The sequence below is a fragment of the Phoxinus phoxinus genome, assembly GCF_949152265.1.
Source record: "Phoxinus phoxinus genome assembly, chromosome: 11".
Classification (NCBI taxonomy): Eukaryota; Metazoa; Chordata; class Actinopteri; order Cypriniformes; family Leuciscidae; genus Phoxinus; species Phoxinus phoxinus.
Window position 1 is genome coordinate 26,128,230 of NC_136886.1, and position 144,179 is coordinate 26,272,408.

The 144,179-nt window shown below is 39.4% G+C and overlaps 4 protein-coding genes across 31 annotated transcripts; 3 read left to right on the top strand and 1 right to left on the bottom strand.

Moving 5' to 3' along the window:
* Positions 1 to 10,512: 10,512 nt before the first annotated feature.
* On the top strand, positions 10,513 to 69,912 carry mlpha (melanophilin a; the record flags this gene model as incomplete). 6 transcript variants are annotated; one of them, XM_079629666.1, is made up of 16 exons in its annotated part: positions 10,513 to 10,613; positions 47,122 to 47,173; positions 47,940 to 48,081; positions 57,069 to 57,290; positions 57,381 to 57,493; positions 58,900 to 58,941; positions 59,090 to 59,151; positions 60,978 to 61,067; positions 61,155 to 61,269; positions 63,156 to 63,352; positions 65,772 to 65,855; positions 65,969 to 66,187; positions 67,016 to 67,186; positions 67,343 to 67,507; positions 67,982 to 68,053; positions 68,146 to 69,911. In XM_079629666.1, exons 3-16 carry the CDS (start codon positions 47,972 to 47,974, stop codon positions 68,209 to 68,211), a joined length of 1,728 nt encoding a protein of 575 aa, XP_079485792.1. In that variant the 5' UTR covers positions 10,513 to 10,613; positions 47,122 to 47,173; positions 47,940 to 47,971. The 6 variants fall into 6 exon arrangements, with proteins under 6 accessions (XP_079485792.1, XP_079485795.1, XP_079485793.1 ...); XM_079629667.1 differs by lacking the exon at positions 10,513 to 10,613 and adding an exon at positions 46,080 to 46,131; XM_079629669.1 differs by lacking the exons at positions 10,513 to 10,613; positions 67,016 to 67,186 and adding an exon at positions 45,933 to 46,131 and having other exon boundaries at positions 68,146 to 69,912.
* trim63a (tripartite motif containing 63a) lies at positions 41,352 to 43,038 on the top strand. The gene has a single exon (XM_079628937.1). It carries the CDS (start codon positions 41,541 to 41,543, stop codon positions 42,582 to 42,584), a length of 1,044 nt encoding a protein of 347 aa, XP_079485063.1. The 5' UTR covers positions 41,352 to 41,540; the 3' UTR covers positions 42,585 to 43,038.
* Positions 54,426 to 56,377, bottom strand: LOC307007552 (uncharacterized protein). Its single transcript, XM_079629683.1, has 3 exons — positions 56,118 to 56,377; positions 55,515 to 55,842; positions 54,426 to 55,435 (listed from the first exon to the last, which is right to left on the bottom strand). Exons 1-3 carry the CDS (start codon positions 56,159 to 56,161, stop codon positions 55,118 to 55,120), a joined length of 690 nt encoding a protein of 229 aa, XP_079485809.1. The 5' UTR covers positions 56,162 to 56,377; the 3' UTR covers positions 54,426 to 55,117.
* Positions 69,913 to 70,987: 1,075 nt separating the features above from the next.
* Positions 70,988 to 113,008, top strand: lrrfip1b (leucine rich repeat (in FLII) interacting protein 1b). 23 transcript variants are annotated; one of them, XM_079628347.1, is made up of 22 exons: positions 71,009 to 71,626; positions 90,578 to 90,664; positions 93,632 to 93,649; positions 93,898 to 93,945; positions 94,450 to 94,494; positions 95,288 to 95,338; positions 96,531 to 96,596; positions 99,055 to 99,099; positions 100,179 to 100,244; positions 101,256 to 101,333; positions 101,690 to 101,719; positions 101,844 to 101,969; positions 102,052 to 102,222; positions 103,437 to 103,529; positions 103,696 to 103,788; positions 104,042 to 104,107; positions 104,287 to 104,431; positions 108,073 to 108,122; positions 108,595 to 108,712; positions 108,825 to 108,904; positions 109,120 to 109,224; positions 111,156 to 113,007. In XM_079628347.1, the coding sequence occupies exons 1-22, from the start codon at positions 71,537 to 71,539 to the stop codon at positions 111,264 to 111,266; spliced, it is 1,782 nt and encodes a 593-aa protein (XP_079484473.1). In that variant the 5' UTR covers positions 71,009 to 71,536; the 3' UTR covers positions 111,267 to 113,007. The 23 variants fall into 23 exon arrangements, with proteins under 23 accessions (XP_079484471.1, XP_079484481.1, XP_079484473.1 ...); XM_079628336.1 differs by having other exon boundaries at positions 71,030 to 71,626; positions 104,042 to 104,134; XM_079628355.1 differs by lacking the exon at positions 99,055 to 99,099 and having other exon boundaries at positions 70,993 to 71,626.
* The last annotated feature ends 31,171 nt before the right edge of the window (positions 113,009 to 144,179 follow it).

Consider the following 144,179-nt stretch of genomic DNA (forward strand, 5'->3'; position numbering starts at 1 on the left):
TCTCTAAGGAGACTACACCTCAGATCAGGTGAAATCTGTTGCCCCAAGCAATCTGTGGACATTCAACACCAAATCCCAGCACCTGGACATCTCATTCTCTCTCTTTCCTCCACTCTCGATCTTGGTTTCTATTTTTCTTCCTGTTCTTCTCATGTTTAAGATATGCCTGCAGCTATGAAATGCCGCAATATCCCATCACATTCTGAAGCCCTGTTTCATTTTAGAAGACAATCGTTGACCTTTGGGATCCCACATAAAGCTTCTTGTGTTAACTTTGCATTTCAAGATTGGTATGTGATTTCTTATGCAAATATGATCAATGTATGTTGTAATATGAACCATAATCATGCAATTATTGTTTTGTGTTCCCAAATTGTGTGGCACCAGTGTTGCTTTATTTATATACAACTATTGTATTTTTAAAGCTGCAGTCCGTCGTTTTTCCTCTTTGTCGCCATCTCTGTTCGAAATCTGCAATTGCAGTTATTCGCGGAATTATTAACTGTGCGTGGGTAGTAAATCGGCATGAAACAGCGCGGATGAACACAATGTATTGAGGAGAACATGTCGCTGCCGCGTCGCTGTGGATACTGTACTGTCATCAGCAATGTCAGAGTATACTTTTTGAAAGTGTATTACCAACATTAGAATTTTCATCTGTAAATGTCATCTGAACAGTAAGTAACATTCACTTTTGTTCTGACCAAATTCGGGGGGTGGGGGGAAGCATTGCAGTAACGTTAGGCTATATCATGCTGCTTAAATCTAACGATTGCTTATATCACGTCAAAACGTGAAAAATATATTTTGTTCTCAAATTATTAATGTTAACTACATCATTATTGCGTGACTACATTTAATGTGTATTAGGGCTACCTGTAGTTCAGTTTTCATTTCTGTGCAGTATAAATTCTAATTGTCATACCAACAAATTAATGTTCCTTATAACTGTTCCTCTTTGAAATAAAAAACACACACGTATGTGTAATCAAATGCTTATTTAAAACTGTAATATAATCAAATTTTTTCACATACATTTCGAACCCCTTCAAAACACGGAGTTCCCGCCACCTTTCAAAAGCCCTGTCGATGCTTATCCTTGTTTTAGCTTGGGCTCGGTTGCAGTCTCTTTTTTTCTGTAGCCACTCTGAAGTCCGAAGTCTTTTGGGTTTTACAACTGGTGAATCTCCAGTTGTCACTGGTGATTGTCGCTTTAAACTTTAGGGATCCGCCATACCAAATGCTAAGCTAAATCTCCACCATCATCCACACACGCTATATAGCCGACTAGCCGGGACTCATTCTCTATGTGTACAGAAGTGACGTAATGACACAAAGACATGCTCGAAATTCCCGCGGAAATCCACCAGTACCACTGGAATTAAAATCATTATTACAAGCTTACCGTTTTGAATCGAGGTAAGGCAAGCAGATAGTTTTGAACACTGGCTGGTTAAGTTTTTTATCAAAAATGTCTTTTTTGATATTTTTAAACACAAAAAAGTGCCGGACTGCAGCTTTAAATATTTTGAATTAGCCCTTATTATGGTTTCAGTTTTCATTTGCATTTTAGTTTAAAAGTAGCCTACAGTATGTAAGAATTTTGTAATAAAATATCCCAAAATCACTTACACAGTGTGATGTATTTCCTGCAGTTGTGTACTTTCTTACAATATCCCAAAGATTTTTCATTTCAGAGAAATTCCAATTTTAAATAATGGGACGTCCCGGAATTCCTGTTCACTTGTCGCCTGTCACTGACGTAATATCCGCGTTATCCCTGGTTTCCGCTTGTGCTGCCATAGTAACTATGGGGACAGACGTGAACAACAGTCTTACTTCTAGCGGCACGCTCATGCTGTTGTTGTTTCGTTCAAACATGATGGACCATGGCAAGCAGACTTTGGGAAAAAAGGAGAACTAAAACGAGGATCAATATCAGCGTGGCGTTTTCGAGATGCCGAGAGCTCCACGTCCGTGACAAACTTCGACTTCACACGACTTGACAGGGACGCGCTCTTGCATCTACTTTATTAGACAGGTGAGCAATTGTAACATAAAACTAATCAATGTTATATAGTTCAACATGATGAAATGTTATATGAATATGATCTGTATGTTATTATAATGTTGATCTGGCTTACTGCTAGTCTCACACAGACAAACTAACACATAGAATAACATTATTAACTTTCACCACACTCAAATGCAGTTTAGTGTGATAGTGTAACAGCGCTGCGTTACATTTCATTCGTCTAATAAACTGACTCGCGTGTGGCGCTGATATAGCCTGGCTAACGCCAGACTCAATTCTCGTTGAGACTTGAAAAAAAATCGCGCTGCGCAAAGGCAGTATGGGGAACCAGGCTAGCGCTGATATGTCTTTCATTAACAATCGCGCCCTACTTTATCCCACAGTCATGTTAAAAACATAACGTTAAATGTATTCACTCATCCATAAACATTATTAGATTCATCAGCTTGACGACAAGTTCCATAATTCCGCCGGAATTTTGCGTCATCAACGTACGCCTTTGTTATAGTAAGAGGTTAGCGACCCCTAGCGGCGAAAAAATATATGTAGCTTTTTATTTTTTTTTATTTTTTTATTGAATATAAAATTATACATACAACCAAGGCAATTGTATTCATTCAAGAACGAATTAAAGGCTCAACACCGTTAAATCAAAAAGTGACTTAAAAAGACAAAGAAAATAAATAAATACAAATTTGAAATCATATCTTACATGAACTTAGGGTAAAAAAAAATATATATATATATAAAAGATACAAATAAAAAATAAAGTTAAATTAAATTAAAGGGCAATGTCAATCAAATCATATGAAATCAAAAGATCAAGCAGCTTTATCGCACTTCCACTTCTATATGTAGCTTTGAGTTTCAGTAAGTTTATGTGCTTTCGTCATTTTAACGTTAGTCATTTTTTTATATTTCTATTTTACTTTAATTTTTTTTTTTTTTTCAGTTTTAGTCATTTTAATACTTCAACAAACTTTTTTTCAGTTTCTAATTTTAATTTTCAGTTTTTTTAGGTTTACATTTTCCTTCAAATATTTATAGGCCTATTTTTATTTTACTTCAATTAGTCTACTGAAAATCATATGTAATATTTTTAGAGTCAGCTTTACAGTTTTTCTCAGTCGCTTTGGTGCATTTCTCACATCACTATTTACATTTGCACAACAGTTAATGCAGTTCTCAAAACAATTAGTACAAACTGCAAAACCTAGTTGATAACCTGCAAAAGCGTGTCACTTGCTCAAAATGGATAGCTCATTCCTCAAAAGCAAGTATTCATGTCAATGAAAGTGTCAGTGTCATCAAGATGAAAAGTCTTGACACCATTGCTTATGAACAAGATAGTCAAATGGCTTTGTCATGTTTTCATTATGACAGTTTACTCTGTAAATGTTTTCCAATGCAAAAAAGTCAGATATTGGTGACACTACCTGAAAATGCTCAAGACAGCACTATATACTATTTGCACAGCCATTTGAAAAATACAGTAAAGTTACACATTACTGTATTTAGTGAGGTAACTACAAGACACTGAATGTTTCACATTTTTACTGCATATGCTCTTTGCAATTCTAATTTGTTCACAGCATTGTGCAAAAGAAAAAATACACCCTTATTTACAACAAACATAAACTCCCTTTGGGTAGAGCTGTACACAACTGTAAACAATATTGCAGTACATATTGGAACTGAACATACAACATACATAGTACTGTAATCAGACGTTCCTCTCTGTATGGCCACATAATTTCATCTGCATCACAGCGAATATCATCTCTTGCAATGCAATCCAAAACAACAACATGCTTGCTCAGATGGTCTCCAGTTAGACCGCTCTCATTCTCAGGGATTATGTCCCTGTAAAGAGTGTCTATGGAAGTAAAATAATGACAAATGTTTTTGAAATAAAAAAGCCTGTTGAATTGCACTACTTGAAAAAAATATGTATTGCATTAACCATGCTTGCATTTTAATGCATTGTATTCTTAGGGCTTGCATTTTTATGGGCTGAAATTCAACATGGTTGTATATTTAAGCTGTGAATATTTCAATTCAAAACATTTCAAACACATTTTCATTCATAAAAATTCAATAATCCATTTTCACCTTTCATATTTCACTTCCAAAATATTCAAACTGTTTAAAAATACAACCTATAATATTCAACAGGCAATTTTCGGTACACTTTATTTCGCTTTACAAATTCGCTTCCACAAATTCAGTGGTTCAAATTCGACAGTAAATTCAACATTGACATCCAGGAACTGCAGGAAAAGCAGTAGATTACCGAGCATACTCTCCATCTGCTGTTAATCGATCTCACCAGCAGGGGGTGCAAGCGCGTGTTGTTGACGAAGACCAGAGCAACAGTTACAGCAAGCCATTCATTCATTCATTCATTCATTCATTCATTCATTCATTCATTCATTCATTCATTCATAAACACTGATTTATAGAAATGTAAGTGTATTTGTGATTATTATGAGGGCTGTTTTTATGTTTAATTCAGTGTCTTCACGGTCCCTGTGTAGTCTACATGCATCTTTCTCTACCGTGAATGAGAACAAACAAATGTACAGAACAAATGTTACATTTGAGGGAAGACATATATTTCTCTTGGTTGTTTAGTTGCCTTAACTTTATATCGCGGCGATGTGTTGCAGTATTAGGGTTTCCCTCAATAATTCAGGATTGCTGGACATATTAAACGCTTAACGTAGCTTAACTACAGTGATACTATAAAAGACCAAACTCGCACCTTATTGAGAAGGCTGTACTATGGCTACAGGCAAGCAGACTCAGAATATAAACTTAACGTGCAAGCAAAGTTTCACGCTAAGTGTTTCCCAGTTATATTTGGTTATAAAGTTGGCTTGACGTTGGACATTCGCACATTTAGGGACCGTCTCTAAAGTTGCATACGACATTAGGCTACACACATTTCTAACTTCAATAGCAAACTTCTATTTATGAATAAATATAAAAAATGTAAAAGGTGTGCATCACGTCTGACACCTACATGAACACTTACAGTTGTTTTTATGACTGCAAGTCATTCTCTTCCAATGCTATTGAAGTTAGAAACGGAATGTCATATTTAACTTTAGAGACGGTCCCTAAATGTGCGAATGTCCAATGTCAAGCCAACTTTATAGCCAGTAAGTTATATCACTGGGAAACGCGTGAAACTTTGTGTGTTAAGTTCATATTCTGAGTCCATCTGCTTGCCTGTAGCCATATAGTACAGCCTTCTCAATAAGGTGCGAGTTTGGTCTTTTATAATATCACTGTTAGTCCATTAAGATACGTTAAGCGTTTTATATGTCCAGCAAGCCTGAATTATTGAGGGAAACCTGCGCAGCACATCACCGCGATGTAAAGTTAAGGCAACTAAAGTTGAACAACCAAGATAAATATGTCTAGCCTACCTCAAATGTAACATAACATCAGCATCGGGGGAATAACATTATAATCTCGTTCACGGTAGAGAAAGATGCATGTAGGCTACACAGGGACCGTGAAGACACTGAATTAAACATAAAAGCAGCCCTCATAATAATCACAAATACACTTACATTTCTATAAATCAGTGTTTATGAATGAATGAATGGCTTGCTCTAACTGTTGCTCTGGTCTTCGTCAACAACACGTGCTTGCACTCCCTGCTGGTGAGATCGATTAACAGCAGATGGAGAGTATGCTCGGTAATCTACTGCTTTTCCTGCAGTTCCTGGATGTCAATGTTGAATTTACTGTCGAATTTGAACCACTGAATTTGTGGAAGCGAATTTGTAAAGCGAAATAAAGTGGACCGAAAATTGCCTGTTGAATATTATAGGTTGTGTTTTTAAACAGTTTGAATATTTTGGAAGTGAAATATGAAAGGTGAAAATGGATTATTGAATTTTTATGAATGAAAATGTGTTGGAAATGTTTTGAATTAAATATACAACCATGTTGAATTTCAGCCCATAAAAATGCAAGCCCTAAAAATACAATGCATTAAAATGCAAGCATGGTTAATGCAATACATATTTTTTTCAAGTAGTGCAATTCAACAGGCTTTTTTATTTCAAAAACATTTGTCATTATTTTACTTCCATACGTGTCTAACAAAGTCAGCAGATGTTCTGTGTTGTATGGAGCAAGACTGGGGATATGCCATTTATACACACCTGTTCTCCCGACGAAATGTTTGAATAATTTACAGTAATTTACAGTGGTTCTCCCAACATTTGGCTGCACCCTTCGACCAGCCTCAGCCGTTGTGAGGCCGTGATTGACAACATTTGTACCCCTGTTGTACCCCCATTTGTACCACAATTGATCCACAATTGTACCCCTGATTTCATCAGGGATCCGCCTATGTACTTGGCCTCTTCTTCCCCTTCCCCTTCCCCTTCCCCTTCCCCTTCCCCTTCCCCTTCCCCTTCCCCTTCCCCTTCCCCTTCCCCTTCCCCTTCCCCTTCCCCTTCCTGCACCTGCACCCTCACCCTCACCCGCAACCTCACCCTCACCCTCACCCTCACCCCTCTTCCACGAGGCTGGCCTTCCATTTCTGTCACAGTATTGTAGAAATGGTACACACTATGTCCTGCTTGGTTCATATATGCTTGTAAAGTGGGGGTTTATGGGATTCAGCTCTGACAGTGATTGTAGAGAAGTGGCTTATCAGTGGTTGCAAATGCTTCACACACCCCTTCGCATCAGTGAAAGTTGAGATTCACCTAAGATAAATTGTTCAATTTAGGAGACATTTTCAAAAATGACTTTAAAAAATGTGTAAAATTAGCTTGACAGATTTTAACAACTAGTTCAACATTTTTGTATGTAATGACTCAAGCAATGAAAGGAGGACTATTAGTTTTATATGGAATGACTATTCAGCATTCACAAGTATAGTTAATTTTGATTGACATGACATAAGCAAATGATAATGTTAGAAAACAGCAGAGAGTTGTATGAAAGCAATTGATGCATGTCCAAAAGCATTTGCAATTTGTTCGAAGGAATGAGAAACTGCTATGATGTGCACAAATGACTAAATGTTGTGGAGGTTGAACTAACTGTTGTGCAAATGTAAATAGTGATGTGAGAAATGCACCAAAGCGACTGAGAAGAACTGTAATTAACAATAAAATATTGTGCAGCACAAGTTCACATGAGTGTTATTGTAAACAAAAATTAAATCTAAAAGAAAAACTAAGTAAAATCATTTTTGTTAATTAAAATCAACCACTGAAAAAGGGATAGATGCTACGTCCCAATTCGCATACTATCCGTCCTAAACAGTATTCAAATTTAAAATGAGTGTGTCCCAAATTGTAGTATGTTGAAATAAGTAGTATTCCAAAGATACCCGGATGGTCTACTTTTTCCTGTTAGAATTAGAAGTGCAAATCCATGCACACTCTAATTGCTAATATTGCCCACCAAAATCCATTGCGAATTGGATGAGGATTCGATTTGAACTACAAACACGAATAAAAAGTGTTAAAAAACTACAAGCATATGACGGATGTGAACGTTTGACGGTTAAGTAGAGCGGTTTAGATAAAGGGGTTTGAGTGATTAATAATCAGTATCTAGCTAATCTGACGAAAATATATTTATTCAATGTTATCCAAATTATAGGCTACTTAATCTGCAGCAGCATTGTGAACTTTTGTAAAGATGCGTTTGGTCATTAACATCATTATGCAAATTGCGAACACACAAGAAGAGTCTCTGCAAGGAAGGCCCAGGATTGGCAGATCAACATGCTATTATATTTCTCTCTGAAACAGGAGGAAATTAAATTAACTTAACTTTTAATGTGGAGGATTTTAACTGTGACAAGATGATTGACATGGCAGTTTAAACTGTGACAGGATTTTTATTCTGGTGTCACCATCGTCCTGTGCATTGAGTTACCAGTACCAAGTCCGACCCTATTCGTTTATAGGCTTACCCAAATTTATAGCATTTTAATCAACAGTACATTTTTTGTTTACCTTTTACAACGTCTTGGAGTATCGCAATAATATCGTATCGTGACGTGAGTTCAGTATCGTGATATATCAAATCGTGACATGAGGCTATCATGTGAAAACCCCTATGATGAAATAGTAGTCTATGTCCCAAAAGCTTGCCTACTATTCTGCTACACACTCAAAAGTTTGTATCTTTTCTTTACAAACACAGTAGGACATAGTATAAGTAGGCGAATTTGGACACCGTGAGAGTGAAATCTAACAAACACTAAACTAAACTGAAAGAACAAACTAAAAATAAACTCTTAAAGGGGTCATGACATGAGAAACCAAATTTGCCTTGATCTTTTGGTATATAAGAGGTCTTTGTACCATTAAAACGTCCTGCAAGTTTCATAGCTTAAGACGTCCTCCCCATTATAAACGAATCATTTATTTAATCAAGCTCTAAATACAGCTCGTTCTGGATCCATGGTAAGAAGTGACGTCACGGTACGAAGTGACGTACCAGCGTTTGCATAAGACCGCCTCCAGGGACAAGACAGCTACGCTTAAAGCGCAAGGCAACTACGCTCATTTCGTATCGTTGTCGCGCCCGCGCGCTGCGCGCCTCACAAGTGTTCAGTGGACGGACAGCGAGTGGGTCTGTGTACAGGGAAAGTACGATGCCGCAGATGTGCTGTTCCTGGCTGTGGACAAACAACATCTTTGAATACGCTGCGAAAGATCCAGACGGCAGGGAAAAATGGATGCACTTCATTTTTTGCGGACGTCTCAGTCACGGCAGTGTTAGTTTAAGCGTTTGTTCTATACATTTGAAGGATGACTGTTTTAAACTTGGCCAGAAAACTGTTGCTCAAAGATAAGTCCGTGCCGACTATTCTGGGCTCAGCATTGACGACGCAAACTGTAAGTAATGTATTTAAAACTTTAAACTACTTTTTAAATACGCTGAAAGATTCAGTCGTCAGGGAAAAATGGATGCACTTTATTTTTTGCGGACGTCCCAGTCACGGCAGTGTTCTGTACATTTAAGGATGACTGTTTTGAGGAAAAAATCCCAATATGATGCTTGGCTTTGCCAGAAAACTGTTGCTCAAAGATAAGTCCGTGCCGACTATTCTCTGGGCTCAATAACGACGACGCAAACTTACTTTTTACCATGGCTAATATAAACACATTTGTATAAGAGAATCTTGAAAATATGTCGCCTTTCTAGTAGGCCTACATGTGATAGAAAATTAAAAATGTTGCCTTTATCAATGCTGCATCTTCAAAGATGGCCTGTCTGTGCATGCATTTTTGTCCGTGGTACACCCTATCATTTCATTGGAATTAGTTAAATAATGTTAAACTGTTAGCAAATGAAGCTATAGGATAATTATGCAACAATAATCCGTTTTCAAGTGTCTCGGGTTAATTTTTTTTTATTAATTCAAAATAGTTTCACTTTCCATGTGGACACGGGCTGATCCAGTCTTCGTTGTTGTGGTGATGGTTCATTTTCCTCTGATTCCGGCTCAAACATAATAAGGTTTTATCATTGCAAGAGCCATCGCTTAGCATGCATCACCCACTATTAAACAGTTGCGCCGAATCCGCAAACCTTCTGGCTGGGGGCGTTAATAATTGATGCATAGGCACTGACGTTAGCCAATCATAACAGTGGGCGTTAACACTGAACTCTTAAAGGGGAAACACCCCCAAAACAGACTGTTTGAATCAGAGGATGAGAAACAGGGTGGGAAAAGGTCATAAATCACTACATTTTAAAAGTTTTTTGTAAAAAAAACTATAGTAATACTATAATTGCACCTAAGGGAACATAATAATAAAATAAAAAAAAACATGTCATGACCCCTTTAAATTAAAACTATAATCACTATATTATCAAGATTTGTTGTGGCCTTGAATGTGCTCTAGCAGGCTTGTAATAGAGTAGAAACACACTGGGATCTAAAAGGAAACAGTTAATCTCACCAACGGCATAAAGGTATAAGTGAAAAGTGTTGCATAAAATGCATTCCCACAAGAATTCAGTAGAACAACATTTGGTTAAACTGCATTCTGGGGTAATTCAAACAACTCTAGCCAGTTGGCACAATCTTGAAAACTATTATTGTTTGAAAGTATGTAACTCAGCTAAGCTCATTCAAAGCAATGCTAAAGCACAAACACATGCCATGTGATATGTTTTGCTTTAGAGTTGTTTTTACAGTATTGGCTGACACATTCAGAGTAATGATGATTTACGTGATTGATGTGTTCCTCTACAGGAAAACGTGTCCCTCACTTTCCACAAAAAGTGAGCTCGAATGCAAAGTGTGTTCTTTCAAAAGACGAATGAATGCAAGACCTTCAGTGGCTGTACAGACTTCACCTGAGTGCTGAGAGACGGGTGGACTAACCTGGGAGGTCTGTGGTCAGGCCCAGGCTGGGTTTACTAAAGGCAGGTGTTGGATTAGTGAGGCAGGGAGCCCACACATTCCTTCGCAAGAGACGCTGAGGGTCAACTTTAAGACATGCTCCACAGCACTCAAACGGCCCCATCCTCCATCCTACACACTGAGACCCAGACTAAACGACTCCGTGGCACTGGGGTGAGAGCGCACGCACGCACGCACACACGCACACACACACACAGACACGCGCGCACACACACTTCGAGAGACAGAGCAGGGCAGAAAAAGAAACTGAGGGAGAAGACACAGTATTTCTTTTCACTGTCTGTTTTATTTGCTCAAGGAAGTGCAAATAAATAGCTATGTCAAAGCACATTCCATGAGTTCCCTTTCGTCCTGGGAACTCCGACGTGTCGTCGGGGGAGTTCCCTGACGAATTGGGATCACGCTAGGGAGACCATTTGCCTACGAGAGAATTAAAACGAGCCAATGAAAATTGGCATGCAGGAATGCATTCCGCAGCCCGCCTACCAGCGCGGGTATGAAAGGCGGAAGCAACGCATGCATAGTGCTTTTAGCTTCGGAGCCGACCGGTTGTGTCCTCTCTGAGTGAATGAGTTTTAAGATTGTTTCTTACGCTCAACGAGTCTGCTGTTTCGGGACGGGATCTCTCTGTGTTGGTGAGACGGCGTTTCAGCGACCGCGCGGTTCCTGTCTGCCGGCTGTTGAATCAAAAGCTGTTCTCACAGCTGGTAAACGGTTGAGTGCGCACAGCGGGCTTGCAGTTTTCCCCGCTGTGTTGCCGCGTTGGGTCCCTGTGTGCTTCAGCACAATAGAGAGAGTACTTTCTTCCTGAAAGAGCAACACGAGTGGAGATCGCGTCCTTTTCAGGATGACGTTTCACTCGTGTGTTTCTGGATGCGATTGTTTCCTGTCCTCATTTGACGGCCACGTTCACTGTTTCACATGCCTAATCAGTGTGTTGAAACTGCGTTCGTGGGTGGTTCATGTTCTCTCTTGAGTGCATGACCACGTCGGCACGTTGTTCGTCTCCCCTTTCACGTAAAGGCTTGAGCCGCTCAGCGTGCCGTGTGCCGTCGAGCGCCGGCTGACAGCGCGGGTTGTCACGGCAACCCAGCGCGCGTCATTCGGCGCTCTAGATGCGCGGTCGAGACTCGTGTGCCTCTACGAGGTTGAGTCCCTTTTGCTTATTTCCCAATCTAGTTCCTTTTCTAAAAAGGGGAGGACTACTTTGGCTTGTGAGCATTTGGTGATTACAGGGGGTTACAGTGCGGTATGTCTCGTCAGGTGAAAGACCCTCACGAGCTTCCCACTCCTCTAGCGCATCGCAAACATGCTGAGACTGTGTTCGTGGGTGGTTTATGCTTTCTTATGAGAGCATGACCACGTCGGCACGTTGTTCGCCTTGCCTGAAGGCTTGAGCGCCCAGCGTGCCGTGTGTCATCGAAATGATGGCCACGTTCACTGTCTTGCATGCCTGGGACGGCCACGTTCACCGTTTCACATGCCTAATCAGTGTGTTGAGACTGTGTTCGTGGGTGGTTCATGTTCTCTCATGAGTGCATGACCACGTCGGCACGTTGTTCGTCTCCCCTTTCACGTAAAGGCTTGAGCCGCTCAGCGTGCCGTGTGCCGTCGAGGCTTTCGGATGGGATTCTGGTCCTTCTCATGGGGGACCAAGCATTTCATTCGGGGCTCCAGGGGAGGACAGATGTCGATCGCTACATCGGAGAGAGGGCTGTTATACTCTGAAAATGATGCTGCGTTCCTACTATAAAAGTATGTTCTCATGCTGAAGATTCAGACTTGACAGCTACACTTTCCTGGGCTATTCTAAAGTGTCTGGGTGAGTGTGAAAAATGTTGGCAGTATGGAAGCATTTTGGTGCCAATATGGCAAGCCAAACATGCCTAAATCTGCAGAAGTTTTTCCTCTCTCACTACCCCTGCACATTCAGTGCACGTGGGTAGTTCTGACTCTGGGTGGAGCTGCGCTTGTGACTGACCGTGATTAGTCACAGTGCTGGCCCTCGGGCAGACGATGTCCACACTGGTGGTCCAGAAGCGCCTTTAAACCAGCCCGCTCGGGGTTTGTTTCCCCTCAGCAAGAGGATGGGAAACGACCCTGAGAGGAGCGACCCAGAGTATGTGATGTCTGCTCTTCGGGAGTGTGTGTTATCACCACTCCTTCCCCCGGGGGAGGGCCGGGTGGAGAATTTCGTTTCTGTTCCGCCGCTGGTCATCCAGTCAGCGGTACCCAAATTTTGAGCAGTTCACTTCCTCTGAGTCACTCACGGGCCCCAGCGCTTAGATGACAGTGAGGGCTTCGGCCTTGTCACTCTCGTCTCTCGCTGGGCGACGAGGCGGAAACCAGGACTCGAGGCCCCCGGGCCTCGCTCCTCGTTTCCCCTCACGGTCGAGACTGGCAGTAAAATAAGACCTGTCTCCTCCGTCCGAGAGGGTCAGAATGGCAGTGTGCGCCGCCCCGAACGGCGACACTCCCGCTCCCCTCTCCCCAGCTCGCGGATAGCAGTGACGCAGCCTCGGCTACGTCGCTCCGGTCGGCAGCTGGGCCTGGAGGCGCAGAGACCAGGACACGAGGAGTCAGGGCCTCGTTCCTCGTCTCTCCCCCTCCCTTCGCCACCGGGCAGCCCGCAGCAGAACGCCCACGGGCCTTCTCTGCCGTCTGCCCCCCGGTGGAAGCGGGTATGTGTCGAGTTTGACGCCCAGACCCCGCTCTTGGTCGCTACAACGCCACCAGAGCCGGGTCCCTGTCTTCCACCTCGCTGCCCCTCCGTGGGTACGCCGGTGGTTCGGTTGGGCACGTTGGGGCGGTCTCTAGAAGCCTGGCTAGCGCTTCTGTGTCAGTCCCAATGGCTCATCCGCACCATCCGGTTCGGCTATGCAATTCAGTTTCTACCCTTAGTTCAGTTCTACCCTTCGGGCTGGCCCTGTCGCCCCGCGTCTTCACGAAAGTCGCGGAGGTGGCCATGGTTCCCATGAGAGAACTAGGCGTTCGCTATGCGATCACAGGGACATGGTGCTTCGGCACTTCAGCCGGTTGGGGCTTCAGGTCAACTGGGACAAGAGCAAACTCTGCCCCGTGCAGAGGATCTCTTGTCTCGGTATGGAGCTGGACTCGGTCACTCGGACTGCGCGCCTCACGGAGGAACGCGTCCAGTCAGTGCTCACCTGCCTCAGGTCCTTTCGAGGCAGGACAGCGGTTTCACTGAAACAATTTCAGAGGCTCCTGGGGCATATGGCAGCCGCAGCCGCAGTAACGCCGCTCGGCATGTTACATATGAGACCGCTTCAGCGCTGACGTCACGATCGAGTCCCGAGGTGGGCGTGGCAGAGCGGCACGTTCCGGGTCAAAGTGACCCCGCACTGCCGCCAAACCTTCTCCCCATGGTTAGATCCTGTGTTCGGGCCGGAGTGCCCTTAGTCCAGGTGTCAAGGCATACTGTGGTTTTCACAGATGCTTCAGCCATGGGGTGGGGCGCCACGTACAAGGGCATGCAGTCTCGGGTCTGTGGACGGGACCCCAGCTGCATTGGCACATCAACTGCCTAGAGTTGCAAGCAGTACGCCTAGCTTTGTGTCGCCTCAAGGGGTTTCTCAGACACAAGCACGTACTGGTCCGTACGGACAGCACTGCGACCGTTGCGTACATCAACCATCCCGGTGGTCTACGCTCCCGTCGTATGTTGCGACTCGCCTCCCACCTCCTCCTATGGAGTCAGAAGCATCTGAGGTCGCTTCGTGCCGTTCATGTTCCAGGGGCGCTCAACCGTGTGGCAGACGAGCTTCACGGCAGCCTCCCCTGCCAGGAGAATGGCGACTCCATCCCCAGGCGGTCCAGCTGATTTGGAGTGTCTTCGGAGCCGCACAGGTAGACCTGTTTGCCTCTCCAGACACGACCCATTGCCAGTGGTTTTACTCCCTGACCGAGGGGACCCTCGGCACGGACGCCCTGGCACTCAGCTGGCCCCGGGTCCGGCGCAAGTATGCGTTTCCCCCAGTGAGCCGCCTTGCACAGACTCTGTGCAAGGTCAGGGAGGACGAGGAGCAGGTCCTTCTAGTGGTGCCGTATTGGCCCACCAGGACTGGTTTACGGAACTCATGCTCCTCGCGACAGCCCTCCCTTAGCCGATTCCTCTGAGGAAGGACCTCCTCTCTCAGAGACGGGGCACTCTATGGCACCCGCGTCCAGACCTCTGGAAACTCCATGTCTGGTCCCTGGACGGGACGCGGAGGTTTTAGGTGGTCTGCCACAGGCAGTGGTAGACACCATCACTTCCGCTAGAGCCCCCTCTACGAGGCGCCTCTATGCGTTGAAGTGGAACCTGTTCGTCGCTTGGTGTTCCTCCCGTCAGGAGGACCCCCGAACTTGCCCGATCGGAGTCGTGCTTTCCTTCCTGCAAGATGGGTTGGAGCGAAGGCTGTCTCCCTCCACCCTCAAAGTGTATGTTGCTGCAGTAGCCGCAGATCACGATGCAGTAGAGGGTAAATCTTTGGGGAAGCACGACCTGATCTTCAGATTCCTTAAGGGTGCTAGGAGGTTAAATCCACCTCGCGTTTTGCACCCTGTACCCTCTTGGGACCTAGCTCTGGTGCTAAGTACAGAGCCTCGAAGTCCTCCTTTGAGCCTTTGTCAACAGTTGAGTTTAATATCCTGTCCAATAAGACAGCGCTCCTGTTGGCATTGGCCTCTTTCAAGAGGGTCGGGGATCTGCAAGCTTTTTCGGACGACGAATCGTGCCTAGAGTTCGGGCCGGGCCTTCTCACGTGGTATTGAGACCCCGGCTTGGATATGTGCCCAAGGTTCCTACCAGCCCCTTCGCGGTTCGGGTAGTGAACCTGCAAGCGCTGCCCCAGGAGGAGGCAGACCCAGCCCTAGCTTTTCTTTGTCCCGTCCGCGCCCTGCGGGTTTATGTTGACAGAACGCAAAGCTTAGGACCTCAGATCAGCTCTTTGTTTGTTATGGAGGCCAGCAGAAGGGGAAGGCTGTCTCCAAGCAGAGGTTGGCTCACTGGTTAGTGGATGCTATCACCCGAGCGTATGAGTCTCTGGGTGAGCCTTGTCCTCCCAGGTTGCGTGCTCACTCCACTAGAGGTGTTGCCGCTTCCTGGGCTTTGGCTCAAGGCGCCTCGCTGACAGACATCTGTAGAGCTGCGGGCTGGGCGACATCTAACACGTTCGCTAGGTTTTATAGTCTGCGTGTGGAACCTGTTTCCTCCCGAGTGCTCGCTACGGCCAGTGGTGCGAGGGAATAGGTTGTGTCGGCTTGCTACGCCACCCTGTGCTTCGGCCAGGTACGTGCGTTTTTTGCTCCGTTGGCGCCCAACGTCGGTGAGCCTCGTGAGTTCCTCCATCACCCCTCCGGTGCCTGGCGTAGCGGACCGCCAGCGCCAGGTCTGCTACCTCTAGCGGAGTTGCTAGTAGACTGGGTGTTCTCTAGTGGTCTCTACTGTGACCCATGATGCCACGTGCAGTTCAGCCGTGTCTTCCCCTTGACAGACTCTTTCTATCGTCCCTGTTGAGTTCGCTCCCACTTCCTCGGATGGGACCACCTCAGGGAATGCCATATGTTTCACTATCCCACTGGGCTAGTACATATGTGTATTCCAGGCCTTCCTCAGGCAGGCTGGGGCTTCCGTAGCGTTCCCTTCCCCTTTTTTTGGGGGTTAGGGCACGTTTTCCCAGTGTTATCCAATATCCACTGAGCGGGTCTTGTGGAACAGCAGTGTGATTCCTAGCTAGCTCCCGCAACTTATTCAAGAAACTGCTGCAGGGTAGCTTAGCTGGGCGCTGGAAGGGGCCAGCACCATGGCGTTTTATTAGGGATCCCAGTTCGTCAGGGAACTCCCCCGACGACACGTCGGAGTTCCCAGGACGAAAGGGAACGTCTCGGTTACGTATGTAACCCTCGTTCCCTGAGTACAGGGAACGGAGACGTGTCGTCCCTTCGCCATGTTGTTGTACCTTCGCGGAGGACTGGACACCGTTCGGCTCCTCAGCGAAAAGCACTATGCATGCGTTGCTTCCGCCTTTCATACCCGCGCTGGTAGGCGGGCTGCGGAATGCATTCCTGCATGCCAATTTTCATTGGCTCGTTTTAATTCTCTCGTAGGCAAATGGTCTCCCTAGCGTGATCCCAATTCGTCAGGGAACTCCCCCGACGACACGTCTCCGTTCCCTGTACTCAGGGAACGAGGGTTACATACGTAACCGAGACGTTTTTATTTGTCAGTCAAGCTCTGTCTTTGTACTACCACAAAATAAGACTGCAAATAATCAGGTGATGTGATCAATGATCTAGCCTACTGTATGTTGTAATACGAATGATAATCTACATGGATTTTTTTGTTTTGTGTTCCAATTGCCTCCTTGGCACATACATTGTGTTGCATTCGTGTTATTTTAGTATTATTCGCAATTATAGTATTTTTGTATTATTATTTTGAATTAGTCTTTATTTTTCTTAAAAATATGTAAGTTGCTCAGTTACTTTTCCTAAGCTCATGAAACTTATTTGTGATTCTTATGTATCAACAGTGTCTCAGATGTTTCTCCCAAAATTCCTTAGGAGAAATAGAAGTAGAGACAAATGAGACCTGAGAAATTGAGTCAAAATTGAGAATGCGGTGGAAGAAACTTAAATCATCTCTTTTGTCTTGCTGTTTCAAGAGGAACATTCAAATTTTTTTTAAGTTGAGACAACTGAGACCTGAGAAAGTGTCCAAAATGAGAATGGGCTGTGATAAACGTGGGATGTCTCTTAATTGTCTTGCTGTAATCTCTTTAAAGACTATAACTCAGAGGTTGCTCTTTCATTTATTCTTTCTTTCTTTTTTTAAATTACAAATCAAAATCAAAAATGAAACTTCTATCTCAAATTTTTCTCCTAGACAGAAATTAGTTTACATTAACATCAAAACATAAGAGTATCCTGCTTCTCACACACACACAAAAAATCTAACACTCACAATGGTCTCCTTTAAAGTTTTATAAGAGACCTCAACAACATCACACACTGTGCACAGATTTGTCTCATAAAGCCTCTGGTGATTTCACATTTGTCACCTCTAAAGTTTCAGAATAAACCTCAACAACATAACATACTGTGTTTAGATTTTTCTGAAGACTAGCAAAAGCATATTAAGATAATTCCAGCTCAATTTGCAGCCGCCCAGCAGCGAGGGGTTGGCTGGCGGGCATCAGCGTGCCGGTGCTTCTCTTTTAAGCTCAGTTTCATCAGGCTCGGCTGTGCGGTGGCAGGAACACATCTGTCAGGGTAGAAAGGAGTGCAGTGGGAGGCGAAATGAGTTCTCTCTTGCTCTTTCCGTGATGGATAAGGAAAAGTTTAAAAGGAATCCACAATCCTGACATCACCTTCATCACATTATTAAACAAGTTTATTATGGCTGAGGAGTTTTGCTCTCAGACATCTGTTTCATACATAAGGCCTTTTAATAGTTGCAAAGTTTAGTCTGAGATTAAACGAGGGTACTGGATACCGGTCAAAAATTGGAATAATTCAGATTATTTAATGTTTTTGAAAAAAAGTCTCTTATGCTCACCAATGCTGAATTTATTTAACCAAAATTACAGTAAAAACATCAATATTGTGAAATATTGTGATATATATTTAATAAAAATAAGTGTTTTCTATTTGAATATATTTTATGTATTCTATAAATATATTTATGCTAAATTAATTTTATTATTTTATTAGATCCTTCAGAAATCATTCTAATATGCTCATTTGGTGCTCAGTTATTATCTATAATTATTGGTGCTCAATTATAATTATCAATGTTAAATACTAAATAAAAGTATTAATAAAAAAAATCGTAAACTTTTGAATGGTTTACATAAAAATATTAAGCGGCAAAAAATGGTTTTGGACATTAATAAATGGTAATGTTTATTAAGGACCAACCCGCGTGACTGGAGACTGGAGTAATGATGCTGAAAATGTTGCTTTGCCATCTTTAAAATATATTCAAATAAAAAACGGTACTTTAAAAATGTTCAATATTATTTTTTGCACTGTTGATAAAATAAATACAGACTTGGTGAGCATAAGATCTTTCAAACACCTAAAACATCTATTACGAACTCGACTCTCTTTTGTCGGAAAGCAACATATTTGAAGAGTGTCTGTAGATAAGAATGTCAGTAAGAATGTCAACATTTGCAATCCTATATAGAGTTGCATTGAAACCCAGACACTCCACAAATGCTATTATCTGAAAATCCTTCTCTATATAGTTACTTCTCAATACAATTATCATATTTCAGCCTGCAGTCAGATGTGTGGTATGCTTGACACTGTTACTAAGGGAAACTGGTTAAATAGACAGAACGGCCTATACACCCTACAGGGCATTTTATAGGTGGCCTGTAATATAAGAGCAAATGGAGCCTTTGAGGAGAAGGCAATGAGACTTGTTTATTCAGTGGAGTCTTTTCAGGAGGCCACAGATGGCCATAAAGCAAGAAAGAAGAGAGAAGTGCTCTCATCACCTGCTGGAGTGTTATTTTGTGTGTGAGTGAGTGTAAAGGAGAGAGAAAGAAATACAGATATACAGAGAGAGAGAGAGAGAGAGAGAGAGAGAGAGAGAGAGCGGTTCTACTCTGAATATATACAGTTATTGATGGCTATTAAACATGACACAAGCTGACAGAAAAGCTGAGAGAGAATAATTAGAGGAAAAAAATGAAAGACATGTGCAGGAGACAGAAAATGAGAAAGAAAAGGATGCAAATGAGAAATGAAATTAAGAGAGAACTAAGAAAAACAAAGAAACGTGTCGATTGGGGAGGCGCAGTGACAGAAACATTGAGATAAAGAAATCAAGAGAAAGAGAGAGAGAGAGCAGGGGACAACTAAAATGTGTGACAGAAAGAGAGTGATGTATGGGGGTCTGAAATACGTCACTCCACACTCCTCTTGTTCGGGGAAGCTCAATACATCAGGATTTAACCCCAGGCCTCCCCCTTTTGTGGGCTGCTGTCAAACAGAGACAAATATGCAAACATGATATGAGCCCACTGATACTGTCACCGCCTAACAAATAAGTCTTTCACCAACCCGGCTGCATGTTGACAGAGCACCGCTGAGATGTTCACATTTCCTGCGGAATAAGACAGGGGTCTGGGGATATGACAAAAGCCTTCTTTTAATCAGGGATCATTTGTGCCCGCTATACAGTGCCAGACAAGAATTATCTGGAAAATAATTAGGGGTGCACCGAAATTTCGGTCACCGAAAATTTCGGCCGAAAATGGCATTATCAGTTTCGGGCCGAAATAAAAAAGCCAGCCGAAAATGTCAACCGAAAATGAATGTCAACCGTGCCCCTCCCATCCGCACGCAAGCGCTTGTGTTTCACTCACGGTCGAGCTGTCACTCGTCACCCACCCCTCCCCTCCGTGCTCAAGCAGGTTTCACTCGCGGTCGAGCTGTTTGCACGCGTCTGCAAAGATTGAGCATGTCAGTGGTTTGGAAGTATTTTAAAGTTTCAGATGAGGACAACCAGCGCCGCCGCTCCCACCACGCGCATGAGCTGAGAGGGCACCAAAAAATTGCGTCATGAAAAATCAATAATTATATGCCGATATTATTTCAGTATAGAAATACAGACATCCCAAGTCTCCCGGAAGTTCCGGGAGTCTCCCGCATATTGATAGCGGCTCACTGATGCCCGCAAATTAGTTAAAATCTCCGGAATCTAGAGCGAGCGCACCCACGAGACCGAGACTGCTCCAAACCGCGTAGCGCGTGCACGGCAGAGAGGGAGAGAGAGAGCAAGAGACCGCGCGCGTGTGCCTCGATCATGAAGCGCATGTAATATAAAATATATATAATATATAAAATATTTTAGGTTTTGTTATGTAACTGTTAGTGGTAATAAAAGTTTGATGATTATTCTATTGGTTTGTGATTTTTCATTTCAGATCCATTAAAAATTAAGCAATATAAATAAATATATATTAAAGTTTTTAAAAGAAGCCATTTTCGGCTTCAGTTTCGGTTTTCGGCCAAGTGCATCCTAAATTTTCGGTATCGGTTTCGGCCTAGAATTTTCATTTCGGTGCATCCCTAAAAATAATAATCCAGCACAATCAGAATGCATGATTAAGACATCTCAGTTCTATCTATCTATCTATCTATCTATCTATCTATCTATCTATCTATCTATCTATCTATCTATCTATCTATCTATCTATCTATCTATCTATCTATCTATCTATCTATCTATCTATCTATCTATCTATCTTAGTCTCAGTCTCTTACACTCATCAAACATGCAGTTCTTTCATCAAAACGACAATGTTTTTACAATTTAAAACAACTGAAATCTATTTTCATATATTTAGTTCAAATTGTATATTTCTGTGATGACAGCTGTATTTTCAGCAGCCATTATTACTCCAGTCTTCAGTGTCACATGATCCATCAGTATTCGAATTAGCTGATTTGATGCTCATTTCTTGGTAAAACTTTACAATAAGGTTTCATTAGTTAACATGAACTAATAAACTGCACGTCTACAGCATTTATTAATCTTTGTTAATGTTAATTTAAACATTTACTAATACATTATTCAAATAAAATATTATAATTGTTCACAATTCACATTAGTTAATGCATTGTGAAGTAACATGAACAAACAACGAACAGCTGTATTTTTATTAAAGGATTAGTTCACTTTTAAAGTGAAAATTCTGTCATCATTTACTCACCCACCCTTAAGTTGTTTCAAACCTGTATGAATTTCTTTCCTCTGCTGAACACAAAGGAAGATATTTAGAAGAATGTCAGTAACCAAACAGTTTTGGTTCCCAATGACTGCCATAGTAGGAAAAAAATATACTATGGCAGTCATTGGGAACCAAAAACTGTCTGGTTACTGACATTCTTCTAAATATCTTCCTTTGTGTTCAGCAGAGGAAAGAAATTCATACAGGTTTGAAACAACTTAAGGGTGAGTATATGATGACACAATTTACATTTTAAAAGTGAACTAATCCTTTAACAAATGTTAACAAAGATTACAGTAACAAATGTATTGCTTATGGTTAGTTCATGTTATGTTATGGTAAAGTGTTACCCATTTCTTATTATCACAGTTTTAAAATGGTTGTGCTGTATAATATTTTTTTTGTGGAAAATTTGATATTTTATTTGGACTCTTTTTACATTTTATCAGGAAAATTCGAAATAACAGCATTTATTTGAAATATCCCTTATAATAAATGTAATACATCCTTGCTGAAAAATATTAACTTAAAATAAAAAATTTACTGACCCGAACTTTTGAACAGTAGTGCAGACTTTTTGGACTGTATACTTTTTTTCTGGGCGGAAGCAAAGACAGACTAGCAGGATTTCTCCCTTTTTTTCTCCACACCAACCGTAAGAATCCACTTAATCATTCTCAAATGAGTGAGCAATACTTCACTAAATCTCTTCAGTGGTGAAGCCCTGCCAAAACATCTAACGCTTGATTAGCTCTTTTCCTTACTTCTCCCTCATACCCCACAGCACAAATTCATTACTTATGTTCACAATCTAAATATATCACTCCATCTTTGCTGTTAGATGGAGCTGGATTAGATTTGATTATAATAGCCTACCATGCCTCTCTTTTGGCAGCAGTCTGCGGTCCATTGAGAGGGGGATCAAAGGTGCCTGGTAGCCAGAGCCAAAAAAGTGCCAGATAGTGAGGAGAGGGAGGCCCCATGCTTAATCTCATACACTGAGGGAAAGTGACCTGCATTCGCTTTTCCTCTGAACCTTCCTTACATGTTCGCCTGGGGTTTGCCACAGGGAGATTGCTGGGCATTGTGTTCTGACTGCTGAGAAACAGAGAGCTCCTTCACCACTCCTCTGCAAGTCATCACAATCCACTCTGACTTTCTCTCATGTCTTCCAAATGCTGGAAAATGAACTGAGGCACCCGGCCTCCGCTTCCACTCGAATGCTGTGAAAGAGACTTGAACAAGATCAAAAGTCTGAACCTCGGTCATTCCCACTGCTGTAACCACAATGAATTTACAGCTGTCTCTTTACCACACGATCCTTTGAAGGACAGGTATACTCTCAAGAGGCTCTCGAACATGTGGTTGTTTCATGACATATGACTTAAACCATGAAAACACTGACTCATTGGAACAGGCTCAAATGTGATGAACTGAGACATGACATGCTGTTAACATAAGGGAAAATCATTAAAGCGCAAAAGCTTCTGGATCGAATGGCTGTGATTCTGACGATGACGTGTTGATGTGAATGAAATATTTTCCACTTCAGGAACGACTTCCTTGAATTGTGCTACAGTTATACAATTAAGTGAAACACGCAACTCTCCACAGAACCCTGACCCAGGGCAACCTATAGCAATTCAACATATAGTCGGCCAAAAGACGTGCATTAGGCGAACAGGCATATATAAAACATTTAAAGAAATTCAAGACTGTGTTTTGATTGCAATGGAACTGCAGACCATAACATATATTGACCTTGGCAATCTCTCTAGATATTTATGGAGTAAATGGCTCTTTAAGATTAAAATGCACAGACAGTTTATTGGTCTAAACGATTTCATAAGAAAAAAAATCCCACAGTATTTATTGCACAGCAGACTCCAGGCTGGATATAATCATCTTTCTTCATGGACCGGGAATAATCGAGTGAACAAAAAGTTCTGACATGGGTGTAACACCTATTAAGATGTAAACGCAAAGTTAAAATGAAAGTCAGGCAAGCAATAAAACCAGATGTATATAATCTAGACATATTATTTGGGTCTTACATGGTGAAGTCATACATTCATTCAGTCTAGTTACGAATAGAGCCAATATGGGCAATTAGTTTGCCATTACAAATTCAATCAACTGATTCATTCACTTTCAAATAGAAACCAGAAACCATAATTCCTTAAAATACATCTTGTAATACTATTATTTGCCACTTTAAGTGGTTTTATCTTCTTAAGGCTATACATAATGACATCAAAATGCCCATATTAAATAGATGTTGATAATTTCTTGTATAAAACACCCAGAAAAAATTGTAATTAAATAAAAAAATCAAACTCATATTGAACTGAATTAAATAAACCGTCAAGTGTCATTTAAGTAAATCTTTTTTTTTTTTTTTTTTTTTTTTTTTTTTTTGGTAATTCAGATATGCTGAAGTGATAAGCACATATTAAATCAATAATACTATTTTGTAGTATTTTTATATTGTAGTATTTTATTTAAGACATTATCCCAGACCCTTACGGCTTCACTTCCTCAAGTGACAAAACGTTTTGTTTGGACAACTTGTGTAACTTGTAAAATATGCTGCTTCTTTTTTTTTTTTGCATAATGTCCCTTATATATGAAAGCTAACACATATGTTATAACTTATGTGGGAAATTGGTGCTGATGTAATAAGTGTTTTCCCATTTTAATATCTTTAATTTAATTTCTAATCTTATCTAATATTATTATTATTTTGGTCCACAGTTCAAGTCAACCAGGAACGTGCTTCCATCAGCTCTGAATTTGAGAGAGAAAGAATCTTACAGTTCAGTTAATGTAGTTGTTCTGCTCTTCATTAAATCTGGATTTTTTTTAATGTTGTATATTTCTAAACTGGTACTTTCCCCCATGTGGGATATTCCAGTTAGATTTTTCCTTCCTTATTTCATAACCTGTAAATCAAAGAAACCAGATTGTACAAATGATGAAGATTAAACAAGGTTATTTTTCCCAGCGCAATATTCAATAAATTGCTCTCACTCATCTGTTATCATGGGCTGTAATTAATAACTCTTTGCTAATGGGGTCTTAGTCAGACCCATTCATAACTGTCTGCTTTACCCACCGGCCCTTGCAGTGCTGTGCATCTATAAAAAGCATTTGACTTCAGGCCATGCAAACCCCATTCATCTTCACACCCACACAGCCTTACGTATTCTATGGCATAACCTGTCCATCCCTCATCAGAAAGGAACCTGATACAGCATTGCATTTACTGAAACAACATCCCTCCCTGCGTCTCTGGGTCCAATTGCTGCATTTGCCAAAGATGATGCTGAACGACATAGCCATTTATGTAACCAAAAACACTTTTCCTAATGACACTGCAGAATATAAACATTCTCTGCTGGTTTCAGTCACACTAACCTGTCAGTTTCAGACAAACACATTTAGCTCTATGTGTGCGTTTGTGTCAGGTAGAATATGGGTTTACAGCCTGTGGATGTCTCTCAACAGTTACGATGTTTGAAGTTTTACTCAAGGTTCCTTCCTTGGTGTTCCTTCCTCTGGTAAGGTTCCAGAATTGGGTAAATATTAGGCCAAGGAGATGAAAAAGACCAGAGGCCACTATGAACACAAAATGGGGCCAGATCCTGGGATAAAGGCAGCTTAGCTGTCAGTATACTATATAGAATCCTGACCTTCATTCTCTCCTCTGACATCTACTACATAGACTTCAGGCAACAAGGATGTGGAGTCCATTTCAAATAAACCCTGAGGGTGCTTTAATACTTTTGATAGACAGAGACACAGAAAACTGTCAATCATGGATGCTTTATCTGCTTCCCAAAACAAAACTTAAGCAGACGGAGTCCAGTTCCTTCTTTCCTGTTTTTCTACATTTCTAAAGTTTTATTTTGCTGTGTCAATAGTATATTAATTCACAGTATCTGTTAGTTTGTTACTAAGAAATAAGCATAAAAATGAATTAAACAGTAATATTTATTTATTTATTTTTAGTGTAAAATTAATGAATAAATGAATGAATCTAGTCATGTTCACTGTATCTCACCAAACAGTTATTTCAGGAATTCACTATAAATGTGTCTCAATTTATTTTGGCAGTTTTGGTCTAACGTGACCCCATTAACACCTCATGCACATTGGCTGATCTAGAGCAATGCTATAATTGAGCTTCAATTAGGATGAAAAAGAAATCAAAATAAATCAAAAAAAAAATTTCCGGAGCTTGTATCTAACCCAGGTTTTCATCATGGTCAGATCACCCAATATGTATGTTAAAACCTGAGACTTTTTCTCAGGTTTCTGATTGTAACCCAGACAAAGAATGCAACATTACAAAATATTCCATTTCCTTGAGTAATGGAAATATTCAGTCTGTCATCACCTGTTACAGTATGTACCATCTCAGGCCTATCAGAGAGTCTGCACAATTGATTTTTCAACTGTGTTATGAACCATGATAGAATTTACAGCATTGTAAATCACTGAAAAGACTCACAAGAGTTCTTACGTCATACTTTTGGCCAATCATTTTGTCTAAGCTGAGTTTTACCATGTCAGCCAATTCATCTGTAAAGCGAGGGAGGGTTAATATTCTAATAAAATGTAATTCTATTGAAACATTAGCCAAGTGAATACAGTTTGGAAGATGTTACTCTCCCATTATGCTTTCCTCTAGGGGATTATTCATTTGAGGTCAAGGAAGAATTTTACGGTACATGGAACAAAATAACATAGAGATCCATAGTTAAGATATGGTGAAATGCACACCTGTTTTTAAGCATTAAATCTTCTGTAGATTCAAGACGGAATGTTGGTTTCAGAACATTTGTGGATCACTTCTTCTGCTACCCCCTCCATCAGTAGTCTATATCCAGAGTCCATATCCTTTTTGAAAGTTTGTTGGCTAATAGCTATATTCGGTTAGGGGGAAGAGTGAGGGAAGGGTCAAAGATCTCATTTCCCCCCATTGATTAATAGTTTGATTATGTGCTAAGGTGCATGCAGAATGTGCATGCATAATTGACCTGGCTTTGTTTCACAGAGCAATAAAGAGATTCCTGTCTGCTGATTGCATGAACACCATTACATACTGTACACTTTTGTGTAATCATTGCTCACAAGAGAGCCGAAGCCTGCAGTATCAGGTAACTTTTTTCATGTCCAAAACATGTATCGAGAGAGTTCACTTGAGTAGCAAATCCAGAAATAAAACTTTTTTTTTAGCACACCTTCATGTCCTTCCAAACATGAATGTTTTTCTTCTTCTTCTATACAACATAACAGATTTTTTTTTTTTTAAGAATCCTTAAGCTGTAACATTGGACCCGTTTGACTCATTATGTGGACAATAAAACAAGAAAGAAAGTCATACAGTGAGTAAATGATGACAGAATTTTAATTTGTGCATGAACTATTCATTTTGAAATAAAGGAAAAGGAGATGGACAGGGTCTATGTAGGTCATTATTTTAAAATCTGAGTGATAGTGCCAAAAGTTGCTGTGTGAAACTTGCACAAATCTCTTCTTTCCGGGCTTTGCTGGAAAACTATTTGGTTTAAGGGCAAACAAATAAATAAAGTCAAAGGAAGATTTCTTCCACTCCACGTTTGGCTCGCTTTGTGGTTGACAGCCTTCATGACTGTGGAAATATTCCTAATCCTATTATTATATGAACCTCGTGTAATCAAATGGAAACAAATATGCTGCCTTTGTATTTGGGATAGTGATACATCATGGTTACATTCAGGGATAATTATCTCTTGTGGAATAAAGCCATTCTGTGCCGTAATGCAGATGGCCTTAATTCCCGTCTGTTTAGAATACCACAGACCGATAATAGCAAACAAGTCCAGGCCTCTCTATAAAACACGGACTTAATGAAGGCTCAGAACTCCTGTCTTTCAGACTAATGTGAGGGAGATAAACAAGGTGAAAATGCTGTGCTTCACTCTGTGGCGCCGTGTACTGGAAAAAGTGGCGTGTTTTAGACTTGAGGAAGGGATGTGGAGGCATAAATACTCTGCTGCCCTTCTCCCCCACTGACCAGAAGACCATTGCCACGTCTTTGAGAAAGATAAGAATCAGCAAACATATGGGCTGAGACTCAATCAGAGAGATCATAAAGCACTTCCTCAGTATTATATCTAGAGCCTGGCTTTGTCCTCCCCCGACACAGTTCAAAGACACTTGGATAGAGAAAAGACACTTCACAAATAAGCACATCTTGAGGAGAGTTTGCTTGAGGTGCATACCAGCAAAAACCCCTTGAACTATGGCTTTGGTCCACCGTCTGTGCGCTGACCTACAGAAAATGGTTTAATTGCAGCACTGTTGACCCCGCACTGACCCACTTCCTTCTCAGATACAAAACATCCCAATTAGAAGAGCTACAACCTTGGAATTATCAGGGGAGACTTTATGGTGAATAATTAAACCTCAAGCACAGTGCAGCGGTGCAGATGTTTTAGATGAAGATTAATTAGATTGGCACACCATTAATTATGGTTTGGTTGAAAGCTTCATTCTTTTACCTAATGAAATTTCCTAAAATGTTCCCAGTAGTAGCATACTGTAAGAAAAATAAGTTGATGCAGTGGATTTTTAATTTTTATAAAAAAAAAAAAAAAAAATCTTTTCCAATTCAGTTCCAAAACATCATTAATAAATACAAGGAGACAAGCTGAGGAAATGCTGAAGTTATATTTAGTTATGCTGTGTACTGGGAATGGGAAATAAGGCACAATGCCCTCATTTTGATCCTGGGACTTAACAAATGAAAGGGATTTAGTAAAGAGAGAGGAATTTTACCACCTGAAAGAGGTTATCTTTGGCATGGACTCTTCTTAAAACAACATCTCACCGACGCTCAATCTGAGATGGGAGCTCTTGGATAAGAAGCTAGCTTAAAGACAAAAGAAAAGCAAATAAAGTGAAGCATAGTTGTCTCATACCTGTTTTGACCTGTATTGTGGCTAGCTGGACCTGTTCCAGATTCAATTAGAGATTAACTGGGTCCCTAAGCCTCTTCCAGGGATCCCTGAATCCATCTAAGGGAGCTGACCAGGGTAAAGCAACATAGAGGTCAAGCTTCACTCTGGGTAATTTTATGGCTATTTGGGGAAAATCAAACTCTACAGCTGTCCCTCAGAGCAGAGCTCATGTTTTTTTAGACAGCCATGGGAAAAGTACACTGGTGGATAATCCGAACCACACTTTGATAAAACATAAGATTATTATAAATTAAAAACATTTCTATATTTTAGTTGTGAGAGTTCCATGAGTTATATTTCAAGCATCAAAATCAAAACAGACAAATTTCATTTCTTCATCTAAAATATTTAACTCTAGAAGAAGCAGCAAAATACTATTTATGCAACGATTCCGGTCCCTGAATTTGGCGTTTGTAGAGTTCTGATCACAGTCCAACAGCACTTCACCTTTTTGTATCACTCCTTTTGTCTTTGTCCATTTTAGACCATCTGTTCATTAGTGGTGGGAAATTACATCGACATGCCAGTAGGTGGCAACAAATGACAGCCCCTTTCACACATAAAGTCTTTACTAAATTACCTATAAAGAGATTATGCATGAACAGGACCTTTTCAAAATACCAGTAAATCAGCGCAATTTCCTGGCATAGTGTGTGAACAAAGAATGAAGATTACATTCAACGGCTCAGCGTTTAAAGGTCATATCCGATGATTGACATTAGAGAGCTTTCCGGTATTTTGGTACCAATGTGTGAATGGTGTCTTTCTGGGAAAAAAGACAGAACGCTGATGCTTGTGTGAACAGCACATTTGTGCATTTTAAGGTATTTTTATAGTAATTAACCAGGACTGCTGTGAAAGGGACTACTGTATTTGTGAGTCAGTGAGTCAAGACATTGGATAGATGTCTACTGCGTCGTTTAATGTGCACATTGAGGGTGCATAACTGTCACAAATGGGGTTAACATTAGCACCCAAAATCAGAAATGGTACACCCTGTGGCATGTGTCCAACTCCGCTCAGTTTAGCTTCAACCAGTTTCAAAACACCTGCTTAGAGGTTTCTAGTAATACTGAAGAACTGATTAGCTGGTTCAGATGTGTTTGATTAGGGTTGGAGTTAAACTCTGCAGGACAGTGACCCTTCAGGAACTAAGTTTGACACCCTCTACGGACTTTTGGATTTCAAAGGGATGAGCATGTCATGGCCGATATGGTTTTGGCAAAGTACTTCTTCATTCTTCTCTCAAGGGTAAACAAGTTCAAAATAACTGAGCAACAGTATAGGCCTACTGTTTGCGGACATTCCAGCCACCACCATGCTGCTGTGTGCAGTGTTTAGATGAGTATTTAAATATGCTGTGGGCAATACTTTCAGCGTGGGATTCGCTAAATTATATTTTTTATTTGTATTTTGTCTTATTTGATTGTTTTGTGTGTGTGTTTTTGCTGCTGTAACACCTTACTTTCCCGTTCGGGGATTAATAAAGTTGTGTTTTATTGTAATAACACAAAAACAAATGATTAAAATGACAAAAAAAAGAGCATTTGATCATATGGATGTGATTTGCTCTGCATTTCAGTTCATGTCATACTGAGCGAAAGAATAAACCTGATTTCCACGGCAAAGAACGTGGTGCCCCAGAGCATACCCACCTATCATGTAATCGTCACGGACCAATGGCAGTTTGACAGTGGTTAACAGCTGGTGTTTATTTCTAAAACTCTGTGTATGGCCATGTTCATGAAAATGAACACTTTTTACAAGTCAGAATCTAGAAGTTACAGTAACATGACTTGACATGAATGCACTGTAAGTTTTATTTGGAACTATTTTTATTGGCTATTTGAATCAAAATTATTGAGACAGCATAGCTGGCAATACACTGTATAAAATATATGATACTCATTAAGTTCTTGTTTATGGACATAAATGATTGCTAAAGCAATATAATACTCACAATATAGCCTAGTGGTCTGAATATAACAACAGCTATAATTACCTGCGATAAAATGCCGCTGTAATGACAATCATGCTCATAGTAGTAACAACAGATCTTGTGCTAATGTAATATTGCTAATTTATATGCAGTTGTAAATGTTATGCTTTCTTTTTTGATAACAGGCCAAATTACACTGATCAATCTTGTAAAGGAATTAAGTTTTAATATGTCTGGGTTGTGAAAAATGTGTTGTGCAAAAGCATGGCTGAGCTCCAAATGTTCTTGATCCGATGAAGACTACAGATCTCACAAGGCTGTGTGACACAACTCTGGTTTCCAGTGACATCATAAACCAATAATGTCTGTCACACTATACAGCCCCTCTCCGTACCAGAAAAAGACCAAAACCTGTAAAAAGTAAAGTCACACCACCAACAACATAAATGTCACTGAGAATGTATTAAGGCTCCAAATGAAAACAAGAAAAAGAAAAACCACTAGGAGCCCTTAATCCATCTAGCAAATACTTCTAAGAACAATAGTAAGCCCAAAGCCAAGCAGATACTGTTAGAGTGCACCGTCACAGGATTGTGTACACTACATCAATGTATACCTCCATCCTGGACCTTAAATATGGTAAAAGACCCTGAAAACATGCATTAGGTAGGCAAATAGCACTTTTATTTACAATCCAGTGGTGTTTAGTGAATAATGCCTTTAACCCAAGATACTGCATGTGAGAATAATCTTTTGTTTACACCGGTGTGCTTTTCTCTCTCTTGCTGAGGAGGCACAGAAACTTCAGTAATCTGCTTTTAATCTGACCACATCTTCCTGTTTGGAAAGACAGCCTTCCACTCTCCCATTCCGTGGTGAATGATGTTGATGGATATGATCTTTCTCTTTCTCCCTCACTGTCCTCTTCGTTCGACCCATTTCCTCTTCCACATATAGAAATTCCTTTAACTCTATTGGCCAATTCTAAATGATTATGTTCTGCTGTTATCGTACACTCGATTAAAAAGTCAAGGACCACTTTGTGGGACTGTGGGAAAGAAACTATTCTCAGACTGAAATATCTGGTGTTTTATTGTGGCAGTGCTGCTTAGGGTTAGACTAAAATACAGCCTGTATGTTTATTAATAATTTAACAATTTGAATGAAGTAATAGACTCAAATTTATACTCGTTTCCCTCTGTTATTTCTTTTAATGTAAACCTTCTGGAAACTATTTTGGAAGTCATAAATGAAGAAATGACAGGCACTTCTTTGAAATCACACTCCACCCATGACCTCAAAAAAAAAAAGTGTCTATTTTAGATGCATACTGGGCGAATATGTCGAAACTAGCCACATCTGTATGGATGCCAGCATCCAAACAAAGCGAGTCTATGGTCACTCCTAATGCTGGTGTTAAAATGGGAAGTGGGCTTCTAAAAGAGAGGTGAAGGATCAAACATTGGGAAATTATGGCAACGAACAATACCACCCTGCTCCTTAATTTTCTCACGCACTGCAGCTAAACAGAGACATGGCTCAACTGGGAATTCCTGCCTCATTGTCCTTGGCAATCTTTTCAGTAAAGAAACCCTTTAGTTGAACAAATAAACATGAAAAAAAGTCTCAGAGATCAAAGTTTTTGATATGAGGAGGACTTGACCATGTAATTGTGTAATTGGATGGAAAGCATATGCCCCAATGCAGGGGGTTTCAAACTTGGGACCACCAAATATGAGGATGCCCTTATGAGGGACCTCTTTCTTAAGATATAAAAGTTGTTATATATTTTACATACTGTATAACCGTTCACTGGTATGGATACAAAATCCTGTTTTTACTGTGTATAGTAAGCGTGATATAATTTATTTAAAAAAAACCTAAAAAAAATAATTAAATAAGTGACTTTTATATTTTCATTGTACTTAAGCCAAAAGTAATTATTAAAATGATATCTGGAAAACATTTACTTTATAGTAAGTTAATGGTGTATCTGTCACAGTTATGTTCAGTTTGTTTGCCTGCAAGCACCTGTGACAGATGACCGGACCACCAAGTGTATGCAGCGAGGTTTGCTGCTGTGGCTCAAGAGAACCATGACTTTTATACTTATATTCGCCAAACAGTTTTGTCATCTTGCCATCACCTCTCCCTTCTGACGAGACCCTGAAGTCATTGTTCTGGATTGGGGACAACTACCACCACCCTATAGACCTCCCAGGCTGTCATCAGGTGTCTGGAGAGCGTCTTGCCCCGATCCAGAGCACAGCCAGACTCAGAGCCGGATTTCCACCTTTGACTGTGGAGAATTCGCGTGAGCCCCCCGTAGACGTAGAGGGACCACCCGCTGTGACGAGTGATCCAGAGCCAGAGAACAAGAGGACAGCACTTACCATTGCCCCGGAAGAGATTCCCCAGAATGAGTCTGGCCAGGGGTGTGAGCCTGAGACACCAGCATCCAAGGGGACAGAAACAGAGGACTGGCTGATAGACTTCAGTGAGGAGGTATTGATTCCCACCCAGTACCTGATTCATCATCACTGTTTAAAGACAGCATGGAGAACTTTATAGACTGCAATTTTTCTGTTAAGCCTTCATCATCGCTGGTTCCAGACAATATTATGGACTATATGAACTGTGAATTATTCATTTCATCGACCTGGATGGACTGTGTCATTCTCACTGTGATCCTGTCAAGTTTCATGTTACCACCACCATCACAGCAAAGTTCAGCCAGTCCTCTAGCCCAGCCGCTGCCGGAGGCTTACTGCGGCTCTGCCTCCAGCCTCTGATCCCTTCGCTCCATCTTGGCCTGTAGACCTGTCAGCTCCGCCTTGGCTACTCTCACCTTCAGCTCCACCAGAGACCATCGTCTTTGCGGCTCCACCAGGTTCCCTTGTCCCACTGGCTCCCCCTTGGTCAGTCATCATCACTCTACTTCCATCACGGACTTATGGGCTGTCCACCTCTATGGCTCCGCCTCCGACGCTCATTGCCGCGGCATCGCCTGAGTCTCTAGTCGCAGCGATGTCGCTCAGTTCCATCAGCCCTGTGTCAGAGCCTATGGATCCATTGGCCTCATCTCCTGCGGTCGTCCCTCAGATGTTGGCAACCACAGCAACATCTTGGCTCCTCCCTTCCTTCGACTCCGTCGTGGGCTGTCGTCACTGATGAGCTCTGGGTATGTGCCATCGGACTACCTCCATCTTTCCCATCAGGGGATTGTCATCGTCCACTTGCAACCATCCCTTCACCACATCCTCTTGCCATCCCTTCGCCACCTCATCAGCCACCTCCAAAACCCCCTTCCCTCCCTTGTCTGCTGTTGTGGCGCGAGGTCGCGCCTTTTCGTGTCACAGTTATGTTCAGTGTATTTTATTTTTCATGGATATTCAGTTTGTTTTCATTAATCACGTCTTCCTTTGTTTGATTTTTCCCGCCACTCGTTTGTTACCATGGTCACGTCATTATGAGTTTGTTTGTTTCAGCTGTATAGCGTTAATTATCTTTAATTGTGTCAATACTTAAGTTCCTCCTTTTCCTCAGTTTGTTGTCTGGTTACTCTTACATTTACTGTGTGTTGCTCTACCTGTTTGTCTGTTATTTTGGATTCTTATTTTTAAAACTTTGTGTTGGAACTCTCTTCTACATCTTCGTTTGTTTGCCTGCAACCTCCCGTGACAGTAATATTTTTATGCTTTTATTATAGTACTAGGTTTACTAGATTAGGCCAGGTTTAGGCCTAAGAATTTAAAGTAACACCATGTAGCTTTTGCCGTAAAATCTGTCATGGTTACACCAGGGGATATACATGCATTTGTTGACAAGTCGATGCCCCCGAACTCTGCAGGAGGAGTTCTCACGTCTTGGGCAGACTGCCTGTGTTGCATGTGAAATGTCTTCATCCCAGGTACAGTGGCATATATGTCAGCATGTCATATGAATATAATTTCATGGGTTTTATTTTTTGCAAAAGCCAAAAGATCGCGTAGCTCACCTTTACAAGCCAGCGTCATTATAGTAGCATATTGGCTACTGTCAAGGCGGATCTAGGGGGTGGCCGTGGCCACCCTTTGCCTAAGCTTGGCCACCCCTTTGGCCACCCCTCTCACAACTGCTGTTTCTGTCTCTTTTTTTATTGTCAAGAATTACGTTTTTTAAACGCAGAACCGTCTCTTTAAGACCACAAAAAAAAAAAAAAAAAAAGTGAGACGCGCACTCCAACTGCACCTCGGCGCCAGCGCAAGACAAACGAGTGCGGAAATGTGCAGGTGCTGAACGAGCTTCAGCAGATCAACAGACAGTGATATACACATAGTAAATATAGAGTCAATGTTTCTCAACTGGTGGGTTGCAAGACCGTCGCTAGTGTGCAGTCAAAGAAACAACAAGTGTAAATCTTTGTTTTTCTGATGCCACTTTTATTTTGAAAGATGTGTGTGAAAGCTGGTGACACTTCTGTCAGATGCTGAGAAAAGCGGCGCACGTTGTCCTACATCAGTTGGCTATCTTCGGTAAGATGAGATGTTGTCAGGCCAAATGTCAGTAAAACGAACTTTCCTGTCCTGTCAGCCGTTGTACTGTGCTCGCGGTGCGCAAATGCGGCGTGTTTTGACGTCAATTGACTCGTGAAATAATCAAAAAGGCAATTAAAGCTGTGTCAAAACTGCATGCATGCATCATGTATTTGTTACATCTGTCTGTGACTAAAATAATCTGCTATGTGAGATCACAAAAATGGATAATTTTTAAACCCATAAAATAACGAATTTTACATTCTGGCATTTATGTGCTGTTGACTTCCGCCTTGTTCACATTCTTGCACATGGGGATTCAAAAGAGACATTTTTTTCCCCCTTTTATTTAGGTAGCCTATGATGGAACTGTTGCAGTTATTTATTTTGACAACTAATATAGAAAAGTTAAACATGCAGTGTTAACTTTTTCAGTTGCAACTTTTTTTTTGACAAACTCAGAATTGGTTGAATTCAATGATTATATAAAATTCACTGAAGGTTGATTCATCTTTGAGCTACAGTAGTTATCTGCATGTCTCATTCGTGAAGGTGCAACAATGTAGAACAAGCTATTGGGGGTTTTGAGAACCAGAAGCAAGCTAACTGAGCAAGTTGAACTTTAGGTATAGTGTGTGCCCCTTTATTAATATGCCTGGAGGTGGTGAATAATAAAAAAGATAAAAATTCACTCAGTATTCCATGATTCCTAATTCACTACTATCTCAATTACAATTAAGTATAAATTAACTGTATTCAGTTGTGTAGGCACTAAAACAGTCCAATACTTATAGTCAAACTAATTTTTAAATTAAAATAATAAAAATGTCTGTGCCACCCCAGACTGGTTGCTGGCCCTTGCCTGGCCACCCCCATGAAAAAATCCTGGCTCTGGCACTGGCTACTGTTTTACATAATGGATATGCTAATATGTTAGGTAATATATCGCCATATATCGTCAATATTATAATAGGCTAGCAAGCTACCATAGTAGATGAATCTGCATATAGCCTGAGGCAAGACACTTTCACCAGAAAAATAAATAAACAAACATGACTATCAGCCTGCAGTCATTAGTTTAGTTATCCTAAAAGATGATTTTGTCCATCTAATCATGTAGCTATTACTACTAGTCCGACAGCATGACGGCCAAGTCAACATCGGTCCCTCCTCCTCCTCTAGCTCACGCCAGCGAGCGAACGCTGGACCAGTATCCGACAAAACCTTTGCCTCCTTCGGTTTAGTTGCTGCTTCGGCCGTGACAACAACATACAGACGTTTTACCAGCCGGCAAACAAATGCTAGTTGGGCTCTCATGTCCGGATTTGAGGAAGTGGGGGGTGGTGGGGGAAGTGAGGTGCCGTAAAGCAGTCGAATTTTGTAGTTCTTCTTGTGTACGGGTTACTACCCGAACCCCGAAGTTCCGTAGTGCCAGTAAAAGCGCTAGGTACAGACACCGTCAGGCTATGGCCGATGTGTCATTCAACCTATTGTAACTCGATGTACCATCACAAGAGTCTTGGAAATATATTATGAAGGTTGAAAAACTACTTGGTGTTGCTTTAAGTAGCTTTAAAAAAATAATAATTACTGGTTTGCATCTTGAGACAAACCAATGGGACTGATGCATTTTAAGATCTGTCAGTGCAAGTAGCTTTCAGTTAAAACAGCTCAAACAAGCATTTTAGTCTGGGACTATTAGCTTAAACTGTCTGTGACACTGGGGGTTAGACATGTAAACTCAAAGAGAAATGATTTCAGTTCATTTCTATTAATATGTATTACACTTTTCACAAAAAAATATTGTTCCAAAGCAGCTTTAGAGATATTATTGCCCACCGTGAAAGCTAAAAGTGAAAGTAGAGAAGAAAACATCTTATAAAGATACAGCGCAAGTACAAAATATTCTTGACAGTATGTATGTTGAAAGGAATGTTTTTTTTTCTCCCAAAAAACTATATGCAGAATTTTTTTTTTGCTGTTAACAAATGATTGTAAATAGAAAAAGGGATTTATCTCATGATAAGTATGCAAATGTTCCAAATGTTTCTTCCAAACCCTGTTTTATTCACTAAAAGACAAGTATAGACTTGAACACCTGCAGATTTTTTTGTGGCCGACTGGCATGTCTTGTTGGGGTCTTTTGCTTTCAACTCTATCTGGAAGAAACCTAACAGTTCTAGTCCCAGAAGGTTCTCATTAGTCTACAGGTATATTCCAGAGGGAAGATTTGAGTATATCGGTGATGAGAGAAGCCTGCATGTGTTCCGTCTGCCTGTGGAAACCACAAAAACAATGATTAATCTAGACAGAGATTTATAGAGTGTAAAACCAAGGTCCCTGTCTGGACATCTTTCCTTACACATTCCTCCATTCTGTGACTCCCGACACATGTGTCTTTTCTCAGCAGCACGAAAAAGTATAGCTTTAATTATTTTTTATCTCTGACAAATTTGTGGCCGTTCAGAGTGGAGGCGGTCAGAGACATAGTCGTATGGTACCAGAATAGTGTGATTTAAAGCATGTACAGGGCTCCAGTAAGTTTTGTCAGGACAACAATGAAGATTTTGACTCGATTTTAAAATGTCATATTTTTTTTTAAACTTTATAATATTAAATTGTAGCAGAATTTTTGGCTATAAGTTCACTGATCCACAGCTGTCAGGAGGTGAGAGAAAATCTTGGCAGCAATAGGAAGCTGACCTTTGCTGACCTGGTCTGAACTCAGTGAGATAACACTTAACCCTCTCCTTGCCAACATGAGTACATCACCAGCTTTGAGAAATTGTCGGAATAACATAACCTAATCCTAAAATGTAAAATTTTCCATGAGTATTTTTCTATTGCATCACACTAAACAAGCAGCTCATTTCATCACTCATATCAAGCTCATTCAAGGAAATAAACCAGAATAGCTTCTTGTTTTGGAATTATTTTTAGGTTTCATGTCTTGCCAGTTACGAGAAGGATCATTACACATTACATTTTATAAGTACGCTAGTTATTAATAATGTTTTTGCTGGCATTTCAAAGCGTGGGAAAATTTCTATCAGCGTTGTTGTTGACTGTGCTATTGTACCAAACACACTGCTGTATTTATGGCCATTTGACATCCTCTGAGTGGCAGAAGTTAAACACACGGTCAAGAACAGGAATGTCGTCTGCACGCCATGTCGTATCAGGCACATTTGACATGGCACGGAATTCTGCACAACAGCCTTACAGAGTGAATCACGTCAGCATTGGCTTGCTACAAGTCATTCAAATCATTGTGTCTCTCGTACACACAGACACAATGAACTCGTATTGTAGACTTGTGGACACAAAGATGGTTCTGTTGATAGGGGTCAAACTGGCTCCAGTCAGGAAATGTACATTCATCTGTTATCTTTGATTGTGGCCCCAAAACAAATAATTGGTCTCCAGTGATCACATACACTGTAGGAAACACTTTTGTTGGAGAGGCGACACATTCTCACAGACGTAAGAACTGTGTGCATTATGGTTGAGACTTTAAGTCTGCTCACTCACATAGCATAGACTGAACCAATAGCTTAAGATTTGAACTAAAGCAAAAGTGAAAAGAGTTTGAGACAGTTTGTAAATGAGGTGTTGACAAAAATTGGTATATTCTGCCACCTAGTGGATACTTTTTAGTCCATGCAATACAGATAAAACTTAGAGCCTTTTCACATTAAATTTTCACTATTTTTTTTATTCTTCAGCTAAATATATTAGTAATAGTAACAAATGTATATTAATGTATATTAAAACACATTTATGTATTTATACTAACATGTATATTTTAAATATATATATTTACAAATATGTTTTTTAAATTCTATTTTTTATTTATTTGTTTTCTGAAAGTCTACTACACTTTAATTTCTACCAAACGTGCATGTGTTGTGTTTAATGAAAATGGCAGCAGTGAAAATTAATCATTTTTCTAGTTTGAGAGCGTTCATTTCTTTTTGTTTAATTAGAGAGGAAAAGCTTTATATTTGATCTATTTCCTTACATTGTGCTAATTGTTTGGATTGTGATAACACAGGTGTCACTTTGAAGATTTTTTAGAATAACCCATGACAAGAAAATGATCTGGTGATTTGATCCAGTCTCTGTCATTTATACCTTACGTTGAACCAAGACAGTGTGTTCCAGGAACATGCTTCACTGACAAAACACTCACAAAATATTAAAACAACCCACAAACATCCATTTGAAGTACATATTTTCAAATTCACTTTTAAGAGTTGTGTCCATGAGTTGCATAAGTGTCTCTGCAGGTGTCAGTTTTTAGCTGGCTCCTACACTTGTTTATATTTACATGGATGATATACATGGTGACAGAGCCAACAAACTGTCCTCGATGACTTTTCATAAAGGTTACACAAAGCTCTAGATTTGCTGCCCTACTTACCTGATGCTCTTTGCATCTCAGCCAATTTCACCACTGATCATTGTGTTCAATCACACAGAAAGAAACTGCAGCTTTATTTATTGATATATATATATATATAATATACTTAATATAAAAAATATATATTTGTATCTTTTGAATGATCTTTTATTTAATTTCAGTTTAAGTTTTTGTCAATTTGTTTTATGTGCTTTTGTAAATTTGATTTAGGCCTAGTCATTTTAAAAAAATATTTCATTTTAGCTATTTTTATTTAAGTTTAAAATAATATAGAACTTCAAACTTTTTATTTCAGGTAGTTGCCAAGATAATATTTCAAAGTTTTTCTTTTAGATTTGATTTAATGTTATCAATTAGCAAAACATTTTTTCAACAATGTTAGTTTTAATGAACAACAACAAGAACAACAACAACACTGATTTGTTTTTCTACATGTTGTTTGCACCACAGGAATTTTGTTGGTCATTTCACATGACGTGGATTTGGTGGACAAAGGTTTTCAAATACTAATGCCAGGACACGGTTAAGGACTAGCTGAAACATTCTAAAACTGAACTGAACACACTTACTGTTTCCAATGACTGGAGCAGATTTTAATCACGGACTGAACGCAACTGTCTCTGACTCGGCGCGTTTGGGCATGGTCAGTCCTAAGTGTCAAATTACATTCATAATCGGCCTTACAGTCATTAAATGTGTCCCCTGCTTAACAAGCAGTGAAGCAGCATATACAGTTGAAAATACATTGACCACTTATAATAATTAAACACTTAACTGTATCCTGTACATGTTTTTGTCACTAGAAAGCATCACATTTTTCATTGATAATACATTTAGCTCCAAATAACTTTTGATGGGCACATACTGGTCTGAACATGTTGTTTCATATGTGCGTGAGATGATTCTGCAATACTACAGTGTACATAAATATGCGTTACATATGTTCTGCAGTGTCCACCTGCTGTTTTGGAGGGGAGGGGACAATGACAGCGTGATATTGCTCAAGATGACGAGGAGTGGTTATCGACCATATGACTTTTGTTTGTTTACAAATTCACAGGGCAGAGGTTGTGAAATCGGTCATCTGACATCTGTCTTGAACTGCCTATGCACACCAACCATCTGATCTCTCTTCCAGAACCATACAGACAAATGTTGGTGGCAAGCGGCCATCAGTACTACATCAGGGGTGAAGGACAATGGAGCCTAAGGGTGCTTTCACACCTGCCACATTTAGTTCGGTTGAATCGCACTAGAGTTCGTTTTCCCCCTTGGTGCGGTTCGTTTGGGCAGGTGTGAATGCAGCAATCGCACTCGGGTGCGCACCAAACAAGCCTACCGAGACCTCCTCGATGAGGTGCATGGTCAGTCCTAAGTGTCCTAAGCACTAAGCAAACAAGGCTCAGTCCTAAGCATTTTTGGACTAAACCAGCTGCCGTAGTCAGCTGCACTGTGAATTATGTCACTGTTTAGCAACATTAATGCACGCGTCGCCTCCTCCTGAAGTGACTCGCCGCGTGCATTGCATAAAACACTATTTTCAACCCGCCGCATCCTCGCTACATTCTCAAATGTTATTGTTTGCCTAACATGGCGTAGACAAACTATATAATAAACTATGACTAGGGATACAATCAACCCACGCAGTTGTCTCTCCATAGTAAAAAGCGGCGTGTTGTCTGTCGGATTTTCCTCCTCTTTGTTTACTTCTGAGAGTTCTGTTGGATTTTCCCCGCACGTTAATTCTGAGAATCGAAGTGCAGTTATAAAAAATACGTTCAAGACCCATCTGGCCAAGGAGTGATGTGGATGTTGTCACGTGAATGCATTTTGGTTCGTTTCATCAACTGATTCGGACCAGAGCAATCAGTGTGGTGTGAAAAGGAACCAAAACGCCTGAAAAATGCTACAAAGTATAGCTACATTTTCTCCCTTGGTCCGGACCAAATGAACCGAACTACAGATGTGAAAGATGTGGTACACAACTCAACTCACCCCTTGCTCAACTGTCCTAAAAATCCTCTTGATCTGCCATGTTGTTGTGCAGTCAGAGAAGTTCTGGATGTCTACATGCCAACAGTTATCACATGGGTCTTGTTTTGCCTGACTTTGTGATTCGCCTACACATGTCTACTGCAGATGGAGAGCTTGGAACGGGAGGGGGTCATGTTGCTAAGTTTGGCATGTGACTTGTTCTTTAGTGGGTTGTGTTGGAAGGCAGCATGTTTTTTTCGAATCAAGCCGCACAAACAAGTGGTGGGAGCAATCTTGTCACAGCCGCCTCTCAGATCAAGTGTCACAGGCAGCTGGACAGTATATAAGCCCGGGGTGTGTTCTGCCTCGACAGATCAAATAAGCCTCAGTAAAGGAAGAAGCAACCAGAAAAGCTCAAGCTCAACCAAAAGGCAAAGCAGTGAAGGTTATAAGGACTTTACCTCAAACAACAGAAATGGACATCAGAACGGGTCAAATAGTCCGGGCTCCGAGTCCCATGGAGAGCCTGGAGAAGCAGCTGAGCTGCCCCATCTGCCTGGATATGTTCACAAAGCCAGTTGTCATTCTACCATGCCAGCACAATCTGTGCCGCAGCTGCGCCAGCGACCTCTACGACTCCAAAAACCCATACCACTACTCTGGAGGTATCTTCAGATGCCCTACCTGCCGCTTTGAGGTGGTTCTGGACCGCCACGGTGTCTATGGTCTTCAGAGGAACCTTCTGGTGGAGAACATCATTGACATCTACAAGCAGCAGTTGGAGAAAGGAGGTAATGCCCTTGAACCCCCATTGAAATCCAAAGAAACAAAAGAGCCTATGTGCGAGGTACACGAAGATGAAAAAATTAACATCTACTGCATAACCTGCCAGACACCCAGCTGCTCCATGTGCAAGGTATTCGGTCAGCACAAGGACTGTGAGGTTTCCACTCTAAAAGTTGTTTATGAAGCACAGAAGTCCGAACTTAAAAATTCAATCGACCTTCTAGGCGCCAGCAACAGCTGCCTAAAGGCGATTTTAGTGCAGATGGAGGAAAACAGCAAAATGGTGGAAGCAAACAGCCAAGTGCAGAAGCAGAAGCTTGGGGAGAAGTTTGACCTACTCTATGCCATCCTAGAAGACCGCAAGACCCAACTCCTAGACAAGATCGCTCAAGAACAGGATGAGAAGGTGGCTGTGGTGCGATCTCTAGTTCAGCAGTACAATGAACACCTGCAGGCCAGCATCAAGCTGATGGATAAAGCCTCCCAGACAATAGACAACTGCAATACGGCGGAGTTCCTCATCGCTGCTAAGCAGCTTATCACTGAAGCCAAGGATACATCCAAGAACTCACAACTAGAGAGGCCAGAGCCAGGCTTTGAGAGTATGGACCACTTCACGCTCTTCACTGAAGACGCAGAGGCCATGCTTGCAAAACTGGACTTTGGAGTCAGTGGCGATGATGATGAGGAAAATGAAGAGGAAGAAGAAGAGGAAGAGGAAGAGGAGGAATAAGCAATGATAGACTTTAGGAAAAAAGACTTTGTGGGGAAAAAGAGATGACAGCAGATACAAACCTCAGTCATAAGGACAATAATCTAGCTGCTTTTGATAACTGTGAGACAAGGGAAGTGCAATCTTAAAGCAGTTTTTGTACAAATTGTACAAATTGCACCATTTGTAATGTCTTTTCCACTTGATTTTTGTACTTTTTTATTAATATGGATGTTAATATTGAATTATGTTTTTTATATTTTTATTAGAATGTAGAACTTTATGTTTTGTTTGCTAAATTAAAGATAGATTATATGCTGTAGAATACAGCTCTGCCAACTTACTTTAGAGTGTCATGTGAGATCCAAATGTTTGAATACTTGAAATATTAAATGCACTTGACTGATTAACTGCAATGTAATGTCCATTTTCATTGGATAATTTGGTGGAAATAAAAGGACTTACCAAAAAAAAAGAGTCACTTATTTAAATGATTCATTTGTTGAAGTGCACACACCTTCAGATGACCTTAAAATTCTTAACATTTTACCCTTTTTAACTGTGTGGCTATATCTGCATTCTCTACAACCTATCCTTGTGAGGCATTGAGCTACACAGTTGGAGTGGGTTATTTTAGCTTGGTGAGAATGAGAGAAGCCACATGACTCCAGGAATAGAGTCACAGTAGGATGCAGGCCTCATGTTTCCAACCCTGACAATTACAGCTGCTGGTAGGCATGTTTGACAAAGTTATGGGCCAGAGGTTAACACTGACTCTTCTATCAGCCACAGAAACAGTTGCTATGGCCTTAAAACAAACCCTAACAGAGGATTTGAATAACAATGCGGTACATGTCAAGCAACCAGCAAACAGCCATTCAAATGAATGCCATTAAAGGTTATATATAAGCTAGACTATTCAAAAAAATGTTTTGAGAGTGAACAATACCTTATTTTATCAGGATTTGCAAAAACTATAGCGATTTTAAAGAAACACCATCAACACTGGTCCTTGAAAAATAAACTATGAATATAAATGTTTTCCCTTAAAATTAAAAGCACTGAAACTGGAGAGATAAACCATCTCAACACATCTACACAGCATTTAGATGTTAAACTCAACTATTGCTCGTCAAAAAGTCATTTAAATGACAAAGGCAATACTGCAAACCTTTCCTGTTGACAACACAAGTCTTTTTTTCCTTTTTATTGTACTAATGATTAGTAAAATGTATTTGTACTCTAAATTTAAATATTCAAACTTGAATTCACAATATTTGTCAATAAATAAATAAATAAATACATTTTTCAATAAATATCAGACGTTTCTTCTACTCATACCTGGCTATGAACCCAGTGCCCTTTGGGCAAGATCTACTGTAGCATGCTGACCTACAATATGAGGACTGGCTTACCCCATTGGCTTACTCAGCATATACTTCAAAGACTCAAATCTTTACATTTAACTATGACAGAGCAATTCTGTGCCCATTTAAGAGAAACATGTGGTATTGAACAAAATAATCAGATGTTTAGGGGGTTGACCTATTGATTTAAAATCCTCAAAGAATGTTGGTCTGAACTGTTGTGAATAGTATCATGCATGTCTGTCATGTATATTTATCTGTTTAGTTTGAGGCTCAGCTTTCCTGTTTCTAACATGCTGGACCACTGGCACGGGATGAAGTGTGTGCACGTGTGTATCAATACCTTCTTGGTCCAGAAACTAATTTAAAGATGTTCCTCCAAGATTTGCCATAAAGAAATGATTAATTCATACAACTATCATTTTTAAGTACTATAATTATATTCTATTTCTAATTGTATTTTATTCATTACATTCTATTTCTAATTATAATCTTTTAAAGTAATATAAAGATACCTTATTTTCAATTAGGAAATGAGCCACAGACAATACTTTAACTTCAGCGTGAAATAATTTTGCCCACATTAAAGTGATTTTTATTCTGGCTCCGTTTACAGCTTTCCTTTTACAGTCTCATTCTTTTCCATTTAACCACATTTTTTCTTAAAAAACTCTTGAGATTGTTTCAGTTCCACTTTACAGCTCATCGGTAAAACCAGTTTGTGCAAAGATCCAATTGGTACATTTGAAAAGTCACCGAAAGCTCAGCAATGCTTCCCTAAATAAGAGCAGGACTTCCCCTAGCCATCACCAAAAGCAAGGGCAGTGCATGGGAGCTAATTTTAGAGTATTGAATCAGCCTGCACATAGTCTAGACCAAAAGGGCAACTCTCATTCAACCTTCTACCCTACAGCATGAATTAGGACACATCTTTTACTTGAACCACAGCCCTAGAGATGGGCTTTTCTATTGATCACTAAGGTAGAGACAGTTCCAGACCAGGGAATGCATTGTTTAGCTATTAAATTCCAGGAGAGAATCTGCTGTGTCATTTTGCACAAGACATGAAACATTACTGAGGCATATCCAAGACTGCGCTGTGGTGTGTAAAACTATCCCAGATTCATTTTTAGCCACCTCAGACATTGCCTGTAGATGGGCGTACAGTAAATAGAAACTTTCAGTCTGTCATCTTGCCATATGCCTCATAAGCTCTACTGTAATGTGGAAGTCAAAAGGTTGAACATGGCAGGCAAATTCTATCCTTGCAGTTTTCCAAATGTAAGAAATGCATTTATGTACAAGGAAAAGTGTTGTTGTGCTGAATATCAACATGTCTGTCATTCGGCTTTTATACTGTGCAAAAGTTCAATATATAAGTTATTCATATAGAGTAACTTATATTTCGGACAAAAACTGGCCAGTTAGTTTATATTCTATTAGGGTTGTCAAGGTACCAAAATTCCAGTAGTCAGTACCAATAACAGAAACATTTCAGTTCTCGATAACAGTTGAAACCACTGTATTTTACTGTTTTAACTATTTTAAAATTTTATTAAATTATGAGTTTATTATTTTTATTTATGTAAATAATACATTTTAACTGCATGTAGCCTTCAAATGTGTATTCGTAAACATACGTTATAACAACACCAGGGTGAGTAAATGATGACCTAATTTTCATTTTAGGGTGAAAAATATCACCGTATCCCTTTAAATTGTCAGGCTGTGTGCAGGCAGAAGAAGACGAAAGACAGAAGAAGAAAACTTTAGTGATACATACAGGCAAAATACACACTCAAATTACGATGTTACATAGACGAGAACGGACAAGGACTGACTGAACAGAGGGAACTAAATACAGACACTGATAAAAATAAACCAGGTGACACAGATGAAGATGATTGACAAGACACAGGTGATGATAATGAACTAATGATGGTAGACATGGCAACGGATGAGTGGCGGGAAAACAAAAGACATGTGACTAACAAGACTCAACAGAAACACAACAGTTACAGTACTCCCCCCTCCCGGTAGGTGCGTGCTCATGCCGTGGAGGGACCAACTGCAGAGGGAGAGAGGGAACTTTTGGAGGATAAAGAGCAGGTGAGGGCAGACAGAGGGCAAGAGGGACCAGGGCGGAGCAGACGGAACAGGTGGCCAGGGCGGAGCAGACGGAGGGAGGAGCCATGGTGGAGGTAGGGATGACGACCCTAGGGGGCCGATTGAGGGGGCGTAGCAGGAGCCGACGAGACAGGGTGATGCTGAGGGACATGGTGATACCGACGGCTCCGGCGATCGAGGCGTAGGCGGGTATCCAGAGGGTCACGGCGAAGCTGGAGCGACCGATGACCCAGGTGGAGCCGGAGGGAGTGAGGCATTACGTGATGCGCAGGCTCGGCAAGACTGATATTATCTTGTTCTGATTTAGAACAAGATAATAGTTCCAACCAGAGCCGTTGAAAAAAAGAGTTACGACACTCACGTAGACTTCCGTAGGAATTTAATAATTGAGTAACGCGTGTTTGTGGAGCAACCAAAAGTTCCAGCTCTTACATGTTTGCATTCAGGCAGACTAAGGAGAAGGCTGAGAATCAGATCCACATGCAGTTAAAGATTTATTAAAATAATCAGAGCGGGCGAAAACAAGACAACCCAGGATACAATCAAACAAACTCTCCCTGTAGGAGGTCAAATAAATTTCTGAAGACTGCCCATTCAAGGAATAACTTATCTAGCGCCTCACTGGATATACTGTTTAACTAGAACTTGTTGTCACCTAGCATAATGATGTAAGCTGCACAAAACAACAACAAAAAACACAGATAATGGTATAGTGATACAAACAGTAAAAAGTCCCAGTTCGGTTGGACTTTCTGTTTGTTTGTTTGTTTGTTTGTTTGTTTGTTTGTTTGTTTATAACAGAACATAACAAAAAACAAAAAAAAGGCTAATGTTTAACCAGCTGTTTATTATAGAAGAAAGTGAACCAGAACGAATTAACAAGATAAAAGCAAAGGATACAATACAACTAATAATCTCTCTTCATATAACAATTATTTTAATCTGCCAGGGGGAAAAAACATTCATTTATATTTCAAGCATGGAAAGGGTGGAGCTTTCTCTGCATTTCATTTGAAAAACTAGACATGTGATTAAGACTGCCATACCTCTGACTATTCTCACAGTATCTGCCTCATCCTGAGACTTGGAAAGAGCAGCTACGTGTCTGCATGCAAGGTAAACTAAATCTTCATTATCACTTATGAAACTAAGTGTAAAGTCTGATTTTTAAATAAATTTAAGTAAATTCCTCTTGCTGCTATTAAGGCTAGCAATGTGAAGAGTTCATGCATGTTGTACATTACTTTCTAACAACGGCAGTAGGTAGGTATATGTCCGACTTGATTTATTTCCTGGGTTTAATTACTTATATCACTCTGGCTGTAATCATTATGATCACATCATGAATACTGTATCTGAGGAGCCATGGCAATCAATGCACTATGAATTAGAATGACACCAGTTCCACATTTACACACAGTAGTGGTGTTATTGGGCCATCATCGATATTTAATGAAATGCATCCATCACTTTCTTTTAAAGGTAATGTAGGCTAGTTGTTGTGTTAGTAATCATTTTATTTATCAGTAGTTAATGCCTCTTTGATAATGGAATTCACAAACTTGATTTGAATTTCTGATGTTACAGTTGTTTACAGACTAATTTATACTGAATTATTTTGAAGATGTGTTAAGAGACATTTTAAATGTACCTTTATTATAGCTTCCTATACTTGGGAATGAAAAAGGTCACACCCAGTGCATGGATTCTTGATTATAATGACTGTGGTGCTTCATATGAATTTGTATGTCCAGGAGCATATTTATATTGAAAACCTGTTATCTCTCTAGACTAGTGGATGAAGAGGTAGAATGATGAAAGAGTCACATTATCCTTAGACTTCTTGTAGCCTTGTACTTAAGTAATTTTTCCTGTTATTTAGTAAAACATACAAAAACCAACTAAGCTCTGATTATGGATAAGAAGTTGGACCTGTCCAGACTATCAGAAGAAGAAGCCAAACATGTGTGGGACGTCATTCAGAGAGACTTCGTCCTCAGGAAGAAGGAAGAGGAGAGGCTTGGGTGAGAACTTTAAATTGCATGATTACCACTTAGGTATCCAGCTAACAGGGAATGTTCTCAGAACCTTGGCTAACGTTCTGCAAGGTTATCTCAAAGTTCTGAACAAAAGTTCTTCCAGTATCATTAACAGAATTTGTTTTTTTTTATGAAAGTTTTAGTTGGAAATTTGTCTAATTGTCAAGTCAAGTCAAGTTCCCTTATAGCTTGCATAACAAAAGAACATCAAAACATAAAAAAATGTCCATTTTGAACATTCAGAGAACATTCAAAAATAAAATGTTCTTAACTAAATGGGAATGTTAGTAAAATGTTCTTAACTAAATGGGAATGTTAGTAAAATGTTCTTAAAACATATTTTTGCTAGCGAATCGTACATTTACATTTAATTTGTTAACGTTTGTGATCTGTCAGTGGAGCCAACCAGCACATATGTGAGGTCTATCCATAATGCATAATTTCTTCCACATTTTTCTATAGGCCTATATCATACACACCAGAAAAACACGTTTATGAGAAAGGGCATACGGTTTGAAAGGACACTGTTGTAAAGACATCATGATGATCATGGTACAGTCACAAGGCCTGATCACACCATTCCACTGGGTGGGAAAACATGATGCCCCAGAGCTCTATTCTCTATTCACAAGGAGGTCTCTGTTTGCCTATTGAATTCTTATTTGCTTGAGTTGGAAGATTATGTTCTTTTCTATTTCCTGGCAAGGACAGTTATTTAGTGTATGTCTTGAATTCAAGTTGAATTCTTGATATGACTATTTTACACTAGATGTGTTCTAGTGGTGAATTATTCTATTATCATGATAGTGAAAAATTCAGTGCAAGTTTGTGTGACTGTTTAGAAAGGAGTCCATTTCAAATGTTCACTGACACTAATAGACTATGGGCCCTATCTTGCACCCAGCGCAATTGACTTTGTACACCGACGCATGTTATCATTCCTATTTTTGCACCCGCGCACAGCGGACTTTTCCCTCCACAGACGCACGTCGGTAAATTAGGGAATGAGCTTGCGCAAGTCGATTATTAATTTTTCACTGTACACATATCACACTAATAATTTACAATTCATGTTAAACAAAATTTTAGCAAATAATTTGCTGATAAATATTTAACATGGTTTTTAAATTAGTGTGTGTATAGGCTGTGTTCGGTGAAGGAGGAGGCACTTCTCATTAGCATAAGCTTGACAAAATTTATAAACTTCTCTTGAGGACCGTTAATAGGCAGGGAAACGTCTCAGGCTACGACTGTAACCCTAGTTACAGCTTTGGGAACGATAATACCCAAACACCGTACTTACAATTGCCTGTATGAGAAACTGAAAAGTCATAGGCACCTGACACCCTGGGGCAGCGTCCTCTAAGACTATAGCCAGGTCCCAAGCCGGAACCCGGGTTCGAGTCGCAGGCCTTGGCCTCAGAGTACCATAAAAGAAAACGGATAATCAGGGGGTCTCTCTCTACCCAACGATGCATTACCCACAGGGGCGTGGTAAGTCGCTATGGCCGTCACATAAACCTTTAGGGTGGATGGAGATAACCCTGCTGAAAAGCGATCTTGTAAGAACTCAAGCACTGTACCAACTTGGCAGTTAACCAGATCCCACTGACACTGATGACACCAAGAAGAAAAACTTTCCACTCCAGGCAATTTATGTGCCACGAAAGATGATGACTCCTCCAGAGACCCTGAGCTGAGCGGCCTTCCATTACCGCTCCCCAGCCAGTGAGGGAAGCATCTGTCGAGATCGTAACTTGATGATAAAAGCTCCTAACACTGGACCCTGGGATAGGAACCAAGGTTTCCTCCAAATAACTAAGGCGCGGAGACACCGCCACGTGATCTTGATCATACACAGTGGGTTTCCCCTCTTGGAAAACCCTCTGGTCCTGAGCCACCACTGCAAAGGTCTCATGTACAGCAGGCCAAAGGGTATCACATTGGACGCCGCTGCCATGAGGCCTAACAGTCTCTTGAACTGTTTCACAGTGCGTGACTGGCCTAGCTTTAAGTCTTTTGTGGCTGTGAGGATAGCAGCTACAGGAGCGGGCGATAGGACGGCTCACATCGGGACTGAATCCCAGACCACACCAAGGAAAGTAGTTCTCTGTAGTGGAGAAATCACACTTTTCTTGGCATTGAGTCTCAATCCCAATTTCTGCATGTGTGCGAGGCTGACATCTCGATGCCGAACCGCCAACTGCTCTGATTCCGCTAGAATCAGCCAGTCGTCTATATAGTTCAGAATGCGTATGCCCTGCAGCCTGAGCGGGGCCAGAGCTGTATCTACGCACTTTGTGAACGTGCGGGGTGATAGAGCTAAACCGAATGGAAGCACCCGATATTGGTATATGTACCCACTAAGATATGTTTGGCAGATTCTTTCATTCTGTCAGATAATCTACAAAGGGTACCAACCTCTCGAGACTGACCACTGGTATAACTGGAACAGCCACTTGGGTGGCCTGAAGCATACTGGCAGGAACCGACCGAACTGACTGTTTTTGAACCCCCCCTCAAAGGGTGAGAGTTTGGTGCAGCGTTGAGTTGAAACTGAGCCATGTGCTCGCTGGAGCTCACGCCCAGCAGCCCCAGTGGGTTGGGTACGGCGAGTGAGACATTTTTAAAGTGCTTCAAATTGTCTTTTGGCCATCTGAAACCTCACGACGACCGTATTCACAGAGTCGCCGAAGAGGCCAGGAGGCGTTAACTGGGCATCTAATAAAAAGGCTCTGTCTTTGTCCTTAATTTCGGCCAGGTTTAGCCAAAGGTGCCTCTCAGTGGCCACCAGGGCTGCCATAGACCACCCTATTTGCTCTGGTGGTCTCCTTGGTGGCCCTGAGAGACAGACTTTTTTTTTAGGAGAGGAAGAATCTTCTAAACTCGTTAATTCATCTAAATCGACAACATGTATGTTAGACCCTATACCGACTAAGCTACTGAAAGAGATGCTTCCAGATGTCATAGATTCTCTTCTTAATATCATGGATACGTACCAAAAACCTTTAAGCTGGCTATGATTAAACCGCTTGTTAAAAAAACGCAACTTGATCCTACAGAACTAGTCAATTACAGGCTGATCTCAAATCTGCCTTTTCTGTCAAAGATACTAGAAAAAGCTGTACCCTCACAACTGTGTTCCTTTCTAGAAAGAAATGATATCTGCGAGGATTTTCAGTCTGGATTTAGACCGTACCATAGTATCGAGACAGCTCTCATTAGAGTCACAAATTATTTGCTCTTATCATCCGATCGTGGTTGTATCCACGTTAGTGCTTTAGTGCTGCATTTGACACTTATGACCACAACATTCTTTTAAATAGACTCGAACATTATGTTGGCATTAGTGGAATTGCACTAGCATGGTTTAAATCATACTTATCTGACCGTTATCAGTTTGTAGCAGTAAATGAAGAAATGTCTTATCAATCACAAGTTCAGTATGGCGTACCACAAGGCTCAGTACTAGGACTGCTGCTGTTCACTCTGTACGTGCTAACATTAGGACATATCATTAGGAAACATGGAATTAGCTTTCACTGTTATGCAGATGATACTCAGCTGTATATTTCTTCAAAACCTAATGAAACCTACCAATTAACAACATTAACGGAATGCATAGCTGATATAAAAAATTGGATGACTAGTAATTTCCTACTACTAAATTAGTCTAGTATCTGTAAAACCACATTTTTCCATTTTAAAAATATATCTAAATTACGCCATATGCTCTCATTAACAAATGCGGAACAATTAGTTAATGCGTTCATGACCTCAAGGCTAGATTATTGTAATGCTCTACTGGGTGGTTGCCCAGCACGCTTAATAAACAAACTACAGCTAGTTCAAAACGCAGCAGCTCGAGTTCTTACCAGAACCAGGAAGTATGACCATATTAGCCCGGTTCTGTCAACACTGCATTGGCTCCCTATTAAACATCGTATACATTTTTAAATATTGCTGATTACTTACAAAGCACTAAAAGGTTTAGCTCCGCAGTACTTGAGCAAGCTCTTAACGCATTATAGTCCTTCATGTCTACCATTCACATAAAACATTATAGACTTCTATAATTCAATGTTAGGCTGTATAGATTAGGTCAGCCGGAACTGGGAACACTTGATGTACTCGTTACATCATAAGAAGAATGGTATCTACACTAATTTTAGTGTCTTTGTTTATCCCGAGGTTTTCCCGCAGCCTGCCGGATCCAGGCCGTATCCAGATCTGACGAAGGACCTTCGCCTGGACCCGATGACAACGCAGTGCTGAAGTGCCAACTAGCCTCTCCCTATGGAGGATCCCTTTACCATTCTACAGATAAAGCGTTGTCGGGATAATTTCGGTTTCGCGTATCTACCCCGATATGATAAAATTCTGTCAAAAAATGGCAAAAGGCCAGACAAGTAGTTTGTTAAGGCTTGGTTTGTAGGGAATTACAAACCTGCGCACATATATTTAAATGCGCATAACTATAGAATTAATTCTTAATGTGCACGTGAGCGACATCCGCGTTTCTCACAGGTTCGCGTTTGGAGTCTGTGTAGAGAGAGCGGTGTCGTCTTAGCGGTCTCTATTTTGATAGCTAATGATCGTTGCGACGGAAGTGAATCAATCAAAATGAACTTTAGCTGGAAAATATCTTTATTCAAGAACCGCTATAAAGCCAAAACAATCTCTGTTACCTTAAATTATCTGTTTATCACTGTAAAGCTGCTTTGAAACAATCAACATTGTTAAAAGCGCTATATCAATGAAGATGCCTTGACTTGACTCTACCACCCTCGCTCTTATCAAAATCCCCCAGCAGATCAGCCTGATATGCCTGTAACAATGCCATTGTATTAAAGCATCCGTATATGCTTTACCCACTAAATTTGATGTAGATTTGAGTGGCTTAGTGGGTAGCACTGGGGCCTTCAGGGACGATACTGAACCAGGGGACAGATAGCTAGCTAGCATCTGTTCAGCCCTGGGGATCGCCCCATATTCTTTCAGCCCCCTTATCGGAATATACATGGACTTGGGGGCTGAAAAGACGGGACGAATATGGCTTGTTCCACGATCTAGACAGCTTACTGTGTAGATCGGGAAAAAACAGAAGGCCCCTTGATGGAGGTCATACATCTGATGACAGGAAGCGCTCGTCGCCCCTTTTTTTCAGTTGGCCACTCAATATTTAATTTAACCACGGCACGAGTAATCACCTCCACCAGCTCCTTATATGCTGGGGAAAGAGGTGGCGAATCCTCTTCCCCCCTATTGTCACTTTCAACACTCAATACATCTAGTTCCTTAGAACTAGAGCACTGAAGTATTGGTCTCTCTGTAAGCGGAAGAAGCCGCTGGGCGGGCTTCTGACACCGGTGAGAGAGCACTGGATCCCTCGGGTAAGGGAAGAGACTAATCAATCAGCTAATGAGTAATAACAACAAACTATAAATTATGGGAACAAAAGAAAACAGGAACAAAAAGAAGGGAGAGCAAAACACAAAGGGCCACTTTGCTCTTGACCACTTGTCTACTCACATGATGTATTTCCTGTATTTGGCCCAAGAGGACATTAATACCGCAAGTGTAGAACTTTTTATTACCCGATGGGACATACTAATTGTTGTAAAAATGCAAGTGCATATAGAGCTTTATTTAGATTTTCAATACTTTGCATTTTAAAATAAACTTTTAAATGTCTGTTCCAAATGTACTTCTAAATGTAGACCCTATATATGTAACAGATGAGAATGTCGTAATTGTGGTGCTTCTAATTAAAAGATAAAAAAAAAGCAGTTGCAAGTGTTGTGCAGGGAGCATGAAATGGCACAAAATCTTGCAAAAGGCATAAAAACAACTAATATTTTGCAAAAACTGAATAGAGAATGTTGAACTGTCATAAGATTGCACTACACAAGGGAGCTACACCCACTGTAAACGTTTATCTTTGCAAGCTTTGGTTAGAGGTGGCTGAAATGCAACTTCAAGCAGGTTCAAATACCTGTTTGCTGCTCAACAGTGGCTTTTTGTTATAGCTTCCCTTTTTAATACAATTATTTTGATTGACATAATTTTTTTTTAATAAGCTTAACTTTTAAATGACTTTTATCTCTGCTATAAATCACTCACAAATATTTTGACAGTTCGATAATCTCCAGGAAGTTTATGCAACATATTAGTTGTTTTCATGCCTTTGGCAAGACATTGCACCATTTTTATATGCTTATCATATGAAAGATCTTACTTCCTCCCCATATTGCAGAACTGTGACTTGCTTTATGGAACAACCTCTTTAAAATAATGTACAGTAAGAAGAGGAACGTCACCCAGTGAAATGAAGTAAAAGTTCATTTTCTTTTCATTAGAAATGTACTTTACCCACAATCGTATCTCATTTTAACTAATTTATTCTTTTTTTAAACTTTTTTTAATTGTATTTTTTATTTGCTATTAATAGTTTTTTCTTCTTCTGTAAAGCACTTTAAAATACCACAGTGTATGAAATTTGCTATATAAATAAACTTGCCTTGCCATCCTGGTAGTGGGGAAGGTTGCAACAACATCACTCACTGTGCTTGACGTCAACTTTTACATTTTAAAGACAAGTTGTAGATTTCAAAACAACTAATTTGTAGCAGAGAAATGTGAAAATGATATCAACACTTGAGATACATAACGCACTTAAGTTACAGATGGTAAAAGCAATTTTTTTTATAATCATCCCTGTCTCAATCCCCACATGATCTCCCCTACATAGTTTTGATAAAACAAAGCATCTCCTTGAATTTTGTTCTTCTACAGACCTTACAATCAAACATGAATAATCAAACGTGAAATACAATCAAACATGAGTAATACAGAATATACTGTATGCCCTGGATAACCATCAATTATTAGTTATCCAATAATTTCTGATTACTGATTACTTTCAAGAGTGGCGAGCCATGCAATTTTTTTTTCATATTAGTTTGGGATTCCTGTTTATACTGGTAGAAAAAGTTCATAACTACTACCAGCCATCAACCACTCAAGATGTGTAAAAGAAATCATGTTCATTTTGCATCTGTTCACGGAATATATTATTGGCCCTCTCTATTTTTTCATGTGTGTCCAGATATTTGTCCAGCAGAGCTTTGTAGTGCTTCTCAGGATGGCCGTCCATATTCTCCACCTTCCAACTGTAGTATGCGTTATTTTGAGGTGTTTTGATATTTGTACTCAGCCACACCCAGAGTCTGGCGCAGGGCAGAAGACCCACAGCAAAGCCCAGTGGATCGTCCATTAGTTCTCTGTAGAACGACAGATACTTCGTCATAGCTGGAGTTTCCTGTATGGTAGGCGCATCCTGCAGAAATGAGAGTATAAAGCATCTCCAATAAATTCAGACACATTTGGAAAGTTTAGTCTTTGTTTTCTGTTCTTACCTTAAAAGAAAATCTTTCAAGCATTGCGTTAGTAAATTTTTTATAACTTATGTATCTGCCTTTTATGAAGTCCCTGAGGTCATCAGGCTGGATATCTTCTTCACTCATTTCCTTCAACATTTCCGTCACCTTCAGTATGTAGTTGATATCTTGCATGGTAAAGCTTATGTATCGCTCTGCCTGCAGACTGCCATTCTGCATTTGTTGTAGGAAGTCTACTCGGAGTGTCTCAAAGGCAATGGCACTGTTGTTCTCCCAGAGAAATTCATAAACATCTTCCACAGATGTAATTTCCAAACCGTTACTGGGGCAGCTACAGAGTGTGTACCTGTTACATGCACAAACCATTACCAAACTGAATTCTTTAACAAGAGGGTTATTAAAGAGGTAATTGTTGCTAAACCAGAGAGTTCAATACAATTCATCAGGCATTTCTGATTAGCGAAAGACCTGATAAAATCAAGGAATGGACATTATATTAAGATACACATTTTTTTTTAGAAATTAAAAGTGTTTTTTTTTGGATTGTCCAAAGTATGGGTGTTAAATCAAAACTCAGTATTCATGGCAAAGTTGATATATCATGCAAGTAAAAGACCTTACCTAAAATATAAGAAACTAAAACAAAGAAAGGCCACCGTCTTCATGTTTTTCGGGTATTGATGTGCACGTATCCAGCTCTCTTTAACTTCCTCAATCTCCAATCCAAGCACTACAGTTTCTGCAAAAAGCCAGTTTTATATATGCTCATTTATTGGGTAATACAGTTACGCCTACTGTTTTTTTTTGTTAGTCAAAGTTGCATATGTTAAAGTTCCCAGGAACTTCTACAGATGTGGAGTAGATTACCTGTCTTCTGCTCTGTCCAAACTTGAAACACAGGTGCAGTACACCCTTCCAGAGAAAAACATTTTAGAAGCCAAGACGGAAGATTTCCTTATTAGTAGAGATTAGTGATAATGATTAATATGTTAATGGGGCATTACTCATACCCCAGAAAAAAAAAAGAGACAGCGCACTTAGAATAAACTACGCATTTCTTAAGATGTTGTAACATGTATACAGTGTTTCTGTGTTCTTGCTTTCTTCCCTGTTTGCTCAAACTAATCTCAAACTTACCTGGGTTGCAATTGAAACCGGATTCATGCAACAGGTCACTGGCAAACTATTTAACAAACCTGTCTGTGATTGATATCATCAAAAATGATATGAAAAACAAACACTTTCTTTGAAAAAATTAAATCTGAATGTTTACTCTATACAAATCCTAATGATATGTCACTTGCATAATAATTTGGAACACGGCGTATTGTGCATCCCTATGAACAATATGTGTCCTGCACAAGGATCAGAGTTTGTTTGTCAATGATTTATATTGAATTATTTTTAATATTTTTAATTGAGGGCTAAGCCAAACCTGGCCAACAGAAAAGTAGCCCTATTTTCACCCATCAAAGCCATAAAGCTTATTTCAGCTGAAAATCTTATTCTTTAGTCATGTGTCATCATGCTGAGACATTCTGAAAGGCTCTGTCTATTTATATTTCATTGCAGGGAGCTTAAATCCAAGATTGAGAAGGAAGAAACAAAGAGGGAACTCCTGGGATCTCAGTCAAATCTGAGTGACTCTCACTGTATCCGCTGCCTGCAGCCCTTTAAGTTCCTGGTGAACAGTAAACGGCAGTGTATGGACTGCAACCTCTACACCTGCAAGACCTGCAGCCGCTACAACAAGAAAGAGCGTGGCTGGGTATGCGACCCCTGCCGCATGTCCAGGTTAGATACACTTATCTATAAACTAATGTGAATATTTAATCACTTATAAATAAAATCTATAGCGCCTGTTTTATTTTTATTTTTATCCAGGGTCCTAAAAATTGGAACCTTGGGGTGGTACCATGACAATGTACACTCTCGCTTCAAGCGGTTTGGCAGTGCGAAAGTAATGAGGTCACTGTACAAGAGATTAAATGAAGATGGTGAGTGCTATTAAAAGCCCCCTGATAACATTTATTGTGTACACATTGCCTTCACACCATCATACTGGTTCAGTATCACCAGTCATTTTAAGTGCTTGTGCGAGCAAGGGAGTGTTAAGTAAGAGATAATGTACAGTCAGCCAGTTAGTATCGCAAAATAAACCATGGCATGGTGATTGGGCCTCAGAATAGTTGTATCAGAACTTGTATCATCTTTAAATGGGTTTATTTTGCAATAATGACTGGCTGACTGTACATTATCCCACTTAGAACACAGCTACTCTCTAAATAAACAAATGTGTGGATATGAAATATTGATTTCAGTTTAACTGTATACAGTAATTTTAACTGTATAGTCGGTCACACTTTAGATTAGGGTCCAATTTCTACGTTCTGCCTCAATAAACTCTAATTACTGCTTAGTTAATAAGGTAGTATTGGGTAAGGTAAGGTATTGGGTAGTTAGTAAGGTAGTATTAAGGTAGTTTGTAAGGTATTGGGTAAGGTAATGTATTGGGTAGTTAGTAAGGTAGTGTTGGGTAAGCTATTGGGTAGTTAGTACTGTATTGGGTAAGGTAGTATTGGGTAAGGTAAGGTATTGGGTAGTTAGTAAGGTAGTTTTGAGTAAGGTATTGGTTAGGAAATGGGTAGGATTAAGGGATGTAGAATAAGGCATTACCATGAGCTTTATAAGTCCTAAACTGAAGTGTTACCTTATAGTCACATCGGATAAAAGCACCTGCTAAATGAAGAAATGTAAAAAAAATCTTCATGATCAATAATTAGTATAACATATAGTAAATATGTAAAGCATGTACAGTATATACTTCTTTTCAGATGAACAACAGCAAGAGACAGCAAATAGTTAGACCATGTGTAATCGTTGTTATGTCTACCGATATATATATTCAGTTACCAAAAGGATTTGTTGATCAGTCTTTTGAATTCAAAGAACTCTGTCCAGAGAATGTGTCCCAGCAGTGCTGAGGCCACAACTGGGTCACATGCTGTGTCAGGGGCGCTGTGTAACTTGTTGATGTTGTTTATAGCCTTGCACGACAGGACATGTTAAACAGAAAAATTAGAAACCTTAGCTGAATGCAAGGTTAAAAATGACTGAAGTGACATCTGTCTTTGGTTTACAGCTGTAAAACTGTTTAGGTTCTTTGTTTTACAGTTATAAAGCTTCATTATAGTTTATCTTATTATAGTTTTGTTGTGGTATTATGTACAACAACTTCAATGCAAAATTGATTACTCAAATATCTAAATAGATAATTATACCTGAAAAATTTGGCAATAATTCCACATATTGTAATCTGTCTGAGTGCCTGGGTTAAATATTCCTTAAGGAATGTCAGATTACACAAGACCAGCATTTACATTGTTGTCCTTTATCTCTTTAGGGCAACGTGATGATGACACGCAGAGCATGCCTGATGTGCGCAGTGAGTACAAAACACATTTATGGCGTTGGTGTTGTCACAGAGTAGAGCTGAGGCCATTTGACCAAGCATTGTTGAAGGATCGCTATTGAAACCATGGAATCCCTTTTGATAGTGCACCACTGTAATATATAATGTGTTTTATTCTTAGATGTGTGTAATGGTCATGATGAAGAACATATGGATGCTGGTGAAGCTCAACGTTATAAGCAGGTAGATTCAATTGTTACGTATTTGAGTTCACATTTCAGTGGCATTTTTTGAGGCTTTCACATGGTGAAATAAAGCATGATTTTAAAAACAACAACTCTTTTTAACAACTTTACTTTTTTTGTGCTTAATGTGTTAGTCTATTGGTACAGTTTTTGTGTAGGGAACCAATACCCTATGAAAGACAATTTTTGCCACATAAAAAAAAATAAATTTTTTTTTTTAAATAATAATCACAATTATTAACAATTGTGACATAATACCCTGGTTTCACAGAAAAGGCTTAAGATAGTCCCAGACTAAATGCATGTTTGAACTGTTTGAACTTGTGCTGACATATCTTAAAATATGTCAGTGCCATTGTTTTGTATCTGCAAAACTTTGTAGATGCACACCAGTTATGTTTTTTTTTTTCCTACGCCATGTATATAAAAGCTACTAAAATATCCTAATTGAACTAAGGCCTAATCCTGGTTTAATTAAAGCCCTGTTTGTGAAACCAGGCCAAAAAGTCATAATTATGAGATGCTAAATTACAATTATGAGATAAATGGTAGAAGTTATAAGAAACTAATTCATATTTATGAGATAAAAAGTCAAAATTATGAATTCATATATATGAGGTAATAAGTTGAAGTTGATACTAAGTGAGAAGTTAATGAAGTAGTGTTAGTGAGAAGAAGACATATACACTTTATTATGTCAGCCTGTGTTGCAATAACATGGCCTGGTTTCACAAACAGGGCTTAGATTAAAACAGGATTAGGCCTTAGTATAATTAGGACATTTAAATAGTGTTTCTAAATGTGCCTTAGAAAAAAAACACAACTGGTGTGCATCTTGAGACAAAACAATGGCACTGACATATTTTAAGATATGTCAGTACAAGTAGCTTTCAGTTAAAACAGCGCAGTAATTAACTTTGGTCTGGGCTTATAGGCGTAATGGCTAGACGATGTCAACTAACTCTCATTAATTTGCAACTACATGTCAATTGACTCTCATTATAGTATTAGTAGACTGTTAGGTTAGGGTTAGTAGAATAAGTTAACATGTAGGCTAATTGCAAAGTTACTTATAGTCAGTAGAATGTCTGATAGGCCATCACAATAAAGTGTTTTGCAGTTATTGAGCAGACAGTCAACTAATACTCCAATGACTGGTAGATGACATGTAGTAACAAAGTTCCTTGTAGATTGTCTAGTGGACTATTGAAATAGTGTTGCAAACGTTGAAATTATGATATACTAATTATGAGATTAAAAGTTGGAATTGTGATACTCGAAATTGTGACAAATTGAGAAAAAAAATATGAAGACAAAAACTTTTAACGTCATAATTTGGACTTTTTACATCATAATTATGGTGTATCAAAGTTTTTTTTTTTTTTTGGCGGAAATGGCCTTCCTTACTATTCTGACTTGAAAAGTATATTCTTAGTATGCCATAATATATACTATGCCTATATATTTTATGTAATATTTAATAGATAAAGGGGATTTCTGCCACAGAGTTTTAGACAAACTTTTTTTAAGTCTACAACTTAATTATTGAAGATACTTTTTTTCATTCAAAATCCACTTTGTTCATAAATCTGAGGTGGCATTTAAAGGGGCATGATGCTTCTGTTGCAGTTGAATGCTATTACATTACTATACATTATTATACATTACTGTATATTTCATAAATCCGACTATTTTAGAATCTTTATGTAAAAGCATTTGGAATATTTTAAATTGTGCAATTACGATAAAAAAAGTCTCTTAAACCAGTATTCTGTTACTCATATTCATATTATCTTCAATGAACTTGTTGTGACTTCCTCTCAGATGCGAAAGACCAAGCGTCTACTCTCTGTCCACCCCATGGATCTTGACATGGATGACTATGCCACTCACTCTCGCAGACAGTCTGTCCAGGTATTGATATGGTTCTCACTATTGTTATCAACATCCATATTTTTAAGGGGTACTCAGGCATCATAAACACCTTTCTCTCTTCTCCAGTACATCCATGAAGATAGAGGTCAGCGGAATGATCTAGAATACAATTCTGACATGTACCATCAACATCAACATCGCATAAACCGCAGGAAAAGTCTCGACAGGATTTCACGCCCAGGTGAAGAAAGCACGTTCTGTTTGTACATTTCGATCTCCGTTTCTTTCGTTACCTTTCTTTCTCTTCCCCATTTCTTTCACAAATAGACAAATTAACAAAAACTGCTTCTGGATGGAGTAAAAAAACTGATCACATATCAGGGACTTCAAGTAAAATTAGGCGTAGAATACACATAAAGAATATTAATGTTTTCTATGTCTATACAATATTATAATTCTAAAATAGTTATCTTAATTAGTGTCTCGGAATGTATTTTAATATATTTGATTTATTTTAAGTAAATGCGTAACACGGGTAAGCTCAAAAACGAGGGAGTGTTGGATCCAGGGAACAGCTCATCACGTAGGACAGGACTCGACAAAGAACACAAGAAACACTGGGGTATAAATACTAGAGGAGCAACAGGAACAAAAAGAAACACGGGGGAATGATTGCAGAACTAATCCACTAGAAACATTACAAAGAACTACAAAACATGGCAAAGAACAGGAAGTAACATAAAAGTACAAACAAGATCAATGGAACACAAGCCGGGATCATGACTATATGTTAAATCTTTTTTTATGAAATATATATATAAAAAAAACTAAATTATGTATTTTAAATGTGCAGCTTACCCAATACACATATTTTTTTAAAGACCCCACATGTATGCAATTTTGCATGTTTTTACTGAATTATTATAATTTTTTTGTAATCCAGCATCTGTGGATCACTGACTTAACATTTTGAAAATAACATTTGTAATTATGTTGTGCATAATGTTCATCAAGTGATCAAGGCAACGCAAGGCAAGGCAAGTTTATTTATATAGCACATTTCGTACACAATGGTAATTAAAAGTCCTTTACATAGAAAAAAAATAAAATAATCAAAAGAAATAAGAATAATTAAAACAGTTTAGAATAAAAAATGAAATAAGATACAAGCAGTCGGACGAATAGTGGCACAGTGCTCATTCAGTAAATGCACAGCTAAACAGATGTGTTTTGAGTCTGGATTTGAATGTGACCACTGTAGGAGCACATCTGACATCTCTTCTGGAAGCTGGTTCTGCGGCTGGCATAATAGCTTAAAGCGGACTCACCGTGCTTAGTGAACCCTTGGTATTTCTAGCCGATGACGTGATCCTAATGATTTGAGGGATCTGTTGGGTTTATATTCAGTGAGCATATCTGCAATGTATTGAGGTCCTAGGTCATTAAATGATTTATATACCAGTAATAATACTTTAAAATCAATCCTAAATGTGACTGGGAGCCAGTGTAAAGACCTGAGGACTGGTGTGATATGTTCATATTTTCTGGTTTGCTCAGAATCCTGGCTATGAGCTGCAACTGTCTTATGGTCTTTTTGGGAAGGCCAGTGAGGAGTCCATTACAATAATCCACCCTGCTGGTGATGAAAGCATGCACAAGTTTCTCTAAGTCTTGATTGGAAACAAGCATCTTCTTGCAATATATTTTTCAGATGATAGTATGCTGATTTAGTTACTGCTTTGACATGACTACTGAAACTAAGGTCTGACTCTAGAGACACCAAGATTCCAGACTTGATTTTTAGTTGTTTGACCTCTAGAGTGAAGGTATGCATTCACCTTGAGAACTTCATCTTTGTTTCCAAACGCAATGACTTCAGTTTTGTCTTTGTTTAACTGAAGAAAGTTTTGCCACATCCAACTGTTTACTTCATCAATGCATTGAAACAGGGGGTCAAGTGGGTTAAGAGGTTTAAGTATTACAAATCATATTGTTTTTTTATATCTGTTCAATTACTGTGTACGTGTTGTATAACATAGGATGCACTGCGTGGAGTCACCAGGAGAACTTGGAGTTTTAGCATTAAACAGCAACTTAACTAATTTGTCCTCTTCATTTTTGTTGTAGATGATGGACTGTATTCTGAACACAGAATGGTACGCGCTCGTTCCCTCTCTAAAATCAACTCTTCCGTGGCTCCACGCCAGGTCTACCTGGACACTTCAGAGGAGGAAGATGTGTTCCGTTACCCTGTCTACCAGCTGCCCCCGCGACGCCGCAGTCGAGCATCATCTCAGGAAAACATTCATCAGGGACCACCACCGGTATGATTATGAGACTTTTAAGAGGCATTTGAAATAGTTATACTTAAAGGGCACCTATTATGACATTTAAAATGTTCCTAATGTTGTTTAGGGAGTCCCCAACAACAGTTTTACATGCATGCAATGACAAAAAACACTTTTGTTGTCATATAATATGCATTTATTTTTACCTGATTTGCTCACCGACTCCCAAATGAATCGTTCAACGACTCATTTTTCAAACCCCTCCTTTGCGCGACGCTAATCTGCGTTGATTGGTCAGATGACCCAGCAGTGTTTACATAGATAATACTTATTGTTTAACACGGAGTACAATGATGCTTTTATCAATTAAATTGTGTTATAATAATTATTATAGTCCACTGCTTTGTAGTTTGTAGTAAAAAACTAAAAATAAGATAAAGCATGTAATGTTATGTTAGCGAGCATAGCCCTTCATATTGTAAAAGCACAATCAGTCTTTGTTTGCGTTAGCCCGATGCATAAACATAACGTTTTTACAAAAAAAAAAAAAAAAAATGTAGTTACGTTACTACGAGGTATTACTCTATTCTTTAAGACAACTCCGAAAACAACGACAAACACTTCACATAGGCTATCTCAATACAATTGTCATTGAAGACCTAGAAGCTAAACGGTGCTTACACAACAAACAAAATAATTATTAAGCATGCTACATAAAATATAAAAGCAAAAAATTATTAATAACACTTACAGGTTGTGATACGGAGGAGGAAGCTGATGCAAATACACTTGGAACTGAACCTTCCTTCAATATCGGCTCGCGAATCCAAGTTTGATTGCATTTTAGTTGGTAAAGCAATCGTCTTGAAAATGGCACGAGCAAAGCACAAGGCTCGGTATACTTCTGTGGTATAATTGTATATATGAATTGTAGCCACTTAGTCTTCAAATGCTCCTCCTTGGGCAGATGAAAAAAGTTTGCTTTTGAGTCGCACTTCAGAACACAGCGTCTCGTCGCCATGATATTTTCCCTGGCCTTGGAGCGCAATAAGTGGGCGTATCGTATTCAAATAACTTGACAAGTTGACGTCATCTAGTCAGAGAAAAAGCTTCGGTCTTCTAACGATTCATAAAAATGACTCAGAGTCGACTCTTACTTTTGAAAGACAATAACTTTATATACGGTGCACTTTCATATTTCAAACTTTGCAGGATGTTTTTGTTCACTTAGATCTATGTTACACACTACATGAAAGGTAAATTTCAAAATTCCATAATAGGTGCCCTTTAAAAGTGCACAAATGGTGTCAGATGCCATTGTAAAAAAATGCACTATTCACAATTAGAGGAGGTATTCAAGGTTAGGGAGGTTACTGAGACAAAATTAGTTGTTTTCAGCTGGTCATGTGATTTCAACAGGTGACTCCCATCAGGCAACTGATAGAACCTGTTTCTTCACCTCACGTGGATGTACATGATTTAAAACATAAACTATCATTAAAAGAAGCAGTAAGACTTTTACATTGTTAGAAACATTTGTTATTTCAAATAAATGTTGTTCTTTTGAACCTTCTATTCATCAAAGAATCCTGAAAACAATGCATCCATGGTTTCACACAAAAAATGTATTAAGCAGCACAACCATTTACAGCTGTAATAATAAGAAGAATATTACTTGAGCACAAAATCAGCATTTTGATTTCTGAAGGATCACGTGACACTGCACAACGAAAGAAGATCCAAATGCAGTTTTATTGGTAGCACAATCCAAAGTCGTAGTCCATTAAACAGGCAGAAGATCAGAGCACCGTAAATCAGTCCAATCAAACAAACCAATCCAGAGTGCAAGACAGGAACGAGAAAACCAGGACACAGGCAGATTTCAAAAACCAGAAACATAGAAAACAGGGGAAACACTCATTAATGCTGTATAGACAAGACTTTGCCACAATACAAACAACTGTACAGGACAAAGAGAGGTGATGAGGTGATGAGGAACAGCTTCACATGATTACATTGATGACAAACAAAGCACTGTGGGAAATTGAGTCCATGAAAGTGGTAGAGTGAGCGGTAATAGTGCCCTCTGCTGGCGTTCAAGGGCACTCACAGCTGGCGGGTGTGACAACAGGAATACATTACATTTTGTAATATGTTAAAATGGAAACCTGTATTTTAATTGCAATAATATTTCACTTTTTAATTTTTTTTTAATTTATTTATGAGCATGAGACTTCTTTCAGAAACATTAAAAAATCTTACCGACCTTAAACTTTTGAACAGTAGCAAATCTGTTAGTACTGTTTTTATTGCACCTTTTAACCAATTATTACTGGTAAGATTAGTTTCAGTTACTTCCTGTTTGTCTGTATTTGTAGAAAGATTTATTTCAGATGTCACATAAAACAAGAAACTGTGTTTTCTTCCTTTTCTTTCACATGTTGCTGTGAGGTAGATCAATGAACTGAGCAAGAGAATGTCTGCCATTGAGAGTCTTTTGAATCGACTGGAAGAGAAAATTACTTTGCCTTCTGATCAGGTATGAATAAAGTTTCAAAACAGAAATGTAGCTCCAGTATTTCTTATTATTCTAAAGGTTTCATGTAGGTCCATATCTCATGATTTTAATCTACTCATTTTGCATGTTTGTAGCCTGTTCAGCCCACAGCAGGGCAGGTGGACGAGGAGAAGCTTAGGCGGAAACTAGATGAGCTGTTGAGCGACAAGGCGCTTTCCTCTGATGAAGATGAGCCGAAGAGACCTGCTAAGTCCAATGGGTCCGCTGTGAGGGGGGACAAGGCACCGATGGCCCCTGTGTCCCAAGAACCCTTGAGCTCCTCCAGTGATGAAATGCCCACTGAAGCACAAAAGGTGAGTACACAGACAACACACATAGAGTCCAAAAATCTATGGGAGATGCTGTCTTTGTCAAAGGTAAGGTTTTCCTGAGAAGCATCTCTGATTTAAAAAAAGCCTTACAATAATATATATTTTTTAATAGAACAGCTAATGCAGATTCAAATGTCTAATACCAGATGGTATGAAAAGTCACACAACTTTCCACAGGTTTCCGATATTATCTGAAACATTTTGTAGAATGCTCGAACAACAAAGAGAAGAGAATTCAGTCATCACCCTCATGCCATTTCAACATAACACTTTGGTTAATCTTCGGAAAGCAAATTAAGTTTAAAATATTTTTCATGAAACCTTAGATGTTTCTGAGAAACTTAGAGGATCCAAAAAGTTCATAAGGCACCGTAAAAGGAATCCATATAAATTGAGCAGTTTAATCTAAGTCGTGTTAATTGCTTTATATGATGAAGGTTTGGTTACCTGGACTTTTAATGGAGGGACAGAACCATTTCAGGTCTTATGGGTTTGGAATGACATGAGGATGAGTAAAAAGATGACAGAATTTACATCTTTGGGTAAACTCCTAATAATCTTAAAATACTGAGTTTAGCTCTAGCATTTGTATCAGTATAGCCACAGAAACATCTGAAAGACGTCCGTAGTTCCCCAGAGTTACTTTAATAACCAATCCTTATCTTATCCAAAGACCATACGACACTTATGCCTCATTTAGCTATAATCTCAGCAATGCTAATCCTCTCTACAGTCATTTTATTACGGTTTTAATGCTGATGAGGCTTCTCTCCCCTCGGTTAATTACTGTTCCCTCTGCATGGCTTTCAGAGATCCACCGCGGCGGCCCTATGCGACATCACAACTGAGATTCTAAGAACAATTAATGCCACTGAAAGCGCTATGAACGAGTTGGCCCACTCAAATCCTAATGACAGACTTCAGTTAGCGGGCACAGATGTTAAGCAGGCTGATGATGCGTACAGGGAACTTGAGGAAAATGTAAGCTTATCCCTCTTATAGATACTGTTATGTTTTGTTTGAAGGAGAGAGATTAGACTCTTCGACCAGTCGGTTTTATATCACTCGATTTGTTAAGATTTGTTCAGAGCTGAATTTTGCTGTAGTTTTTCTTTCTTTCTTTCTTTGTTACTGCAGGTGTACATGGCTGCAGGGAAGTCCTTTGAAATGGCAAAAAAGTTGCAAAAGATTGAACAGAATGCCAACAATCACTACAGCGGACCGCTTATTGATTCAGAACTCTCTGACCTGGAGGACCAGGTTTCTTTGGCAGCCACTAAAGTTCAGAGCACAGAGAGTGAGGTGAGCTACATTTAAAAAATATACAGTATCCATCCATCCATCCATCCATCCATCCATCCATCCATCCATCCATCCATCCATCCATCCATCCATCCATCCATCCATCCATCCATCCATCCATCCATCCATCCATCCATCCATCCATCCATCCATCCATCCATCCATCCATCCATCCATCCATCCATCCATCCATCCATCCATCTATCTATCTATCTATCTATCTATCTATCTATCTATCTATCTATCTATCTATCTATCTATCTATCTATCTATCTATCTATCTATCTATCTATCTATCTATCTATCTATCTATCTATCTATCTATCTATCTATCTATCTATCTATCTATCTATCTATCTATCTATCTATCTATCTATCTATCTATCTATCTATCTATCTATCTATCTATCTATCTATCTATCTATCTCATCTCTCTGTCTGTCTATTAATATGAATTAATTATTTACCTATCAGGTCTCAGACATTGAGAACAAGATAGCTGCTCTAAGTGCTAAAGGATTATCAATCGAAAAAGCCAAGAAAAAGGTGAACTGATAAAAAAATTACCTTGGTAAAATGAACTAAATTTCTTGGATATTTGCAACTAATTAGATGCTTTTGTTAATATTTGATTTCAGGCACTGAGTATACAACAAAAAAGGAAGTTTTCCCAAGACCTTCCTTCAAACAGAGTACACTTCTGAGTGTACACTGGACATCGCTTTAACTTCTCTGTTGCTCTGCATTAATCAGCCCTTAATCCATCAGTGCATTTGCCTCTCACTGTATATCCATACTGTACATGCATTCAGTCCAGAGGACGTTTTGCAAATCATCTGAAGACAAGACATACAAATATGCTGAGCCCTAAAGGATTCAACAGTATTTTTCCATCTATATAAAACCTATAATTGTGTGAATTATGTTGTTTCAGAATGCATGAGAATCATTATTATGTGTTTTTTTCACCCAATGGTACAAACTGGATCACTTAGGAATAAGATTTCTCTTATACACAAGTGTAATTTAGACCACTGTCAATGAGGTTATCACATATTGCTAATGACGTGCCCTATGTGAAAATATCTGTGTACATATTACTCTGTAATATCAGAACTTATCTAATATCCATCTGATCTTGACTTGGCACAGATCAACTTTGTGTCTCTTGTGTAAATGATCAGGTGACTTGATCAAACCCCAACTTTAACTAAAATCATTATTAGTTAAAATAAGGCAATTGTTCTAAAGACAAAATATGTCTAGTATTCATGCCAAGAAAAATAGGAATAATTGCTATTGCTTTTTCTTGCTTGCTTTGTTCCTCAAATTGCCTTTACAACTTTTGAGATTTTAATAATAAAGGAAGGTATTCCAAATGTTTTTTTCTTTATTGCATTATTGGTCTTTTTTTTAGATGGCCCTACACTAAACCTGTCACTTTATATTTAAGTTATAAATGTTGATTTATTAGAAATGTAGACTTAACCTGGAAAATTCATTGTAGCCTAAAGTGGAACATGTTTATTTTGTTTTCCCTGCTTGAAGAAAAATATATATTGAATCATCCTCAACTGGTTTAGGTTAGCTCTTAGTTCCAGCCATGGTCATGCTGGTCTGTTGACTAGTTTTGAAAGCATTTGGGCTAAACAACAGCTTTGCGACCATCTTAGGCACTTCTAACAACAGCTTAGCAAATGCGTCATTATAGATATGTTAAGTATGAAGAAAGCTATCAATTAGCATTCTAATACAACCTCTCATTCAAGTACCTTCACTAGCTACTATCCTGAGCGAAAGTGAAAAAAAGGAAAAGTACAGGCTTGATGACGAGCAGGGGATAGTTGTTAAATGCTACCGAGCCAAAGCTTGACCCCATTATTGCCTTCGCATCCACTGTTGAGGAGTGTGCTGCCCTCTAGTGGACATTTAAAGAAAGCTAACACTTTTACCTTTTTTTTTTTTTTGCAATTCTCAAATGAGACATTTTTTTCTCTCAAAAACAAAACAAAAATAGGTTCAGATCTCTGAACAATTAGTTTCTTGTTCACATCAGATTTGAATTTCTTATTGATTTAAGCAAAGCACATGCAATTTGTATGAAGTTTGCTGACAGCACGATCACCACCATTTTTGAACATGGAGGAACATCACATATCTGAACAGCAGCAGCTACATCAGTACAGTATTAATATATTTGTATTTTTACAGTAAAACAAATTCTAGAAATGTGTTACATGTAAACTAAAAATTATTGTCATGGAAGAGCAATATATGTAACTAAGAAGATATGTAAGCTACTGCATGTGTTAGAGAAAGACATAATAGAGTGTGTAAAAATGAACAAGCAACTGAGAATGTTCAGTTGACATGTAACCCATTGCTGCAAAAATAAATGAACTGTAAAAAAATACAAATGTTCATTTTCTTTTTTTGTGTACGTTGACTCTTCCCAGTAAATGTTTACCTATACTCTCTGAATCTGTATTTACACAGACAAAACTGACATTGGGCCTACAGTATAGAAAGTTAGTCAACAAAAAAGTAAAAAACATGAAATTTGTATCTAACAAATATTTCCATGGTGAAAAAGCATCTAAACATTTTTACCAGTGTGGCTCACACACTGACAAAAACACTAATTATGTTGGTGGCATATTGTGGGGACATAATAACTAAGTTTTGAAGCACAAATGAAATGTTTTGCGTGAGTTACTATGTTTTGCAGACATGCCACAGAGTTCTGATGTTCCAGCAAACAGTTATGACAATTGAGCTTACAGTTCAGAGAATGTTAAGACTGTTTTGAAAAATGTGCCAAAACTATTGAGAAAAACTGTCATTCTAAACTGCAAACAACCTTGCAATTGTATTTGGGAATATTGTGTTTTTCTTGTGATTGGATTGACCAGACTTATACACGTATAGGCCCTAAGATTCCTTTAAAGTTAAAACACGGAAAATAAGGTTAATAAAATTAAAACACAGAAAATAAGTCATCTTTGAACTTGAAATTTAAAAAAAAAGTATCACATACATTCAGATACTGTAAACAGTGTAACAATTCGCCACCCCCCCCCCCCCTTTGGAAATCACATTTACAGTTGTAATTGTCTCATAAAGCCTCTTTAATTTAATTACCAAGTAGATAGATAGATAGATAGATAGATAGATAGATAGATAGATAGATAGATAGATAGATAGATAGATAGATAGATAGATAGATGGATGGATGGATGGATGGATGGATGGATGGATGGATGGATGGATGGATGGATAGATAGATAGATAGATAGATAGATAGATAGATAGATAGATAGATAGATAGATAGATAGATAGATAGATAGATAAAAATGGCGCGTTAATCATATTCAACAATAATATTCTAAAAATATTTTGCGAACTGGTGCTAAATGAAAGAAGACTGAAATAATTAAAAGCAACGGTTAGGTCCCGCCCACATGCCCCGCCCACTTTTCGCGCTGCGTCCAGCACAGCCTGAAATCAGAGCGCGTGCCATTGGGCTGCTTTATATTCTCATCCTCATAGGGCCGCTCATCATCCGGGTTCGCTTTGCCCTAGAAATAATTGCAGCTCTGGACCGACAACTTTATTCTTCATTCGTTTGGTTTGACGTTACACCGAACGAACGTAGGAAGGACTATTAAGGAATGCCCGGTTATATTCACAGGAGTGTAGATGGTCTATCGTGTTCATGGCGTATCAGCAAACTGTCATCTTCCGTCCTATCCGTGATGTTTTGACATATCGATGTGTCGTTTGAATGTGCAACAGGCTCCCGCCATATATTCATGCGGTTTATAGAGACGATGGGTCATCAAAGGGAGGATGCGTCCAGTGCTCTACATTTTTTTGCCTGTGGTTACAATATAGCCATTTATGAATGTTGTTCACTCGCGACCATGACTCTTTGAATAGTGATCTTTGATCTGCACACAACTGAACAGCATTCAGTTTGGCGAGGTTATTTTTGTCGAGGTTTGTGCCAGAGTATAAGGGAATTTAAAATGGCAACTCAAGTTACGGGGAGGAAAAGAATTCCCAACCGGGAGAAACTATCGGCGGAGGATGATGCGCTCAGTCAAATAGCTCGAGAGGTAAGACCGATGAACAGCATTTCACGTGGTACTGTAGCCGCAGCTCTATCAATGCTGCGCAAAATGTCGTCCTTTCACAAGTGCTGGAGTTCTTCAAATTTAGTCTTAACTGGAATCCCCAACCATCTTGCTGAATTATGAAAGGGTTTTGTCGGTTGTGCTGTGCGCTGTCCCTTTTTTTCCGCATGCAGTACGGAAAAATGAGCACGGATACGATGACGCTTGTCCTTTCATAATGTGAATGGGAAACATTGCACCCCTCCCCTCCCAATTATTAGGCGCTTGTGAATGACAAAAAACACATTATTCGTCGCAGTCTGAATCGAGGCATTGTTGTTAGCATGACCTACATGATTGCACGACTTCAGTTAATAGGTAGACAAGCATTTCCCCTGTACAAATAGCGCTAGTGTAGTTGAGCAACAGCATCATGTTTGGATACTTGCACAGCTTGCGTGACGTCATGAAGCGAAGATCAAACGAAAATGCTGAGAGAAGGTCCCAGACTGCTGACGTCAGAAACTAGGCTACTCTGATGCGGCACATCACACCCAGTGAATGGCCCAAATAACCTTAGGGATATATTTTAAAATACACAGAGCTCAAATCGTGCTTATCACTTAAATACTCTGCCATATGTAATCCTGCATCGTCCTCCTGTCGTTTGGCTTTCAGTTTGTAATGAAAAGCAGACACAAGCAGCGATGTTTATTTCTTTTCTGAAAGGAAAATGTGGGATGCAGGGATTTAGTCAAGTTTGCTATTTTTACTTACTCATCAAGTATTATCTAGTCTATTACACATTTTTATTTGATCAATTATTTATCATAAACCGTTAATGGATGTTGTTATAATTAAGTCTTCTTATTCCTAATGTTTTAAAAGATGTTCCATATTAAAAGTCAGTTATTTGTGTTTCATGAGTTCACACCTACAAATGATTAGATAGAGTAAAAGAGTATGCATATTTTGGCGTGCTGTCCGGGGGAGGGCTCCGAGCTCGGAATGTGACCCGAACCCAGAGTGCCCCCCGTATCTCTCGTTAGGATAGTAGGCTAGCCTAACCTGGCGAGCGTGAGGACACAGGGTTGTGGAGGGAATGGGATGCAGAAAAAAACTGTCTAGGAACATAGGTGAGTCAGCTATGTATTCATACAGTAGGCCTCTCATGCTGATTGGATAGAGCATTTGAACGCACTCCTCCCAAACTTTGTTAATAAAACTTAATTTAGTGCCACTTAGTTCTTTACAAAAATATTTAAGTTTTCAGGTTCACCTAAAAACCTCTGTGAGAGGTTTGGATCAACTGATCAAATCACTGAAGAATCCACACATCTTCACAATTTTCCTCACCAGGCTTCTTTATTCTAATTGACCTTGACCATACCTTGATGCTTAGCTGGTGGCCTTAATAGGAAAAATATTTCGATGTAGTATGGAAATCAGGGATATTTAGTCTATATAATTAGCTCCAGTTAGGGGATGGAAAAAGTAATGATGCTTTGCATCATTTGCCCTCTGGTCCTTTTGTTCTTGTAAAACTCTGTTCCCACCCTCTTTTAAACACACCATCCCTCTAACAGGATGAATCAGTTCCTGTAGAGTAGAATACACTCTACATCCGCAAATGTTTTTCCTTTCTTTTTGATCCTCTTTCTCGTTGAAACTGCACAATCAGCCATTGCCCAAGGCAGGGAGAATTGAGTCGAAGTTAAAGGAATAGTTTAAACAATTAAAATGTCGTCCTTATTTTTACATCTTCATGCTATTCCAAACCCCTATGACTTTCCTTCTGTTTAACACAAAAGTTGATTTTTTTTTTTACTGGCTGCTGTTTTCAATATAATGAAAATAAATGACAAATGCTGCTAACAGGCTCAACAAAAATGCACCATAAAAGTATCGTTAATGTTGTCCATACGATTTGTGACTTCTTTTCCATTAACAGGCAGAAATTGAAGTTGTCACACTGAAAACTTTATGATTGAAATAATTGAATAACTATGCACTTAGTCTGGTCTTTTCAGTGATTCATTTGATCCACAAACTCTGATCACACATTCATGGGTCATAGCCGATTTGTGCCACACAAGAAGAAGAATATCAGAATTGTGTCACTTGAACCATGTAATGTAAATGTGGTGTGCAGTCTGATATGGAGTCATTATCACACTGTGCCTCTCAGACAGCTATGTAACACTTGCAAGGTTCATCTGTGATAAGTATAATCATATCTGCCATCTGAGCTGTTTTTATACACTAGGCTTTAGGGAACAGCAAAACTCTGTAGAAACTTGATCACTTTTCTTTCCTCTGTTTGTTCGCAGATGCGTTTTGGATAGGGGTGTACACTTTTGTTTCTATGTGGCGCTAGTTAGTTCTTGCCATGACGGTCATGTGAAAGTCTTATAAAGTCTTTCCCACCCATTTTATGGTTGATGCAATGGTTTTATTTAGCCTAAACAATGTTTGTTATATTGTCCTAATAGATGTTTGGCTTCTTATCAGCATGTTTCCGAGCTTAAACTGCTCACTTTGTTGTACAGTGATGGTTTGGTCTGCTCATCACATTACAGGAATAATGGAGACATGTTTTGATACGGCGTATATGACAATAAAGCAGTGTATATCAGCCTCCTATGTTTCTGTTTCTGAAGAGGTAGTCCCACGTGATGCTACATACTGTCATGTTGTAGATAAGACCGCATCTGTATTGCAGATCCCTCCACGTTGCTGTTGTTGTTGTTTTTGGAGTATGCCTACCAATGCAATGCCATAAAAACCTAAAGCAGATATTCCGGAAAACAAAAGAGCACCACAGGACACACATTGGATCTGAACAGTTGCAATACACAGTGTGGACAGTCAATAATTTAGATTCCAATCGGATACACAAATAACCGGATTTGGACTGACAGTATGAACATAGCCTAAGGTCCTTTATTGGGCCCAGGGGATAGGGGTCCACCGATAAAATTTGACTGCAATGATAGCTGATGCCTCAATTAAACAAAAGCCAGTGCAGAAACAAAACTTTTTTTCTTCTGAAAATTTGCTATACAATTACCTAATATTGTTTTTATTGACATTACCCTAAAATCATTAAATTATTATATATATTTTTTTTTATTATGAGCCCCAATAAATTAATTCTGATGTTTTTTTTTTTTACTCATATTATGAATCCAGCAGAATGGAGAGAAATTGAGAATTAAGTGACTGCAATCTGAACTCTATGACCGACCTCTTTCCAAGTGAAATATCTTTACTGTGTCTTAGTTGCACAGAAGCAGAAATCACATCTCATGATCCAAATTTAACATCTACCTCAGTCACAGCATGTGGAGTCCATTGGAACTTTGGACTCCATTCACATTCGACTCTTTTTCCACTTACTGCCCTTGTATTTTCCAACTCCTGAGACAGGAAGCAGAAAGCCTTTAAGGCTGTACGTCTTAGGCTTTGTTCCAAATGGCACTCTTGATATGTACTTATGGTGTTGCAGACCTGCCATGGCTCGTGTGCCTGTGAGACAGTAGAACATCCCATTGGATATTTTAGGGATTTCGCGACCGCCCACTTTGCAGAAGCACTAATGCAGGCTCCAGCTAAACTTTACTGGACAGTTTATGCGACATAACGTCACCAAAGTGTGGATTTTGAAGTAGTCCGCAAAGGTTTAGCATGACATTTGGGACCTTGTGAAGGCTTTTGACAGTTATTAATGCAAAAACGTTGTGATTTAAACTCTCTACAAGTAAATCACACACATATGTGTGTGACTAAATAATGTCTATCATTAGCTACTGTCTAAGTAGTTTAACATAGATATGTTTTCACGTGCTGACACTCAAACACTGACTGAGTGTTTGAGAGTTTCTCTCTCTGTCTTCATGTCTTTACAGCACAGTGAGTGCACTATTCCTATTCACAGTGTATTCACAGGGGGGGCTCTGGGGTCAGGCCAAATACAGAGCCCGGAGCCCTCTCTCGGACAGCACGCCAAATATGCATACCATTTATTCTAACTGACTTATTTGTAAGTGTGAACTCCTGAAACAGAGATGTGAAGTCGGACACTTTCTGCTTCCCGTAGTGACCACTCATGTGGTGTTTGCATTTTTTACCACTGCTGAAGTGAAATAAATGCAATATTTGTCAAATACACGGACGTTTCCATTTAATACTTTATGTAGGCCTACTGCTAAATACAACGAATGTTTGTACAAGAATAAAGTTCAACATAAGCCTATACTATTTTAAGTACCAATGTAGTGGGGTCTACGTTTTTTTATGTTTTATTTTTATAAACATGACACAATATAACATTGCGACTACATGAAAATTGCTTTTACTGTTATAACTGATTTGTGAACATTACTGGAACTGAAGGTAGTCAAATAAATAGTGGTGGATTTGGCTAATCGTGGAACAGCTGTGTCGTCATCAGAGCTCATAACAGCCACTCTTGAGAAGCTGCGCAGAATGAATCAGCCGGCTGCCTTAGAATCGCTCTCGCGGTACTTTGATGGCACTTACGTGGTGTTGGCGCTGTCTCAAGTTGGACTCAATTTCTAACCTGCATGCACTGCTTCAAGTCAGCCACCGATCGGTCTTCACAGGCAACGCTGTATGAAGTCGAACAAGCCTTACGTCAACACATTGAATAATGCCGAGTGTTTCAAATGGCGGGAATAATGCGCAAGCAGCAATCTTATTGGCTAGCGCTCATCGCATTTTGAACGAATGCAGAATACATTATTCATGAGCCCAGCAGCATATCAGATCTTTTATATCGTATAACTAGTAATACTAGTAGTATTTTATTAGGGTTATTGTTCGTTTTTTACAGAAACACTGAATTACCAATGATGTCAAGTATTGCTACCTGCCCTTAAGAAGGTAGAAAATGACTATTGTTGGAAACTTTTCCTTCGAAGCAGAGACCAGGAGACGTTGGGATATCTTTGTGCGTTGCTGTAGTAATCCAACTCAAGTCTAACTCAAACAGTATACAATGTAGTTTATATACATTCCAAGGGGGAGGGATTTACATAAAGGGGGCATGTAAATGAAGTTGAGTCAGCTCGTTTACAGAGATTTCATGATCTCATCAGCATAACAGTGTCATTCAAATGATCCAATCAGCCTAACTAGTCAACAACTGGACCAGGGTCTCCAAGAGCCAATAAAAGACAAAGGGTGGGAGTCTCAGTAATCTGACTCATTTAACTTACAATAGAGAGAACAGGACTGGCAGGAATCTCTTGACAGAAACTGTTTAACAGCTGATATAATCATCATTAAAAGCTAAATTCAATCTACTAAACTTTCTCAGTTTATATTCTATTGTATTGGAACTTAAATTAAACATTTAATAAATTTGTAATACAACACTAGCCAATGGCAATTCTATTGCCAAGGTGTGCATAGAGGGTTGGTTTGTGGAGGGAAAGGTGTGGTTTTTTGCTCATGAGGTGAAAAGAATTTAGCTGACCTAGTAGTAGAAGTGTATTCAGCCCCTGCCTCACTGCAGCAACAGATTGGCCAGCCACCACCCACTGACCTGCATTCTTTAAGCCTCTCCACAACATCCTGTGTTAATCGCCCCTCCATGAGCTTCAATACTGTGCATCATGTTGGCCGCTTTCATTCAACTCCTCAGACAACTAAAATGTATTCCCTTTCAGGGCTACTGATGACAGTTTCCAGTGTAAAGTGCCAGGAATGCAGAGGCAGTTATTCTGTTAGTCATGCAGGGTCATATATCACTATCAGCATACTCTGCTCTCTGCAGTGGAAGGCAAAGCTGATGTTGTAGGCCATTGCGACTGTGCATGTTAGGGGGGTTGCAGTAAGCCTGCGATTAAGTTGCTGGGTAGGCCGAGGTGAGGAGCAGACAGGAAGTGATGCGGTATGGGCCTGCATTGCGCTCTAAGAGCAGATTAGTCTGGAGCTACTCTTCATGGCCGTCTAATCTCCTGCACTGTCACCTAGAAAACAAAAACAGCTGATTCCCTATTATTGTGTTTTACATTTACTCAGAATCACTATTAAACCAGTTTATCTGGCCAGTATCACATACTTGTTTAATCATTGTTTATTTGAAACTCTGTGTTGTTTCAGTACTTAATTAACCAACAGAATTATGCAAATCAGGTAATGCCACAAATAAGCCAACAACTTTAGCGACAAACGCAATTTGTACTGTGCAGTTTTCCATCTTGCAGGCCATTTCTGAGTGCTTAGAGTTGTGGAGGATCAGAGCTGACTACCATGCTAAACTAGCATGCTATTCTATACTACTACGATCCAGGCTCTGAAAAATTATGAAAGTGTGGTCAATTAATGCACTGTACAGCCATTACTCATCAACATCAATTTATGAACTGGTGAAGAAGAAAAAAAATTGAAAATGTAAATAAATATTTATCTTCTAAAATATTTACTGGTTGCTTTATACAAGCAATAATTGGGTAAATCAATTACATGATTGTTATTTAAAAAATGCAATTCATTAAAAAACTGACTTGAATGAATCTGCATTAAAAATCTTAAAAAGAAAACCTTATGATTATTCCATATACATTTTGTATTATCATTTCTTTATTATCATTCTTATTATTATTTAACAAAAATAATTTATGCATATTACAGTTTTTCCCAATTGCTAAAACACAAAAAGTGAATGCCCAGATCAAAGCGTCAAAACCGTACCGTTTGCATGCATGTCTTACACACAGGCACCAAATGAATAAACACATTGTAGGCATTGCACTGCAAACAATTGTGCAACACACGGTGCAAAACACTACACACAAAGTGTTGTATGTTACACACGGTTGAAAATGAGGAAACACTTTACATACAGCACATCCATTCAATAATAAAAACACATGCGACAATAGCAACACCCCCGCACACACAGTAAAACACTTAACCGGTAATTGAACACCAATCAGTCACAGCTGTAGCACTCAGGTATAGAACTCAGGTATGCGCACCTGTCGTGATACAATTGCGAATATAGAGGCCGAAGGACCAAGGGGAAGGAGAAGACGAGGAAGAGATGGGGGAAGAGGGAGAGGAGATCGACGAAGAGATGGGGGAAGAGGGAGAGGAGAACGAGATGGGGGAAGAGGGAGAGGAGATCGAGGAAGAGATGGAGGAAGAGGGAGAGGAGAACGAGATGGGGGAAGAGGGAGAGGAGATCGAGGAAGAGACGTGGGAAGAGGGAGAGGAGAATGGCACCAACCTGAACGGGAACCAGGCAGACGCACAACTATCACTGACGACATCAGGGCCACTGTGGTGGACCATGTCATCAACCATGGCCTGACTATGAGGGAGGCCGGGCAGAGGGTCCGGCCCATCCTCAGCCGCTTCACGGTAGTCAGCATCATTCGGACATACCGACAAGAAAACAGGTATGTCCTGAATTAACGCCAAAGGACTGCACAGTACCCACACAGCAAATTGTCTAGTGTTAGTGTACATTTTCCAGTGTTACTGTAATTTAATCAATCGTTCAATCTGGCAAAAACCAGACGTCGGGGCCGGAACATCATTGGCCAAAGGGCCATCGTGAACATCCCCGGGCAGCGCAGGGGCAACATGACCTTGTGTGCCGCCATTAGTGGTTAAGGGGTCCTCCATCACCATGCCACCCTAGGACCCTACAACACTGCACACCTACTGGCATTTCTCGATGCACTACATGATGTGGTCACACAGGACAGACCAGGGCAGCCCATGTTTGTTGTCATCTGGGATAATGTCAGTTTCCACCGGGCTGCTCTGGTCCGGGACTGGTTTGCCAACCACGACCATTTCATGGTGTTGCACCTGCCCCCTTATTCCCCGTTCCTAAATCCGATCGAGGAATTCTTTTCGGCATGGCGGTGGAAGGTCTATGACCGCCTACCACATGTACGCGTGCCGCTCCTGCGAGCGATGGAGGAGGCATGTGGGGACATCGAGGTGGGGTCGATCCATGGGTGGATACGCCACACACAGAGATATTTTCCCCGTTGCCTGGCAAGGGAAGACATTGCCTGTGATGTGGACGAGGTGCTGTGGCCCGACCCCAATCGACGACGAGATCCCTGACATGGACCTGCAATAGAAACACCTACACCAGATGTTCAATACTTATAGTAGTTCTGCACCTGTACACTGAGTTTTGGTTGTGGAAATAAACACGGTTTACAGACTACAAATGTAGGCAGTGTCTTGAGTACAGTTGACCTGTGTGTTGTGTTTGCTTTGACTGTTTATATTGCATGTGCATGTGTGTTTCCTATCGATCCGAAGAGGGCCTTTTCAAGTTAAAGTGTTATGTTTTGATTGCAGAATGTTATTTTGCATTGGCAGTTAGATGTTGATCTCCAAGTGCTGTGTCAAGAAATCTTGTGTGTTGAGTTTTGACACAATGAGCCAAATTTTTAATTTTGTGTGTAAGCAATTGAAAAAAACTGTAATATTAGAAAAATCTACTGAATCAGCTTAAATAAAGTCAAGAGTCAATAAATGTAACATTTTCTACGACACATACAAATATTATTTTAATGATTTGCTTGTATTTTCCTAACAAATTTCACTGAGTGTTACAAACTGTATTTTTTCAGCATTGATATTCAAATGAACCCCTCCGCAAGACTGTTGAGGAGGAGGAACACTCTTGTTGTTTGTTCCATCAGTCCCTATGCAAAGTTCATTTTGCACTCTTGCTCTGAGCCACATATGTTAAATATGGCTGTGAGGTACAGGCTTGTTTGCTTTGGAGGCTATTACTAATGTGTGCTCATGGTTCCAAAGACACCCAGAGTGTAAGTTAAAATGTGCTGGGCCAGAACCACAGCTGCATATACTTCGTTTCTGCCAGGTGGACTGCATATCAAACTTAATAAATGTTTCCATGCTAGAAGTTCTATACAATAGATCAAGAATACATTAAGGCAAGGTGATTTTGTTATTGGATTGTCTAATTGAAAGAGAGTCTATTCTGAGCTGGTCTGCCCTGGAGCGGATTGTGAGGTGAAGTTCATTCACACGGGCCTGCCAAAGCATGATCTCAGATATTTAGGCGTTCCACTGCAGCAATTTGAATCAATTTTACCCCTCTCCCTCCTTGGATCTCAGTGATGGTTGGAAGAGATTTGCACATGCAAATATATACGCACAAATAAGTACACCATCCCAAGTCCAGACTATAGTTTATGCCAAGTACAGAATCTACTTGTAAGTGCAAGTAGTTGAATCATTATTCCTTGAAGATTAAACTCTTCTGAATACTAACTATGTGGTTGGATTATGATAGACATTTTGCTTCACAAAGCAACATATTTTAATGTGTCAGATGTAGAATCAGGGTTCGAGACTGCACAAATCATCTTAGAACCTAATGAATGTTTAGTTACAGAGTCAATGGAGAAATGTAATGTTCACACACTACTGATCCTGATTGTACCTGTGCCAGATAAATATTGGGGGGGGGGGGGGGGGGGGGGGGGGGGGAAAGAGAGAGTTGTATTACAGTCTTCATTTTGAATCATGGACTAATACATATATATGTGTGTGTGTGTGTGTGTGTGTGTATGTGTGTGATGTGATCTGGGAAAACCCATCACATGGTGAAATTTTACCTATTACATTTTTATTATTTTACCTGATACCATATGAAAGCTGGTTTCAAGCCCTTTCCAAATCTGTTTTTATTTATTTCATTGTTTGTCGGTAACAAAAATTATGATTTTCAGGAACGGAATTTTGAGAAAAACATGGTTTATTTAACTGTCACCATCCTGCTAGCGGGACGCTTGCCGCTCTTTTATATATTGCCTTTTTCATATCAAATATTTTGGGTATCATAAATTTGGTGTCATTCGGAAGCTTACGAACTCAAAATTTATCCTGTGAAAACCGTTTTGAAATTGGACATTGTGTTACCATGGAAACAGTATTCTAAATTATTTTAGCATTCTTTGCTGTGGTATAAGTCTTATTTTAGTCATTGTGCATGTAAAATATACAAAATTATTACTTTGACCCCAAGGAACACACACCACTTGCAAACATTTGAACATTAAGTGTATATCTGTGTATTATGACATTCAATATATTTAACTTATTTAACTAATTTTCTGTTTGTATAAGAGACATTTTATAAATGACATACTCTCTTAGCTATTATGTAAGGAATAATTGACGACAGGCCGTTGAATTATTATAAAAATAATGCACACCCGAGGTGGTAATGCGGTCACGACGCGAAGCGGAGTGGCCGTTATACCTCGGGTGTGCATTATTTTTATAATAATTCAACGGCCTGGAGTCAATTATTCCGCTTATACTACAGTTACCACACCTCGAAATATTGTTCAGATGATGTATTTCAAGACGTTTGTAAAGTTTTTGTCATTAAAACGCTCTTGTTTGTAGGACTAATTCCTTGCGCATCTAAACTGCATGCTCCGTTGCTAATTCCAAAACGTAATTTTAGAGTTAGTAACGGAGGTTTGAGCCGCTGATAGCAGACTTTGCTGGACACACACGTAACGACTAGAAACATTCTCTGACTGTGAATGGAGCAGATTTTAAACACCGCTGTGAACATAGACTGAACGCGCTGAAAACGCGTGCATGATCAGTCATAACATAAGTATCAAATTACATTCATAACCGGCCTTAGAGAGAAGCATGTGCGTCAATATTATTATTTATTTATTAATTCAATTCGTTTTAATTAATTGTTCATTCTTTTTTTCTATTAGTGACAGTAGACTAGAAGACTAATAAATGAAACACAAAGCCCTTTTAACAAGTATAGGCCTATCAATTTTATTTATTTGTTATATTATCTTCAATAATTACGAAAACCCGTGCAACAGGACTATCAATTTATTTAAATATTCAGTTTAATTTTCTATTGATTATGAATAGGACTGTTTACTTTATTTATTAAAATTAAACTGCATGTTTTCATTGATTGTGAAGTTAGACATTGAAAATTGCAGATCAAGCGCATGGGGCTGCAGCTTTTTCTTGTTATGAATTGTATCGTATTGTCCGTTATTACGGTTGACTACGCGAAGTGATATGGAACTGTAATGAGGTCAAGACCTGCCTGGAACTACTTTAGCCGTGCGGTTCCCTGAAAATAATTGCACACCTCAGAACGTTCGTCAACCAATCAGATTCAAGCATTCAACGGCCCTGTAGTATAAGTTATTATATTATCTGAACCACAGCTATTAAACTTTAAAATGTATACACCCAATAAACTAATTACAACTGAAAAAGACTATGTAGGGAAATTATTCAGACATATCAACATTAACTATCCAACTCTTGGGAGTTCAAGGTTGGAATACAGTTAAATAAATATTACAGTTCAGACACCTACAGTTCAATTCCATAACCTTGACCCTGACCCCGACTGTATTTCACAGGTGGTTGAATGACTTCATCTTCAGACTCATTTGATTCGCTATTATTTAATGAAACCATCATTGTGTTTGCAAGCACATACAAACTCTTGGGCATCTCATCTTGAACTGCAGTATGGGTGGAAGTACCTGTGCTACAGTACATCTTCAATAATGGGATAGTCATCATCTGAAATAAAAAAGGAAGAATCAATAACTGTTAGACTATATTATTTTTTTTCAAAAATGTCTAAACTAGACATGCACTCTAACCCTGACATCGCCCAAGTAGGCTACTTTACCTGGACAGTACGCCAGGTACTGTACTGCATGTACAAATGTGTAGGAGTAGGACTATAACCACAAACTTGCAATATTATGCGAGTTCACAGAGTTGATCTCTTTCCTGGCTCTGAAAGAATCTAGTTCCTTATGGTTCCATAGGGAGGCCTGCAGGGTCCTGACACAGCTGAGGAGGAAAGGAACATCTGTCAGATTCTGCCACGCTCATGCTTGATCTAGGACAGGCACTCTGTCTTCTCCTGACAGAACCTCAAATCCCTCTAATAGCAGTGACTTGTAGTCTGTTTTTACAGAGCGGTATTTAACGAAACCAGAAACTGAGCATTAAAGCTCAAAATTTAGCTCCCCCAGTGTAGGAATCCAGCCAAAGAAGAAAAACGCAGATTGCAATGACTGTATTTCTTTCTTCTCTTTGGTAGAGCGTACTTGCAAAAAGATTTAGCGCTTTAGAAATCATTTATGTATGACAGCGGCATCAATCAGTGAAGCTGGGGCCTTTCATTATTAAAGAAGCTTAATATTGCATTAGTAGTAATAATGTTATTTCACTACGATTTAGTTCTGCATTAATACATGAAACCAACAAAATCACGGGTCTTTTTAAGTAGAGAATGTACACAAGTCTGGTATGACTGATAAGGCACCAGTTTATCGCATACACGTGTCTCATGCTGAGTCACTGATCAAAGGGTTTTAACCTGTGGAGATACTGGCATGTGCATGTGTTTAAACTGGTCATTATTGGTGCCGTAGTTCAGTAGACACTATGGCTATCGGTTTTTTAAACTGTGGTTAGGATCTCTTCTTGTTTCTTTAATATTGTCCATTAGAATCTTCAGCCTAATATTGCTGCTTACCATACACTTGTTGACTAGCTGGGTTGTTAATTTTCTCTTACAAAATATGCTCATCATGATAACCACTGTGTCCACCTGGATTATTAACTATACTATGGTAAAACTGAAAATGCACAAAAAATAAATAAAATGACAGAAAGATTCTGAATGGTTACTTCACAATATGGAGATCACATATTAGTGCATGGGTCTCTGGAACTCGATTTTGGTTGGGCACAATCCAGCAGTCTGATATTTCATAATATTTAAAATTGTCCATGTAAACAGTGCATATCAGACCACTTATAATAAGTAAAGGCCTTTACACAGAAGCGCAATTGTTTGGAACAAAAATTGGTGAACATTTTGCATGGGATTTGTCAGTTTGAACCAGTTTGAATAAAAATGCAAATTCTCTCTCTCTGACAGTAGGTGGCGCTTCTAGAAAAATGTTTTATGTTTTCAAACAGCCATTCAGATTTTTGTATTCTCTATGGTGTTTATTAAATAACACCAAATAAAATAGTGCAGAGACAAGAGAGCCAGTTGCAGATTCTTTCCATTTCTGTAGCTTAGCTAAATAATCTGTTCATTAGTGCCACCAAGGCATTTGCTGCTTCTCAATATGTCTACTTGCATATTACATTGTGGGCAAAAAACAGCATGAGCCGAGTAGTATGTACGAATCCATTGTATTTATAAAATTTTATTTTCCAGCTAAAGTTAGTTTTGATTGATTCACTTTCGTCGAAATGATCATTTGTTATTAAATTAGGGGCCGCTAAGACGACACCGTTCTCTCTAAACAGACTTTAAACGCGAACCTGTGAGAAACGCGATAAATTAGTTCTGTAGTTATGCGTTTGAATATATGTGCGCAGGTTTGTAATTCCCTACAAACCAAACCTAAACAAAATACTTGTCTTGCCTATAAATTTTGATACAGAATTTTATTTTATTTTATCACTTCGGGGTAGGTACGCGGACCGAATTTTCCCACAACGCTTTATCTGTAGAGTGGTAAAGGGATCCTCCATAGTGAGAGGCTAGTTGGCACTTCAGCACTGCGTTGTCAATTCTGTTCATACTACACACATTCATACTAGGCTATAGAACATACTTGTTCAACAGTCGTGATTCGTGAAGTAAGTTTTTCACCAACTAATCATTATGCGATTTTGAATGCAGCAATTTTATTTATTTATCCCAAGACATGTCATATGACCAAAAACACAAATGTCATTGGCTGGCCAGTTTTCTTAACAGTGTGATTGAAAAGAGATTAGAACACTTATCAATAAAACAATCTGTCACATTGACGCTTTCCAAATGTTTACTGTAGCCTATGTAGGCCTGAGTAGATGCATTAACAGTCGCTCATTCAAATTAAAACGTTTATCACTCCTAATTTTTGCATCATACATTTGTCTTGATGTGAACTGGCCTTAACTGAAACAGATGCTACACTCACTGCGTATTCTTTCTTCTTTTATAGAAACACAACTGGTGCCATTTTGTGCCTCAGTTATTGATGCTGGTGAAAATGACCTCAGAGGACTTCATTGTTAATATTAATGTAATATTGTTGCAGTGTTTGTCTTGTTGCTATGCAGTTTTGTACATTGTAGTGAACTTTTTTTCCTGGCGGAAGCTAAGATAATATACATGTACATGTATACAGTTTATATTTTTCCATTGCTATGTATAGTCAGTAGAGTGAGAGTTGCTCTGTTGAGCAGTGTGAACTCCAGCTCCCTGCATGCTGTTGACAGGCCAGTGGATGTGGTTGGCAGGATCTAGGCCAGAGGCTTGTCTGAAGCCCCTTATTCAATGAATTGTGACTTGTTCAGACAAAAGAAACAGAGCTGCTTTCTAACAGTCTGTTTGTGTCGCCTCAGCAAGCTTGTTATGCTGTCCACTTTCAGAGATTTAGTCAGACTTCATACAGTGCATTAGCCTATGCTGTCTGGATATATTGCATGCACAACAAAACACTTGCTCTTCCGGAGCTTAAAATAAAAAATTGGTGAACTCAAATAAAAAAAATATTTTATGCTATACTTTAATAAACAATCTTGGGGTAACAAAAAGGTAGCACAATGGAATTTACCAATTTCATTCAACAGAAACAGGCTGTTTTCACACAAAGGTTTGATTGCCTCGTTTGAACTTCCCATTGCCACCAATGATCTCTATTCATATTGTAATTTACACATTATACAATATATTATGCAGTTCTGGGTAGTAACTGGTTACAGGTACCGGTAATCTGGATTACGTAATCAGATAAAAAAAGTACTTTTAATTGTAATTAGATTATATTACATTTTAAAATACTTGTAATCAGACTACAGTTCATTTTTATATTGATTACTTGTTATCCTCACAATGGCAGTACATATTCATAATTCATTGAATCCACTTCTTTGTGAAAATTCTCCTTTCTTTAACATTTTCTGCACACACTCACACCCCAAACTGCCTTATCTTGTTAATTATTAAAAACGTAAGTTTTTTTGGTTTGACGGGTTTTGACATAAAACCATGGCACCGCCCAGCAACATTACTTTCCCTGACAGCACACATGCATCACGTCTATTTGATTTGTGTGTTTACATCTGGAAGATGTATTTTTTAGAGTGTTTGCTCATCTACAATACGTCTATAGGACGTTTCCCGTCAGATGTAAAATAGATATTTAGAAAATGTCTTTAAGATGTTTATGATTTAGAATGTATGTAAAACTGACATATTAAATACGATCAGATGTTAGTAAACAGCAGATGCTTTCCAGATGAAGTGATCTTTAACAGATATCTTGCAGACGTACTTGTGCTGTCTGGGTTGCGAAGTCTTGTATGTGTCATACCGCATATCTGAGCGCTCTCTTCCTGATGTCTCGTGTCATGTTTTTGAGCTTCTACTATTTGCCTGTGTTTTTCTGCCCTGTTGCCTTTTTGGATTATATGCCCTGTGTTTTGACCTAGTGATGGGAGAAACGAAGCTTTTCAAAGTTGAACCAATTGCTTTGGAAAATGATTCACTGTTTCGGAGTGTTCGAAACGCCACACGGTGGTGACGCCTGCTTTTCAGAACAGTGGAAATGCAACAAAACTCAGGCCAAACATGCATAAAAACACCTTTTACAAACACATTGCAAATGTTTATTTAAAGTAAAATCTATTAACTTATGCATGATATGCATTCTTTTATTGATTTTCAGTGCTTTTTTTTGTTTGTTCTATTTATGGCTCTGCTAAACAGGCCAATAAGAGACTATTTTATTCCTTTTAATTATATTAATGTCTCATTAAAATGTATTAAACTGTGTAGAAACTGATCAGAGATCAGTGAATCTGCATGATCACACATTGATAGCCCCCCCCAGTATAAATGCACTATTGTTAAAGCTTAATAAAAATACTGTAATTTTATTCCATTACTTCTTTAAAGGGGTGGTATAATGCCCCTTTTTACAATATGTAAAATAAGTCTCTGTTGTCCCCAGAGTGTGTATGTGAAGTTTTTAAGGGGTGGTTGATCAAAGGAGGCGTTTTATTGGTTGAAATGAAATGGGACTTCTACTGTATGCGATGATGTCACGAAACCCGCATTCTCGGGGATGCACAGTAAACACCAAAGGCGGCAAGGCCCTCTCCCAAATGGCGCACTTCATGTGGACTTTCAGTCTCGTGGACTTAAATTGTGTATACGCGCTGAGTCTACGAGTCCGTAGGCCATCCCATTCATCATTTTAATGCTCTGAAGTGTGCTCAGCAGTGCCCCCTTTGTACCCTTGAAGCTGTCTTCTGTGAAGCCCGCATGGATGCAGGCTCCACACATTTTGAGTACCCAGGAATCCTTGCGAATGGCCAATCAGATAACGGATGGGAGGAGATTTTGCTCAAGGACAATTGTTAACATGGTTGAGAAGAAAATATTTATAAGGATACATTACGGTTTTTATGACCACGGTGTACAATTTACCAATTGGTACCTACAGTTTAACATTATGGTCATCGACCAGTGGTTGATGTCTCAAACATAATAATAGCGATAATAATACGATCACATTATGATTCAATAAAGTAAATAGAACCGAATGTCAGGGCTTTACTGAGTCAAATGTAAACGTAGTATGAATATTGAAACCTGTAAATTCATCTGAAACTCATGCACATTTTCATTATGTGTTAAAATTGTAATTTTAGTTCAAATGGAACATTATGTATTATTATGTACAACTGTATACATAATTTAAATAAGCATGATGTATTTATTGTCTAATGCCCAGGTGGCATGTACACAATATAAAAATATAGAACTGTAAAATCAGGCTGTGTAGTTGACATGGAGATAAGACAAAATGTGATTTCTCTGACCCTATAGGTCTGCACTACATGACGTCACCAAAGTGCGGACTTGTTAATTATACCAATATACCAAACCAATAAAACGGCTCATTTCAACACACCCCGCTCCTGCCCCCCCTTTCTCTCTCGCCACCACTGAGGTGCAGTCAAGGGGGTAATCCAGCACCCGGAAAGTGTACCTTCCATAGGGGCAGCTATTGGCTAGAAAGCCATCACCTGCTGTTAGCATTCCATTGACTCCCATTCATTTTGGCGTCACTTTGACAGCGAATAACTTTACATCTGAGGCATTTTGTCCATTATTTATTTCTAAAGAAACACAACAATGTATAAAAGGCTCCATTACCTTGTATCACGTCATGGCCCCGTAGAAGCAGTTTTTGTTAAAAATAGGCTAACGATTGCGTCATGACCATGCGACTCTGTCGCACAGTAGAGAAATTACCGCATAGACAGGAGGAGAAGCTCGCGGCAATCGGAGGGACGTGGAGGCATAAAGTCAAGGGAGAAGCCCATAGAGCATCATAAAGTTGCTCCTGCTGCTAGTTCATGGACAGCTCCTACTCACGCTCTCTGTCTCTGCAAGATTCGGAAGGGAATGATTCAGATTTCTCTCGGCACAGCTACTACAAGACCTACAGCTGTCAGACAGGTTGCTCACGTCACATCTACGTCGTCAAGCTCAGTTTGAGGCTGCGCAGTTCGCCCAGCCATCAGGAAGTGAGTGCTTCTAAATGACTTCACTTTTCTCCATTGAAATCTATGGGGTCGCTGTGTCCATTTCTTTTACTGTCTATGGTTGCAGTGCAGTTAGTTTTGCACCTTATATATTGCGAAAAGAGAAAAAGTCAAGGCGCGAAATTTGAAATCGCCAGTGACAGATTGACTTGAAGTTGCAAGTGCCTAATTGAGGTTGTACTGCGAATGTGAATGTAAGATTAAATGCAAATATATATTACAAGTTTGTGTCTGTCATTGTATTTCTTGAATGGCATTTTACACATTTGTGACTACTTGTCTGCAGCTTCGAATTCAGAATACAGGTTGTGACTATTGTCTGCGAGTGCAAATTTCAACATTCAGATTTTTATTTTACAGGTTCTCACATTGGAGCTGTGAGTGTAAATGTTCACGTACAAGTACAAATATTTATTGTACAAGTTCTCAAATTCACATATACGTGCTCTCGAGTTTTGCTACTCATTTATCTTCATAGTAACGCATTGTGACAGTGTCGTTGCGCACAGTGTTTCTCCTGTTTGTCAGTAGGCTACTGTTTCATCTGGCTTCTGTTTAAACCACTGGTACATTTGAAGTGTGAGGACCAAAACTTGCTATTTGTATGTATTAAGCATTTACAACTATGTACATCAGTTGGATTGTTGACCCACATTTATTTCTCAGTTATGCTTTGGGTTTCACTTGTTGACCGGAAATGGCAGCTTGGAGGCAGTGAGTGAGCTATTCCTTCCTGGCACAGTTTGTGTGTGTGCGTGCTTTAGTGGTAACTTTAGTTCACAATTGGTGTTTGTGTTTAAAATATCATCTATTAATGATTCTTTTATAACAGTCGATTCTATTTTTCCTTGACCATCATGATGATTTTGTTGTTGTTATGTTTCATACATTTTCTTTATAGGTAGAACAGTAATTTCTAACATTCTTAATCTTAGTTATGGTTCTACTGATAGGGACTCATTTCCATGGGACTCCCACCCCCTCAAGTCAATGATGAGATTAAAACTATAATGGATTAATCACAGAAAGTCTGTGAATAGCTTAATTAGATTACATTCCAAGAACACTCAACTTCAATTTTAGCATTTGCTCTGCATATAACTCAAGCAGAAAGGGGGTTTCTCTGTCATACAAATTTTCTTTCTCACTGACACTGGTAAATAGTCTTAACTTTCATATAAAAAAACTGCTTTATGTGATCAGTGTTTTCTGTAATGGCCAGTTCTGACTCTGAATCTATCTCCCTCTCTCTCTTTCTCTCTGTTTTTCTACCAGGCGGAGGCAAGACTGGCAGCTAAACGTGCAGCCCGGGCAGAAGCTCGAGAAATCCGTATGAAGGAATTGGAGAGGCAACAGAAAGAGGTCAGGAGATAATCTGTTTGGCAGACTGTTACAGTTCTAGTTTCTTCTTAGGCTAACAAATAGCCTGTGTTGTATGGTTCTACAAATAATTTTCACACTAAGCTTTATTTAAGCAGATCCATACAAGCAAGAGTACAATTACTAATTTAGTAAATATATTGTATCATTAAATAATACTAAATAAGTGTCGCAGAATAATGCTCAATATATTGTGCCTAATGCCTGCAGCCCTGTTGATATTCAGAACAACAGCACTCTTGCCTGGTAACGTTGAAGTTTAAATGTTCAGTAAACAATAAGTTATTATTGAGTTACATTTACATTTATTCATTTAGCAGACGTTTTTATCCAAAGCGACTTACACATGAGAACAATAGAACAATAGCAATTCAACTAGCAGTAGGACAAAGTGCTATGACCCTTCGCAGTTCAATCCAACGTAGTTTTTTTTATTTGTTTAATATATATATTTTAAGATAGAATAGAGGAGAAAGTGTTAGTACTTGATCAATTTTAAAAGCAATATTGACATTTATGTTTCTGCTCCACCAATGAAAAAACTAAAAAAAGCTTAAGCAGAATCACCTGTTTCATGTCTCATTCAGCACACAGTTGTAACATATAGTAATTGTTTAGTGCAGGGGTTTTCAAAGTCTAAGACAGTGGGCCTCCCTTTTGACACACACACACACACACACACACACACACACACACACACACACACACACACACACACACACACACACACACACACACACACACACACACACACACACACACACACACACACACACACACACACACACACACACACACACACACACACACACACACACACACACACACACACACACACACACACACACAAATAGCAATGTCAGACTCTTAACTCCTCACTTTTATTATTGTTTGTGTTAACATGAAAAGTGCAGTAAGGCCTCGTTTTCACTGTCTATCAGTGAAATGTGACCCAATTCCGATTTTTTGCTCATAGGCCTATGTGACACAGGTCGGATGTCTTCTATGACCGTGTAAACAGGAAAAAAAAAGTATGCATTCGGATATTTCGAGATCGGTTTCAGGCCTCATTCATATGTGGAAATAAATCAGATATAAATCAGATATGTGCCACTGCGACTGGCAAAAACAGGCAGATCGGATTTTCTGAGGCGGTTAAATGACGAGAACAACCCCGACGCGCATCTGCAAAGGAACGGATGGCCCGACGAAACATCACAGGAGAGCATTGTGGACAAACGTTGACACATATCAACATATCAAAGGTTGGCTTGCTCATCCTAAAATTTCGGACTCACTGCTCCTCGTTAAAGCCAATATTTAAACACAATATGCTCCCACCACCAGTCCTCCTGAGCTCTCTCTCGCACACAATACCTGAAGCTGCTTCAGTTGCAGTAGCATGCAGGCTGCAATGATGTTACTTTTAGTTTTCGTCCTCCTCCACCTCAAAATCATGGTGATGTTTGGCGAAATTTGCATATCGCAGAGCTAGCATCAAGCATATTTCACGTTCATCTCCGTCCATCTGTGCAAGAGAATTTAACCCTTTAAAGCATGCGCGATGTTTCAGATGGCAAGTGTAACATGAATCGGATAGCCTACAATTGAAAGAACATGTAAACGGAAAATCGGATAAAGGTAACAAATCAGAATTGGACACCAAGACCTGGAGTGTAAACGAGGACTTATTTCAAGAATAATAACAATTAAACTTTTTACATTTTACATTTATTCATTTTTACCACTCGCCGCGCCTCCCCTGTTATGCTCTGGCACCCCCCTAGGGAGGCGCACCCCACACTTTGAAAACCTCTGGTTTGGTGTATGAATCAGTGCTTTTGAACGAGTTAGCTTAGTGAATGATTCATTCACTCATTCGTAATAAGTTTATAATGTAGCCTAACCTGCAGATAGGGTTTGAAAATGAAATGGTTCTCCAGGACGAAAGATGTGTGAATTCTCTTTAATTCTCATAAACCACATAAGCATTAAAGTACAGTACCAGGCACTCTCACAATTAAACTGGAGCAGAAACACAGTTATTCATGATTTAAACATCTTAAAGTTGTGACGCAGAGAAAAAAAAAAGTATAAATATTCCTTTTTGTTGCATAAAGGTTTTGCTTAGCATATAAAAAAAAGGAGGGATGCGTGTGATCATGGATCCTAGTATGTCTGTGTGTGTGTGTGTGTGCTGGTGTTAACCTTTGCTAGTCTGTATTAGTAAACTGATCTCTTCTCTGCTATTGTGTTTGTTCAAATATACTGTATATTGGACCGATAATACATCACTGGTCAAAAGGTTGGGGTCAGTAAAGTTTTTTTTAATTGAAAAAAAGTATCTTATGCTCACCAAGACTGCATTTATTAACTAAAAATACAATGCAACAGTAAATAATTGAGTAAAATTTCCTGATTCAGTACTATTTCCTGAAACAGAAAATAGTATTACAATTTAAAAGAGTGAGCATGTTTTTATAATTAATATAATTTAAAATGTAATTTATTTCTGTGATGGCAAATCTGAATTTTCAGCAGCCATTACTCCAGTCTTCAGTGTCACATGGTCCTTCAGAAAACATTTTATTATGCTGATAACTGAAACAGTTCTTCTTCTTATTATTAATTTTATTATTATTAATGCTGAAATCTGTTGACTGAGAACGTTCAGTGCATCTCAATTGCTAAATTTAAATATGATCCAGGATATTGTACATTTTTTGGCATTTTGAATCAGCATCATTTTTAGAAGGGTTTTGATAATGTTTTGGGTTGTGTAAATGGTGTGCAGGTTATACAAATGACAGATTTTTATTATTTATACCAGCTCTATCCTGATTTATTTACAAATGATCCCTATAGTCTCCTTTAAGCTCTTTATATCTCTCTCTTCCTGTCTCACTTTCTTTCTTTCTCTTCATCCTGGTCTCCCTGCTGTTTAATTAGATATATCAAGCGCAAAAGGTAAGATCTGTCCCTCCATAATGTCTTTCTAACAGTCCTCATATTTGAGCATTAGAAATATAAGCTGTAGTATTTTGCATTGTTTTATGAACATCAGGTTATAAAAATACAGCTAAAGCTTGAGGAAGAAATAAACAAGACCAATCTCAAAACCAAGTTCTCTTGCAAACCTGTTTTTAACATCCTCCTATACCTTCATTATAACCCTTCCTCATTTGATCGTCTTGCTCTCCTCCTCTCTGCACCAGAAATACTATGGGCTGGACAACAAATGGGGCCATATTGAACAGTGGATGGTATGACCTGTTATTATACCACACTGCTGCATGCAATAGACCGCCAAAGATAGAATTCGAATTAGAAACAGGTCCCGCACAGCACAGGTCCCGAATGCAGTTAATCAAACCCTAACTATCACAGTGTATCCTTCAGAGAATGAAATGTGATTGGTTGGTGTTGCATGTCTCTTAGGCAGTCTGTGTCTGATCCTCATTTCACAGGCTTTATTGGAGCAGTGGGGGGCAGGAGGCCCATCTGACATGTTAGGGCTTAGTAGAGGTGGTCATAACATACAGCAGGATTATAGGGCGGTCGCGTGACCCACATCTTAAAGCACTCAACCCTCCCCTCCCACCCCTCCAGACACCCTGTCTGAGCCCTGTAATAAACCGTGATATGACAGACAGCGTAATCTCTCAGTGCATGCTTTGTTGTTCAGTTTTTGCAGTGTTTGATAGCCATGTGACCTTTTGACCTAAAACTTCCTGCTTTCTGTCCTCTTTTCCCGCTCTGCTTTTCAGGAGGACAGTGAGCGGTATTCCCGCCACTCTCGGAGACATACTTCGGTCTGTATCTCTGCATCTGCGTTTTGTCCTACACTTTTATTCCCTTTTTAAAAATATTTCCTTAGTTCCCTTTCTTCCCCTTCTTCCTCATTCGGTCCTCTTCTTCATCACTCACTTCCAATATTTTATTTTTGCTAAGGCCTGTAGTGTGCTGTTCATAACAGATGTCAGATGTACTTCACCCAAAAATGAAAATCACTTAATCACCTTTATAATGTTAAACAACTAAATTTCATGGTAATTTCCATGTGGTTACAGTGACTGAAGCTTTCAAGCATCATAAAACTCCATTAAAGTGTCATAAAAATAGTCCATACAACTCTTCCAATTTGAAAACTTTGTGTCACACACACACACACACACACACACACACACACACACACACACACACACACACACACACACACACACACACACACACACACACACACACACACACACACACACACACACTTTTTTTTAACAAAAAGTTAAAATAGCAAGTTATAAACTTGGAATTGCAAGAAATAAAGTAAGAATTGTGAGATATAACCTTGCAATAACCTTGTTTTTGTTTTTATTGTAGTGGAAACAAGCTTCCATCGTTTTTATATAGCCTATATACGTAGCTAGTTATGAATACTATAACCCCAAAATATGTAGGTACACACAAAATTGTAATAATAATTATTTTTTAATAATTCACTGACAACATTTTTTTGTATTGCATGTAATTCTCTCAGGCATACAGAAAAGCATGGCTTACCCAAAGCACAGTTCTAACCTCCCTGTTTTCTCTGTCTTCCTGTCTCAGATTTCAGATGATGAGGAGCGGATGTCTGTTGGCAGTCGGGGGAGTTTGAGGGTTAGTATACCTGTGATTCCTCATATAAAGCTTTTGGATGATACAATTAAAAAAAAAAGACTGGAGATTTTATACCAGTTTCTACTGTTTAACACACAATTTGAAGAGAGGTAGTTTACTTTCTCTTCATTTTATTCTTATGTCACTTAAATAAAAACAGATATTCAGGACTTACACTACTGGTCAAAAGTTTGGAATCATTTTAATTAAGAATTTTTTTATTTTGTTTTATGATTATGCTCACCAAGGCTGCATAAAAAAACAAAAAACAAAAAAAACAAAACAGTAATATGGTGAAATACTATTACAGTTTAAAATAATTTTAAAATGTCTAAATTTTATTTTAATATAATTTGAATTCCTGTGGTGGCAAAGCTGAATTTTAGGCATCAGTCTTTAGTGTCACATGATCCATCAGAAATTTGTCTAATTTGTTATTAGCTCAGTCCTATGGTCAATAATGGTTCTTATTATTATCAATGTTGAAAACAGTTTTTTTCTGCTTAATATTTTTGTCGAAACCATGATACACTTTTCCAGGATTATTTGATGAATAGAAACATCAAAAGTACAGCATTTATTTAAAATAGAAAGCTTTTGTAACATTCTGCCTAATTTTTTAATGTGTCCTTGCTGAATAAAAGTATTTCCCAAACTTTTGAATGGTAGTATATCACAGTTTCCACAAAAATATTAAGCAGCAAAAAAAATCTCAACAATGACAATGATAAGAAATGTTTCTTGAGCAGCAAATCAGCATATAAGAATGATTTTTGAAGGATCATGTGACACTGAAGAGTAATGAATGGAGTAATGATTCTGAAAATTCAGCTTTGCCATCACAAGAATAAACACTACATAAACACATTTTAAAATAGAAAAGTTATTTTAAATTGTAAAACATAACAAAATTGCAATTAGCCTATTCTAAACGTTTGAGCTGTAGTGTAACCAAACATCAGTGAAATGCAGAAAGAAACAATGTTAGTAAAATAGCTGATGGAATTGGTAAATAAAGAATCCAGACTCTGTGCGACTGCCGTTTGCACACAGAGTCCTTTCACTGCTTGTTCCCTCTTTCATTCATTCTTCTTCACACTTGTGCAACAATCTGTCACCTCAGCTATTTTCATGGGGCTTTTTTTATTTCTCATTCTCACATTGTTCTTTTGTCCTCCTCTGCTTACCATAGGGTAACCACACAGATCTCTGCAGCAGCACCAGCAGTCTGCCTTCAGCCAGACTACAAAATGGACGGGTCTGTCCCTCTCACAATCCATAGCAATCCCTCTTTATTCCTGCCTTTAGAATGAGTTCCCTTCCTCATTGTTTTATCTTATAACCCTTTCTTCATTTTGCTCGCTCCTTTCCTCGTTCATCTCACAGGAACGCTTATTTTCAAACAACTGTCAGTCGACAACAACTGTTGGTTTCTGGAAAAAAAAAATCATTCAAAATAGCCAAATTGATAGACAAATAGACGTTGTAATCAAAATTATTCAACTTTCATTGCAAATAAGATTTATTGGCAAAATTCACTGACTTGCAATGAACAAATCAAAAGTAATGGAAATAGCTCAGCACAACAAATGTTTCAAGTGGTTTCCCCAAATTCAACTGAAAATGCAACTTTTAATGACTTCTGCTGTCTCAAAATTATGAATGAATGAGGCATTTATATAGCGCTCTCATTTGTACTACTGTACACCCAAAGAGCTTTACAATCATGCTTTACAATTATTCAACCCTTTCATGTCAAGCATCTTTAGTATGTAGTAGAACACCCTTTTGCTGTTATACCTGCACCTGATGTATAACCAGACACCAGCTTCTGGCAGCGTTTCTGAGGAATCTTAAGCCATTCCTCATGAGAAATGGCCTCCAGTTCAGTAATATTATTGGGTTTGTGTGCTGCAACCACCATCTTCAAATCCCACCAGAGATTTTCTATGGTGTTCAAATCAGGTGACTGGATGGCCACTTGTAGAATCTTCCAGGACTTCTTCTCTTAACTTTTTGGGCCATTCTTTTGACTTACCCATATTTCTAACATGCAGTCAAAAGTAACACTCAACAACAAACCTAGCCAGCTCAGGTATGTCATGTGTTCTAGCTCAAGCAAACCTGCTGCAACTAATGAAGCCTTCATTAGTTGCATCAGGTGTGCTTGAGACAACACCTGTTTTGCCCATTTGTGCTGTTGTGAGGGATTCTATTCAGGGGGTTAAATAATTTTGAGACTGCAGAAGTCATTAAAAGTTGCATTTTCAGTTGATTTTGGGAAGCCACTTGAAACATTTGTCACCCGAACACCCGAAAGTCTTTAAATGTTGCCAAAAAACCTGAATTGCAATGGGGGTTGAATCATTTTAATTAAAACTGTATTAAGTTTTTGTGATTAAAAAATATGGAAGTGATCATATAAGCAAGTCTAGAATCCAAAGGTCTGAAATTTAGATTTTAACTTAACTAAAAAACAAAACATTTAGCTGTATATTGCGGTATATTCTTAAGTACTACATTACCCACAATAGCACTGTGAAATCCACCAATCAGAGAAGTCGTGTTACTGAAACTAGCACGGCATCTTAAGGTGCGACCACAATAGCAAAACTTCTATGAAATTTTGTGAAAAGTCCATTATTAATAGTGTAGCGATGTATGAAGCATCGCTCACCCAGAACTTACTTTGACAAACTGGAACCCAATGCAATGTAATTTTTCGCCCTCATGCGCATGGATTCCTATCAAAACTATTTTTTATTTTGCTGGCAAAATTTTCCAAACATCTGTAAATGTTTCTGCAGCTTAATTTCTGCCTTAAAAAGTATTGAAGGTTGAAATTAGTAAATCCAAAATTATAGCATGTTAAAAAATGGTTAAAGTCCCCCTGTGATAAAAATCAAGTTTTTAATGTTGTTATATTATGTCTGTGTGGTGTTTTAAATATGCTTTAAGACTAACCATGTGCAAATTCGTAAGTCAACACAATTGAGTATTTTCTCCCTAAAACGGCAGTGAACAAAAGACAGTCTCAAAAACGCAGTTTGAAATTGCTGGTGTTTCTGAAGTCACAAACTACTTTGTAACCAATCACGTCAACCTGTGGATCTCTGAGCTGGTGTGAGTGAGTGGAGGCAGGGGTAATTTGCATATTCATAGAACCGCGTACACTAAATGAGGCAAGGGTGTAGTTACATTCAAGATATTTTAAGGCATGAAGAACTTTTTTCAGGGAAAAAACTTTTACAAATGTAATTTTGGTGATCAAAGATGAGTTTTATGGGATACAATTATTGACTACAGGGGGAGTCACTTTAAGTGTTGCCGGATTATATACAGTACTATTTCTGGTATATGTTTGAATTGCATTATTTTGATTGAATGTAGCTAAATGCTAATACTTACAAGCAAATACAAAAAGTAAAATGCAAATTTTTCTTCCCAATTTAAATGCCTATTGAGAAAAAGAATGGAAAAAAATACTTTTGTAAATGAAGAAAGCTGCAAAAGTAAGCTGTCGTTTTTTTTTTTTTGGTCTATACTTGTTTTAAGATGTGGTGCAGTATTGCTGGTAGGATGTTGTAGGAAGTTGTTTGATAAAATCTGATATTTATTTAGGGGAGAGATATTTTTTTTACTTGAAGTATGTATAGTATTTAAATGAAATGTTATGAGCATATATTCTTCTTCCTCCCCTCTCTGTCTGTTTTTAGCCCTCTGCGCTTTTTAGTGAACCCCCCCGTTCAAGAAGTCACAGGGTTTGTTTCCAGTTGTCATCTGCATGCAACCTAACATGCAGACTGTTCGTTAACTCTATTTCATCTTGTTGAATACATGACACACATTGTAATGAACTTAAAGATATAGTTAATCCAAAAATTACAATGATTATGTTTTCATTGTAACCCATATGACATTTTTTTTTTGTGTGTGGAACACAAAAGGAGTGATCTAGCAGAATGTTCAAAATTTTCTTTTCTATAATATGAAAGTGAATGATGACAGCTGTTAATTTTTTTCCTTTAAAGTACAATCATTATATTTAATACTCTTTTGTTGTGCTTTAGAGAAGTATGTTATGTGTTGACTAAAGCACATGTAATGTAATTGATTATAATTTTAACTATTAATATATTTATATTATATAATATATTTAAAATATATTAATATTTGTATAAATTACAACTTATAATATATTACCGGTATATATTTTTATTTAATTTCAATAAACAAAAAAAAATTCACAAGGGCTTTCATTTTAGAAAAGAGCTACTTGGACATTCTGCTAGATATCTCTATCTCTAGTTTGGGACAATATTAGAGCAGAATGATTACATTAATTTTAATTTCTGGGCAAACTATCTCATTTATGGACTTGTGTGTGTTCAATCCCTCATTTGAGCAGATACCTGCATGTAAACTGATTCGCAGAATCTTGTGTTGACAAGTTAATGGGTTCCATAGCCTCTTGCTCAGACATCTAACGCAGAAAGCAATTCTTTATGTAGTCGTTCCATAAGTGCTCAGAACACATCAGAGTGCATTAGAGTTGATGGCTGATGTGTTAACTTTCTGTAAACACACAAAGAAGCTTTCTTTGAACTCCTCTGTATGTCATGAGCATTTCCTCCTCATAATGTGTTTAAAGTACATCTTCTCTGGTTGCTAGCAGCCCTGTTTGATCACATTTCATGATGGTGAACCATCTTGGATACATAAAGCGGCCATTTAAGGGTCTTTATTTTAACTGTTTGTTGTGTTGTCCATGGTTATGTCTGAGAGATATCGAGTGTGTGAGGTGAATGTAGTATGGTGAGGTGTTCTGTTCTGTCTGCAGGGGTCACTGCATGAAGAGAGTTCATTCTCTGGCACTAGGCGTTTCAGTGGCTCCAGCGCTAGAGGCGTAAGGCCCAATTTTTACCTATCCCTCTGAAAAGGGCATGACCTGATACCCAAATGCCAGTCTGGGCTTGTTTAGCTTCTTGCATGGTTCTGTTTTCAGACCACAGGCTTGACTAGGTGTTGTCTCTGTCTGTTTATGTCATGAGCTTCTCTGAGGAAAGTTTGGAAGTCTCCACCCTTCTGTTTTTCCCACTCTTGTGTTTGGATGCCTGCATGGCAGTAGACTGGGACTGTTGGTGTATGTATGTAAAGCATGCATTTGACGATTAATCATCTTGGATTTAATATCTTTTTGTCTTTTATGTGTGGTCGAAATATGGTCGTTTAATAGTCAGACTTATTGACTCTGCTTCGCACAGATACCTGCTAATGCTGTGTGTGTTTTGACCCACAATATGGGTATGGTTTTACACTACTGTTTAAAAGATTGCTTTTTTCCCACCCAGAAATGAATAGTTTTATTCAGCATGGATGGATAAAATTGATCAAAAGTAACAGTAAGGACATTTATATTATAAAAGAAGACCTCTGTTTCAAATAAATGCTGTTTTTAATTAATCATTAGCAACATTGATAATAATAAGAATGGTTACTTTAGTACCAAATCAGCATTTTAGAATAATTTCTGAAGGATTGTGTGGCTGGAGATTGGAGTGATGGCTGCTGAAAATTGGATCACATGAATTAATCACATTTTATTAAAATAGGACCAGTTGTTTTAAATTGTAATAATATTTCACAATATTAATGTTTTTTACTATATTTTTGGTCAAATAAATGCATTCTGAATTTATTGGTGAGCAAAAGAGACTTCTTTCAATAACATTAATAAAAACGTACTAGCCAGAAACTTTTGAACAGTAGTGTATATGGTACTGTGTCATTTCTTTAAACTTTATACTTATCAGTTCCCATATTTTTCCTCTAATGCTCAGAACTGACTAACTCTCTTTCTGCTAACATCTGCTCCATCTTATTCTGCTTTTTTCTCTATACCTGCTTTTCTGGTCAGCCTTCAGACTACAATGGCTTTCTGGGCTCCAGTTCCAGGGCTTCATCTAGGGCGAGTTCAGCCCGTGCCAGTCCAGTGGTGAGCTTCCCATTTCTATCACTGACCAAGCTTTAGTACTGCAGTTTCAAGGTCAAGTCTGTCATCTCTGTAACGCATGAAGATCCATGGCAAAAACTGACCTGTTCTCCTGTTCCTTTGCATATCCCGTTGCTCACTCTGGAATATTCAGTAGGCTATTGTGTGGAATTAGCATGAATCTTGTTTGTGTCGTGCTCCCTCTAGTGAGTAAAGCATGGAACATATCTATAGATGCCCCAATTCTGATGCATTATTGTTTTAAATAAGTATTTCTCATTTATACTGTAGATTTGTATAAAGAGACTGCATGATTGTACATCGTAGCTTCTGCTGAACATGTTTCATTTTTCATACAGGTGGAGGAAAGATCAGACTTCCTGGAAAAGGTCAGTAGAATCATTTTGAGGATGTTTAATAGATGCACAAACACAATTTTTAATCCATCACAGTAAATAATACCGCTACAAAGTGATCCACCAGACAAAGTAAATAATTAAACTACATCCTCAGGGTTCCAGGACAGCCTCCACCCTCTCGGCTGCCACTCTAGCATCTCTGGGTGGAGGGTTATCCCGAAGAGGAAGCTGCGATACCTCGCTTTCAGCTGACACTGAGGCCTCCATACGGGAAATGAAGGTAGTTTTGGTGTGTTCATAATACTAAATTATGATGGCCATGATCTATATGTAAAGATCTTCATTTTGTCGTCTACTCTCAGGACTCTCTGGTAGAGGTAGAGGAGAAGTACCGTAAGGCCATGGTGTCCAACGCTCAGTTGGACAATGAGAAGACAAACCTGATGTATCAGGTGGACACACTGAGAGACACCCTGATGGAGCTGGAGGAATTTCTGTGTGAGACACGAAGAGAGTGTGAGGAGAAAAACAGGGTAAGGCCTATCAAATGATGAAATAAATGTGACCCACAAAACCAGTCACATGTCGCACGGCTATATTTGTGGCAATAGCCAACAATACACTGTATGGGTCAAAATTATAGATTTTTTTTTATGCCAAAAATCATTAGGATATTAGGTAACATGTTCCATGAAGATATTTTGTACATTTCCTACCTTGTACATATATAAAACATTTATTTTTGCGAGTGAATGCAGCACAATCATGAACATAAATGGACAACTTTAAAGGCGATTTTCTCAATGTTTCGATTTTTTTGCACCCTCAGATTTCAGATTTTCAAATAGTTGTATCTCGGACAAATATTGTCCTATCCTAACAAACCATACATCAACGGAACGCTGTATAAATCTCGATTAAAAGAAAACAGATCCTTGTGACTGGTTTTGTGGTCCAGGGTCACAAATTATTTGATAAAGAAGGTTTTAATACAAAATCCTGTAGAATAATTGACCCTTTTACAATACTTTTTTTTTTCATTACAAAATATGAAATTTACATTCATGTAAAGTGTATATTACAGTACATTACATTACATTCATGTAATCCATGAAGTGTGATGAATAAATATTATTATTGACAAAACTACTGCGGTGAGACAAAATCCAATTGGAAGTGCATACAGGTCATTTTGACCCCATTTTACAAAAATAAAAATTGTCAGCCTATGACCAATACATAAATAAATATGCAGAGGCTCACATAGTACATGTTTTGACATACAAAAGGAGTGAATAGAATATCAAGGAATTACATTTGTATTGGAAAATTATTGTTATTTTTGAATTATATTGGAGAAAATCGAACTCTGTTGGGTAAATTTGACCCCCTTTTGGGCATTTTGGGTTAAGTCTGATCATAACTAAACTACTGTATGTGGCAATGTTGCATGTTATAGTATAATCAGTTATATTGAAGTGGTTTTGCAAATATGGAAATGGTTAGCAGATAAGTTGTTATCTCTGGTAAGCTTTTAGTGTGAGTTATCAATTAAGCACAGAGATATCAACACTCATACAGTACACAGACTGTTAATATGCAAATATTACTGACATACACACAATCATGCAGATTGTCATTGTGAAAGTCATAATTTGGTTGCCCTAGAAATATTACCGTTCAAATAACTGTGACGGTACAGCTAGTAACCAGCACATACTTCAATGATGGGCATTTCTGTTTTTAGGAGTGCGAGCGAGAACGTCATTCCCACAATGTCCTAAAGATTCAGTTCGAGGAGATGAAGGAAACACTGAAGCAGAGTGAAGAGTTGTTGACGGTGAGCATCGCCAGTAAATGATGGGGCAGTCAAACCTCTTCTGGCTCTTTGTCTTCCTAACATAGATGGATTCTGTTTTTTTGTTGTCTTCTTTCATATTTTCCTCTTAATATTCTTCTATCTGCCCATCTGTTTTCCTCTGCTTGCCCTCATGGCCGGGGCTCAGGAAGCCAAACATTCTCGCGGGAAGCAGGCGGACTATATTAGAGAGATCTCTGACCTGCAAGAAACATTGGAATGGAAAGATAAAAAGATCCTGGTACAATTACTTTTCATGGCCATGTTTCTTTAAACATATCACATCAAAACATTTCTCTCTTTTAGATTTTAACACTTAATAATATTCGAATGTCAGAATTCCCTAAATCCTCCTTAGCGCTGTTTAACTTATTAACCCAACTTGTTTAAGTACGGAATGCTTTATACTGTGTCTTTCCTAACCTTACAGCTTTCCTTTACTCCTTTGTTCTTCCCTTCCCTGACTGTTCACTTTTGCGGATGGCCTCATTTAGGCTTTAGAGAGGCAGAAGGAATATTCAGACATTATCCATGATGAACGGGAGGCACTCAGGGATGAGGTTTGCAGGCTTAAGGATGCTTTAAAGGTAGAAGTGTCGAAGGAATATTTGCAATCACAGAGATATAGAAGTAGAGATATAGAAGTCATTAATGGTAGCATCATTATTTTAAATTCAAAGGACCATAATAACTTAATGGAAAAAATTGGATGTTGACATCAGATTGTATTTTTGCTCAGAAACGTGGCATTGTGCTGGGATCTGAGGTGACGACCAATGGGCAGGTAGCAGACGGGGCGATTGATGGGCATGCTGATTCGGAAACAACTTCCCGATTGAATCAAGACTCTCACACACCCACCATGACTGGAGACAGCATGTTAGGTAAGAAATTATTTACAGTATTTTTTAACTCACAATCTAAACAATTGCAGCATATTTACTTTTTGTAATCAAATTGATGTAGTCAAATGTTTACCATTTTGCTTTTATGGCATATAAATGCATATTTGTTATGGTTTATTTATTTATAATGATTGTAGAAAACATAAATATGTTAAAGATTAAAGAAAACTATGGTGAAAACTGCACAGTTCAAGATGGTGGGAGGAAATCGTTTTGGTGTCATTCCTGTGTCAATTAGTTAAATAAGGAAACGTTGACTGTATACATCCCCCAAAAAAGAAGTTAAAAGAGCGGGGGCGAACAAGCCCTAAGGCACAGAAACTGGACTGTTTGCTATCTGATGCAATCTCTAAAAACCAGCATGAAGCACAGTGATTTAAAGGTCAGCTGGCAATAAACAGAAATACTTGACCATCTGAGAATGAAGTCAGCACATTTTGTGTACAAATGGTAGCAAACTCTTATAAATATCTAGTTCAGTCATGAAACTCTAGATGGCATAGGCGGATCCTTTACATGCAATCTGCAAGCAATCACAGTATTAGCAAATTGCACAAGTTGATTGGCGTCTGCTTATTCTGCAGTCATTGAGATTGCTTGTTCAACATTTAAAGGGGTGGTTGATTATGATTTCAGTTTTCTAACTTTAGTTAGTGTGTAATGTTGCTGTTTGAGCATAAACAACAACTGCAAAGTTACAACGCTCAAAGTTAAAAGCAAAGGAAGATATTTGCTTTTAAAGAAATAGTTTTTTGAGGACTACAACAAACGGCTGGAAGGGACTACACGACATTCCTCCCGGGTTAGTGACCTCACCAACCCTAGAATTTACATAAACCACGCCCCTGGGAACACGCAGTCCATATTAAGAAGTGGAAGAGTTGTTGTAGTCCAGCACATTTGTAAGTCTGCTCAAGCTGTCGGACGTCTTTTTTCACATGCAATACAGTGCGCTCTGCGTCACTCTGTAGGCATCTTACAACAGTTCCCACATGAGCGATTTTATAGATTATCATGACAGAATATGCTAATCAAAGACTTGAAGATAGTCAACTCCACATCAGCAACATAAATGAATCAACTAACCATTCAGAAACGTCCTGTTCCAGTCTACATGTTGTCACTTCTTCTTGAGTCTCTCCATCATTGTCCGACTCCAGTTTAAACATAAAAGGCAGAAGAGTTTCTGACATTTTAGTGCGTGTCTGTGTAATCGAAGCTGCTAACACACACAAGCTCTTGAAGCTCCGCCCTCTGTTCCGGAAGCAGCAGCTCATTTGCATTTAAAGGAACGCACACAAAACGACGCGTTTTTACTGACCCTCAAAAAGGGACAATTTTAACATGCTGTAGAAAACATTCTGTGGAGTATTTTGAGCTAAAACTTCACATACACCCTCTGGGGACATCAGAGACTTATTTGACATATTGTAAAAAGGGGCATTATACCAGCCCTTTAAATAGTCTGGTTCGGTGTTTGCTGTAGGCTAGTTTGGCAGCAAGCTGTCAGAGTTCCTCTGAAATCCTCCACCTCCCTTAGCTCCACCTGTTTAGATCTGCTACAGGATTTATGTATTAATGCAGCAGCTTATCTCACATGCTCACAGCAGCATTTTTGACTGCAGCAGCAACAGCAGCAGCGTGTGTAGCAGATATAATCTGCCAAGACCAAACACATTAACCTTGCAATATTCATTAACATTGCCAACACTACTTAGAGAGTTGTCAAAATTAATAATAGGAAATCGTCCCCTTGGAATTATAAGGTTCTATCTGACATTTTTGTCAAAATTGAGTTATTCACATATTCTTATTCTGTGACAACTTATTTACATTATGTGATGTTGTTTTTTAAGTTGTGTACATTTTGAAACTTTTTATTTAGAAAATAAAAAGGTTCTTTCTACACAGTCGAATGGAATGCAAAAACTTCAAAGCTCAATATCTCAAAACCAGTCAGAATGCAGATAGAACCTTATAATTCCAAGGTGGCGAAATTCTGACACAGGAGAATAATCTAAATCCTAACAAAAATAATTCCGTAAATGTATAGCCAAAGCAAGGTCAAACAACCCTAGATGAATCAGAAATGGCAGCCCTCAGTGAAAGGTCAATGTACGTAAAGGAGGTTTCCAACTCTCAATATTTAGAAAACCACTATTCCAAGCAGATTTAACACCTCACAGGTAAAGTGCACTCCAGTTAATGTTGAAGAACATGTAACTACTGTTAAAATCAGAAGAAAAAAAAACATGTCAGAGGATAAAAGAGACACTTATTCAAGTGCACAAACTTGATTCACTATAACCATTTAAACCTAAGAATCAGATAATTTAGGAAATTACAGTATATGAACCTCAGATCAGACCAGACCAGCAGAGAACATTAACTGAATAGAATTCAATGCTGCCATGAAAACCTCTCAAGATCTCATGTTTGAACCCACAGACTCTAACGAAGTGGATATATTTAATATCACAGGAGACAATGGTGTACAATCCAGGGACCAGCAAGAGACAGAGGCTGAGCCAGAGTTGCGGTGTGTGGAGGACACGTATAGCATGCCTGTAGAGCACAAGGGCACAGCTTTCCTTCTCGATAGTTGTGAGGAAGCAGTTGATGCTCTTTTAGTGCTGGATGGTGTAAATATGCATAGCAGTGAACCTCCAAAAGAAATAATATTCGATGTGAGAGGACTGAGTATAGAAAATGAAATGCAGATGTTCTTTAAGACAAAGTTAAAAATTAAGAAGACCTTCAACTGCTGTGTGTTATGATTTTTCACAGACCCCCCCCCCCCCCCTTTTTTTTTTTCTTCTGATGTTTGTGACAATGTCCTTTTGATTTTTTATTGAGAAATGATACTCGTGGTGTAATTTTGTGTAAATGTACTTTTTAAATCTTTAATGTAAATGAGAATGATCCAGACATGTTTTGGGCATGCAAAAGCTGTACATTTCTTTTAATATTCTGAAATGATAAAAAGCTTGATTTTTGAAACAAATTCTTAAAGTGAAATGTGAATACATTGTGATATGGATAAAAATCCAAATGCATGGACAATTAGATGCATTGCACTTTGGAAGAATATGTACTTCTCCATGTGTACCAATACATAATCGTCATCATAATAATTGTCACCACAAATAAAAGTAAATACCAAAAATATTTCATACAAATTAATATTCACATCACCAGTGTACATAATACAATGTGTATAATTTATACACAATAGTATATTCATATTAAATGAAAACAGTAATTATGTTAACTTTTTAAAATGAATTACATGATATGCTGATTATTAAATTAATTATATAGGAATATAGAAAATCCCCCAACTCAAATTAAGATCATTTGACTTTCAAGAGTATTAGACCAACAATCTATTTTGAAATCGAGTCATGCATTTTTGGTCATGTTAAATGCACGTTAATTGCATTTATTTGTATAATTCATTGTATTATTCATTGTAAAATGTTAAAATGACAGTTCCAATTTGTACACTCTGTACTACAAAATAAATTATATTAGTGCCTACATCGACTCATTGTGTATGTGCATTGTTTGATTCTGTATGAGGTTCATGTGCTGTACATATTTTTGTTTGAATTTTTCAGAGATCAGATTAAGGAAGCTGGTGGAAGAGAGAGAGAGTTTGCTCGACCAGGTGAGTTTGGTCATCTAATGCTTTTCAAGTGATTAATTGTTTTCTGTATAATTGATATTGTGGGAGAGCATCTTATGAAATCCCTGTCATAAGGACTTTGTTAGCATGACTGTCCTGATTTTGCATGACATGTCATGTGACATTTTGCATGACATAGCATGACATGTCCTGATTTTGCAGAGTTTTTTTGATCCTGGAACAACATACTGTACCTGTCTGAAAACATTTTCATAACCATATCCCTTCCTATAACTTCTCCCTAAAATCAGAGGGAAAAGATAACGAGTGAATAACACTGATATAGAAGCACCTAACCCTGGCTGTATTCCTAAATTTGACATAAACTGTAAACTTGTCCCTCAAATCTAATTGGTTGATTGGAATTTTGTTCCAGGATCAACAAAGATGTTGATCCATGAACATGTTGCACTTAGTGAAATCAGGTTTTGCTGTGCTGTGTGTGTATTTGCAGGTACGGAAGCTTAAAGCCACTGCAGAGCAGAAACAGAAGAATGGGACAGAAGAAATGGGAAGCACAGATGAAGATGACCTTCAGAATGGTCTGGACCCTCATATCCTAGATCTGCAGAGTAAGATTCACCTTTAAATTTCAATCACTATCAGTCTTGATTTAGGCTGGCTTGTCATATGGAGTTATATATTTTTATGTGACCTGAAAATTATTAATTATTATTTCTACAGGAGATGCTAACAGGCAGATAAGTGACCTGAAATTCAAGTTGGTCAAGTCTGTGCAAGAAGTCACAGCACTTGAACAAAATGTAAGTCATATGGTAGTTAAAACTAACACAATACTTTCCCAGAGGCACAACTCAGAATCGTGCTCTTGCTTTCAATTTCATCATCAGTGGTTAATAATACTGTATGTTCCTTTTAAGTTTTACTTCTCTTTATGCGCTATTCATTTTGTTCTGATTGTGGTACAACCAGTTGCACAGTGTTTCATGCATAACCTGTAATCTCTGTCATGTGGCAGATAATTCGGCTGGAGGGTCAGGTGGGTCGCTATAAGATGTCTGCTGAGGCTGCGGAGAAAGTGGAAGATGAACTAAAAGTGGAGAAACGCAAGTTACAGAGAGAGGTACATTAATAAATATTTCAAACATCTTAGCAACAACTGCACTCTAAAAATGTAAATTATGATGTAGTCATATTTTTGGTGAAATATTCTTATGATTAAAAATATTGAGCAGATTTTAAAGCTGTAAAATATACCTTATAAATTGAGTACATGTAAGAAAAAATTAAATAGATCTACATTTGGTGCCATGACTAATACAATTAATTAGAAGAAAAAAAAGGGACTTGATTTTGTCCATTGAATATCGACTGGATCATTGTTGTTTGCTATTGCTGCAATAATGTGATGTCCGGTTTTGTGGAATTTATATTTTTTTTAACCAAAAAAAAAGTCTGAAACTGAGTCAGCACAGATTTGCAAGTTACAGTACTCAAATAAAGCTACACTGTGTACTTTTTTAAAGTTGATTCTTAGCAAAAAACACTTTGTTCTTTCAAAATTATGTGCTCATTAATGTATAATTACTTCTACCAACTAATCAAGTATTCTCGTAAGCGTAGAATCTGCCATTTATAATACATACGGGTGAGCTGAATGGCGGAATCCATGTTGCACCTCCATCTTGAAAATACGTTAGCCAAAGAGGGACATACCTAGAAATTCAAACTTCGCCTTTCAGGTTTTTTCACTCAGTGGCACCGTGACGAATGCGAGGGGGAGATTACTCGCGACTGCCGGCAGATTTGAAATAATACGGCCACCGTAGGAGTTAAAACGCCCTCGGAATGGGAGGGGCTAGAAAGTAATATTAAGTTGGTAGTCATATACAATTTTACCGCTAGATGGGAGTAATTCCTACACAGTGTAGCTTTAAAAATCACTTTCGGACTTTAATGGTAAAGCTACAAACATATAGCTACAATATGTAATCTTTTTTCGCCGCTAGGGGTCGCTAACCTCTTACAATAACAAAGGCGTAGGTTTATGACACACCGATATTGAGCCTCATTTTAGTTCTCCTTTTTTGTCCCAAAGTCTGCTTGCCATGGTCCATAATGTTTGAACGAAATAAGAACAGCGTGCCGCTGCACGTTACGCACTACGCAGTTTTCCACGTCTGTCACCATGGTTACGTCATGGCTATGGCAGTACAAGTGGAAACCGAGGATAGCGTGGATATTGCGTCATTGACAGGCGACATTTTTTTCCGGGACGGGCCATTATTTAAAATTGGAATTTCTCTGAAATAAAAAATCTTTGGAGACTTTTGGGATATTGTAAGTACACAACTGCAGGAAATATATCACACTGTACAAGTGATTTTAGGATATTTTATTACAAAATTCTTACATATTGCACCTTTAAATGTCTCTTGGCTCATCCTCGACCTGACCGCAGGATCTACTCTTACGTCAATTTAACAGAAACTCCCATGAATCCAAACATAAAAAAAAATGCACTAACAGATCTCCTACTATATTCCTTTTGTGCAAAACACAAAATAACACCTTATTTCAACAATTACCCTCCTTATACAGTCCGTATCATAGAATGCTTGGAAAATCAAATTTCCGTCTCTTTGCGCGTGAATGTCCAACTTACTCAATTTCTTAAGTTGCTGTTAAAGATGAGAGAAAGTTGAGATGGAATGAGTAATAATAGTAGTTCTTGAAACTGATCAGTATAATTTCTTAATTCTCAAATATGTTGAATGAAATTTAACAAAACAAATTAAGTATATCTTATAAAAATTTAATTTGTTTGTCAAATACTAATTTATTTTCATAAAACTTAAATAAGAGATGTACATTTTAGTCAAAATGAACTGTTGGATTTTCAGACATTTATTTTGGTATGTCCAACTCAACAAACAAGTGATATTCAGAGATTTTATTATGGTAGTATAGTTATTTATTATTGTGTGATATTTACAAAGCCACTGAATATTTTTTAGAGTGTGATGTAACAAATTCCTGCTGTGCTTATTCTAGCTAAGATCTGCACTTGACCGTATCGATGAGCTGGAAGCAAGCAACACCCACCTGACGAAGAGACTAGAGAAGATGAAGGCCAATCGGAGTGCCCTACTGGCACAGCAGTGACGCCCGCCTGTGCCCACTCTGCAGTCAGGGCATGATTCCTATCACCCACTGGCACAGATGACTTGCCACCCATATAAAACTTTCTTGCTAAAAATCTTGCTAATTCAGACTTCGAAAATATAAATAAGGCTAACAGGCATGAACATCAACATTCATTTGTTTGCTAGTAGGATTCCAAGCGGAGGACACATCAAAAACAAATTCTTACTGAGGCTCATTAAAGTGACCTTTGGTTTGGATTAGCAGAATTCAGGCCCTCAATGAGCTATCAATACTTTTTTGACTGGCTTACGGATCTCTGTGTCTGCAGACCAACACAACACAGGCAGAGCATCTATGACAGCTGGTTACTTTATGGTAGTATGTTGGTTCAGAGGGACATTGACTTAGCACTTTATCTCTGCATCAGTATTCAAGTGTGTCACTCGGAAACTGTACATGGAACCATTTTGCATAATGAGGTAATGGAAATTGTGTAGTCCAGATATTAAATGAATGAATGTATGCTCTCATACAGAGACAGTTGTGCATTTTCTTGCAATGTTTTGTGCAGACAGGAACTTAACAACAGACATGTGCAGGATATGTGCAACATCACTTTGAACGTTTAATGGGGAATTGTTATAATGTCCATTTTGTTTTACGCCAAATCTGTGTGTGCATGTGTTGGTTCGTACTTAAATAAGGTGGACTAGCACTTTATGATGTTAGTAATTTTTGTTTACATGCTAATGTTGCGTAAACATCCTGAAGAACTTAGACGAGGACATGGTTACAAAAAACTTTGATGCAATAACAATGCTAATATAACTTTATGGAGTTTATTTGGGTCAAAGCCAAGATTGGAAGTATTATCATTGTCCTTGAAAAAGTTCTGTGGCAGCAATTATTTTTCTTTGTTGCTTTATTGAAGCACTCTTTTTTTCTCACATATCTATTCAACTAAAGTGGGCCAAATGATGAAAATACTTTTGTTTTGTTTAATATGCAGGTTTTAGATCAACTACTCGCTTTCCGTGTATAAAAACAGAGGTCTTGGTCATTGTAATAGAAGTAGAAGTAGACAGTATAAGCACAGCTGATCATCAGAATACCGTTTCATATCCAGTTTAAACTCAGATCATAATGCAACAGCATATATCATCGGAGGGCTAAATGGACATTTGAGACGTCACCAGCCTTTATAGATACAATCTGTAATCTGAGTATTGCTTTCGAAAACATGCTGAGTCAACACAATAAATGGGAGTGCATCTGTTTTTTTGAAGGTGGTCGTTGTAGCACTTTCACTAATGGTCTGCCACTTAAAGAGTGTATCATTATTCTCAATGAATTTGGGGTTTATAGAAATAAACATGGCTTTTTTTAAGAAAAAGAAAAAGGAACTTTATTGCAATAATGCTTTTCAGAGTAACTGATCATTACATTTAAGTTCAGATGTACATCATTATGCTAACAGCTGTGACAATGAATGTCATGATGCTATATCCGCTGGATGATTGTGGCAAGATGATTATTTTGCTGATTGTGAGCTTCATTTGCATCCCTCCCAGGATTCTGCAACCATTGGAGATAATGCGCCACCTTGTTTACACACTCAGTGAACATGCTGTCTCATAAGGACTGATATGCTGAACTTGTGAAATAACAGACAGAGACACACAGATGATATTGTTTACCTGTATTACACCTCTTCTGTAAGACATGGCATATCAAGAAATAAACTCATGCAATAACACTTTTCAGGTTTTTAATTTATTTAATTATTTTTATTGCATTTTACGTTTAATAAACAAGAATGACAAACTGGATCTTGCTGCCTCAAAACATTGAAAACATGGACGTTTTGTACATTTGAACAGCAGAGGGCAGCATTTTCAGCTGATAAATCGGTTCTGCATTTAGGTGTTAAAGATGTTAAAGGCAAATCTTTCAGTAACATGCCATGGTAAATTCATATGGTTGGCAATAAAAAATAAATAAAACATTTATATATATAGACCCCATTTCAGTTAGTAAACATGGTGACGTTTTATGTGGGCGGAGCTTAGGTGGAGGTAGAACGTACTCGGTTACTAACGTAACCTCGGTTCTCTCTAGAAGAGGAACGAGTACTGCATCGAAGACGCTACGGGAAAGATTCTTTCTCGAGATATTGAAGCCTAAAAATTAATCCTTAATTTTGTAATAATGTAAAACGCTTTGCAACAGCATACAGCCTTAGGCGGAACAGCTTGCGCGCCTATTGGCTGCTCTGCAGCAAAAGCAGCAGCCTATGCGGGGCCTCTCATGACGCTTGACCCTCTGCGTCATGTCCTGCCAGAATGGGCGTGGCCTAAGCTTATAAATGCCCGAGCACGGCTGTATTTGATGATTTTCATCGCCGAAGCGAACCAGAGCGGGATGCTTCTAGAGAGAACCGAGGTTACGTCAGTAACCGAGTACGTTATCTTACGAGAGTTATCTCGTACTGCGTCGAAGACGCTACGGGAACCCCGTGTAAAACGGCGTGCATGCTGAGAACCGACACCAGAGACCCAAGGGCGCCCGCGTATGATCAGTGTATGATCACCAGAAAAAACTCACACAGAGTTCTAGGAAAGAGGGGCTAAAATAGCATCATTCCTTTATAAGTAGTGCCCCAAGGGGCATTTTCAGCATATATATGTATATAAATATATATGGTGGGTCAATACAATTGTTCATAAGACATAACTGTCAATGAGTGATGCTTAAAACAGTTTGGCAATCTGGGCCGTAACACAACAGGGCTGAAACACCATACGTGTCTATTTAGACCGAGAGCAGCCTGGCCTGCAAGGCGCAGTGAAGTGCGGTGATGTCTTAAAGAGGCTAGGCACTGAGTTATGAAAGCCAGATTACCTGATTTATTGTTTAGGCTAATATATAATAATACGTAATAACAGTAAATGTTACGCACAAGCGCGGCATGTCAAGAAATGTGCAAATCAGGATGTATATTGTGTACTCCCACAGTCTCTCTCTCTCTCTCGCACACACACACATACATACATGCGCGGCACAGGCACACACCGGTAACGTTATTAATGTCCACTTCAGCATCAGAATGCAACCATTCTTAATCCTAATTGTTGCACAGCGGCCAACTATGTTTGTCAGTCAGCAAAAGTAAAATCACGCAAATGACTTGAATTAATTCAACCACAAGCACAAAATAGTTTTTGACTCACCAATCGGTAGATTATTTGTACATAAAATCCATCCACCGCTCTTTCCTCGTGAAGACGTCGATCACAGTAAAATAGCCTGGGGGCTAACTTTGGCATATGTACATTGCTGAAAAGCTATGTTGAATTCATATGCATTGTCCCTTTAAATAAATAAAATAAATAAATCTTGCAACGAGATTCCACTAGACCAAGCCCACGAGGAGGCCATGCCCCTCGTAGAATGAGCTCTGACGCCCAACGGGCACGGCAGTCCTTTTGATGCGTAGGCTAGCGGTATAGCATCCACTACCCATCTGTACAGGCTCAGTTTCGGCGCAGCTAGTCCCTTGGGACGTCCGCTGAACGAAACAAAGAGCTGCTCCGTCTGTCTAAAAATAGCGGAGCGGGACACATAAGCTCTTAACGCCCTAACCGGGCAAAGGAAGCTAGCGTCGTCCTTTTCCTCGGAGGCTGGCAGAGCTGACAGGGTGATAACCTGAGCCCTGAACGGTGTGTTGAGGAACTTAGGCACATACCCGTGTTTCGGCTTTAGTACAACTTTAGAGTCTCACCGAGAGTGCTTGCAAATCCCCCACGCGCTTCACTGAAGCGAGAGCCAGAAGAAACACTGTCTTGAAAGACAAGTACTTCATGTCAACTGAGTGCACAGGCTCAAACGGGGCACCCTTCATGGCATCCAATACCGTAGAAAGGTCCCATACTGAAGGAGGTCTGGGAGGGTTTAATCTCCTAGCTCCTTTAAAGTGTGTATGTCAGGTTACATTTTTTTTTTAGATATATTAAATAAGGTTTAGATGTCTGAGTGAAAATGTAATTATCCAGTATTGCACTAAGCATCCGCCTTACCTGATTCGCTCTAATACCTGAGGTAGAAGCGAGACGGGGGGAAAAGCATAGAGCGGGCAGTGGGGCCAGACGTGGGCCAGTGCGTCCTTGCTCTTGGAAAATTTTTTCGGACAGTAAGCATTTTCCTAAGATGCAAACAGGTCTATTTTCGCTCTGCCGAATGTCTTCCACAGCAGTTGTACTGTCTGTGGGTGTAGAGACCACTCTCCTGTAGGAACATTGTTCCGTGAGAGTCTGTCTGGGCCAACATTCAGGTGCCCTGGCACGTGTGCAGCTCTCAGCGAGCGCAGATTGTGCTGGGCCCAAACCAGGAGGCGTTCCGTTAACCTGTAAAGGTTTCGGGATCTGACACCGCCCTGATGATTTATGTAGGCCACCACTGAAATGTTGTCCGAACGGACCAGGACGTGATGTCCTTTTATCCGGGGACAAAAGCATCTCAACACGTAGTCCACTGCCAACATCTCCAGGCAGTTTATATGTGGAAGCTTTTCCCGTTCTGACCACTGGCCGAAGAACGGTCTGCCCTCGAGCAACGCTCCCCAGCCTGAGGTGGATGCATCCGTAGACACCACCTTCACACTCGAGGAAGTCCCCAGGCTTACACCTGACTGGTACCAGTCGGTCGCACTCCATGGTTTCAGAGCTGACAAGCATTTCTAATCGACCTTGAGGCGACAAAGACCGGAAACCCATGCTCGGCGCGGCACTCACGCTTTTAGCCAGAACTGCAACGGGCGCATGCGAAGCAGGCCCAGTTGCAGTACTGATGATGCTGAGGCCATGAGACCCAACATCCTCTGAAACTTCCTGAGAGGAACTATGGCGCCGCCGCGGAAGGTTTTTATCATGTGCAGAATACCCAGTCTGCGCTGTGGTGACAGCTGTGCTGTCATAGACAGCGAGTCCAGTTCTGTGCCCAGTATATATATTTTCTGACTGGGAGACAGTGAACTTTTCGCAACAGTAAAGTTGACTCTGAGACCTAAAACCTTGAGGTGATCGAGTAATATGGTCCTGTGCTGTACAAGCTCTGATCACGATTGGGCTAGAATCAGCCAATCGTCCAAGTAATTCAGAATTCGTACGCCTTGGAGTCTCAGGGGTGCCAGCGCCACGTCCATGCACACTGTAAATGTACGAGGTGCTAGAGTCAGGCCGAACAGAAGGACTGTATACTGATAAGCCTGGCCCTCGAAGGCAAATCTCAAGTATCGCCTGTGACGTGACACAATTTGTATTTGGAAATACGCGTCTTTCAGATCTATTGACATAAACCAGTCCCCTCTGTGAATCTGCGTGAGGATTTTTCTGGTCGTGAGCATTCTGAACTTGCGCTTCACAAGCACTTTGTTCAGCTGCCTCAGATCTAAAATGGGTCTGAGACCCCCGTCTTTCTTTGGCATCAGGAAATATCTGCCTGTACAAACCCCCTTCACTCTGAGCCTGAGATAAAGGCTCTATGGCCCCTTTGTTTTGCTATTTCGGCTCGAAGTAGATGTGCTACTTCTGTTTTCACCGTAGTTTCGACCCGCGCCGTGTAACGGTGGGGGCGTCGCGAGAACTGTAGCGAATAGCCTCTTTTTATAATGTTCAGCACCCACTCTGAAACCCCGGGAAGTTTTTCCCATGCATTCGCATGAGAAACTAGGGGTAGAATGAAATCTGGGCCCTGGTCACGAAATGGTGGCGACGCGAGAGCAACAGTGTGCTGTAACATGAGCGCTGTGTTTGCAGCGTTTGAGGCGGGGGGTGCGCTTAATCGAGCGGGCAGCCCGCAGCCCCGTGGGGCTCGGCATGTCTGGGAATAAATGTGACATCGGGCACATTTATAGCACTGGGAGTACTGTCTATTAGAACTGACTGGCCGTGCATCGGTTTCGTTTTTACAGAAACCGCGGGACATGAAATGTGTAGTGTTTGTGGGCACTGAATAGCGGGCACATACATGTGATGCACAATCGACATGTGCAAGCCCTGTATTGTGTAGGGCTGTGCTTGTGTGTGCAAATGGGCACTGGGTTGTGGGCATTATAGTTACACACATTACACCATCGGCCGTGGCCGGGACACCAGAAAATATATTTTTTAGATTTATCTGGGTTGCCATAAAAACGGCGTTTGTGTGCAGGCAAACGGGTCGTGATGCCGGTTTGTTGACTGCTGTATACACTGGCACGGTCGCGTGTGTTGGAACTGTGCGAGCGACAAGTTTCGGTGAAAATCCGGCCGCAGAGGGACTTGAACACCGTCGCTTTCCTAAGCGAGCTAGGAAGGCTTGGAGGCCTCGGGCTTGATTACAATCTTTGGGCTACAACGAGAGTTCCCACGGGACTTCAGCGCGAGACAGAGAGCCGTCTAAGAAACACTATTTAGGTGAATTTAAACAATGGCTAAGTTGCTAAATGCATCTTGTTGTCATGTAAGGAACCTGTTCATGTTGGACAGACATTTTAATTGCATTTTGTGTCTGTTAAGAGGCACAAACACACTCATTATGAATATGCCCCCATAACCGTTTTAGCTGAGTGGGAGCTCTGGGCATTAGCGGTAGCAACTCCGTGTTGCAAGCACCAATCCGGTTCGGTTTTTTTTTCTATAGACAGTACTCACAAAGGTATAACGATCAAGATTAACTTAAAAATTGCCCGGAGTTCTCATTTAAGGCTGCAGTTATTCATGCATGAATCCTTGTGACTCCTCTATTAGATAAGGATAGGTCTTCACTGGTTCATGATTAGTTCATATATTCACTAATCATGAGTTCATGTTGAAGTAACTATTAATTCAGGTATTAGTACATGCTTATTCATGTACAGTACCATTATTGTAAAGTGTTACCTTTACACCTTTACAAAATCTGATTGTATTTTTCGACTCTGAATTAAAGTTTACAAAACAAGTTAGTGCTGTGGTGAAAAGTAGTTTCTACTACCTACTGTAAGATTAATAGCGAAAATGAAACCTATGCTCTCATCTAGGGATTTGGAGACGATGCTTTTATATCATCCAAATTGGACTATTGTAACGTGGTATATTTGGGACTCTCTCAGTCATTGCTGAATCGATTGCAGCTGGTTCAAAATGCCGCAGCAAGACTATTGACCAGTATGAGAAAGAGTGATAGAATCACCCCAATTCTAACATACCTTCAATGGCTACCTATCGATTTCAAGACCTTAATATTCATTTTAAAAAATTTAAATGATCTCGCACCCTACTATCTATCTGATCTTATTATTCTGCACCAGCCAGTAAAGAATCTGAGATCGGCAGATAAATTATTGCTCCAGGTACCGCGGTCCCGACTCAAGCGGAAAGGTGATCGAGCCTTTTTGATAGCCGGTCATAGGATATGGAATACCTTACCTCTTGCCATCCGCTCCATCCCCAAGTTGCATTCTTTTAAAACGGCTTTGAAGAAGCACTTTTATAGCTTGGCATTTAACTCCCACCCAGGAGAGACCTAAATATATTAATTTTATGTTGTTGTGTTTTGTATTCTCTCTGTTTGGTTTTATTGTTGGAATTGTACAGCACTTTGGGCTGCACTTGAGGCAGTAGAAATGTGCTATATAAAAAAATAAACTAAACTAAACCTCTACTTTTGAATCCAACGTATCATCAGCGTTTGGATTTGCTTCAATGGTGCTGTCAAGTACGACTTTCAGTCTGTAATGTAAACTAAATGCTATTGGCTATTTGAAAAGGGGGAGGAGCCATTCAACATGTCCCACCTTAGCTTCCTGTTTAAGTGGAAATTACGTCAACGCATCATACAAAGTTGTGTGTTCCAAGGCACTTCAGTGGGCCTTTAAATTCATGCCTTTCACTCCTTAGTTATCGGGTATTGTTTGTGTCTACACTTTGGTTGTCTTAAATCTTAATTTTCCTCGTCGCGAGTGTCCTTTGTGCAACCAGAGAATTTATATATATATATATATATATATATATATATATATATATATATATATATATATATATATATATATATATACTAAAAAAGAGTGACTTTGATAGGGCTAAACTAGGAAGGGGACTGGGTCAATGCTTCTCCAAAACGGCAGGTCATGTGAAGTGTTCCTGGTATGCACTAGCAAACGTAGTGCAAGGCAGGACAAACGGTGAACCAGATTCAGGGTCATGGTCGGATGAATCACATTTTCTATCAGGTGGAAGGCCAGGTGCATGTTGTTTATCAAGGGAGGAGATGGCAGCAGGATGCACTGTGAGAAGAAGGCAGGCCGGCAGAGCCAGTGTTATGCTCTATGCAATGTTGTTCTAGGAAACTTTGACTTGCCTGGTTAGACTGGTTAGAGATTGTTTTTATTTGTTTCAAATAACAAAAGGGAGTCCAATATTTGTCATGTGATGTCGGTTAGTTAAAGAATTTTTCATGTATTTTCTTGGAACTTGCTATGACTATTTACAATGTAGCCTAACCCTTGTTTTGTTCACAATGGTACTCATAGTCTTCTGGGAATGGAATAATATATAACTGCAAACCTGCCAAAGTAATACCTGTTTAACACAGTTAAACACAATTCAAGTTTAAATTAAAACAAACCAAATTAATTCATTTGAATATGGAAACGTAATGGGCACAACTCCAAAAGTAGTGGGACAAAACTTTTTTTTTTCTTTCAGATTATGGATCATTTACCAGAATTTAAGCATGGCATTTGGGGAATTGCACAAGGCCAACAAGTTTTACATATGGGTACTTGTTAACATATTTTGTTGATCCTGGAACAACATTCCTGTCACGAAAATTTTGTTTCTAAAAATTTTGTTTATCATGTTTCTGTCAGGTCCATAAAGTCAAGAACACACAGACAATAAAAATGATTAAGAATTTCTATTGAATAAATTGCAATTCAAGTTGATAATTCTTAATTAAATTTGGCGGTATGGCTCTGTTCAGGGAGTCCTCTGACCTTTCATGAGCACCATGAAATAGCAGAGAGTCAGAGGACAGCAGCAGCATAAGGGAATGCTCACACAGTTTAGGACTGGGAAAGCTAAATGATTCCCCCCAAGCAAAACCACACCTGGCAATCCTCTGTGATCGACAGAGGGTGGAATTGAAGATAAAAAGAAAATAAAAATAATGCTAGATCTTAATATGATTAGAATTAGTTGCAATATGATTCTGGTCATAAGGACAACAGCAGCGTTAAGGATGTGATGACTGAGAGTAGGAGAAGACTATTTCCCCCCAAACAAACCATGTGTCGGTAATAAGTGACGACTGAGCGGCCCTAATTTAATACAAAAAATCATGCGACGGAAGTCAATCAATCAAATACTTACTGGAAAATAATTATCAACCGTAATAAAAGCCACCGATCTCGGTTGCCTTAATCACCGTTTATATCGACAGTCTATATTAAAAAGCGCTATAAAATGAGATAACGAGATCTCAGCCTCCTGAAATAAACAGAAAATGGAAATTTTTAAGCCACCAGTAGCACGTCAGGGGCGATTGTCACCAGCAGAAGCAAAAGCAGGTTTAGCAGATGAGCGCAATTATTTATTAGGCAAAACTATCATGGCCTTCTGAGCATCGAGAATAGCCCGAACGTCGGGACGGAGGTATCGTTCATAAGTGGCAGAAGACCGCCCCATGGCTTTGAGGGTTAAACTGAGCGGATGCTGCCGCTGTAGTTTCTGCACGTCATCACATTGAGGCTGGCGCAGGTGGTGACGCGGGTCGGAGACGGCGGAGGCTGCAAAGCAGGAGTGGACGCCGATTGAGCAGAGATGGGGGTCGAGGAAGGTCTGAATGCGGAGCTGGTTTCCAGCGTTAATATCCTGACAGCCATATCGAGGAGTGAAGACTGAACATCCGACAGCGCCAAAAGCACTGGATCTATTGCTGAAGAAGCAATTGTAATTTTTGCGTGAAACGACAGCATGAGCGTTTTTGAACGTACTGACAGCAGCAAAGCAAACAGCAAGCAAGTAGACAGGATGCAACTGAAAGTGCTTTAAATAGGGCGCCCTGTTTGAGCGAGCCATTTAGCTTCGAGGGGAGTTAACCAGGTTTTGGATAGTAATGGCTTCTGACGGATTTGGTAACACCTATTACATGATTTTTACTTTAGAATACTGTTCCAACTTCCAAATAATTAGTAATTAATTTAAAAGGATGTAGTAACATATCAGTCATTACTATTCAAAACTTTACAAAAACCTCAAAAGCTTACAATGACTTAAGTCATTAAGCGATATCGTGTTTTTTTACTTTAGAATACAGACCAAATAATTAGTTATTTGGAAACACTTGAGTCATTATTAGTGGGTTACTATGATCTTCACTTTATAATTAATTATATACTATGCATTATTCACATTAATTAAGAACCTGTATAGTTAGTAGCCCCAGGTTACTGATTAGCTAATAGTGAACTAGATCATTCGACTGAGCACTATTACTTACTAATTAATTAATCAGAGTTTCTTGTTAGTTAATATAGTTATAATGCTAATAGTGCATTACTCACTTGTTACTGTGTAGTTATTTATTAATGACTGAACAGTATTTTAAAATGGTACCCAATCTTCTATCACTTGTTTCTGTTTCTTCACCTGTGTTTTGATCCGGAGATTCTCTTTCAGAAGATGCGTAATAGTGCCCCTCTACCGTATAACAGTGAAAACATGGATATCCGGAAAATTCTGTCTATGTCGGGGAAAGGGTCAAGTAGATTTGAAGTAAATTCCTATTAGTGGACTAACCTACACAAAAAGTCAGATACTCAGAATTAGGAACATACGGTATCTGTTTTCTTTATTAATCAATATTTTCTTGCAATGTAAGTTCATAAGAATGTAAAACTGTGAATTTTTTTTGTAGGCTACTCAATCAAATGAGTAAACACAACTACATCCAAGTATACTTAGAATTCTTAATTATACTTTTAAGTATATCTTGCTCAAAAGATTGAGTACAAGTATAGGCCAAATATAATTCGATTTTTCTGTCAGTATAAGTCAAGTTAAGTTAAGTATATTGCCGAGAAGTACATACAAAGCAGATATAGTTTACTTGTTATTTTTAGTTTAAAAGAAGTATACTAATAGCACACTTGAATAAACTTTCCTTTTCGCAAACTATTTGAATACTGTTTAATAAACTAATGGTTTGATGATCATTTTATAATGTAATCATTTTTGATAATGTTATTACAAATGAGAACACCATGCTCTAAATATATCCATCAGTTATACCATTATGCCTCAACTGACTATTTACTAGTAAAACTGTGATGTTTACCACATATAAAGCGAATGATGCAGTCAGATCATAAAAAAAAATTATTCAAGGTTTCATCATTTAATAATGCATTGTCATTTTAATTCTTAAATTATTTGCAATGCAAAAGGAAGTAAATCAAATAAAAAACACTATACAGAAAAACAGGAGCAAAAATAAGTACAGAATCAAATGAAAACAGGCTTACAAAGATTCAACTGATAGCAAATGGCCCTTGTACATCTCTATTCTTATATTTTACATAACAACTACCTGTATATGTCTGTATATGTCAACAACTGTATATGTCAGTTAGAACCAAAGGGAGAAAGACAGAGGAAAATACAAACCCAGTCAGAGCAACATTTTAACAATTGTCTTTCCACGTATTGGAACTCTCCCATGTTTGCACACATACACTGACTCAGCTAAATGTATTGACATTATTTTTAAATGTACTTTTGCACTGCGATAATTGAGTTCTAGAGAAACCTATGTCAACTAGAATGTGTAGTAAAACAATCAATGTTTAATACAAAACAGGTTGCTTCAGATGAGTGTTTGTGCCAGATCAGTGACATTCCATATCAGCATGAGACAGTCCTTGACCAAAATACTTATTTTCAAAGTACTTAAATTTTTTTTTTTTTGGATAGACATATAAAATCATAACACTACTGAATGTGTTCATTTAGTTTTTTTAGGTAGATGCCAAGGGGAAGAATTGCAATCGGACTAACCCCACAGATGACTGACACACACACACACACACACACACACACACACACACACACACACACACACACACACACACACACACACACACACACACACACACACACACACAGCTGTATCTTTAAATAACTTTATGCAAATTAACAATTACATTTAAGCACTGGGCACTGCAGTAGTTTATATCACAACACTTTCCAACAGCAGAATCCAACTTTTCATTATTTTAAGTCTAATTCTTTGTCAAATTAGAATGATATATTAGTTTTATATATCATTTGTCATTTTCTAAAGATATAATTTCCAGACATGTAGTCTACCATTAACATTAAAGCAACAGCACTAGGAATGCCCTCAACAAAGTTGCTGGTGGTGTGAATGGGGCTTAACATCACTGGTTATAATGGGTGTGGCAAGCAGGATGGGCCCCAGAGCCATGGGAATAGAGTGACCGTCCACACCGGTCTCGAGTCCCACTGATAAGCTCCGGAAGGATAAAAGGAGTAGTGACAACAGTGAAGGATGAGAGAGGACCAGGCCTTGGACTTTATGTTTTTATGTATGTTGAACGTTCACCGGTTCCTGTCTCCTCCTTCCTCCAATTCCCTCAATCTAAGATTAATATGATCTAACATTAATATCTAATCTAAATATCATCAATCTAATACTATTAAGTCTCCAAACCTGCTGTTAAATATTTACCTTACAGTAACCGTTTCCACTAGGAGCAGCAAAGATTAGTTCAAATGCAGGTTTTATTTGTTCAGTATCAGGATGTGTTTAAACATTCAGATAGCTCTAAATGTCATGAGTTAGGTTTGAGTTAATGTCACGAGTCTCTCTCTCTCTCTCTCTCTCTCTCTCTCTCTCTCTCTCTCTCTCTCTCTCTCTCTCTCTCTCTCTCACCTGTTTGATATCACAATTAGCACGCTCTCTAATTGAGACCGCACCTGTTTCTCTTTGTGTTCGTCTTTCGGCCTATTTGTGCGTTCCTGTTTTTGGCTTCTTTGCCAGATTATTGTTGAATGCTTCTAGCTCATGTTCACATCCCTCGTCTGTTCTACACCTTTTCTATAAGCCTGTTGCCTTGTCTTGTCTGGTCGGATCTGTATTGTCGTGTTGGTCTTACCTGTTTTCTGTCCAGTCTCCTGCTGCACATGAGTTGATCATCTGGACGCTTTCTGTGGTGCTGCATGTATTGACTGGATTAGATTCGCTCATCGCTGCCTTCCCGCTGCAAGCACAAGACATCTGTAACTGAAGACTTTCTCCTTTTTGATACCTGTGTTTTTCTCCAGTTCTGCATCACCTTTTTCCTGTGATCGGCAGTCTGCCTTAGTTCTTTTGTGACTGAATAAACATTACTTTTCTGCACCTTTGCATTTGGGTCATCTCTCAGTTTCATGACACTAAACTCCTATAAATTATAAACTGAAGCTAGCACAGAGGCTTGTTCTTAAGAAACACAAATAGGATACCAGACAGACAGGTTCCTTGGTATATGTTAGAGGTTAAAAAAAAAAATACTGCACTCCAAAAAAAGATGCTTCTTTAAAGGTTCTTTAAACGTAGTAACAGTTCTATTTAGTGTATTGTTGTCCTAAATAACCCTTTATATGCTGAAATGGTTCTTTGTGTTAGAGTTTAGGGTTCTTTATTCACGCTTTTTTGTTTTCCAAATCTGTAACTGTTAAAGCCACCTCATTACTGATTCACATTACATTCTGGAGCTCAGCTGTACAACTACAGTCACTACTATAGGAGTAATTTACCATAGGCGTAAAATACCATAGGGACGGGTGGGACATGTCCCCACCACTTTTTGTCTGCACCCCCATGGCCCGTTTAATAACACGTTTTTTCGGTGCCCATCGCTAAATAACTTGTTCATATCGCAATGCTACTGAAAATAGGATTCATTTTTCAGCCCTACTTTATAACATCATAAAAATAAACTTTTACGTTTGGATTGGAGCATGCCTGCCGTTAGCTAAATGAAAATGATTGATGCCTGATGCCTCACACACAGAGCAAGGAATAGGGTGGAGCCAGACATATAGCAGGTGACATTGTGAATTAAACCAATAACGTTACCCATTTTCTGAACAAGCGTGCTCCATCACTGTTTTTGTTATGAAGGAGAAAAAAAACATACATTCCTGAACTCGGTCGAGACAAACTTGAACATTGGGTGAGACCAATGACCAAGTCCGAGTGCAAATACCAACTAGTCCCATAAGTCCGAGACAATAGATAGGCCCTGTCCCAAATGGCACACTTCATATGCACTTTCGGTCTTGTGGACTTACAATGGCTGCCGTGTGCGCATGTCCGTCAAGCTAGAGAGCGCGGGGTTTGAATGAGCTTGCGAGTCCCCGTTTCCTCGCGTGTATAGATCTGTTACACACACACACACACACACACACACACACACACACACACACACACACACACACACACACACACACACACACACACACACACACACACACACACACACACACACACACACACACACACACACACACACACACACACACACACACACACACACACACAGAGAGCAGAGAAGTTGCACAGTTTGACCAGGGGGCTAGCGGCCGCACACCAGGCCGCCGGATGGTGTTGCTAAGAACTTGCAATGTATAACTATTATCAGACCGGGCCGGCCCTCCCAGCCTCGAAACACTACTGACCCACCGGGAAAAGTCCCGACTTTCCCGATTGCCACTCCAGCCCTGAGCACTAGTGTGCGCACAACTATCTTTGTGAGAACTACTTTGAGTTTTAGACCATTGGAGTGAGGACAAAGAGAGTAAAGTGGGGACATTTTGACCAGTTCTCACTTTCTGAGACCCCTTTAAAAGTCTGTTTGAGGGTCAAGACTTGGTTTTAGGAATATTAATTGTTGGCTGAGCTATTCCTTTAAAGGCCCACTGCTTGCCTTGAAACACGCAGCTTTGTATGATGCGTTGACGTAATTTCCACTGAAACAGGAAGCTAAGGCAGGACTTAAAGAAATGGCTCCTCCGCCTTTTCAAATAGCCAATAGTGTTTAGTTTACCTCACAGACTGCGAGTTGTACTTGACAGCACCATGGAAACGAATCCGAGCACTGATACGTTGGATTCAATAGTAACGTTAGAGGTGTTAATAAATTCTAGCCATTTCATTCTGAAAACAGAATAAAACTCGAGCGTTTGAGCAACCGAACACACATCTCCAACCCATTAAGTGATGGAACTGATGAGCACGAGCAGCTGACACTGAGCATCTCTCTCTCTCTCTCTCTCTCTCTCTCTCTCTCTCTCTCTCTCTCTCTCTCTCTCTCTCTCACCTGTTTGATATCACAATTAGCACGCTCTCTAATTGAGACCACACCATGGAAACGAATCCGAGCACTGATACGTTGGATTCAATAGTAACGTTAGAGGTGTTAATAAATTCTAGCCATTTCATTCTGAAAACAGAATAAAACTCGAGCGTTTGAGCAACCGAACACACATCTCCAACCCATTAAGTGATGGAACTGATGAGCACGAGCAGCTGACACTGAGCATCTCTCTCTCTCTCTCTCTCTCTCTCTCTCTCTCTCTCTCTCTCTCTCTCTCTCTCTCTCTCTCTCTCTCTCTCTCTGAGCATGCGTTTACTGCTGACAGTCACGGTCGCTATGGCCAGGTGGTGTTTATAGCATGGGGGTGGGACGCTTCAGATTCTAGAGAGCATTTGATTGGACAGAAAATGTGATGAGAAGCTGAAGTCTGCGGTGACGTCATAAAAATCCATGATCCATTTTAGCGGAAGTGAGAGACTGTAAGTTTTGAATGCTTATATCTCCTAAATGCTAATTTTGTCATTGTTCTGGAACACACCAGCTTATTTATAACATTAAGGCAAACATTCATCCTAAGAGCTAAACGAAAATGTTGATTTCTGGGGGCATTAATTTTACTTGCTGCCCTAAGAACATTTAAGAGGAAGTACTACACACTGTATTTATTATGGAACATGAAGGGACTGAAAATGAGTAAGCCTGTTAAGATTAGGCTTGATAAAACCTGTCAGGTCCAATTAATTTTATGTAACAAAATTTTTTATACGATATAGGGAGTGGTTTAGATTTAACATTTACAAATGGGTAAAGTGCATGAAGAATGTAACCAAGTATTAATTTGGGATTTTTTTCTTCTTCTTTTTTTTATTTTTTTTTACCTCAGTAGACTTTACTACTAAAAACAGAATACTTTAACTTTTAAAAAATTACAACACACATAATTTTCAGGTCATTTCAATGCAAACAGAAAATACATTGATATAAATGCAATGGAAACCTAGCCAAGAGAGCAAGATACATTTTACTGTGTGTAATTAAAAAAAAAATTCTAAATCGATTTGAGACATTTCTCCAATTACCACAGCAAACTAAACACACTCTTATGTTGGCAAAACACTTTAGTATTCACTGCATAATGAAGCACTTCAGTTTATTTTATGCATTTATCAAAAATAAATATTAACATAAAAACTACGAGTGTGTTCTCTGTTGATTTTGATAACAAATTCAGCTGTAGATACACAAATACATTAATGAAAAAACATGTTTTTTGTGTTCTTCAAAGTTTTAATGCTGAGTTTAATGATGAGTTTAGTTGTATAACAACAAGTTTTTGATATTGCCTCTCATTTACATCTGGTCAAAGAATTACATCAACATCACAGCATATATTTTCGCGAGTCATGCATCGTGAGAAAAAAAAAAAAGCCCTGAATGCTGGATCCATCCTTGTGCCTCTCCACACGCCTCTTCTATTGCTTAAAGAAGACTTACTTGGTTGTAAAGGTTGCGGTCATATACTGGAAGGAGAATATGCTGGAAGGAACACCATCCTGAAATGTGGGTGATGCTCAAACCACTATTGTTCCATTGCTGAATGGTGAAATTGGAAATTGTCCCAAACAACTACACAATTTCGCTCAATTTGCTCCTGATCACCCTGCATGTTTATATTGGGCTAAACTCTCTGTCCATCTTCCTTCAAAGAAAAAACATAATATATGACATGGTCAATTGGGTGGCTCTGATTTCATTTGAAACCCGTCTGTACCCTGTCCTTCTACCTCTCCCCCGTCTTTTACACCTTGCTCTCCCCTTACCCTCTGTCCATATCTTATATTTTATTCTCTTGCTCTTTCCACTAATAACTCATCAGATATTTATTTGGTTTGGTTAATTGAGAACATTCCAAGTGTAACTGACAATTTAACAAATAACAGAGTTTAGTTTGTTGTGTTTGGAAAAATTATGCACAAATTATTGCGATTTTTGTAAAACTAATAAAAAGAGATGCAATTGTTTTTTTCCTAGTATATTAAGGTTTTGGTTGGCTGGATGAACTATCGTGAAAAAAATTGAGAATTTTGTGCACAGTGTTTTGAGAAAATGGTGCATGTGATTTGCATCTAAATTTACAACTTATTTAGGACAATTACAAAGTGTTCAGATTACTGTGTTAAGTGTTTTGAGACCAATGACCTGAGTTTGGTGAAATGTGTCAAATCGATTGAGGAAAAACTGTTGTCTAAATTGTTTTGAGGTGGAACTATTTTCTAGGTAGAGGGATTTCTGTGGAAGGAGTTTGTTTGCCTAGTCAACAGTGCTTTAATGTCCCTTCCTTGTATTTTTGCAGAAAGATGAAGCAAAAGTAAGCATATTTGTTTGATAGCATATTGAATTTTTGATGCAAACTGTCCATTTCATTTATTATGCAAGATAAGACTTAGATTACAATGATTGCTTCCCAAATCACATTACAAATTGTATGCCGGATGATGTGTCCATATTATATACAATTCTGTCCTGATTTTAGTATACTTGTTTACTCCGGTGCAGAGCACACGTGCAGGGGAGCAGACAAGACAAGTAGACACACAAGGATTACTCTGGAGACACTGCAGATCAGGAAGGTGTGCAGTTAAGTGAGTCACTGAGATGCTGAGTGAGTGGTGATGTGTGCTTTTGTAGTGGTCTGAGTGGGAAGGTGATAAGGAACAGGTGCGGGTGATACTGTAAGTACGGTTTGTGAGGGGAGTGAGTGAGTGAGTGAGTGAGTGAGTGAGTGAGTGAGTGAGTGAGTGAGTGAGTGAGTGAGTGAGAATACTTTATGTGTGCCACATAAACAAAATAAAGACTTTACTCAACAAATTCTTCTTTTTCATATCAGTCTCCGACAGGCGTTCACGAGAGCACCATGATGCAAGCAGAGGAAGATACACGCATGGTCACGCATGCGTCTTGGTGCAAAGCAGAGCTCTATGATCTGTATGTTACCTTGCAGTCAGCCAACCTATCTCCAAAGTCCGCACCAACTCCCAGGACGGCTCGCTGGCAAAGCAAAGCCTGCAGGGCCCAAAAGACACCACCGTCGTCCTCCCGCTCAAGATCCGGCCTTCAGCGAGCCTGGGCCGTGTCCCAGATTCTGCCATGGCAGATCCACTTTCGACAAAAGGCCAAAAAGGCCTCTCCCAACAGCAGATCCAAGCTCTTGGGAGATGGTCCTCAGATGCTTTCCAATATCAGGACCAACTGGTTCCACATTAAAAAAGCCCACCAAACCCTCATTGATTAAACCCCCTGGGTCGTCCACCTGGGGTCATCTTAAGGTTTGTTCCTCTCGTTGGACTGGGCAATTTACACTTTTTTTCTTTTACATTGTTTTATCCTCTTAAAACTGTTATCATAATGTTAACAAATATAGTGCAGCATTGTTTCAAAAATATAGATTCTCATTATTTACTTACCTGGGTTCATGCCATCCATGGTGTATATGACTTTCTTCATCAAACACAAATGGATATATTTCATCTGGAGGAAATTCAAGCTCTCTAGTATGCATACAATGCAAGAAAATGGGTTCCTGCATTGTGATTAAGAAACAAATCAACAAGTAAAACATTCTCTACTTAAAACTAGTGCTTCTGGCCAGGGCTCTGATGGCGTTTGAAATATCTCAATTTTCATGTAAAGTTCATTCTTCTGTTTGCATTCAAAGCATCGTTTTCTCGCATGAACATGCCAACATACTTGCGTTGCACAAGCTAAGCAATGAATTGAATACAGATAGGAAGAGCTTTTTTGTTAAATCTTTAGTTGTTTTGTTTATACACCTAGTTTTTCTACATAATATATTAATTGATCAGGTTCATGCATTACTTTAGTTTGGGTCAGTTTCAGCCAATTTGTAAATGCCTATTTCTTTGCTTGTGTTTTAATAAATAGCAAATGCTGTACCATAATCTATTTCTTCTTTAATTATTTTCTCTTCATCTAGTGAAAAATGTCAGTATACTATTATATACAGTATTTTACTGTGAAATTACAGCAGAGCTGTAAAATGGAAAAACGGTGTTGAAACCGTAAACTTACGGTAAATGGCTGGAACAACAGCTGCCAGTATTTTACTGTAAATGTATTTTTACTAGTGCAGATACTGTCACAGACCATCCTAGTCACCATCCTCTGCACTACATTTCCCATCACTCTCCTCAAATTGACAGGGAATTTTACTGAAAAAGTGCAAATAACCTTTATTCCACAAGGTGGCAAGGTCTGATACACAACGATGAAGTGACGTTGCTCTCAATAGTTACCGCAAGCAGAAAACAATGGCTCAGCGATTTACTGCAGAGCAAATACTGAACGCAATCAATTTAGTGTCATATTAGTGTCACTGCCACTTGATGGTGGATCTGGTGAAGAAGCTGTCAGCGATCAGAATATTGATTTGGAAGTTGCTGAAAATTATATTTTTGAGAATATATTTGAGATTGTGAATATGAGTCAGATGCTGAATGTACTGGGAAATGAGCTCTGATGAGGACAGTGATGATGATCAACCCATTCTCACTCCCAGGGCGTCAAAAACTGAAGCATGGTCAAGTGCCTTCCGCGTCACCTAGAAGACGTCGAAGGTGCCCCTAGGCGTCACTATATTGACGAACAAGGAATTCCATTGTTCCCTATCAAGGGAACTCCCGCTGCGTTTACGCAATGGGAACACTTCCAAGTGTCTCGTCATGAAGCACATGTATAATCAGTCCAATGAATGAGCGGGACCGTCAGGTGACGTCATAGACCAGGAAACTATAAATCACATAGATATTATATAGAGACTAGATGCCCTATTGGCTGCTGGGCACCGAGAAATACGGCCGCCATCTTAAACCGGTCGTACTCCTAGTTTCGTTGCTTAGCAGCAGTTAGATTCCAGAGCACTGTGGAGCATTTTCCTGTTCTAATCGGCGGACCATCGCAAATAGGGCCCGGGATTACTTTTCACAAGTACATTTTAACATTACCGTACTTTTGGTTGTGTTTTGTGAATAGAATATTACCAGATAATTGAGAAGGAGCAAGGATCTTTGATATTACTGTACAGAAATCGTAGCCAGCTAACGTTCTAGGCTAGGTTTACTGCACCACTCGGCATGGAGAGGTTGGGTAAAGTCAGTTTATATACTGTCTATGGGTAAAGTAATTATTACAAGAGCTTCTCGGTTATCAGATACAAGCATTCAACGCCCCTGTAGCATAAACATATACAAATATAGGTTATTTGTGTTTGCGCACGTGATATCAGGAAGCAATGTAATAATGTTAACTTACCTGTGTAATACACACATGACGGTGATGCGCAAATCGAGTGTGTGTGTGTGTGTGTCACAACTTATTAAAATATCTTACTTTACTGCAACCATCTGTTACTGCTTCTTTATCATATTTATAGTGTGTGCTTTATAAAATACCTTATATCCTGTATCACATATTTTGATTTTGGACGTCTGGTCACTTTATATCTTTATTATTACTGTTAAGCCTACTATGAATATTAAAATATGCCGAACCATGTTGTAGCAACATTGACATCCGGACAGGTGCTTATCAAATTTAGTGAATCGTGATTCCTTGCAAACACTTCATTCGCTGTGTGAACAAACAAGAGGTCTCTGTCTCTTTCTCCATTACACACACACAAAGAGACACGTAACACGACACCCCAAAAATTCCAAGGAACACACGTGACAGAACACCCACGTCTCCAGAGAGATACGCACACACACACAAGAGACTTTTCGTTAAACGAATCATATTTAAAACATTACCAAATGTATTATGTGTTGCCATTTATATGTCATGATAGTTTTGGGATTTAATGTAAGTTGTAACGTGTATTAATCAAAATCTAAATGCTTCTAATCTGTATATCTTATGTAACTTCGTTATCATATAATCCAACCTGAATGTGTTTGATACCATTTTAAATCTTGAGACCTAACGGAGTTGAATCTCGATAATAGACTGCAATGATATGATTATTACTAGATGAATCCTTTTTAGTCATAGAAATGACTAAGGCAAAGCTCTGCCATAAACTACACAGACTGGGGTCTTCTGGCAGGACAAAGAAGATTCTCCCGCTCCCAGATCACTGAAGGTGATTGGACAACGCGCCGAACGAAGGAGTGACCCATACAGTCTTTAAAGGAAAGAGCAAAGCTCTTCCTGCTCTCTCTCTCTCGCGTCCTGCCTTCGTCTGCTCATCATGTGAAATCTTCGGACCTGAACTCCTTCAGGAGTTCCCTCCTTTTATTTGCTTTATCTCAGTCTTTTGTTTAATTTTCAAATTCCACTGTGTTCGTTTCCACCTACGAGTCAAACGAACGAAGCCTGAATTCCTTCAGCAACTTCCCTTCCAAAGAGGCGCCTTCTTCAAACTCCCGCGAACAGCTTGCTCTGGCAACAAGCACGCGCGCCTCAGCACGAGCGCGCGCACTCTGCTCCGAGAACACGTGCAGGCTGGACACAGCTCGTGCACACAAACGAACCTTTTGCAAGTATATCAAACTCTAACGGGTTTTAATGTTTTAAGGTGTTTCGATTGATGGCTCTCTCAATGGTCTGTGATGTTTGCTGTTCTATGGTCACACGTGACCATTTTCTCTCTCTCTCTCATCCTCTCTTTATCTCTCTCTCTCTGTCCCGCAATCAAATCGAGCGCGGGCCCCAGAGCACTCTCTCCCTCGCTCCCTCTCTCTCTGTTCCGCATTCAAATCGAGCGCGCCCCGGCCCTCGATCTCATTCTCTCCCTCTTATTCTCTCTCTCAAACGCACGACCAAAAACCTCTGTAAATCGCTCCCCGCGCGTGCGAGGTGTGCGTTACTACTGCTAAAGAGCACCAGCTTAAAGCAGAATAATCTCTCTCTCTCTCTTTATCTCTCTCATCCGCTATTCGTGTCTTGTATTGTTTACTGTAAATTATGTACATAGATATAATCGGTGTATAATCAATATGTGTAATCCGTTATATTCTGTAGTTTGCGTTTATTAAAACAATATATTCAACTGTTTCTGTGAAAGGCTCGTAAAAATACAAACGTCAATGAGATCAGATCAGCGCTACCGCGCTCCCTGCGTACTACATTAGGTAGTTTTAATTTTATGAACACCAGAAATATTAATGTTCACGGCCAGAAGGTTGGTGTTTCTTGGAGTTTATGAGAAAGGATAACTTTGTTGAGAAATTAATCACTTAATCTAACGGTTGGTCGCGGGACGAACAACGATTTGATAATTACATTAATTTCCATTAAAGATTATCTCATAATCGAAGTTAAGTAAGATTATTGATATATGAATGAGGAATTATAATTCGTTGTGATTGATTATTCATATATTCATATAATCCACTTTCACTTTCGACAATTTAATGTATCTGTACTATGCAAAATATTGATCATATTCATGATTAGTTATTAAAATTCCCTATGGATCATTTGAGCTAATTCATCCGGACCCAGAGTCCGAAGCATAAGGCACATAGTTTACAATGTGTCCTTTATCATATTTATATTGTGTGATTTATAAAATACCTTATATCCTACATCACATATTTTGATTTTGGACGTCTGGTCACTTTATATCTTATATCAGAATATTATATTACTGTTAAAGGGGTCATGACATGAGAAACCAAATTCGCCTTGATCTTTTGGTATATAAGAGGTCTTTGTACCATTAAAACGTCCTGCAAGTTTCATAGCTTAAGACTTCCTCCCCATTATAAACGAATCATTTATTTAATCAAGCTCTAAATACAGCTCGTTCTGGATCCATGGTAAGAAGTGACGTCACGGTACGAAGTGACGTACCAGCGTTTGCATATGACCGCCTCCAGCGCAAGACAACTACGCTCATTTCGTATCGTTGTCGCGCCCGCGCGCTGCGCGCCTCACAAGTGTTCAGTCGACGGACAGCGAGTGGGTCTGCAGGAAAATTACGATGCCACGCAGATGTGCTGTTCCTGGCTGTGGACAAACAACATCTTTGAATACGCTGCGAAAGATCCAGTCGTCAGGGAAAAATGGATGCACTTTATTTTTTGCGGACGTCTCAGTCACGGCAGTGTTAGTTTAAGCGTTTGTTCTATACATTTGAAGGATGACTGTTTTGAGAACAGACTGTTTTGAGCTTTGCCAGAAAACTGTTGCTCAAAGATAAGTCCGTGCCGACTATTCTGGGCTCAACATCGACGACGCAAACTGTAAATGTATTTAAAACTTTAAACTACTTTTTAAATACGCTGAAAGATCCAGTCGTCAGGGAAAAATGGATGCACTTTATTTTTTGCGGACGTCCCAGTCACGGCAGTGTTCTATACATTTGAAGGATGACTGTTTTGAGGAAAAAATCCCAATATGATGCTTGGCTTTGCCAGAAAACTGTTGCTCAAAGATAAGTCCGTGCCGACTATTCTGGGCTCAATAACGACGACGCAAACTTACTTTTTACCATGGCTAATATAAACACATTTGTATAAGAGAATCTTGAAAATATGTCGCCTTTCTAGTAGGCCTACATGTGATAGAAAATTAAAAATGTTGCCTTTATCAATGTTGCATCTTCTAAGATGGCCTGTCTGTGCATGCAGTTTTGTCCGTGGTACACCCTATCATTTCATTGGAATTAGTTAAATAATGTTAAACTGTTAGCAAATTAAGCTATAGGATAATTATGCAACAATAATCCGTTTTCAAGTGTCTCGGGTTAATTTTTTTTTATTAATTCAAAATAGTTTCACTTTCCATGTGGACACGGGCTGATCCAGTCTTCGTTGTTGTGGTGATGGTTCATTTTCCTCTGATTCCTCCTCTGATTCCGGCTCAAACATAATAAGGTGTTATCATTGCAAGAGCCATCGCTTCGCATGCATCACCCGCTACTAAACAGTTGCGCCGAATCCGCAAATGTTCTGGCTGGGGGCGTTAATAATTGATGCATAGGCACTGACGTTAGCCAATCATAACAGTGGGCGTTAACACTGAACTCTTAAAGGGGAAACACCCCCAAAACAGACTGTTTGAATCAGAGGATGAGAAACAGGGTGGGAAAAGGTCATAAATCACTACATTTTTAAAGTTTTTTGTAAAAAAAACTATAGTAATACTATAATTGCACCTAAGGGAACATAATAATAAAAAATAAAAAAACATGTCATGACCCCTTTAAGCCTACTATGAATATTAAAATAAGCCGAACCATGTGTCCTGTATCATAGCTACATGAATGACATTTGCAGAAAAAAAACCTGCGTGAAAATCAGTTCGGTATTCAGTGAGGTATGATTAATTAAATGCGCTGACAGCTCATTGCACCTGCCATACAGATTACACTGAGTGGAGCGGGTGACCGGTTTAAGATGGCGGCCCCACTGCTCGACCGCGCTAATAGGCAGTAGCGGTCGATATAGGGCGTCTATCTATATGATGTCTATGATAAATCACCCCTGAACGCAGAGCGTGACAGCTTCTGTTTCTTCAGCGAAGCGCTCTCTGTGTGAATCTGTCTGATTCTGTTTGTCTTATTTAATGTTGTCTGTCAAGTTGCAATATATATTTTATGGCAAAAAAGAGCAAACAAGCGTTGTGTTGTTCCCTGCCCACGTTATTTTACGAGCGGGGACACACACATCAGCTTGTTTGGAAGTGGAGCATGTTAACAGTCAGTTCTCGAGGGGACTGCCTGTGAGCATTGCGTGAAGATGTCCGTGAGGACGCTCTGCTCCCGCCTATGGCAAGCCGTTTTAGCTTTTATTCATTTCCAGGATATGAATTCTTGATATCAACAATTACATTTTCACTAGTTAAAATGATAGTTATTGATATCAGGAATTAGATTTATACTAGTAACGATGGCAATTTTTGATATCAGGAATTACATTTCCACTAGTAACAATGCTAATTCTTGATATCAACAATTACATTTTTACTAGTTAAAATGTTAATTCTAGATATCAAGAATTACATTTTTGATATCAAGAATTTAATTATTGATATCTGTAATTGTATTTTCACTAGTGAAATGTCACCATAGGCTGCCATTCAAAATCAATTGTTGATATCAAGAATTGATTTCTTACTAGTTGAAATTCCAATTTCACATATCAGAAATACAATTCTTACTAGTAAAAACCTTTATTTTTGATATCAAGAATTCAGTTGTCACTAGTTGAGATGTCTATTCTTGATATCAACAATTGAATTGCTACTAGTAACAATGTTCATTTTTGATATCAATAATTCCATTTTCACTAGTGACAATGTTCATTTCTGATATCATGAATGTGATTGTTACTAGTAAGAAAGCCATTTTAGATATCTGAAATATTATAGATATCATAAATACATTTTCAGATATCAAAAATGAAAAATGTTACTAGTGGCAATTCAATTGTTGATATCAAGAATAGACATTTCAACTAGTGACAATTGAATTATTGATATCAGTAATTGGCATTTTTACTAGTAACAATGTAATTATTGATATCAACAATTACATTTTTACTAGTAAGAAATCAATTCTTGATATCAACAATTGATTTTGAATGGCAGCCTATGGTGACATTTCACTAGTGAAAATACAATTACAGATATCAAGAATTAAATTGTTGATATGAACAATTACATTTTTGATATCAACAATTGCAATTTTGATATCAAGAATTAAATTGTTGATATCAAGAATTACATTTTTGATATCAAAAAATGTAATTGTTGATATCAAAAATGTAATTGTTGATATCAAGAATTCATATCCTGGAAATGAATAAAAGCTAAAACGGCTTGCCATACCCGCCGGCCGTTCTTCGAGGATGATGGTTCGGTTTCGCGTTCCCCGAGGCGCAGGTCCCGCTGTTGCCGAGGCGCGGCGGGGACTCGTTTCGTGGGGTGCGCAAACGGATCTGACAGCGGGGGTTGAGACGGGCGCGCCCTATCTCGGCTCTCATCTGCCAGATCCAGTGGCTTTTCTCGGGGAGAAGCACGCGCTGCGTTTCTCCTCCCCGCGATGAGACACTCATGCTGCGATTTCCAGTTCCGAGGAAATGGATGCTTTAGCATAAGTTCTGCCGGGAAGACTTAATTGTTACGTCGCTGTACCTTTATCTGTCCAATCACATTCCAATACGTGTGGTAGCCTATAAAAGATTGGTCACTTACTCATGTCTGAGTTCGCAGATGCTGACGCTCCAATTCCTCACCCGCGTCTCGATTCCAATCATTACAACACAAAAAACTTATTGTTGATTTTACCAACTCTGACGGCGCGCGAGACACGCGTGTAGGAAACCATTGCGTGCCGCGCGGCGGCTTTTAAATACGAATCTCATGAGAGACGATCTTCTAACATGGTTTTCAGTTCAAGTTCAAATTTCACATTCAATGCTTTCAAGACAGTTCTCACGTTTGCGCTTCCAGCAGCCACGTTAACATGTACTCTGATCAAACATTCAAACTTCATTCAGGTAAGTATAATTTGGCTTCTGTGCTGCTTCCTTCACCAGCGGTGGAGTTCATTCGTGACTGTGGTGACGTGGCAGTTTTCTTTCTGCGGATATAGATTGCAGTCTTCAACGCAACATACTGTAGGCCTAACGCTTTTCAGTAGGGCCGGACAGTATATAAACGGGCCGGATAGCTCGCTGAATGGTTGTAGCATGCGTAAGCAAGATTCACGTAATGATATCCCACAGGCAGCGCAGTGTTAATGTATTTTCAGCATCGTCGATCCCACGCACACATGCAGTTCGCAAATACTTCACGACAACTGCGTTACTGAATAGAAATAAACCAGCATAAGAGTAACAAAAATATTAACCGGCTTACATTTATGCTATATTCACAGCTCGCGCTCTCATACCGTCTGCCACTCACCAGAGAGTGCGTTCCACTTAAAGGAGCAGTAGCCTACCTAATTCAACTCGTTATGCATTCTCTTAATTCATCATCGCTTCGGCATTTACAGAGATGTCCGGCTATTTCTATTTTACATGTTAATATATGACCACCATATCTATAAAGGAAAAAAGCTGAGCTGAAGAGAACCGTTAGTCATATATTTATGCATATGCAGTAGTAAATATGGCTATGTAGGTATGTGTACATAGGAGTATATTATACAAAGACAGTATATTATACATTTACAAGTGCTGGAAATTAAAAAAAAAAAAAAAAGTTTTATACTATTTTTTATTTATTTATTAAAATCGTTTAATACCAAAAATTAAGTTCTACAATAACAGAAATATGGTACAATCGTTGTAACAAGTTTTTCTGGTGACTAATCCACTGATAGCATGTGTCATAGAAATATTTATGTAATTTATACGAATTTACAGAGAAGCCATTCTTAGGATGCTCAGGTCAAGGTCAACGTGCTTAACACCGTATAACTAACAGCTATATGTTAGATTATTTTATTCAAACCAATCACCAGAACAAATCACAGTCAAGAGACTCAAGTGACATTATGTTTTACTCCTCTGGATGATTTAAATGTTAATGTATTTCTTTCCTATCCAAGGGACACTTGGTTGTCATGGCCAGCATCTCCCGGCCGTGTATAAAATTTAATTCCTACAAGAGCAACTCAAGAGTAATGTCAGGTATATGCTGCGCAGCTGAGAAATTGATTCTACGCTCAAGTCAACAACATAATATCAAGTGTATCGAGGTAGTATCTAATCTGTATACTGTTACCTTACTTCAGGTAAGTATCGTACTAAGATGAACAAGATTAAGATTAAGATTTAGTGATTTAAAAAAAAAAAAAAATTGTATTGTATACTGCTCGGTCATCGAAAATTCACTATGAGTATCTTTATTCTAAGCCAGGCATCTAACTTGTCTGTTAACGCTGGCCCACTCAGTGGCTAATTAAGCGACCCGTTTCAGCTAGACGAAGGACGCATGTCCAATCTCAGATTTGGGCATTTGGAACAGCAAAGGTCAGACATATTACCAAGCCTATTCAGGCTTCGTTCATCCACGCTTCACAGAATTATCCTATAGCGGCTGCTAACGTCTTTTGGGTCGAAGTGGTGGTTAAACTTGTATGTGCTAAAAGCTCTGTTGCGTCACTAAGGCAGATCTTCTTGTCAGGCGGTCATTCTATCTCTGAACGTTTATCTGGCAATCAGTAGTCTCTAATTTCATGATTAAGGTCGCGCTCATTCCTGGCCACTCGAATGCCATATATACGTGCTTTTAAGCTTTAGTCTTCAGGCTTCAGACGGCTTCGCCCTTCAGCAACCCGGATCCATCACCCTGCCCTCCTCTAACAGAGATCATGTAAATTAAGTCAATCCAGCTAGACCATATTTCACTGAAGGCGTGACTCCCAACACCGTAAAAGCTCAGACTCTGCAGTATTTGTTATAATGCTTCGTTTCTCTTTTCAGATTCCTCTTATTTCCCATCCTGATCACGGCCGGTTGTTCCTTCCTCGTCTACAATTACGAAATCTATGTGGTGGTAGGTCTCCGGTGTCCCCAGGGTGTGTGCGAGCGGTTTGGCTCGGAAAGCCCCACAGACATTTTCGTATAGGATGCCGTAATTGTCATTTGAGGGTGAGTGAAGCGCATAGTTTTTATCTATCCCTCGGATGCAGTCAGGCTACTGTTCCCGGCACAGGGGCAGAGTTTCAACAGCTCATACTACAGCTTCGCTTACCCCTCACAGACAAATTTCAAAACTTTTAGCTTGTTCAAATCAGAGTCAGTCAAAGACGGAGAGACCCAAGAAGTGTAAACATGTAGACCTCACTTCAGGATGGTTATTTCATGATTATGCAGTTTATGCGTAGTTATCTTCTAGTCATTGATTAGCTCATTCTGTTTTGATATCTATAAATCATATTCCGGGGGCTGGACTCATGTATTTTAGGGTTTGCGATGCCACTAACCCGGGAGGAATGCCGCTCAGTCCCTCTCAGCGTTTGCCGTAGTCCTTAAAGCAATCTCGTTAAATTAAAATCTTCCATGGTTGACCTTGAGTGTTGTAACTTTGCAGAATGTACTCTAGAATGATTCAAGTTCTGTTATCACATTAACAATTTCAAAAATTAGCAATAAATTCTGTTCCTTCTCATCTGATTAAATTCCTAAAAATCTGCCCAAGATTCTCAGATCACTCCCCCCCTATTATCCAACTTAACGAAGCACCTCTATCTAAAGCCTGGTTCAGGGCTCATTTAGTTGCTGTCCTCAAAAGCTGCAGCCTATCTCCCTCCCAGTATACCGGACATTCCTTCAGGATCGGGGCAGCCACTACAGCAGCCGAACGCGGCATCTCTACTGCAGCCATCAAGATCCTAGGCAGATGGTCTTCCTCCGCATTCGAGTCATATATAAGACCTGATTCAAGAATCAGCCTCGAAGCTCAGCAAGCTCTCCAGTAAATGGTCCAGGTAAATCCCTATGCAACTACTGGTGGTGGTGTCCAAAAAAAAAAAAAAAAAAACCTGTGTGGCCCTGCGGCCTTGTCTCTGTGGTCTAGCAGACCATGTATGTCTCTGTGGTCTAAAAGACCGTGTGGCCCTGCGGCCTTGTCTCTGTGGTCTAGCTGACCGTGTTTGTCTCCGTGGTCTAACAGACCATGTGGCCCTGCGGCCTTGTCTCTGTGGTCTAGCAGACCGTGTTCGTCTCTGTGGTCTAACAGACCGTGTGGCCCTGCGGCCTTGTCTCTGTGGTCTAGCAGACCGTGTTTGTCTCCGTGGTCTAACAGACCGTGTGGCCCTGCGGCCTCGTCTCTGTGGTCTAGCAGACCGTGTTCGTCTCTGTGGTCTAACAGACCGTGTGGCCCTGCGGCCTTGTCTCTGTGGTCTTAAAGGCCGTGTGGCCCTGCGGCCTTGTCTCTGTGGTCTAACAGACCATGTGGCCCTGCGGCCTTGTCTCTGTGGTCTAGCAGACCGTGTTCGTCTCTGTGGTCTAACAGACCGTGTGGCCCTGCGGCCTCGTCTCTGTGGTCTAGCAGACCGTGTTCATCTCTGTGGTCTAACAGACCGTGTGGCCCTGCGGCCTTGTCTCTGTGGTCTAGCAGACTGTGTTTGTCTCCGTGGTCTAACAGACCGTGTGGCCCTGCGGCCTCGTCTCTGTGGTCTAGCAGACCGTGTTCGTCTCTGTGGTCTAACAAACCGTGTGGCCCTGCGGCCTTGTCTCTGTGGTCTTAAAGGCCGTGTGGCCCTGCGGCCTTGTCTCTGTGGTCTAACAGACCATGTGGCCCTGCGGCCTTGTCTCTGTGGTCTAGCAGACCGTGTTTGTCTCTGTGGTCTAACAGACTGTGTGGCCCTGCGGCCTTGTCTCTGTGGTCTAGCAGACCGTGTTCGTCTCTGTGGTCTAACAGACCGTGTGGCCCTGCGGCCTTGTCTCTGTGGTCTAACAGACCGTGTGGCCCTGCGGCCTTGTCTCTGTGGTCTAGCAGACCGTGTTTGTCTCTGTGGTCTAACAGACCGTGTGGCCCTGCGGCCTTGTCTCTGTGGTTTAACAGACCGTGTGGCCCTGCGGCCTTGTCTCTGTGGTCTAGCAGACCGTGTTTGTCTCTGTGGTCTAACAGACCGTGTGGCCCTGCGGCCTTGTCTCTATGGTCTAGCAGACCGTGTTAGTCTCTGTGGTCTAACAGACCGTGTGGCCCTGCGGCCTTGTCTCTGTGGTGTAGCAGACCGTGTTCGTCTCTGTGGTCTAACAGACCGTGTGGCCCTGCGGCCTTGTCTCTGTGGTCTAACAGACCGTGTGGCCCTGCGGCCTTGTCTCTGTGGTGTAGCAGACCGTGTTCGTCTCGGTGGTCTAAAAGACCGTGTGGCCCTGCAGCCTTGTCTCTGTGGTCTTAAAGGCCGTGTGGCCCTGCGGCCTTGTCTCTGTGGTCTAAAAAGCCGTTTGGCCCTGCGGCCTTGTCTCTGTGGTCTTAAAAGCCGTGTGGCCCTGCGGCCTTGTCTCTGTGGTCTTACAGGCCGTGTGGCCCTGCGGCCTTGTCTATGCGGTCTAGTAGGCCATGCGATCCTGCGACCTTGTCTGTGGTTAGCAGGCTGCGTGGCCCTGCGGCCTTGTCTCTGTGGTCTCTGTGACCATGTTCGTCTCTGTGGTCTTAAAGGCCATGCGGCCCTGCGGCCTCATCTCTTAATGTTTATATAAAAAATAAATACATAAATAAATATGTGTATATGTATATATATATATATATATATAATCCGGAAGCATCAACAACGGCAAACGCGTGATACCGCAGACAATATTAAATGCTCAATTCAATACTCATTATATCTCCAGGTTCTGTTCTAATCACGAAGTAGCCTTCTATTAATTAGCTTCCAGCCATGTGGCGTTCCATGTTCACACTTACCATGTTAACTCTTGTTCTTCTACTTCTAGGAACTCCAGGACACAAGAATGGTGGGTAAACTTTAATTACCGTTTTGGGGGTAGGCTCCGTCCTGGTCGAAGCATTCTTCCACCTAATTTCTGGGGGTCGGCTGCGCCCCTGCCTTGATCTTCAGGCAGGATATGCAGAGTCCGGACCCTCAGATTGCGAGCTACGGACGGGGCCTACGCCAAAGAACTTTATTGCTTGCTGGGTTGTTAATAAATGGATAATTGTCACCGTATTTACTCTCCCGAGTCTTTCTGGTAGAACTGGTATCGTTTATGTTTTGTTAAAAAAGAGAGAACAAAACAATAAAGAATATATATATATATATATAATAAGGCAGATGTTTATGAGTTTCTATAATAAATAAGTTGGCTCATAACTCTGTTGAATAAAGAGGAGCTTATAAAAGGAGGTTTTATCTAGTGCTGTTGCTAAGTTAAATACTGGCCAGCCAACATTATGAGAGTGAGAATATGATTCTGAGAGTGAGAATATAATTAATATATATAAACTCTATATCTCAGCCTCCTCGTCGGGGATTGCCGTTCCCCCATCTGCACACTGAGGTGTCGAGATCGTGGAATAAACCGGTATCTATTTGTGTTTTAAATCCCCAAACTTCTACTATAGTAATGTTATGGGTATTTAGTATCATGGTATGACAGAGCCTCGGGTTAAAGAGACGCTTGCAAGCTATCTCTCTCCTGAGTCGGCGTCATTATAACCCCAACGCTACCCACCAGCCATCATAAATAATAGATCAATATTATTAAGCAGCGCTGGTTGGTAAAGCATATATATATATTTATATATAAGGACATGGATGAATGTGAGGATGTCAGCGCTGACGCTATTCCAGAATTGCTTCGCGCAACAGACAAACTATACCGGGGAGGGACGGTTTCGAGAAATCGCTGCTGGGCGGGAGCAGTCTCAACCTACTAAAGCTCCTCGCAGCATAAAGTGCTGCAAAAAGAAAGAAAAGAAGCCTGACGCCGAGGCTGCAGGCTTCTGAGGATGGTCCCCTCCGGGGTAGGACGGCTTTGAGAAATCGTTTCTCCTCGGCGTCCTCTGGAGGGCGACTCTTTGAGGAGGGTTGCAGCGCTGCCAGT

What these genes read in the sequence shown, in the direction of transcription:
- trim63a (XM_079628937.1), top strand. Translation starts at nt 41,541, where the DNA reads ATGGACATCAGAACGGGTCAAATAGTCCGGGCTCCGAGTCCCATGGAG.
- LOC307007552 (XM_079629683.1), bottom strand. Translation starts at nt 56,161, where the DNA reads ATGAAGACGGTGGCCTTTCTTTGTTTTAGTTTCTTATATTTTAG. An exon ending in TTTAGTTTCTTATATTTTAG is followed by an intron (nt 55,843 to 56,117) that starts GTAAGGTCTTTT and finishes TGCATGTAACAG; the next exon opens with GTACACACTCTGTAGCTGCC. An exon ending in TTGAAAGATTTTCTTTTAAG is followed by an intron (nt 55,436 to 55,514) that starts GTAAGAACAGAA and finishes TCATTTCTGCAG; the next exon opens with GATGCGCCTACCATACAGGA.
- lrrfip1b (XM_079628336.1), top strand. Translation starts at nt 71,537, where the DNA reads ATGGCAACTCAAGTTACGGGGAGGAAAAGAATTCCCAACCGGGAGAAA. An exon ending in CCCGTTCAAGAAGTCACAGG is followed by an intron (nt 99,100 to 100,178) that starts GTTTGTTTCCAG and finishes TTCTGTCTGCAG; the next exon opens with GGGTCACTGCATGAAGAGAG. An exon ending in GGCTTAAGGATGCTTTAAAG is followed by an intron (nt 104,135 to 104,286) that starts GTAGAAGTGTCG and finishes ATTTTTGCTCAG; the next exon opens with AAACGTGGCATTGTGCTGGG.